The 121,896-nt window shown below is 33.8% G+C and overlaps 9 protein-coding genes across 20 annotated transcripts; 6 read left to right on the forward strand and 3 right to left on the reverse strand.

Moving 5' to 3' along the window:
* Positions 1-233: 233 nt before the first annotated feature.
* Positions 234-3,406, forward strand: LOC108330095 (probable LRR receptor-like serine/threonine-protein kinase At2g24230). 2 transcript variants are annotated; one of them, XM_017564581.2, is made up of 2 exons: positions 234-346; positions 478-3,406. In XM_017564581.2, the coding sequence occupies exon 2, from the start codon at positions 664-666 to the stop codon at positions 3,223-3,225; it is 2,562 nt and encodes an 853-aa protein (XP_017420070.1). In that variant the 5' UTR covers positions 234-346; positions 478-663; the 3' UTR covers positions 3,226-3,406. The 2 variants fall into 2 exon arrangements, with proteins under 2 accessions (XP_017420070.1, XP_017420069.1); XM_017564580.2 differs by having other exon boundaries at positions 272-404.
* A 1,020-nt stretch (positions 3,407-4,426) lies between these two features.
* LOC108330191 (uncharacterized) lies at positions 4,427-5,473 on the forward strand. Its single transcript, XM_052876416.1, has 2 exons — positions 4,427-4,804; positions 4,901-5,473. Exons 1-2 carry the CDS (start codon positions 4,427-4,429, stop codon positions 5,471-5,473), a joined length of 951 nt encoding a protein of 316 aa, XP_052732376.1.
* Positions 5,474-17,791: 12,318 nt separating this feature from the next.
* LOC108331429 (protein REDUCED CHLOROPLAST COVERAGE 2) lies at positions 17,792-37,797 on the forward strand. 3 transcript variants are annotated; one of them, XM_052877208.1, is made up of 23 exons: positions 17,792-18,341; positions 18,576-18,637; positions 19,413-19,505; positions 22,016-22,088; positions 22,164-22,463; positions 23,243-23,307; positions 23,611-23,742; positions 23,977-24,018; positions 24,097-24,609; positions 24,691-24,848; positions 25,155-25,674; positions 25,850-25,912; positions 25,997-26,098; positions 27,171-27,491; positions 27,579-27,863; positions 27,950-28,054; positions 28,425-28,558; positions 29,173-29,356; positions 32,384-32,515; positions 32,604-32,716; positions 34,009-34,087; positions 34,217-36,316; positions 36,956-37,797. In XM_052877208.1, the coding sequence occupies exons 1-22, from the start codon at positions 18,272-18,274 to the stop codon at positions 36,308-36,310; spliced, it is 5,640 nt and encodes a 1,879-aa protein (XP_052733168.1). In that variant the 5' UTR covers positions 17,792-18,271; the 3' UTR covers positions 36,311-36,316; positions 36,956-37,797. The 3 variants fall into 3 exon arrangements, with proteins under 3 accessions (XP_052733168.1, XP_052733167.1, XP_017421586.1); XM_017566097.2 differs by lacking the exon at positions 36,956-37,797 and having other exon boundaries at positions 17,794-18,341; positions 27,579-27,671; positions 27,762-27,863; positions 34,217-36,753; XM_052877207.1 differs by lacking the exon at positions 36,956-37,797 and having other exon boundaries at positions 17,793-18,341; positions 34,217-36,753.
* On the reverse strand, positions 36,909-40,047 carry LOC108331431 (heptahelical transmembrane protein 2). The gene is made up of 4 exons (XM_052877209.1): positions 39,549-40,047; positions 38,913-38,981; positions 38,749-38,827; positions 36,909-37,754 (listed from the first exon to the last, which is right to left on the reverse strand). Exons 1-4 carry the CDS (start codon positions 39,698-39,700, stop codon positions 37,074-37,076), a joined length of 981 nt encoding a protein of 326 aa, XP_052733169.1. The 5' UTR covers positions 39,701-40,047; the 3' UTR covers positions 36,909-37,073.
* A 1,313-nt stretch (positions 40,048-41,360) lies between these two features.
* LOC108331722 (disease resistance protein SUMM2-like) lies at positions 41,361-48,654 on the reverse strand. 8 transcript variants are annotated; one of them, XR_008248385.1, is made up of 9 exons: positions 48,447-48,619; positions 48,276-48,371; positions 44,464-47,370; positions 43,498-44,244; positions 42,980-43,092; positions 42,655-42,774; positions 42,414-42,563; positions 41,728-42,015; positions 41,361-41,553 (listed from the first exon to the last, which is right to left on the reverse strand). XR_008248385.1 is itself a non-coding variant. In XM_017566614.2 (9 exons), exons 3-9 carry the CDS (start codon positions 47,336-47,338, stop codon positions 41,498-41,500), a joined length of 4,374 nt encoding a protein of 1,457 aa, XP_017422103.1. In that variant the 5' UTR covers positions 47,339-47,370; positions 48,276-48,371; positions 48,505-48,654; the 3' UTR covers positions 41,361-41,497. The 8 variants fall into 8 exon arrangements, 6 of the variants coding, with proteins under 6 accessions (XP_017422103.1, XP_052732255.1, XP_017422104.1 ...); XR_008248384.1 differs by having other exon boundaries at positions 41,361-41,562; XM_017566614.2 differs by having other exon boundaries at positions 41,361-41,562; positions 41,728-42,031; positions 48,505-48,654.
* A 9,283-nt stretch (positions 48,655-57,937) lies between these two features.
* On the forward strand, positions 57,938-79,809 carry LOC108331930 (histone-lysine N-methyltransferase ASHR3). Its single transcript, XM_017566958.2, has 11 exons — positions 57,938-58,373; positions 58,459-58,605; positions 59,000-59,164; positions 59,599-59,625; positions 59,939-60,056; positions 60,238-60,331; positions 60,770-60,863; positions 61,007-61,085; positions 61,302-61,473; positions 70,862-70,942; positions 79,369-79,809. The coding sequence occupies exons 1-11, from the start codon at positions 58,125-58,127 to the stop codon at positions 79,529-79,531; spliced, it is 1,389 nt and encodes a 462-aa protein (XP_017422447.1). The 5' UTR covers positions 57,938-58,124; the 3' UTR covers positions 79,532-79,809.
* Positions 79,810-81,202: 1,393 nt separating this feature from the next.
* LOC108330796 (probable WRKY transcription factor 32) lies at positions 81,203-84,727 on the forward strand. The gene is made up of 5 exons (XM_017565351.2): positions 81,203-81,630; positions 81,720-81,769; positions 82,519-83,210; positions 83,328-83,486; positions 84,320-84,727. Exons 1-5 carry the CDS (start codon positions 81,504-81,506, stop codon positions 84,657-84,659), a joined length of 1,368 nt encoding a protein of 455 aa, XP_017420840.1. The 5' UTR covers positions 81,203-81,503; the 3' UTR covers positions 84,660-84,727.
* Positions 84,728-92,335: 7,608 nt separating this feature from the next.
* On the reverse strand, positions 92,336-99,482 carry LOC108331734 (uncharacterized). Of its 2 annotated transcripts, XM_017566634.2 has the most exons (5): positions 99,020-99,482; positions 98,842-98,902; positions 98,639-98,743; positions 95,208-95,571; positions 92,336-92,585 (listed from the first exon to the last, which is right to left on the reverse strand). In XM_017566634.2, exons 1-5 carry the CDS (start codon positions 99,158-99,160, stop codon positions 92,564-92,566), a joined length of 693 nt encoding a protein of 230 aa, XP_017422123.1. In that variant the 5' UTR covers positions 99,161-99,482; the 3' UTR covers positions 92,336-92,563. The 2 variants fall into 2 exon arrangements, with proteins under 2 accessions (XP_017422123.1, XP_052731899.1); XM_052875939.1 differs by lacking the exon at positions 92,336-92,585 and having other exon boundaries at positions 95,133-95,571.
* Positions 99,483-105,968: 6,486 nt separating this feature from the next.
* LOC108331443 (leucine aminopeptidase 1) lies at positions 105,969-121,279 on the forward strand. Its single transcript, XM_017566121.2, has 10 exons — positions 105,969-106,328; positions 106,410-106,827; positions 107,557-107,751; positions 109,358-109,583; positions 117,336-117,462; positions 117,912-118,007; positions 119,609-119,686; positions 120,081-120,141; positions 120,391-120,578; positions 120,909-121,279. The coding sequence occupies exons 1-10, from the start codon at positions 106,107-106,109 to the stop codon at positions 121,035-121,037; spliced, it is 1,740 nt and encodes a 579-aa protein (XP_017421610.1). The 5' UTR covers positions 105,969-106,106; the 3' UTR covers positions 121,038-121,279.
* The last annotated feature ends 617 nt before the right edge of the window (positions 121,280-121,896 follow it).

The raw sequence follows: 121,896 nt of genomic DNA on the forward strand, positions 1-121,896 counted from the left end.
TTTGTTATTAGAAAATTTATTATTTATTATATCTATTGTTTATCTATTATCGAATCAATATTATTGAATTAATTATTATGTCTATTCTCATATACAAATTATATGTTTCAACGTGATTGAAATGTATTTGGAAGTTTTACATTGAGCATAAATAAAATCAATTTACAAAAGGAAATTTTGCAAATCTCATTTTACAACAAATATAATGGTATAGGATTGAGTTGGAGTTAAAATTGACTTTTTAAAGCATGGTTTTGTTTCTTTAAACTCTATAAATCCAGTCAAAGAAGGGTCTCTCAGATGTTTTTTGTAGAAGTCCACAACCTTTGTGTTATGTTACACAGAGGTACTGCATTTTTCCTTAAAAAATCTTAGTACTAGTAATTGCAAGTTGCAACCCTGTTGTAAGTTAATCCTTCTACTCTATTCTTCACTACAGCAAAAACATAAAGCATGATTTTTTTTCTGTTTTATCAGTATTTTCCTTCGGAGACTGAGTATTACAGATAGTGCATGGAGATATGGAATGTAGAAAAGCACTGGAGTATGCTTAACTATTCTAGTGTTGAAGTTCTGAGAGGGGCATTTTCCATGTTGGTGGAGGCTTTGCCGTGAGTGACTAATCTTGCATCATTTCTCAGTAACCGACATCTCTCCTTGGTGATGGCTTTGGGAGTGTTCCGTTCTGTTCTAGTTCTGACACTCTTCTTCAAGCACTTATCATCCCAGCAACCAAACACTGATGATTTCTTTGTGTCTGAGTTCTTGAAGAAGATGGGCTTAGCATCCTCCCAGGTCTACAACTTTTCTGATTCTGTCTGTTCATTTCGAGGGGTTTCATGTGATGCCAAGAAAGAACATGTTATTGGGTTAGTCTTTTCTGGCATGGACCTTTCTGGTCCCATTCCAGACACCACCATAGGTAAGCTCACCAAGCTTCGATCTTTGGACCTTAGCCACAACAAAATCACCGACTTGCCTCCTGATTTCTGGAGTTTTAGCTTGCTCAACAACCTTAACCTCTCCGGCAATAAGATTTCTGGTTCATTGACTAACAACATAGGAAACTTTGGTTTGCTGGAAGTATTGGACTTGTCCAGCAACAATTTCTCTGGGCCAATTCCTGAAGCTATCAGTTCCCTCGTGAGTCTGAAAGTCATCAAACTTGACCACAACAGGTTTGAGCAAAGAATACCTTCTGGGATTCTTAAGTGTCGTTCTCTTGTTTCAATTGATCTTTCTTCAAATCAGCTAAGTGGGACAGTTCCGGATGATTTTGGTGCTGCTTTTCCTAATCTCGTTACCTTGAACCTTGCTGGGAATAGTATTAATGGCAGTGATTCTGATATTTCTGGGTTGAAGTCCATTGTGAGTCTGAATATATCTGGAAATTCCTTTCAGGGTTCTGTGATGAAGTTATTTCAGGGAAGGCTTGAGGTCATGGATCTTAGAAGAAACCAATTTGAAGGTCGCATTTCTCAGGTACATTCCATCTCTAATTACAATTGGTCTTATTTAGTTTATCTGGATTTGTCAGAGAATCTGCTGGATGGAGAAATTTCCCAAAATTTGATTGAATACAAGAACCTAAAACACCTTAATATTGCCCACAATAGATTTAGCAGACAGAAATTCCCCAAGGTTGAAATGCTATCTGGATTGGAATATCTGAACTTGTCCAAAACTAGTCTCATTGGTTACATTCCTGCTAAAATCTCCCAACTTCGAAATTTGAGTACACTTGATGTTTCTATGAATCATCTAACAGGGAAAATCCCTTCACTAAAAAATAGAAACCTCCGAGTTCTTGACCTTTCAAACAACAATCTGAGTGGAGATATCCCATCATCAGTCATAGAGAAACTTCCTTCAATGCAGAAATACAACTTCTCTTATAATAACTTATCCTTCTGTGCTTTGGAAATCAAATCAGCCATCATCCAAAGAGCATTCTATGGATCAGTGAACAGTTGCCCCATTGCTGCAAACCCAAGTCTTCTGAAAAAAAGAGCCACTGAAAATAAGGGAATGAAGCTAGCTCTAGCATTGACCTTCTCAATGATCTGCTTGATTGCTGGGCTTATGCTTCTAGCTTTTCGTTGCCATAAGAAAACAGAACCATGGCCTGTTAAACAAACTTCATACAATGAAGTGCATAACATGTCAGGTCCCTTTTCATTCCACACTGACTCAACAACATGGGTGGCTGATGTTAAGCAAGCAACATCAGTCCCAGTAGTAATCTTTGACAAGCCACTATTAAATATCACATTTGCAGACCTCTTGGCTGCAACTTCAAATTTTGATAGGGGTACCCTTTTGGCTGAAGGGAAATTCGGGCCAGTTTATAGAGGATTTCTACCAGGTGGTATTCACGTAGCAGTAAAAGTTCTGGTGGTTGGATCCACTCTTACGGATAAAGAAGCTGCAAGAGAACTTGAGTATCTTGGAAGAATAAAGCATCCCAATCTTGTTCCTCTAACAGGATATTGTGTAGCTGGGGATCAGAGAATTGCTATATATGACTACATGGAGAATGGAAACTTGCAAAATTTGCTCTATGACTTGCCACTTGGTGTACTTCAAAGTACAGATGACTGGAGCACAGATACATGGGAAGAAGATGTGAGTAATGGGATTGAAAATGCTGGATCAGAAGGAGGTCTCACAACTTGGAGATTTCGCCATAAGATCGCACTTGGCACTGCTCGAGCATTGGCATTTCTGCATCATGGATGCTCCCCACCAATCATTCACAGAGATGTTAAAGCTAGCAGTGTATATTTGGATTACAACTTAGAGCCAAGACTCTCTGATTTTGGGCTGGCTAAGATTTTTGGGAGTGGCTTGGATGAAGAGAGTGCACTTTGTTCACCTGGCTATGTTCCACCAGAGTTTTCTCAACAAGAATTTTGCACCTCAACTCCAAAATCTGATGTGTATTGCTTTGGGGTTGTTCTCTTTGAGCTGCTATCTGGGAAGAAACCGGTTGCAGATGATTATCCTGATGTAAAGGAAGCAACTTTGGTTAGCTGGGTGAGAGGGTTAGTGAGAGAGAACAGAGGTTCAAGAGCCATTGATCCAAAAATTCGTTATACTGGAGCAGAAGAGCAAATGGAAGAAGCCCTTAAGATTGGTTATCTCTGCACTGCTGATCTTCCTTCCAAGCGACCCAGCATGCAGCAGGTACTTGGACTTCTTAAAGACATCGAACCTTCTAATTAGCATCACCATAAACAAATGTTGTCGTTTTCTTTTCATTTTATCACTTTGACTTTTGCTACTGTAGGAGAATGAGTGTCACGTCAAACCATGAAGTAAATGTAACTCGCTTCAAATATTCAAAGTATGTTTTCCATGTTTGACCAACCTCTTAATATGGCAGTTATGCAACGCGTTTAGTCAATCATTTATTGTAGTTTTTTTCTTTTATTACAAAAGCATCCTTCTTCTATAATTTTTTTGAAAACTATTTATTGATTTTAAAAAAAAAATTAATATGAATAAGTTAAGTTGTATATATAAGGAGGGTCACACAAATTTAGTATAAAATATTTTTAAATTTGGATGGTATTAAGCTAGTACAACTTCAATATAAAATATTATGTGTTATAAAATGTTTGAATTAAAGTCATATCGTTTTAGAACTATATACTTAATTTAGTAACTTTTTTAAATCCATCCATTTCATTAATTTTTCTAAAAAATTGTACCAATTTGTCTATTTTTTTTTCTTCCTTTTACAACTCTGCTACATTGATATTTAATATACATGTTTGATATCTTCTCGATACATTCTTACTAGTTACGTTTTTTTATTTTCCATTTCTTTTAAAATTTAAATACTATTTTGGTTTATATTTTCATTAAATTTATTTAATTTAGTTCTAATTTTTTGTATCAATTTAGTTCTATTTTTTGTTAATTTTATTTAATTTAACTTTAATTGAATAAAATTAATAAAATTTAGAATTAAATTGAAAAAAAATATTACTATTGAATTAAATAAATTCAACGAAAATAAGAACAAATTATTTTAAGCATTTCAATTTCTTAATGCTCAATCTGTGCAATATATTAATTTCTGTTAAATTTTGTTTGGTGACTTTGTTGTCTGGCAAGGCAACAGTGATTGACTAGAGTTTAAAAAAAAGTATAAAAATGGTATATATTTCAATGGTTATATTGTATTAGAAAGTGAGTTTATGCCTAACTCATCCCCACAAAACCGGCTTGTAAGGTGAGGTTTGCACCTCATTTATATATTATCATTTGGCCTTATCTCTAGTCGATGTGGGACTTCCAACACACCCCCTTCACGCCGAGGTATAGACATCTCGTGCGTGATAGTAGAAATTGGGTGGTCCGATAGCGGCCCGATTGCGGGTGGAAGAGAAGAATAGAATGCCCACTTAGAACTCGCTCGATGTCTATGGCACTACAAATGAAGAATAAATTTGGCTTTGTTGATGGTTCCATTCCTTGTCCAGCTGGTACAGATCCAATGGTTCAAGCATGGAAGCGTTGCAATAATCTAGTTTTATCTTGGATCAATCATTCTGTTTCTCATGAGATTGCTACAAGTATTATTTGGATTGACTCTGCTGCTACGGCATGGAAGGATCTCAAAGATCGTTTCTCCCAAGGTGATTCTGTTCGAATTTCACAATTGCATCAAGATCTTTATTCAATGCATCAATCTGATCTAAGTGTTACTGCATATTACACTAAAATGAAGATTCTCTGGGATGAACTTTGCAATTTTCGCCCTATTCCTGAATGCCAATCTTCTGCTTCTTGTTGTGTTGTTTCTAAGACAATGAAGGAATATCGTGAAAATGATTGTGTTCTTTGTTTTCTTAGAGGCTTGAATGATAATTACTCTGTTGTTCGCTCTCAGATCCTTCTCATGGATCCCTTGCCTTCTTTACCCAAAATTTTTTCGATGATAATTCAACATGAGCGACAATTACAATCAGGAATTCTTTCTCAACCTCCAGTCATGGCGTCACAAGTTTCTCAATCTAAATCTTCTTTTTCTACCTTCAATGGCAGAGGTAAACCCTCTCCTGCCAATGATTATGGCCGGGGAAGATCTTCATATCAAGGTTCTCAGGCTCGTTATCAAGGTTCTCAGGCTCGTTCCTCAGGGGGAAGGTTTGGTGCACCTCGACAATGCACTCACTGTGGCAGGACAAACCACACCATTGATACTTGCTTTTTAATACATGGATTACCACCTGATCTCAAATCCAAAAGAGTCCACAATGTTACAACAGATTCTTCTACAGTAGTTCCTTCTTATAATAATTCTCCGGCACAATCACATTCCGCAATTTTGGGACTTTCTCAAGAGCAAATTCATGGTTTATTGGCACTTCTTCCTCAATCTAATCCCACAATCCCACATTCTACTAATCTAGTGAGCTCTCATAATGCTTCCACTTCTTCCCAGGCTCTGATACCATATTAGAAAGTGAGTTTATGCCTAACTTATTGAGCATACTTTTAATTAAATTCAGTGATATATATATATATATTATTAGTATTATGAGATTTTAAAAATCAAGGAGTATGAAAGATGGTGATATGTATTGTTTTTTATTAAAAGTGAAATCGATAAAAGAGATCAATAAACTTGTCATGAACTTGAAAAACTAAACTCTAAACTTTGAAACAAGAGAATAAAATAAAGTTATAGGAAATTTTGTTGAGCAGATATTTTGACAGAGAATAAATACGATCACGAGTTCAATAAAAATAATAATTATAGAAGAAGCTACTTTTAAAAGAACATCGAGTCAAAGAAAATTTGAAGTAATTGGTTTTGGAGTCTAATATTAATTATCATCTACCATTAATGTACGATGATAACAAATAATAATAGTAAGTTTTGATGGAATGAGTATCTCATCTGAGTGAGATAATAAAGAAAAACATGATCTAATCTAGAATTGCATTTGGAATTGTATATTACAAAAATTGTAATCTAGAATATAAATTTTATATTTTAAATTGTGTCAAAATATAAAATAAAAAATTGTTTTAAATTACACATTTTAGAATATAAAATAAAAAATATATTTTGGAATGTACATTTTAAAATGTAAAAGAAAAATCATTATAAATTGTATAATTCACAATATAAGAAATGTCTTTTTATAAGGGCAAAAAGTATATTTTCAATTAGCTTATGGAGGTGCAAGGAGAAATGTATGGGGGTGTGGGAAGAACTTGCCCAAATTGTATGCAACAAAGAAAACATAAGAAGACCCAAATAGAGCAAGTTAGAACTTACAAGACATGTCGTCCTACATAAAACATGAATTCATTTTTGAACATCAAACCATCTACAACATGCAAAAGTTTACTCGTGCATATCCAGGATGTAATTAAAACCAAACAATTGTAATTAAACTACATAGTGTTGCAAACAATGATAAGAGAAACCTCAAATATTCGAATAAAATGTAATTAAACTTAATTATTATTTATGTTAAAGAAGATAAGTTGTCTAATATTGTCTTATTTATCTTCCTCATGGTCTAATTATGAAACAACTTATACATTTGACTTTATGTTAACATTTAATTCTCATAAAAATAAATATAAACTAAATCAAATGCATAACTTATGTTAACATTTAATTCTCATGAAAGTAAATCTAAACTAAATCAATTGCAGGGATATATTACTTTCATCAAATAATCAATCATAATCGCACTAATGGTATTGTAATCTAAATGATATAATATTTACATTCAAAAAGAATCCTCTTACCTACTGCAAATCACAAAATTATTTTAAAGTTTACAAATAAAGTAACTATTGTAAAAAGATCACCAATTATGTACAATGATAATTAACAGTTAGAATTCTAAATGTGAGAGTTTAAGTATCATATTGGATCAAATTGAGAAAATAAAACATCATATAAAGTTGCATATTTATTAACTCATTGTTTCAAAGTTTTTGGTAGAGAGTAATGTCAATTCTTTATATAGTTAAACTCATATTTTATTAGTGTTGTATCTCTCCAGTTCTATGTATTGAAAGACTTTCAGATAAGTATGTCTCGTTAACATGCAACCAACAATTATAAGTTTTTCAACCTTATAAATATAAGTGTCTTTCCATGCAGCAATAAATAATTATCTTACATAAATGCACACATTGATATATTTGCATGTTCCAAAGTGCTATAAAAATGTTACAAAGTGCTGCCAAATGCAAAATTGATAATGTATTCAGTTTTGTGAAGGTATTTAGTTTTTTTTTCTACCGAAATAGTGTATTTTTTTACACAAATCACTGAAATGAGCATATTCAAAATAAATTACAACTTTTGGATAAGCTATGCTGGATGAACATGACTTCAACTTTGAATTTTATAGAATATGACTTCAACGTTGAATATAGTTATAATACGAGAAGTCGTATACCTCTTTCACGATTTGTGTGTTAAAAGGTGATTGCCAAAGTCATAAAGATAAAGAACGAATTTTAATTTATTTTATTTTTAAATCAAAAGACATTGTGTTCCTTACACAATTTAAGTGTTAATTCAGTTTAAGTGAAGTCGTAAAGGGGCAAGACGATTTCTAATTTTGACGGCTGAAATTAAAAATCGTGTTCATAAAATTATCGTAAAAGGAATGTACGACTTCTAATTCTAAAATTGTTAACGACTTTTATAAAATTTAAAGTTGAAGTTGTGTTCATAGAACGCTACTTACTCAAAAGCTCTGTAATTAATTTTGAATCTACCAATTTAGTAATTTGTGTACACAAGTATATACTATTTCTGTAAAAAAATCCTTGATCAACCATGAGAGGTTAGAATACTTTCTTTCTCTTTGTAGTCAAGGCATAAGTTATAGAATGGTCGTGGAAGACAAAATTATTTAATAAAAAAGATTATTTGTTTTCTATGTAAAAAACGAAATCTCACCATGCTATAAGTAAGCATTTAAAAAAGAAAGTTTTAACTAGATAAATAATTTGACATTAATTTAAATCAATAGTTTAGTTAGTTTGGACACAATTTTAAAACATAAAATATTAAGATCAAACGTTATCTACTCACTCACACTAATCTAAGACTAATCTAAGCCTAAGGCTTACAATTTAAACAAAACAAATACATAAAATCATAAACTCTTCATCTTGTTTAAAGGGGTTCAAAACATCAAATAAACTATTCAAGTTCAACACTATTCATTAAAAATAAAAGGCTTAAATGATTACTTCGTCCCCATGTTAAGAGGTGAATTTCTATTTAGTACCCGGTTTTAAAAATGAAGACAATGTGTCCCTATGTTATGAAAAGTACATGAATAAGGTCCACAAAGAAAGAACAAGTTCAACAAATCATCAAAGAAAAAGCTAAACAAGAGAGAAAAAAAGTTGGACAACATAAGAGAGAAGAGAAAAAGTACGGCCACATCAGCATGGACTTAACATCGTTGCTGTCAACTTAACGGATAAGACCTTATTCATACACTTTTCATAACATAGGGACCTAATGTATTCATTTTTAAAACCGGGTACTAAACAGAAATTCACCTCTTAACATGAGGACGAAGTAAGCATTTAAGCCAAAATAAAAATACAAAAAAAAATGTTTAACATATTTCAAATCATAATGGGTAAGCTTGGTAAGCATTATTGTTTCAGTATGATTATTTAGGACCGAGATACGAACCCTGCTGATGATGTTTTACTACTTCTGAATGTCTGGAACAATTGCTCTTATCAGATGTTCACCTTCCTGTAACTTGTTCGCACTCCTCTCACTAGTGTAAGGCATCCTCCTCAATGGAAGTGGGTGGGATACCTGCGAAGATACTCCGATGTTAAAATCATATATGAGCTGTGGAACCTCAGTTCTCAAAACCAGTAATCTTTTTTCACAATATGGTCTTTTTAGTCTTAGAGGAAAACGTACCTTTTATCCTTGGTCTCCGTTGTATTTAACGTAAACAAAATGTAAACCAAATAATGCGTTAGGTTTTCCCGCTTTGGAGGCAGTTGTAACGTCTTAAAAACAGAGCCGTTAGATTATCTTGATCCTGTGGTATACAACGCTTTGTGTAAGTTTTCCCCTCATTAATGCGAACGAATATTTGAAAAAAGCCTGAGTCATTCAACCGTCATTTATCATTTCTACTTCAGTTTCTTGTTTCTCCGATTTTTCTCTCCTTCTCTTTCGCACTTATCAAATAACCATGGAACCTTGCATTGTTTTAGATTGCACTCCAGAGTCGGGGGAAGAAATGGGGCAAAGTAGCAACGCCGAAGGGCCGGGAGCGTCGTCTGTCGTAAGTTATCGCGAAATCACCACAATACTTAGTGGTGAAAGTGCGTTTTTATACGGTAATGTCGTCATCGAGAATCCGAAAAATCCATCTTCGTTGTCGCCGAGTGTTAGTGGTTATGACTGGGCATCCCGCGATGTAAGTGATTTCGCTAGTCTGTTTAAGAGCAAACTTGTATTGCAAGATTGGGTAGAGAATAGTTGTATCCTTAGAACTCTAGGTTATAAATCTTGTACAAAATTGACTACTTGTCGGGAGAGTGAAAGGGTTTTTCACGGGAAACAGAATTCTGTCGATGATTTCTTTTATATATATTCTTGTATGTTTTATGATATGTATGTGAGGTTGCTTTTGAGCGTTTTTCAGATGGATGTGTTGAAAATCCTAAACGTAGTCCCCACGCATTTACATCCAAACAGTTGGGGGTATATCCAGGCTTTCGCCGTTATGTGCCAAGCTTTGGCCATTAGACCGACCCTAGCCTTGTTTTTGCACTTTTTTAGGGCTCGCCCAGTCGCAAAGAGGGGTTGGGTTTCTTTGATTTTTGAGCCTGGGAATGCCATTTTGGAATTGTATTCCCAATCATTTAGAGGTTTTAAGGATAAATTCTTTAGAGTGACGATCGCGGAGCTAGGTCGCCCGTTCTTTTTCAATGAAGATAACAACCCTAGGTTCCCGCTTTACTGGACGCAAGACCCTCTGAAATTTACTTCGTGGTCTGAAGATAAAATGACTATTAAAGAACTTGACGCTTTGAATGTTTTGACCGCGCTGTCACGCTCTGTTTCTTCCCGCCGAATTATAAATTGTCTTGAGCATGATGATGCTGGCTCAAAGGTATTTGGTATGTTCTTCTTACTGACCTCTTTGATTATTATCTATTTGTGATTGATCTGTGGATATTGCCGCTTGCCTGTAGATACTATGGGAAGAAAAGGTCTCGTTTGCGATTGGTTTAAGGCTATGAGTGATCCTAAGCCGAATAACACTCGTGTCGCTCAAACGACTGTTGAAGGTGTCGCAAGAGGAAGGGCCACCAATCCTCCGCAGGTTGAGCGTCCTCCTTCCCCAGACGTGATGGTCTTCGAAGATCAACCATTGATTGATAAGGAAGCGTAAGGGAGGACAGTCTGTCGACAAGCCAACAAGTTCCAAGAAAATGAAAGAAGTTGAAGAGTCTAGCGATCGCTCTATTCCCGGTGGCGTGTGGGATCTAGCCTTCAATTTGGGTCATAAGATTGCCTTCAATCTGGATGAATCTGAGAATAAGGTAGTCGAAAAAATGACCGAGCAACATATGACTGATACAGCCTTGGAGCTCATGGGCCGAGCGGCTATGGCGACCTGGCATCTGGCATACGCTTCAGATATGGGTGTCCTGAGGGTGGAGCTACAAAAAGTCCAGACACAACGGAAGGAAGCGGTGGATGCTCATTCTCAATGTGAGCAGAAACAAAAACTGTCTGAGCAACTTCTGAATGAGGCTCGCGTACTGTTGCAGAATGTGTAGAAGGCCGACCTCGAACTGAAGAAAGAGCGTGACCAACTGGCGGCTGATTTAGAGTAGGCGAGGAAGGAGGTCTCTAACCAGAAGAGCGTCATTACTGCGTTGAGGGCAGAAAGGGACACACTGCTCCTAAATACTGCTGAAGATAAGGAGTTAAAAGAGGAGATGGGTGAAGTAATTGTGTTAGAGCATACCCGGGGTTTCAAGAAGGCCTTGAGACTAGCATCTCATCTCCTCAACGTATCTATTGAAGGGGTTGATTTTGACCCAAGAAAATATGTATACGAGGGGCGTCTGGTACCCTTAAGTAAAATTCCTAAAGGCGCTCTTCTGGAATTTGATGCTGCTAGAGCTAAAGAAGAGGTTGTCACGGAAACAACTGTTGCTGGGGAGGTTAAGGAGGAGGACCCCGCAGTTCCCTCGACCAATGTTGATGATGTTGTGCATATTCAATAGATTAGGCTTTCGAACTTGTTTTGTGTACGCCGTCTACTTTTTGCATGAACTTAAGGTACCCGGTACCTGTTGCTTTAATAACTCTCGCATTGTCTATTTCATATACGGTTGTGATAATTACCTATGATAATTTCTTAAGGTATATGTGATAATTACCTGCTGTCGAATGTGACTATTGTTCTGTAGTTGGTAGATTGCCTTTATGTTGGCATGAGCTAGGTGTTCTTGGGCGAACGTAACCTAGATTAGGGGATGGTTCCCTAGGTTTGATATTCTGGGTGTTCTAGGGCGAACATCTACTAGAGGGAGTGTATATTCCTATGTGTGATGAGCTGGGTATTCTAGAGCGAACATCTACCAGGCCTTGGTAGAACGGTTCCCTAGCGTCCGCCCTTGTAGTTTGATAATTGTGAGTAATTAAATCGTGTTTCAGCAAACTTGTGAAACTTGTAGATTGAAAGCAACCTTCTTGTGTTTCTCTTGCAGATGACAAAAGTAAAAAATGAATATAAATTTATTACTATAAACAGAGGAGCAGTGTTTCATGAACATGAAAAAAAAAACAAATTTCAACTGAAATAAAATTTAAGATGAGTTGCGTTCTAGGTGTTTGGGATGGCTTGTCCATTAAGGAGTTTGAGGCAATAGGCTCCATTCATTAAATCTTCTGCAATGCGGAACGGTCCTTCCCAATTGGCTGCTAGCTTTCCGTGGGCTCGATTCTTCCTTGCTTCCCCTCGTTTCCGCCACACGAGGTCGCCCTCTTTGAATGTTCTGGGTCTTATCTTGGTATTTTAGCGTCGAAAAAGCACTCTTTTCTGAGTCGTCGCACGAATTGTGGCAACTTCTCGCCACTCGGGTAGCATGTCAAGGTTAATCTGCAACTGCTCGACGTTGAGGTTCATATCTTGGATGCCTCGTCTTAGCGACGACTCTCCAACTTCTACTAGAAGCATGGCGTCCGTGTCGTATGTGAGGTTAAATGAAGTTTCTCTAGTGGATCCGTGCGGGATGTATCTGTATGCCCATAGTACTTTGGGTATCTCCTCTACCCATAAGCTTTTAGCTTCACCGAGTCGCTTCTTCAATTATGTGTGTATAGCTTTGTTGGCAGCTTCAGCCTATCCATTTGTTTGTGGGTGTTCCACAGAGTTGGTAACATGTTTGATTCCCAAGCTCTTGAGGAAATCTTCCAATTTTTTCTCGATGAATTGCCGGCCGTTATCAGTGATGATTTTCTGGGGCAGACCGAATCAGCATATCAAGTGCCAGATAAATTTCTGTACACGTTGAGCACTTATGACCGCTAATGCCTCAGCCTCTATCCACTTCGTGAAGTAATCGATCGCCACTAGGTGGAACCTATTTTGAGCTTTCGCGATCGGTAATGGCTCGACTATATCCATTCCCTATTGGGCGAACGACCACGGTGAAACAATGCCAGCAACTCTTCAGGGGGACTCGGAAATCATTGTCGTGTGCTTGGCAGGATATACACTTCTTAACGAACGTTTCGCAATCATGGTCGATCGTTGGCCAATAATACCCCGCTCGCAGTACTCGAGCCCTGAGCGTACATTTTCCCAAATGCAAGCCACATATCCCGTTGTGAAGTTCTCGCAGAACATAATCTGCTTCTTCTACTGACAAGTATTTTAACAACGGTGTTGTGTAGCCGCGTCTGTACAAATCTTCACCTAAACACAGAAAACGAGCAATGCGTTTAGAGTCGGTTGTACTAACCTTTTCTCTTGTTCCTGCTTCATCATTAGTTCTCGTACGCTTTGTCGCCAATCGACTTTTGGTGTTATTATATCAGTGGCAAAGGCTTCCACTACAGGTTTGTCGAGCGTCGTCTTGATGACTGAAGACAGTTGTGCATTCTCTTTTGAGTGAGTCAACTTAGACAAGAGATCCGCTCTAGCATTTTGTTCCCTAGGCACGTGGACAATGTTGACGTTGACAAAATCTTTGATAAGGTTACTAGCTTTATGGAAATAGTGCAGCAGTTGATTATCTTTGAGTTGGAAAGTTCCTTTCACGTGACCGACCACCAATTGAGAGTCCATTCGACACTCTAATCGAGCTATTGCTAATTCTTTGGCTAGAATCAAACCGGTAATCAGAGCTTCATATTTTGCTTGATTGTTGCTGGTTTGAAATAGAAATGTTATGGCTTGCTCAATGATAGGACCATTCGGTCCTTCCAGTACAATGTCAGCTCCTCCACCCCTTCTGTCCGAGGAGCCATCTACGTTGATATACCATAGCGGCTCTGAGCTATCAGGTATGGGTGTTAATTCAGCTGTAAAATCTGCCAGATGTTGGCCCTTGACAGATCCCCGAGGTTCGAAGCGTAAACCAAACTCAGAAAGCTCAACAGACCATGAGACCATCCTACCTGCCAGGTCAGGCTTCCTGAGAATCTTGGCGATTGGATGATTTGTTTGTACTACCACTTGATGGCTCTAGAAGTACGGTCGGAGACGGCGTGCCCTGTTAGCAGAGCCAGAGCCACCTTTTCAATTTGGGAATACCTTTCTTCCGCCTCTTATAAAGTTCTGTTGACGAAATAGATCAACTTAAAAATCGGTGTCTCTTGAATAAGAGCGACACTTACAACATTGTTGGATGCAGCTATGTACAGCTGTAAATCAAATCCCGCCACTCGTCGAGCCATGATAGGAGGACTGGTGAGGATATCTTTGACCGAAATTAAAGTTTTTTCGCATTGATCATCCCAATGTTGAGTGACACCCTTCCTCATATTCTTAAGGATGGGTCTGATATGCTCTGCCAATTTCGGAATGAAACGTGATAAAGCAGTTAGTCGACTGACTAGACGCTGCACCTCCTTCAAATTACTTGGGCTTTGCATTTCCAAGACAGCTCGGCATTTATCCGGATTGGCTTCAATTTCCCTGCAGGTTAACATAAAGCCCAAAAATTTTCCAGCCGATACACCAAAGGTGCATTTTGATGGGTTTAACCGCATATTATACCGTCGTACTTGAAGGAACACTTCTACTAGATCTTTGAAATGTTGCTCTACAGATTGAATTCTGACGACCATGTCGTCCACGTATACCTCCATGCATTTTCCGATTTGGTAATGGAAAACTTTATCCATAAGACGCTGATAGGTGGCACCTGCGTTTTTTAGGCCAAACGGCATTACCTCATAACAGTAATTAGCACATTCGGTTATAAAGGTTGTTTTCTCTTGATCAGGTATATACATGAGGATTTGGTTGTACCTTGAATACGCGTCGAGGAAGCTTAACACCGTGTGCCCTGAAGCTCCGTCCACTAACCAATCATTACTTGGCAGAGGGTAAGAATCTTTAGGGCAGGCTTTGTTGAGGTCTGTGAAGTCGACACACATTTTTTATTGGTCGTTCGACTTTTTAACCATGACGACGTTCGATAGCCACGTTGTGTAGGTTACCTCTCTGATGAATCGAGTGTTCAGTAGTTTGGTGACCTCCGTTTGTACGACATCTCGCTTTTCTTCACCGAATCTCCGTTTCTTTTGAGTGATTGAGCGTGCTTCTTTGAAGGTGGATAGCCTGTGCGTCATTACTCCAGGGTGGATTCCCGACATATCGGCGGCTACCCAAGGGAATAGGTCAGCATTGATTTCCAACATCTTCGCCAGATTACATTCATCGTTCGGCTCTAGGTTACCACCGATGGTCGTGGTTTGCGACTCGTCCTTTCCCAGTAGGAATGCCTTGACGTCGCCCTGAGGTTGAATGCGATCGTCAACGTTGGTTCTGGGGTCAAGGTCGATCGTTGTTATTTCCGCCCCTTTGATTTTTCTTGGTGGTACAAAGGGTGTGACCTTTAGACCAGCAACATAACATTGTCGAGCCGTCCGTTGATTTGCCCTTACTGTACAGACAATATCTCTTTCCGAGGAGAATTTCATAGCTAAGTGAGGGGTGGATATGATGGCTTCGAAGGCGTTCAAACAAGGTCGTCCCAATAATGCATTGTATGAAGTGTTTGCCTCTACGAGTAGGAACCTTACCCTAAGCTCTCTTGCTTCTTTACCTGTCCCGAGTCGAGTTCTTAAGTCGAGATATCCTCGAGTATCTATTATTTACCTGTCCCTTTCTTCCCCCCCCCCCCCCCCCCCTTGCGCCAGGTTCGAAATGTCCTCCATGACTGTTTCCTTCATTATCATCCTGCCTGTTTGAGGCATACACCTTAGGTGGAGGTCACTGCGCTTTTAACGTTGCAATTTCCTCTGCTTGTTTGCGCTGAGTCTCCTACTGCTCCTGTATGGTTCTTGCCTACGCCTCAATTTGGGCATGTAGCTGTCTGATCAAATCTCTGGTGTTGTTTTCTTCCATAGCTCTTGTGGTCTTCTTTGGGTATCTCCAAATTTTGGCACCACGGTGGGCGCCAAAATGTTTCAGTATGATTATTTAGGACCGAGATACGAACCCTACTGATGATGCTTTACTACTTCTGAACGTCTGGGACAATTGCTCTTCCTCCAATGATATCAAATGTTCACCTTCCTGTAACTTGTTCGCACTCCTCTCACTGGTGTAACGCGTCATCCTCAATGGAAGTGGGTGGGGTACCTGCGAAGATACTCCGATGCTAAAATCAGATATGAGCTGTGGAACCTCAGTTCTCAAAACCAGTAATCTTTTCTCACAATATGGTCTTTTTAGTCTTAGAGGAAAACATACCTTTTTTCCTTGGTCTATGTTGTATTTAACGTAAACAAAATGTAAAACAAACTGATTACCTTAAAATCCGGTTAGTTGCCGTGATCCACATTATTCTTAAAATTCGGTTAGTTGCCCCCGTAATCCGCGTTGTTAACATCAGATATTTTTGACTATTTCTTCTTTTGCTGGACTATTGGTCCAATTACTTAAATATTGAGCTAATTGGCCCAATATCGTTTGACTGAATTGAGCGTCCGCTGAACCCGGTTTGGTCGGATTGGTTGAGTGTCGCTTGACTTTTAACGTGCGCTGATCTAATTATCGTGGTTTGACAAACGTTTTTAACTTTGGTTGACTTGACGAGTGTTTGATAGAGTTGGCGAACATTTCTACATTGGGTAGAGCACTCGGTCTTGGTTGATAACCGCTTGCTATCATACTATACAATTATGATAATTATAATCGTATTGGTAAAATTTTAAAACATTTGACTGAACAGTAGAAACAACACATGATAAGATCTAATTAAAGAAGGTCTAAGACAATGAATTGGTACAAAAAGCAAAAGAGAGAATAAATACAATAAGAGTTTAAAACACATTATCAAAACTATTAAAGAAGACTTACAACACAAATGCATACAATATTAGAATAAAATACGTGTCTCAAATTTTCCTTAAACATCTTCATAAATAAAAAACTATAAAATACATTTTCTTTTTTTCAAATAGAATTTTAGTTATTAGTTCATAATTTAAAAACAAAGATATTGTTTAAAAAGATAAGTGAATCAACCAAATAATCTCCAAATTCTTTGTATTTGTTATTTGTAAAATAAATTATAATATACAAATATATTTATTAACCATTATCTCTTTGTATTTTAATATCTAAACTTTCACAGGTCAATCTTTAGATATCATCTTTTTCAAGTCAAATATAAATTATGTCGATAAAAAACATTCCAATACTCGAATCAATAAATTAGATGACAATAAATACAGTAATTAATGAATATAATTAATGTATCTTATAGAATGTGTTATTTATGTATATTATTAATGGATCTAGACAACATGACTTAATTATATGTCAATCTCTTTGACTATTTTGTTTTAACCTAATCATAATTTATCAATGTGAAATTATTGTTATTTCCTGATCGAATACGTTTGAATTGATTATATGCCAAATCAGATAACTAAGATGTATTCAAACAAAATAATACTCATACACATATGGTAAAGGTGTGCTCAAAAACATGTGTAGTAAAATATTTAATCATGACAAGACTTTTTAAAAAGTTATACAATAATAAAACTTTTGTACATGAACTATTTTTCTCTCTTAAAATCGAAACACACACTAACATTAGAAGCAGCTAGAAAAAACTATCCTTAGTAACTTTCATCTCACTTGATGGAGAGAAGCAACACTCTAAAGTTCCACTTGTATATAAATAAGAAACTTTGCAAGAAGAAAGACACGAAGAATGACAATTTAGTTTGTGTCGAGAGTAGGACACAAGAACCGTAATTATTATCCCTAAGAAAGCATAGAAAAGGCATAAAAAAAATGAAGAGTTGTTGCGAGAATTATATAGATAGATAAAGGCGTGTGTAGTGTTGGTGATTTGTGAGGGTGCCACTGAACGGTGGCAGCCCAATCCAAAGAGTGTGAAAGAGGACAAGAAAAGCCTCAAATGAGACTCTTATGCGTGTCAACAAGGGTGAAAGGTTGTTATAGCGAGATCGAGAACGATGAGGTGTAAAAGAACAAAAATATATGAGGCCCCAAATCGCTACCCTTACATTCTCTCTAACCTGCGTATCCCAGGCTTTCGCTTACCTTATCCTATCCTCACTCACGCTATTTCTTTTTCTATCTCTCTCTCGCTCGCAATCTATATTCTCTCCCTAACCACTCTTTCTCTTCTCTCTTAATTCCCTCACCATCTCTCTTCTATCTCATTCATTTCCACACTATATATCAATCTTCTTATACAGCAGCTTCGTCGGTGCTTTAATTTTCTTTTGCGCCATCCAAATAATAACAATATATCTTCTTACTTTCTTTCTTTTAATATAAAGAAAAATTCCAGAGCTCTCAACGACGGAGATGCTGTTTCTATTTCGTCTCTCACTTCACATGCACAGATATTTCTGTTTTCTCTACTCGATGAATCCAACTATTGTTTCTTAGTAATTTCCGTCCACGAGAAGCTAGCTGCCGAAGGTGTATAAATTTTCCGAAACGTCTAATCACTATTAATTCGACTGATTGATTCCTTCCGTTCCACTGCAATGGCTCCCAAAACTGGCAAAACCAAACCGCACAAGGCCAAGGGAGACAAGAAGAAAAGAGAAGAGAAAGGTTAATTCGTATTTCCAACTCTCAAATATTGCTTTCAATCCAAACGGAACCAAATCAGTTTCGGCTTTTTTTTCGCTTTTTCTTGTTGCATTACCATTAACGTACGTGCTAACAGAATCAACATTCAAACGCCGTCGTTCTGGTATCCAATGCATTGCTTATCTTTTAATCTCATTGGTTCGCCAAATTCTTCACCTTATCCTCTCCTCATATAAATTACATTTCCCTCTGCAGTTTTGCCCACCGTCATCGAAATTACAGTAGAAACACCAGACGAATCACAAGTTACTCTCAAGGTAACGCCTATGGAGTCGTTTCGCTTAATTTTCTGCTCTTTCGTCAGATCGATATTATATATATATATATATATATATATATATATATATATATATATATATATATATATATATATATATATATATATATATATATATATATATATATATATGTGTGTGTGTGTGTGTGTGTAATAGAGATTCGTTTTTAATTTTTGTTTTCTGGACTGTGATTTTGTTCCTTTTAATTTCACCTTTCAAACTAAATATCAAAATGTCAACATTTGTTTTCAAAAGTTTGAGAAATATTTTTGGCTTTCCTACACTCTATCAACTTGGTGGTTGTGATAATGTCTATTTTCCGAAATGTATTTGTGATTTAAGTTTCAAGAATACCTAATTTTTGATATTGACACATTCAAAGTGTAACTCGGGATTTTAGTGTTTGTGAATTTTAAGAAGTTGAAAATGGTCCTATAAATCATTCTTAAATAATAAAATCATTTTTTATTCTGCAACAAACACTTATATTTTTTTTCTCTTTTTATATGACGTCATGGTTAAAACTAAAAGTGCTTTTTTATTTAAAATCCAAATTAATCACATTTATTTTGTTATTAAATTTTCCTCGTATAATATTATGTTTTCATATTTAAATTCACTTTATATTTAAATTATTTAGATATAGTATATTCATGCAAAATTTTAAGATTATTCACGTATATGGTATGCTTAATTTATTTTAAACCATGTATTTTTTTTTTCAATAACAATTATTTGCATTTGTGTGTGGCAGGGCATCTCCACGGATAGGATCCTAGACGTGAGAAAACTTTTGGCGGTACACGTTGAGACTTGTTCCTTGACCAATTTTTCCTTATCTCATGAGGTAAGCTTCTTCTGTACTTTTTTTTTTAAATATTGTTTAAGATAATGTAAATATAATTATTTCACTTCTTGACTTTATAATCTAGTTTTTTACTCATACTTTACAAACTTTTATCTTACAAACATAATTCATTTTTAAATATTTTATCATACTAAAATGAATTATTTTTTACAAATTAAAACTCGATGAAAATATAAAAATAAAACGAAGGATTAAATAACTAGTTTTACCTTTTAGGCCATTTATTCTACTCCATTTCTGGTAAATCTTGTCCTGACTTACTAACAAAATAAATTGTTTACATCAAAGTATAACTGCTCTCACGCAATTGAATATATAGAAAACTACATTGTTTGCATAATAATTGAAAATTTTGTTATTTTGGCTCAGTTTTAAAAAAATTTAGTCTTACATAGAATAATTATAAAATAATACAACTTTTATATTTTTTAATCTAAATATTTCTAATTTTCCTAAAATATATATTTGCATTTTGTTTTTTCTAATCGATTCTTCAATTTGATTGATAAAATGTACAAGAGTTAAATACATTTATTTTGATAAACCCAATTTAGATATTTTAGTTTAATATTTTATTGAAAAAAATGGTAAGATAATGAATGGCCGAGGACGACGTGCAGTTGCATTAATTGGTGTCTTACCATTCTCCAACTATAGCTAGTGACCACTCGAGGATTTGGAACGTGGGACAGTTTTTCTCCATCTTTTGCATATGCATATATGCATACATACTCGTTTTTTAAGTTGTTTTGGCATGTCTCTTAAATCACATTCATGATTATAATGCTACAGTAATATAAACATGTTTTCTTTTTTGTTATTGGGAATTACATGTATCATGACTTTGAAAATGGAACAATATATTTTCTATATAATAAGAAAATATTTTACATATTTAAAATATCTTTCAAAAAGTGTTTATATAAAATTGAATTAATTTTATCATTCTATTTTTTCTTAAAAAATAATAAAATTAAATAATAATAAATATTTGTAATATTTGTATCTTTACATAAAAAAGATACATCTCTTTTATATACACATTTAGTTTTCTTATTTTATCTTTTTATAATACAACTGTTTATGTTAACTTGTTTAACTGTTATTTCATAAAACTCTTACAAACGTTTAATTTATTTTCTTTCTTTTTGTATGTTCAATTAATCTTCCTTTCTTTATATACTAGCTGTTTTTACTGCTCACATCCATATACTTCATTTGTGTGTTTTTTTTCTTTCTTGTGGAAACTGTACAATTCTTCTGTGGAAAATTAAAAGCGAGATTTTAAAGTTTTTGATGTTGTAGTCACAATTATAATCTTGTTAGAAAAGGTTTTAAAAAATGTTAGTGATAACAATTTTGGTCGATACATTTAAGTGTATGAGTTTCCACAAGTGTATTATAACTTAACTTATCTGCAATTTTCCTATGTCAAATAAATAATTATATATTTTAAATTATATTTCCTTTATTTGTAATTAATTATTCATAAAATTATATATATATATATATATATATATATATTTGTATATATTTTTTTATATATTACATTATTAATATTTATTTTTTGAAATTAAAATAATTATATTATCATTTTATCTTTTTTAAAATTATTTATTTAAATTTAACCGTTTTTTAAACTAATTAATTATTATTAATAAAGGAAAGGAAACAAATGCGTGAAGCATATGCGTGTCCCCTAATATGACAATTAACAAGTTTTCTGTAGATGTATATAACATGGACGGCGTCCCCTAATATGACAGTTAACATTTTTTTTTTTTCTGTAGATGTGTATAACATGGACGGCGAAGCAATAATTTCTCAATACCTTATTAGCTTATGTCAAAATAAATCATAGATAAATAATATAAATTACATCCTTGTTTATTTACAAATCTTCATATACCATAATTTTTTTTTCATAATTAGGAAATTTGATTGATTGAGTGAAATTTTTAAGAAAAATTTTCTACGAAAACAGTGTACATGTAATAAAATATTATTGTATGTAATAGATGTATTTACGTTTACAAAAGCTATTTAAAAATTCACACATACGATAACTTATGATTATTTAACAATTTTACTCTGTAATCTTTTACAATAAAAGAGAATTACGTGTAGAATTTCTAAAAAATTGGAATCTTCAGCTAATCTCATAAAATATTGATTAATTTAATAAACTATTTTACATAAAACTAATGATGAATAATATAAAAACAAAGAAGAAAACGCGATGCAATTATTGGGAAGTTGTAAATAAATAATCTAACGTCGACTAAGTGATAATAATAATAAATAATCTAATTAAAGGTAGAAAAATGTTTTATTTATTTGTTTTTTAAGTAATAAAAATTTGTAAGTTTACTACAAAGAGTAAGAGAGTCTCGAATTATTTAACCCTCCCAATGCCCTTGTCTTTCTGAAAAATAAAATAAAATAACTACAATAAATAATAATAACGGCTAACAGAATAAGTTGGACAGGTACGAGGCGCGAGGCTGAAAGACACGGTCGAAATCGTTTCCTTGAAACCCTGCCATCTGACCATCGTCCAAGGTAACGAACAGCACTAAACCGGAGCCCTCTGTAGACTATCACTGCCCACTGACAGTTTTTTTATTCTTTTGTCAGAGGACTACACGGAAGAGCTTGCCGTGGCACACATTCGGCGACTCCTTGACATCGTGGCCTGCACCACCTCCTTTGCCTCCGCCACAAAACCTCCCGCCTGCAAGTCCAAAGACCCCACCGAACCGGGTTCAGAAAATGGATCGGAAACAAGCCCAAGAGTCAAACCCGTGGATCCGAATTCGGACTCGGGCAATGCCAAAACCGACAAAGTGGACGGTGACATCTCCATGTGTCCACCTCCCAGGCTTGGACAGTTCTACGATTTCTTTTCGTTTTCTCACCTTACGCCGCCGTTTCAATGTAAGTTATATGTGTGTGTGCGTGTGTGTGTAAATATATATATATATATATATATAGAATGTATGTGTGTATAAAAGTATGCAAAATGTGTATTCCGTATTTTAAATGTCCACTGTGTTTTCCTTTTAGTTAGTTGCCTTTTCATCTTATTTGAGCCCGATGAAATTTGCTTGAGGAAATGTATGGGCTTTGCAATGCTAAACCGGTACAACCGTAGTTATAAAATTTTATAGTTTTAATTCAATTGCTGTGGAAATCTATGTTGAGTTTAATCTTAAAGTATACATTGTAATTTTTTTCTTGCCCCTATAAAAGTGACTTTTGAACTGGTTGTTTCGAGTGATAGTGCATCTTATATGCGTATTTTAATGAAATCTATTTATGTTTTTGGTTATTTTCCTCTGCTTTGGTGAAATAATCTTCTGTGAAAACAATTGGGTAAAATTTATACTTCGAACTGTAGCGATGGTGTTGGAATTTTTATTTTCTTTGTATTTTGTTTTAGTGATGAATGCTCTTTTGCTCAACAAACTAGAAACATGGTGTTGTGCCAAGCTGCTAGCTCCAACAACTTTACGACCGAGTATATTTTTTGTTAAACTATGTTTCCTCTTCCATGGATATGTTACACTGCAATTAGATACATGAATAGTGGTTTGTGCCAGTGGATTTCGGTTAGCTTGGATATAATTCAAATTATTTAAGCAATATGAATATGCTTGATAGTAAATTGAGCTGGAAACCTTGTTTTTATTAATGTTCTTTTGGTTTTGATGCAGACATACGGAAATCAAATCGACCTTTCCTTGAGGAGAAAACAGAAGATGATTTCTTTCAGATTGATGTGAGATTTATTCTTTTGCTAACTTTTGTCTCGCGTTTTCTAAATTTTTTAACCCAAAAGGAATTTCCACAACCACTGGTGGTGAATGTGATATACCTTTGGAGGAAAGAGAGATAATCAATAGTAGATGTGTTAGGCAATGTTAAAAGGAGGATATAGGAGAGGAACCTATAAGGGTAGTGTAAATTTGAGTTGTGAAAAGATAAAGCTTTATGCACATACTGTTTTGCTCCTTTCTCTTGAATGAGCTCTAGCAAATAATCTATCTTTGAAGTGATTTTTTTGTGCATTTCGCGTATGCAGGTTAGAGTTTGTAGTGGAAAACCTACTACAATTGTTGCTTCTAGAATAGGATTCTATCCTGCTGGAAAACATCCACTTGTGAGTCATACATTGGTGGGTCTGCTTCAGCAGATAAGCAGGGTTTTTGATGCTGTAAGTTCTAACTCATTGATGTTTCGTTACTGTTGCTGCTTTAAACAATTCCAGAACATTTTTTTTTTCTCGTAGTAACCGTTTATAAAAAGTAAGATTAAAAGCCATGACCAACTGGTCACCAGGACACAAATTTACTGCTATGCTGGGGTCATCCTCCAATATTTAATGTTGTATATAATTGCATGTTTATATTGCATGATTGAAAATAATAAATAATAACCCTTCTTGCAGGCTTACAAGGCACTTATGAAGGCGTTCACGGAACACAACAAAGTAAGTACTTCCCACAATTTTTCACATTACTATTCTAACTGTACCAGATGATTTTACTGTTACAGTGGCTCCTTTCAGTTTGGTAATCTTCCTTACGGTTTTCGTGAAAACACATGGGTTGTTCCTCCGGTTGTTTCTGATAATTCATCCATCTTTCCACCACTTCCCGTGGAAGATGAAACTTGGGGAGGAAATGGGGGTGGACAAGGCAGAGGTTGTAATCACGAAAATAGACAGTGGGCGAGAGACTTTGCAATTCTAGCTGCAATGCCATGTCAAACTGCAGAGGAGAGACAGATTCGGGATAGGAAAGCTTTTCTACTTCATAGTTTATTTGTTGATGTATCAGTCTTCAAAGCTGTTTCTGCAATAAAAAATTTAGTGGATATTAAGCAAAACTCTTCTTTGCCAACTTCGTATGAAGAAAGTATTGGGGATTTAACTATTAAAGTAACAAGAGATGTTTCCGACGCTAGTTTGAAGTTGGATTGCAAAAATGATGGAAATCGAGTTCTTGGATTGTCTGAAGAAGAACTAGCTCAAAGAAACCTTCTCAAAGGCATAACTGCTGATGAGAGTGCAACTGTTCATGTAAGTTAGCTAAGTGTCATGAACCTATTGTAGCACTAAATGGTTTTTGTTTTGATAAATTGTTCTTGCCTTTTGTTGTAGGATACCCCTACTCTAGGTGCAGTACTTATAAAACACTGTGGCTACACAGCTGTTGTAAAGGTCTCCGCTGACAGAGATTTGGAGGGGAGTCCTAATTCGTCAGAAATTGATGTTGAAGAGCAGCCTGAAGGAGGTGCAAACGCATTGAATGTTAACAGGTCATTTATTCTCTAGCACCATTTAATTTATCTTAGTACTAGAGGATCACGAGGACTATTTAATTAAAAATTAGTTCTTGCATTACTTTCTAATAAACTTTTGCATCATAAAAATTATAAATTTCATACACCAATAACGGGGAAAACTTGTTGCATTTGGAACTTATAATGCTGCAGTACTAATCTATTTTGGTAATTTATTTTGTATGATTAGCTTTAGCTTAACGGTGCTTTTACTTTTTTTTCTTTGGGTAAATATGGTTTTATAAAGCACCTGATAAAAGTTTCTTTTCAAAATTATCTCAGCTTACGGATGATATTGCATAGGCCATCTACACTCCAACCATCAAATGCAAGTCAGCGAATCCAAGGCACAGACATTGAATATTCACGTTCAACTCAATCATTGGTAAGGAAAGTCCTAGAAGAAAGTTTACAAAAATTGAAGGAAGAAACCACTAGACACAGAAAATCTATCAGATGGGAGCTTGGGGCATGTTGGGTACAACATTTACAAAATCAAGCTACTGGGAAAACTGAGCCAAAAAAGGAAGAAGAGGCTAAGATTGAGCCAGCTGTTAAAGGTCTTGGGAGGCAAGGTGGATTACTAAAGGAATTAAAGAAAAAAATTGATAACAAAAACTCCAAAGTTGAAGTAGGAAAGGATATTTCCCCATCTAATAATGACAATGACATAAACAAGCAAGAAGCCACGAAACAGGAATTAGAGAGACAAGGGGAAGAAAAGGAAACTATATGGAGAAAGCTACTTTCTGAAGCTGCATTTACACGTCTTAAAGAATCTAAAACTGATCTTCATCTGAAGGTTCATCTCTGCTTTTTGACTTAAATGATGCTTTATTTTTCTGACGCTGTAACTGGAATGTTATTCTCAATAGGAATATGTCAATTTTATGATTTCTAGTCAGCAATGTGCTTATTATTCTATGTATTCATTTTTATTAATATATTTTTATTTGATATCTTCTCCATCTTCTCAGTCACCTGATGAATTGATGGAGATGGCACATAAATATTATGTTGATACTGCACTTCCAAAGCTGGTGAGTTTCCTAACATTGAACTTATTTATATTTAAACTGAGTTATTTTGGAATGTGTTTAGTGATTGTTACTTCAAATTCATAGGTGGCAGATTTTGCGTCCCTTGAACTCTCACCTGTTGATGGAAGGACGTTGACTGATTTCATGCATACTAGGGGCTTGCAAATGTCTTCCTTAGGCCAAGTGGTAATATTCTTACGATAATGTTAACTAGTGTCCTAAGGCATTGGTCAAGGAATCAAAAGTGGAAAGTTTCTATAAGAAAGTGTAATATTTAATGCTACAAATGCACCACATTGATTTCCAATGAGAAAACCAAGTTATTGATTCCTTACCCATTCCCTAGGATACTAAAGAATAATATTTTTATTTTTTAATTATATATTTTTTTCTGCAGTATTAGGTTCATAAATATATGTAGGGGTTTTCACAGGTCTGTTTGGGCCAAATTTAGTTGAAAGTAAAATCTGAACCAATTAATTTTCATTGTTTTGAATTTTTCGAAAAAAACAAATTCAAAATCGAAATCCAACCTGCCCATTCTTGATCTTCTCGATTTGGTTCAGAACAATTGGATCCAATTATATTTAAATATACAAAATTTTGTTTTTGCGAAGATGTCAGAATACAAAATTTTGTCCAAAATTCGCCAATAATTCTATCATTAAAAGAGATAAACAACATTTTTGAAGTGTAATTGACTTACATCAACTAAATAAAAACAAAAAATTATATAATTATATCTTAAAATCTGATATATAACAATTAATAATAGAAAAATTCATCCTTGGTTTGGTTCTGGTTCATCATGCTTGGACCAATTAACATTGGATTTTATTTCTTTGGTTAGAATTAGATGCGATTAAGCTAAAATGCCAAATAAATTTAATTGGTTTGATTTGGATTCTTGAGTTGGTCTGGTTGATCCAAATGGATGAACACCCTTAAATATAATAATGAACTATATGCTCTCTCTCCATGTGCATGTGTTATGAAGTCTAGGTTGAATGTTTTTAAATATACAGAGGTGTAGTATTGTTTCATTGTGTCTAAAAGGAGAACACACATAGCTGTATTTATACTTACCCTGTTTATACAAAAAGAATCAGACGTAAATGATAATACGATCAAATCCCTGACTATTAGCAGCTCATATCAACATGTGATGTTCTAATGTTAACATTAAACATGCCATTTAACAATAGGAAACTTCACTAATAATCCAATACTATTTTTTCATTCAAATTATGCCTGCCAGGTTGAGCTTTCAGATAAACTCCCTCATGTGCAATCTCTATGTATACATGAGATGGTTGTTCGAGCCTACAAGCATATCTTACAAGCAGTTGTTGCTGCAGTTGATAATGTTTCTGAATTGGCTCCATCTATTGCATCATGCCTAAATATATTGTTGGGAACACCAACATCTGAAACTAGTGATGAAGATATTATTACTAGTTATGAACTGAAATGGAAATGGGTAGAAAACTTTCTTCTGAAGAGGTTTGGATGGCAATGGAAGGATGAAAATGGTCAAGATTTAAGAAAGTTTGCCATTCTTCGGGGACTCTGCCATAAGGTAAAATAAAAGGCCCATTCTGTAATAGATTGATTCTGATCACTTTATTCCATTGTTATTTCAATTAAAAAAAAAATCCTCTAACAGGTTGGGCTTGAACTGGTTCCTAGGGACTATGATATAGATACATCATGTCCTTTTAGAAAGACGGATATTGTAAGCATGGTCCCCATATATAAGGTGAAATACACAACACCTTCACTTTTACGCAGGAAACTAATACTTTCTAAAGCCCTAATCACTAAATTACAACTTGAATTATCTTCGCAGCATGTAGCTTGCTCATCTGCTGATGGCCGCACACTTTTGGAATCATCCAAGACTTCCTTGGATAAAGGTAAATTGGAGGATGCTGTCAATTATGGCACAAAGGTATAAATAATTTATTCCATCTCAGATTATATCTGTTCCTGAAGCCAACAACTATACTTACCGACATTTTGCATTGAATCTTGAAGGCACTCTCAAAATTAGTGTCGGTATGTGGGCCTTACCATAGAATGACAGCAGGAGCATATAGTCTCTTGGCTGTTGTGCTGTACCATACTGGAGATTTCAATCAGGTATGTTTTTATATCCTTAAGTGCTCTCCGTTAATTTATCAATACTAGTTACATATTGTTTTTCTTCTATGAATCATACATAAAAGTGTTAAAAGTATTTTTGCGAACTATATATTTCACTTTTTTTGGTGGTTGTTTTGCTTAGTTTTGATAGAACATGACATTAGTGAATAAAGAAAATCAATATTAGGTCAGTGCAGAGAATCCCTTGGGTACGGCATCAATTTTCTGAAGTACATTTTAGTAACTGCAAACACTATCAAAGAATAAAAGAGGCTTCACATAATCAAGAAACATTTTTGAAAAAGGTTCCGAGTTAATTCCAATCAAATTAGTATCATTGTAATGACTTTATATGTGCTTTTGCTAGGCAACTATTTATCAGCAAAAGGCTCTAGATATTAACGAAAGAGAGCTTGGACTGGACCATCCTGATACGATGAAAAGTTATGGGGATCTTGCTGTTTTCTATTATCGACTCCAACATACGGAATTGGCTTTAAAGTATGCTTCTTGACATCATATTCGTAAGATAAACTGTTTGATTGTAATAATGGAAATAGCTTTCACGGTTCTTCATGTGAGAATCTGGTACCCTTTCTACTTCTGATGATAGAAATTGTTACAATTGATAGTGGGGTTACATAGAGATCATAATTGATTGAAGTATTCTATGCATTTCAGAAATTCCTGAAGGCTTTACTATGAAAATGCTTTCTTCAAAATTGCAACACAACTTAAATTAATATTAGTAAAAATTAACAAAACTAATATTATTGGATAAAAATGAGTAGGCAAACATCCTAGAAAAGTCAACAGAACTGGGCCAGTTTCCTATGTTATATATTGTCTCATGAAAGAATATTAAGAAAATTCCAAAATTAGCTGGTGTTGATCTATAATTGCGTTCATCTTAGATCATTATAGGGCTTTTAAGATAAAAAGCGCGTGAATTGGGTCTCATTTATTATGAATTTGTTGACGGACACGTGATTTTCTTGATGGATACATACTATGCTGTTCGGGTTTAGTAAAAATTTTCCTTTGTCTAGTTATGTAACAAATAAGAAAACTCCTGTAAATAATTACACTAATCTTTTTATCTTATTTGTTTCTAGGTATGTTAATCGTGCTTTGTATCTTCTGCACTTAACTTGCGGACCTTCACATCCAAACACGGCTGCCACCTACATTAACGTAGCAATGATGGAAGAAGGATTAGGGAATGTCCATGTTGCTCTCAGATATCTTCATGAGGCTTTAAAATGTAACAAAAGATTACTTGGAGCTGATCATATTCAGGTTCTCCCTTATTCCTTGCACGAACCTTACAGGTTACTGTCGCATGAGACTTCATGTTCATAAGTTGGTCTGGTAATATGATAAATATAACTTATGAATAGATCATAAAGGAAAAAAAGAAAAACTAAATTCACTTGGTGACTGACTTAAGACTCTAAGCCAATAACTTACTTATCCATTTTACTTCACCAGTCATGACAGTTCAAATTTCTATTCAACTTGATTATTAATTCTTTGGAACAAATCACTGTTTCAGCATTCATCTTGACCTGAGCTCTTAGGCTGATTGAACTACAACTGGCTGAAATAGTGGATCAGTTAACCCATGCATTATTTCAAGATTCAAAGCAGAAAACTAGCTATACACCACTACCAATGCAACCTAATATGTCTTGTACATGCCTTTACTCTTTTCCGTTGTCATATTTCATCTTAAAACCAATTGTCATTAAATGAAATTGTCCAATAGACATATAAGTCTCATCCCAAAAGTTTACCCAGGCAATATGGAACTTTCCAATACCCCTCCCTCCACAGATTCTTGTCAAACTAGGCAAACCTACTAGAATAGGCAATTATCAAGATAATAATGGGTTCCAATACTAAATCCAATTTCATATTTAAACTAATTTACATTGAGTGAAGTTATGGAACTTTCCAATTGATTTTTGTACGTGTCTCACTTCTTGGAATGCATCTTATATATTATCTACCGGGAAACTTCCTGTAATGTAAATTAGTTTTAGGATGAAATCTTACATTGTTTAACATCTGCTCTCCCAGCTTCAAATAGCTGATGTATTCTACTTTTTAACCCAGTCTTTTGTATAGTTGGCCTTGGTTGAAGGAAACATATGCTTTGGAAATTTTTGAAGAATTTCACTTGACAATTTTAACTTTATAGTTCTGTCACCAGTTGAAATATTTAACTTACAACAGCAAATTACCAACATATTTGAGTTGTTGTCCTGACCTGATCATATGTAGGTTAACCTTATCGTGTGAATTTTCTATTCAGTTCCTAGTGTCAACTTATCATGTAAAGCATTGTAGCAACCCCATACACACAATTTAAACTGTGGAGATTACATGTTTAAAACCAATTGGGGCCCATTGTAAATTTTAAAAAAATTATGAGTAATGATAGGATAACACACATTTACATTCATTTGACACACATTATAAAGGTAAAATGGTCATAGAAAAGTGAATTTTGTATTTTTTCAAAAAAGAAGAAAGAAAAAAGTAAGAAAAGATAGTGTTAAATAAATTAAAAAATGTGTGAATCAAAGTATCATTTCTCAAAAACTATTTAGTCTCAAACCTATTGACTAACTTAGCGTAACTTTTGCCTAGTACTGACATAATGTAGTGCTTGATTGCAACAAGAGATTGTGTTGGAGTCACTAAAGCAGGGGGTATTGTTGGAAATTTCAAAAGAGGAGATTGGCATCAAGAGTAGTGTAAAATTTGACAAATATAGTGACTTTCATTCTATGATGTTAGAAGTCTCACGTCTACTAGAGATAAGGTCAATTTAGAATATATATGTAGGTACAAAGTTCACCTTATAAGCTGGTTTCATAGAGTTGAGTTAGGCTTAAAATCTACTTCTTAACATGGTATCAGAGCTTGGTTTTGCTAGGCGATAACGCTGTCGTTGACACGATCAAATTAACACTACTAAACTATAATAACTTCAATATTGTTAAGATAGTAGCAAACAAAATAGAAAGGGTAAAGTTAACCCTAAGTCATCGCCCAACGAGAAGGCCTTCCTTGCCTCTCTACCAGACTCAAATTTGGCACTCGCTCAACGAATGGTTGGCTTGCCCAAGAGTCTGTATAGCACAAACACCCAAAATTGATACCTTTGGCTCTAAAATCGTACCACTTCACATGACTTATTAGCGGCCAAAGGCATCACTTTACAATTTTAATTCAAATTTCACACATCAAATGTTAAGTTAACATGTAACACATATTCACATTCAATCACTCTTTATTTATCATACTGAGTTAATCAATTATAACATGCCAATCTATAATAGATTTCCCAGCCAATTTCCTCATCAAATGCACCATTTGAAACCAATTGAGTCCAATTTACAAAATCCTTGAGGCCAACACACCAACAAATAACAACTACAAATAATAAACTCTAATAATACTATCAAGTCAACCAAATGCACATCCTAACCAATTCATCTCATCCCCCAATTTCATTTAGTTCAAAACAAATTAATACTACAATTTCCTACAAAAAGAAATCAATTTTAAATAACTAAATTCCCTTATTTTACTTATGAGTTAAAGCCTATCCTAATGAGATTTATTTTTTGTTCCACCTATTGTGCCACCTGTTATCAAGATATTTCTTGTTTGTTGAGCCTATCGTGTCACCCGTTATTAGGACTATTGAACCACCCATTATTGTTCAAACTTGCACTCGAGATATATATCTCGATGTAAGGGGGTTTTGTTGGAGATCTCATATCGACTAGACATAAAACAATTTCCTAGTATACAATAGGTTCAAATCTCACTTTACAAGCTAATTTTGTGGGGTTGAGTTAGACTTAAAGTTCAATTCTTAATATGGTATCAAAGTCATGGGTTAGAGTCTATCTAAACAAAATTTGATGTTTGTTGGGTATATTATTCCACCTGCTATCAGGCCACTATTGAACCATCCACTAATGTCTAGTCGCACCCTCGAGATATATATACCTCAGCGTGAGGGGAATGTGTTGGAAGTCTCACATCGACTAGAGTAAGACTCATTTAGAGTATATGTGGGTGCAAACCTCACCTTATAAGTCGGTTTTGTAAAGTTGAGTTAGGCTTAAAGTCCACTATTTAACATATGAAATGCAATTTTGTTTGAGTACTAGTCATGTTATGTAAGGTGTAGGCTAAATATTAAGTTCATGAAAGCACTTGTTCATGCTCGATTTTTTCACAAATATGCATTAGAGTAGGGTAGTTTGCATTTTTAACTTGTTTTATACATATTTGGCTTTTCAGACAGCTGCAAGCTATCATGCAATAGCTATTGCTCTTTCTTTGATGGAAGCATACTCTCTAAGTGTTCAGCATGAACAGACCACCCTCCAGATCCTGCAGGCTAAACTTGGTTCTGACGATCTAAGGACACAGGTAGTCTTACATATCCCTTTCTGATGATGGATTAAGTCACATAAATGGTAATCCTTGTTACTTATGCAAATATTTGAATTCATTATAGGATGCGGCAGCATGGCTGGAATACTTCGAGTCAAAGTCTCTCGAGCAACAGGAGGCTGCACGGAATGGTACACCTAAGCCAGATGCCTCAATCTCCAGCAAAGGTCATTTAAGGTAGTGATTACAATTAGAACAAGCTCCACTTATGTCAATCTATCTGGTTCACTCTATGCATTTTGGTTGAATGATCTATACATTAGAGCTTATCTGAGTTTGTTGACCTCTACTAGATATTTCATCTTTTATAAAATCACCAATTGGAATGTGTTTAGACTTCCTGTTGAGTAAGCATATGCATTTATCAGTATCACAGGCCAAAGCTAAAGGTTAATAAGTTGGTGGAACAATAAGCAAGCTTATTTGTTATAATTTGAAAAAAAACAAAGTAAAAAGATAATGTTGTGGAGTGCTTGAGCATTTAAATGATTAAAGTAAACATGGACAATGCAGCTCAATCACAGTTTCTCCTGTATTTTGATTTTACAACAAAATTTGAGAATATATGCTTTTTAAACATGCGAACTCTATCTAATTCATTAATTCCTCTTCAAACATGCGAACTTTAGAACAAGATCCACTTATGTCAATCTAGCTGGTTCACTCTATGCATTTTGGTTGAATGATCTAACATAAGAGCTGATCTGTGTTTGTTGACCTCTACTAGATATTTCATCTTTTATAAAATCACCAATTGGAATGTGTTTAGACTTCTGTTGAGTAAGCATATGCACTTATCAGTATCACAGGCCAAGGTTAATAAGTTGGTGGAACAATAAGCAAGCTTATTTGTTATAATTTAAAAAACACAGTAAAAAGATAATGTTGTGGAGTGCTTGAGCGTTTAAATGAATAAAGTAAACATGGACAATGCCAGTTCAATCACAGTTTCTCCTATGTTTTGATTTTACAACAAAATTTTGAAATACAGGATTACATTATGTTGAGAATATATGCTTTTTAAAAATGCCAACTCTATCTAATTCATTAATTCCTCTTCAAACATGCAAACTTTATCTAATTCCAGAAGAGCATAGTTTTCAGCATCCAACAGATTTTTTATAGGACCAATTTTGTCAATGTTTTGCTGAATCTGGTCAACTGTATCCAAAGGAACATCAACCTCAGAATGATCATTGCCAAAAGAACACACTTCTGTATCCCCTATCCTGCAGTCTATCGTTTATACAAATAACATAATAACTTCCTACGTAGACCATATTTAAAATAATTGCTCCTAAACCTAATAAATTAATATGTAACTGCTCCTAATTTTTTCCAATAACTGTCATAACTTCTAATCCCATCATTAATGTCTACTGAAAAATTTAACCACTGTTTACATCCAGTCCTATATGACTTTGGTTTTATTAAATCTGTTCATGACAATAAAAAATGCCTTCTACCAGTGTGTCAGACCTCTTGGACTACATAACACCGGACGCAGATCAGAAAGCGCGGGAAGCACAGAAAAAGGCTCGTGCCAAGGTAATACATGTCTTCTTTTTACCCAGGATATACCTGCAAATGCACTCGCCTTTCTTATATTACTTAATACTTGTAAAATTAATTTTATATCTCGTTGTGAAACAAACTAAATTATTATCTATTTTACAGTTAAAGGGAAAACCGGGCCAAAACTGGGAAACAGCTTCAGATGAAAATCAGAAGGATGAAGACATGTCTAAAGATTATTCATTTACAGAGACTACTAGTGATAAAGAAAATAAATCTGAAGCTCAAATTAAAGACAACGGGATTGATAAAGTTGAGTCCACTCACATAGACCAAACGATGGTCAATGAAAGTAATAATAAACTGGCACAGGATGACAGCTCGGATGAAGGGTGGCAGGAAGCTGTTCCCAAGAGTCGGTCACTCACTGGGCGCAAGTCATCTTCATCTAGAAGGCCCACCCTAGCAAAACTAAACACTAACTTCATGAATGTTTCTCAGTCAAGATATCGAGCCAAGCCTAATAACTTCTCTTCTCCAAGAACAAATTTAAATGAGACCGTTGTGGGACCACCCCCTTCTGTTCCAAAAAAGTTTGTTAAGAGTGCAAGCTTCAGTCCAAAGCTGAATAGCGGTAGTGCCCCCGATGGTGGAGCAGTAACAGACTCTAAGTCAGCTCCAGCCACCCCTGCTCCAAGTGATCAAATTGCTAAACCAGCTCCTTCTAGCACGGGTGTCAGTGTTCAATCAGCAGGTAAACTTTATTCCTACAAAGAAGTAGCCTTAGCCCCACCTGGAACAATTGTGAAGGCGGTGGCTGAACAGTCACCAAAAGGAAATCCTATCCAACAAAATTCTGAGATTAGTGGCATGATAGTTTCAATAAAGGACAGTCAAAATATTGTGGCAACGAATGACGTGGAAGATTTTGGTCAGAAATCAATTATTGAGAAAATACAAATCCCTGTCCGTGAAGAAAAAAAAGAAAGGGAAACCACGGTGGTGAACGGTAATACAGAAACAGTAAATAATAAGGCCGACGACGAGGTTGCACTTAAAATCCAGGAAGCTAGCGTTGTTTCCATAATAGAGAAGAAAAGTGAAGTTGGAAACATCACAGTTGTCGAGATTGCGAATTCTGGTTGCATAGATAATATAAACAAGACTACCTCTAAAGGTGAATCCGAGGTACTACTGCAAGAAAGTTGTGAAGCAACATCCGACAATCCAAACCCCCTAACCATTTTAGTTGAAGACGAAAAACAGGTACTTGACAACGAGTCCTATTTGTTGATAGATACGGGTAACGAGGGAGATGACAAACATGAATCTAGCAGCAATGCAGTCTGTAAGCCACTACCATTAGAAGGAGAAAAGCAAGAAACAGAAACAGGAAAGGAACCGACCAAGAAACTTTCTGCAGCTGCACCACCCTTTAATCCATCCACAATTCCAGTTTTTGGATCTGTTCCTGTTCCAGGCTTTAAGGATCACGGAGGTATTTTGCCCCCACCAGTAAATATTGCTCCTTTGCTTCCAGTCAGTCCCCGAAGATCACCGCATCAGTCAGCTACGGCTAGGGTTCCATATGGTCCACGAATATCTGGTGGCTATAACAGATATGGGAACCGTGTTCCGCGGAATAAAGCTGTATTCCTCTCAGGTGAACCCTCCCCTGATGGTAACCCCAATAGTCCTCCTAGAATAATGAATCCACATGCCACAGAGTTTGTACCAGGCCAACATTGGGTATCTAATGGCTATGTTGTTTCTCCCAACGGATATGTGACTTCTCCAAATGCCATTCCAGGGTCTCCAAATAATTTTGCCCCAGTGTCTCCCAATGCCATGCCAGTGTCACCTAGTGGATATCCTGCTACTCTAAATGGTATCCAAGTGAATCACAACGGGTCTGTACCATCTCCAACCATTTCAACTGATTCATCACAAGTTGCATGTGTTGAAACTGATATTGAAGACAAAAGTCAAACTCTGGATGAGGAAAGTAAAAGTTCTTTTCCAACAGATGTAAGTTCTGAAAAGAAACATGTTGAGCAAAATCCTCAAGAACTATCTGCCAGCAGTGAAAACTCTACTCCTAAAGTAGAAGAAAAGCAGGCAGAGCTCAGCCCCCCGTCTGATTTTAGTAACGAAGATACAGTGATCAAGAAGGATGCAGTGGATCAGAAAAAGCAAAGCAAGTGTTGGGGAGATTACAGTGACAGTGAAGCTGATATGATTGAGGTCACAAGCTAAGGAGTGGTAAGCTTTTCTTATTAAAATGATAAAAATAAAATAAAAAAGAAATCGTTTCCTCTTAGCTAGGGGATTTGTATGCCTATCGAGATACCAAAATCTGATGCCAGAATTGACTGGACTGAGGAGGTCTTTGAGGCAGAACTGATTATTTGAGGATTTGTGAAAGGCCTCACGCCGGTACATACTTTTCTCTGGAGGTTCAAATTTAGTGCGTGATTTTGTGAAGGTCACCATGATAATGGAGGGGGAAAGGCTTTCTTGGTAGCTAATTGGCCATGTCTTGAATTGTTTTAATTTTTCCTGCTACTTTCTTTTTGCTTATTCAAAATGGAAATACTCTTACGGCTGATCACTAGGTTGAAATTGCCGGACAATTAAGGCTGCATTTGTCAGGCCTGTGTTTAACTTTTTCAAGTTGTAGAAGCAACCCTTAGATCTTACGAACTTGTCCATAATTTTATTTTTAAACGGTGACAGTGTTTGGCACTAAAATTCCGGGTTTGATAGTGACGGAGCGATGATTTACTTCAAATTCCTATTTTAATAAACTGTTTTGAATTAGGTTCACATTTTTAAACTTCGTTATTGGCACTGGTTGTTTGAAAGGCTGTGTATTAAACTTTTCTGTTTCTAACATTACAGAATGATTGAATTAATATCTACATCAACTGGTGGCGGCTTATAATAAGTTAGCCATTTTTGGAAGGATGATGATCCAATCGGAAACAATCACCAAAAAATAACAATGATGCCAACTTTTCTAAAATGCACATGTGGGCGATCTCCGTCGAAATTCCATGACTAGCAGCGTGGCTTGAGTGTGTGCAAGCGCCCCAAGAAGAACAAAAACATGAAAAATCTGATGACTATGACCTGCAATATCAAATGCCCCAGGCTTCCATCGCTCTGGTATTCTAGTGACATAGAACACAGCTCCAGTGGCATATAGAATGGCCATTAGAAGCTCAAATCCTAGTGCAACAACAACCTGTGGGTGCTCCCAATGGGTCACAAGAACATGAACTGCAGGAATGACACCTGAAAATCCCATGGAGAGAAATAAACAAGCTCTGAAGGGTCGCAAGTGAGGGGAAGAAAGTGAAGGGGCGAGAAGGGTGATGATGGCGAGGACTCCAAACACAGTTATTGAGGTCAAGTAGAATGTCCTTATGTGAGGATTGCAGAAAAAGACATAGTAAATTGGAGCATAGAAGGAGCAAACTATCATGAGAGAAATTCCTACATAATCTAGACGCCAGAAAAACAGGTTGAAGCATTTTGAGTGGCATGCCATTAGATGGGAAATACTACTGAAAGCCAAGCAGCCCATTCCTCCAGCTAAGAAAACAAACCACGGCCATCTAGGAATTGTTTCTGCTTCTGCGCCATCTCCCAGGTCAGGAATGATAGATGGTACCAATAAGTAGCTCAAATGCGAATTCTGAAAATAAATAAATAAAATCACCAACATGGAATGAATTACTAAGTTTATCATAAAAGTAATCAAACATAATGCAAAAAACAATTTAGTACTGTCAGAAGACTCTCTAATACATCCAAGCCAATCCACTACTATCATCGATTAAAAAGTACAAAATTATGCATGAAAGTTTATCATGTAAAGAGTGACTGTCACAGTTTTATTTTCTTTAAAAAAATTAATAATAAGTGTTTGCTCTATTTTTAAATAATAATAGTTTTTAAACTTTTACACGTTGATTAGAAAAATATTTAATTAATATAAATTTATTCCTGACTTTTATTGTTTTGTATCTATTTTTAACACAAGTAATTTTGCATTGGTTACTCCTAATTTTATGTAGTTATTGAAAAATGGCTTAAAAGACTAAAGTTGTTTTGGAGCAGATAAAATATATTTTAAAGAATATGTTAGAAAACCTAGTTACCAAAAACTATACTAGTATCGACTAGATATTAATTCAATTATTATAATAATGATATATAAATATAATATCATAGATGTGAGATTTTAAAAACTTAAGTAAAATATAAATTTACATTATTTTAACATTTAAAATACATATAGAAATTAAACATATCATCAAACTTAAATTTAAATCTCAATAGTATTTGTTAATAGGAAAATTTTCCATGGACCTCTTTTAAACTTTTGTGCACCTTCCCGAATTTAAAAGTATTATTTTGTCGGTGTTAGATGGAGTTGAGGTAAAGATGGATGATTTGTGTTTCACCGCCCTTGTTAATAATAATCTCTTAACCCCACATATACATCATCCAATTGTAGTTTCCAAAATCAGAAAATTATAACATCTCTAGCCAATTATCTTAAAAGCTTTTAACTAATTAAAATACTACTTTTACGTAAATTATTTATTTGAAATTGGACTGGAGAAATTATTTTCAATTTTGCAAAAAAAAAAATATACTAGGCTCTAAATAAATAGAAAACAAACCAAGAATCCAGTAGTGATCGGAAGAGAACCATTGAATTCCTTTCCCATAATAAAGAGTTCCATCTCCATCGCCCCTACCCTACAATACGACGTAGCGTCGCATCACTTCATTCATTCATTCATCTTTATCATATTCTCTCCAAACAAAGACCCTTAAATCATACCTGAAGATACTCGGAAAACAACATCCCAGCATTGCCAACGCCGCAAATATAAGAAACCCAACCAAATGCCTGCACCAATAACAGACAAAGAAACAAACATGTTGTGTTCGCCGCAGAACAAAACGATTGGACGAGAAAACACTGTGCCATAATCTTACTTAGTTATCCCTTATTAAAAAAATTCACATGACTTTCAAATTTATATTATGGATTATATAAATCTGGAATATAAATTCAAAATTTTACAATTTGGTGAAACATTTTTTTTTATAAATTTGTATTACAGAGGGTAGAATTTGTAGTATAAATTTACATTACATATATTACATATTGTTTCAAGGAAACATAATTTGCATTTCAAATTTATATGTAAAATTATGAATGTAAATTTGATCACAAAGTATATTATTCAAAATATAATTTATATTATTGAATGTTTTTTAAATTTATATTACGATTCACATAATCTAAAATGTACATTTGAATCAAGATGATAATTAAAAATATTTCTGGATTACACAATCCAAATACCTAAGTTAATTTCGATGTAAGTATAATTAAAATTTAAGAAAGTGTAAGGAACAAGAAGAAATTCCCAATAAACAACGCATAAACAAGTGAAGAAGAAATTCTCACGTCCAAACATTGAGCGTTTCGTTGTGCCACATGAAGACGCTCAACAATGCCTCCTTCACGGACCACTCCGACCGGTAATGATCCAAGATGAACTCGTTGTCTTTCAGGTACGTCGGCAACTCCTCAAACCTTACCAATCGCCTTTTCCCCATTCTCTTCCTCTTCCCTCTTTTCCCGCGACCGTTCCTCCACGCTCGCCGGAAAATAACTAACCGTTTTTTTCCGGCGAGTGGGTTAACAGCGCTTTGTTTTCGCTCTCACCCCTCACGCCTTAATCCATTTTCTTCCCCCTTCCTTCTATTTATGCGCATCGGGTAAAAGACAATGCTATCTGAAGTGTGAACCATTTTTCTTTGCTTAAAAAAATTGTTTGGTTGTGGACGCAAAGCAATAGAATTTGAAGGCAATTTGATTGCGTGCGTGCAGGGATTAGTGGAATACACTAAGATTACCGTAAATTGAAAATGTGTTTTTTTTAGGGATTGTGATTTTAGACTAAGGAAAGGGGAATCACGTTTTGTGAGAAGGTGAAGAGTGAGATTTCTGTGAACGAAGAAATAGCATTTTTCAAACGATAAATTAACGAGCTCGTTTCTAAAGCGTGACGAAATGTATTGTCACCGCTCATGCAAAAATCACTTTTGATAATGGCTTCTTACTTTTTGCTTTATGTCCAATTAAATTTGGTGTTAAGGTTAAGGAAAATAAATAAATGTAGATATAGTATAATATAAGTGACTAAAATAATAATTAAAAAAATAAACAAAAAGCAGATGGTGTTGTTAAATATCTTGATAAAAGAATGTGATTATTATAAATTTTTAGTAAATAGAGTGACTCACACTCTAATACTAATTTCAAATTTAAATGGATTTATTATATGTAATTAAAAATAATTATAAAATATAAATAACAAAATGAATATATTGATAAAGATAAAATAAAAAAATTGTTTGGTTGGAAAATAATTACAAAAAAAAATATTTTATTAATAATTAAGTTATATATTATTCCATACATCTTCCCATATGCAATAAGGATTAAATAATGATTATATATATATATATATATATATATATATATATATATATATATATATATATATATATATATATATATATATATATTGATTGTCTTTTCAGATGAAAATCCATCAACTTTTAGTTATTTAAACTTTTTTTGGTGAATTCATATACTTTCATACAAATATTTGTGGGTAAAGAATTATTTTATGAAATTAATCATAGGGTTTTTCGTATGAAAGAGAAGATGATTTATACATACTAGTGATTTATATATTCAAAAGAAAATGTTACTTCTAAATATAGAAAAAATTGAATAAAATTTTAAAATACTTAATTTTTATAATTAAGTATATTAGAGGCCGGGTTCAGAACTAAGTAATTGCAAATTCTATCTAACTCTTCTAAGACGAAATGTATGTCTAAGGAGAAACATAAAATGCATAAAACTAAAGTGTTTGCTAATCACAAAAAGTCGAAACATTTTTTCGGAACATCAAAAAAGTCATTAAGACTTCTAAGTTCTTTCTTCATATCGTGTAGTTCTTGAGCTAAATGATCATGTCTCTTCAGAAGTTCATCGATCGGCGTCTTTATACTATCTAGTTCCTCAGTTAAATGGTCATGTCTCTTAAGAAGCTCACTCATTTTTGCCCTTGCATGGTCCAACTTAGGATCCCTTCCCACAACACGTTGACGCATTTCATCAACCCACGACCTCTCAAATCCAAGTTGAACAACTTCATCACATAGTTTAAGGAAGTCCTTTTCTCTATGAGGATTAACACTAGCAACACTTTCACTACGAAGGAACAACAACATATCTGCCAATGTTTTCAACATCCAAGCTCGAAAGCGATCAGTGAACTTCTCACACGCATTCCAAAGATAAGGATATGCTTCCATCGCCTCCACTAGCAGAGAAATTTATGAATCATTGAGATCAGCAAAGTGCTTATACTTTTCTAATCTTGTACGAGTATCTGCAAAAGCTGTAAAAAGTTTGAGAAGTACGTGACATATACATACAATATATATATATATATATATATATATATATATATATATATATATGTATATATATATATATATATATATATATATATATATATATATATATATATAAGATGGACAGGAGACAAGAAAAGAGCAATAACCTGGAGTAACCACAACGTCAATATGGGAAACAATTCCTATTCCCTCTGTTTTATCCAACAAGTTCACCCCTTCTTGGATTTTGATAGTTTTGTATGGTGCTATTTCTGTCTTGTCTTCATTCATCTCATTATCTTGTTTAACAACATGGGAATCTTGTGGAAGTATATTTGCACCGCTTGACTTGTGAATTGTAACACCATTAACCAAGCTAATGTTATCTCTACCAATTGGAAAGGTTTTAATTGTAGCTCCCTCTGTTGCAGGTCCACCTCTGCTCCTTTCTCTTCCTATTTCCTCAGTATTCTATTCGTCATGAATGGAAAAGTAATGTTTTTGTATAATTAAAGTTATAACTTTTAAAAACATTTGTTTCATAATGTACATCATGTATTGGTACCACATTTGTGTATATTACCATGTTTACAAGTAAAAGTATTTTATGCAAGGGAGTTACCATACAAGTTTGAGATGAACTTCTTACCTCTAAAATAGAAGTTGGTATTGCAAGTTTATCTGATGTCATAGTTTTTTCAATGTTTATTGCCTCTATTTCATCAGTACGCTTTTCCAAAAGTTATGTTGATTGATTAGTAAGTGAAGTTTAGTTGTGGTTGTTTTAATTTCTACCATCATGTAGTTTACTAATGTATCATTTTCAGAAGATTAAAAGAAAATATGTAAATACCTGAGTCATGTTTGGAGAAGAAATGACTGGAAAATTTTGCTCCATCGCTTGCGGGTCTGATGTCATTTTGATGGTACTTTGAGTTTGTCCAAGTGGAATTTGTTGGTCTGTGAAGTATGATCCAGTCGTTGATTTTCCACCCAACAACTCCTATATGAAGTGATGAATGTTAACTGATAAAAAGTGTTGAGAGTCATTCACTTCCTCATATATTTAGAAGAGCTTAATAAAGTGCATTTACCTGTGAATATGTTTCATGATTAGACTTACCATCCACCTTTGAATTTATTGAAGTTGTAGGAGCCACTTCCTTTGGACCATAATCTTTCTCGATAAATTTCTTATCTGACTTTTCATTGATCTAATCAATGATAAAGTATATGAAAAGGACCATCTCAATAAGTCAGTTTTTTGAGAATAATAGTAATTATATATGAAAAGACTGTTTTTCGATTAATGAATTGAGTCTCAGAAAAATGAAATGAAGTTTGTCAAATTTTAGTGAAGCAATTATTATTATGATTGAAATTCACAAGGTTAAGTTGGACAGGTTGATTAGTTCTGACCTGTGAAGAAGGAAATTCAGTGAAATTGTTGCTTGTAGAAACTTTATCTAATTCCTTAATTTCATCCATCAGTGACTCAATATACAAGGAAGAAATTTTAGTGTCTTCCAAACCTGTAGCTCAAGTGTATAATCAAGGACAAAAAATAATGCAAGTTCAATATTCCATGAATGATCAATATATTGTCACAATTAAAAAAATGGAAAAGAAATTAACGTGTAAACAATTAAAAATACTAGTGATTTTTTTTTACAAATATTTGGTTTGAAATATGAATTAAATAGTTAATTTGTACATATTTTCTTTAGGTGGAACAAAGAAACATAAATATTTGGCACTTGAGGATGGTTATTTGAAATGTAGTTATGCTCAAATTCTATAAACAATTAAAAATGTTAGTTGAAGATTTCAAATTTCACAACTATATTTAAGCACAAATCACTATGAATCGTTTATATATGAAGTATCCATCGTAACATGTAATGTTTGCAACAACATATCCATGCATAATATTTTACCTTTCAAAGGAAAATTTTGTTGGAGTTCTTCAGGCGTAGTTGTTGAAGTCAAAGAGAGTATTGGACAATTGCGGATAATGCGATGCTTCACATTTAAAAATATAGTCTCTTGGTGAAAATTTGAAAGATGCATAAATATTATAAGTTTCAGTTGTGGAAGTTTAACTTCGGTCTTTCCTGTCTCATCGTATTCGCATGAAATAAACTCTTGTAGTTCAGTGGGTCCCTTTATGATTAGAATCTTCAAGTTGGAAAGATCATTGCATACAAATACAGAGGTGAAACATTTCAACTTGTGACATTCTTGAATAAGCAATGATGCTAGTTTGGGGAAGCATGGTTTTGGAGAAACGATATTGGGCAACCTTTTATCCTCCAAATCCTCTTCAATGATCTGTCTTAATTCCTCGCATCCACTTACTTCTAGATGATTCAACTCTGGTAGGGATCTCAACATACACTGAGGAAATATTACTTCCAATTTTTCACATTTCTTGATACTTACCTTTTTCAAACTTGAGAACATTGAAAGATCACTTTCAAATTCATGCTCATTTTCAGCCATGTTTTTCTTTTTATTTCTTTTGACTCTTGGAGGAGTTATTATATACTTCAAACCATGACAGTCAAATATCTTCAATTTTTCCAATGAAGTCATGGTCTTAGTTACGTATGTCGTAAACAATGAGCCTAACATTGGACATGAATATATCTTAAGAAGTGTAAGGCTAGACAGAAAAAACGATCCTGAAAAACAATTATAATTAATAACAAAAATGTTAGTCAATTAAGAGTTTCATTATTGTTTTCAATAGATTGATCTTGACGAACTAAAATCACAAACTCAAACATCAAATAATCAGCTAATAATGGCTAATAATGATATTTAATTCTATCACCAAAAACTTTATTGAATTTGAAGAAAAAAATAACATTCTTATGAGATATGCAATATGGAAAAGGTACCTGAGGGTGTTGATGGAATTGAACTGATTCTGGCCAAAAATCTAAATTGGTTAGATTCAAAATGTTGATGGTCATCTTCCTCAACAATTTCATTTGTTTCTTCATGGTGTGTTGGTGGAAAAACATCCTCAATTATTTGTTCTATATTGCAGTTTATAATCTCAAGCATTTTCAATTGAGTTAGGCCTCCTGTAACACTGACCGAGAATACATGTTTTAATTTTCCACATTTATGTACCTCCACTTGTTGAAGATTCTGGAAAATTCTGGATTGCACAGAATGTTCAATTGTGAATTTATCTTCACTCTTTTTTGTTTTGCCATCATCAGCTACTATATACTCCAATATGTCACAATTGCATATGCGTAATATTTTCAACTCTGTCAGACCTTGAGCAATGACATATGTGAAGAGAGATGTAAACTGTGGGCAATTTTCTATATACAGCTTCTCTAATTTTTCAAAACACCCATTGGCAGGTTGACAACCATGCCATAAAGCTTTTAGATGTTTCATGTTGACTATCCTCATCAAATTCAACTTGGAGAAGAGATTTTCCATCTTACTCAAATGATTGCTAGTGTCAACCAAACACACTATCTCTTCACAATCACGAATCCTGAGTTCTTTCAACTCATTCATGCCTTCTTCAATTTGAAATATATCAGGAATTATATTTTTTGCACCTCCTTTAATATTTGCTACAGATAACTCTTTTGCTTTTTTTGCTAAACCTTTAATAACCTCATTTGATATGTCAAAATAATTAAGTACTAAAGTTCTCTCATAAGAACAAAACTCTTGCCATACATATTCAGTATAAAAATAATCATATCCTAATATAATTCCATACCTTTGTAGTGTTTGGGGGACACTAAACGAGTTAAAGAATAATTTAACCTTTTCTTCCTCGTGATACATCCAGGTGTGTTTAAAAATGTATAATTCTTCAAGAAATGGGATTCTTTTGATCTCTTCAAAAATCTTGCTTTTAATGTCACAACTTTGAAACTCTAACAACTTCAAGTTTGTAAGTGGTGTAACTGCAATATCAGTTTGCAAGTCAAGGAATGAAGGCCATGAGCAACGATCAAACGAAAGACTTTCAAGTTTCTTCATGTCTCTTACAAATGAGATGTCCCTCAATTTCCAATATCGAAGCACTAGACAACGCAGATTTGTCAATGCTTTGAAAGACGTTGTTGACAACTGCAACCCATAGTCGCATTTATTGGTAATAATCAAAACTCTAAGTTTTCCCATTCTTTCAAAAATTCCATTCGATACTTCCAATTTTGTTTGTATAGTTAAAAACTCAAGATTGGAACAATCCAAACCATCTGGAAATTTCTCGCACCATAAATATCTTATTGAACCTTGCTCTAAACTTACATCCTTTTTCGGTTCACACTGGACGATCTTATTCTCATTCTTTGCTATCCAATGGGCTACATCACGAACCAAGTCATGCATTTTGACACATTCATGATCCGCCTCCATCATTAAACAAGAACTTACAAGCTTCATTTTGGCCGCAGTCACTTCAATCCTTACCTCTTCATATGTGTCAACTTCTCCAGCCACACCTAACCCTATTGCACATCTTATTAAACATTCCACTGAAATCTCATAATCTTCGGGGAATACAGAACACAAAAGGAAAAGTGATTTAGCTTTTTCATTATCTAGATTATCGTAGCTCAATTGTAAACACTTATAGGGATCTCGCAAACCTTTTCCAATATTGATCGGCTTAGAACTTCTCAATTTATTCAACGCAGCACGCCATATCACCTCTTCTTTTCCCTTCAAGCTACTAACAACAGCTACAATGACAACAGGCAATCCTTTACATTCTTCTGAAATTGATTTTGCCAAATGCTTGATGTTTTCAAGAGTGTCTTCAGACATAAGTGCTCTGTTTTGGAAGAGAGTCCACGCTTCTTCATCAGTTAAGATTGGCAGATAAATCTTTTTCTGAAAATCCATTAAAATACAAACTTCTTCTGATCTAGTGGTAATGAGAATCTTGCAGCCTTTATGGTATTCAGAGGAGGGAATCCCTATGCGACCAAAATCAAGCTTTTCCCATACATCATCCAGAATCATAAGAATTTTTTTTTCCTGGGTTAATCTCATGCACAAGCGTTGTGCTCTTTCCATTTCTTGGTTTTCTTGAAATGTATACTGTAATGAACTTGCAATTTTTTCTTGAATTCTTGAAACTTCTATTGTACTAGACACAGGCACGAAAATAACTGTGTCAAAAAGATGCTCAGCTTCTGCTATCTTCTTAACTTCCATTGCTAATGTGGTTTTACCACAACCTCCCATCCCGTACAATCCAGTCATGGCAACCCCATCATCTTTCAGTGCTTCCATTATTTGCTCAAAAGCAAATTTTCTACTATCAAAGTTCATACATTTATCTGTGAGAATATCGAAAGTGTTTGAAGGAATTGAGGCAATGCGTTCAAGTTGTATAAATTGTCTGCCTTCTTGAATGATCTTTTGAAGGTCTGCTTTTTTGTTTGCCAACTTTTTTCCTAAACGGTATCGCCAAATCCAATTTGGACAGTATCCAAAAAAGCAACTCTTTTTGGCATTTGTCTCTCTCAGCAAACGATTCACATTTTCTGAATCAATGTTTGCATTCTCCAACCATTTATCAATAACTTGAGCACTCTTTAAGGTTTGTCTTCGAGCATGTATGACACGATCTTCTACATTTCTTCTCGTTTCGATCAAGTTGTCTTCTTCTTTTTCAAGCTCTTTAACAAAACTATTAAAGCAAAATGAGTATTGCAATTGATTAACCGCTCCACACGCCACGTCTTTCAAAACTCCAGACAAAAAATCATTCAGAATGTCCATCAATTCACTTCACTCGATTCAACTTAATTAACCTGATAATACAAATATAAGATAAAATAAATGAGTTTTATATCCAATTAAAAACCAACTATAAATTAAAAGATTAGTTTTGTTTTTCAAATTGCCCAAAAACAATCTTATAGTAAAATTAAAAGAAAATTATAAATGAAATAACATTTTCTACTATTTTATCTTTTTTTTATTCTGACATGGATTTTTTTTTGTCGGCATGAAATTTATTTAAAAAATGTTTTGCCTTCCTCCACGCAAAAATTCAAATTCAAATGTGAATATACTTAAATGGCAAACAAATTTTCCACCACTCAATAAAGTTGTCTAATAATAGTTGTGGACTAAAATAAGTACAAATTTCTATTAGTAAAAAAACAAGTTAATTTCTCAAATGATACGCAAAACTTACCAATTTATCAATTTAAAATACTTTGAATACAAATACTTCGGGAATAGTTAATCGCAACTAAAGGTTATTTAATGTAATTGATACAATAATTTATCATGTGTTTGATAAAAAAAGTAAGTAGAAGAAGAGGATAAAAAAAAAGGAAGAAAAACATGTGAAAATTACACTAGAAATGAAAAACATTTTTCACTGAAAAAAAAAATTGAAAATGAAATTACTCACGTTTATATTTTAATTTCAACAAATAAAAAGAATAATTCAAAAAATAATAAAATATGCTAATATGCTCTTAGGAATCACACTCACTTGTTAAATTAGTTTTATTAAAAACCCCTATTAAACAGAATTGCTAAAGTTAGGAATCCGTTGTTAACTTAATTTTATTAAAAACACCTACTAAACAGAATTGCTCAAGTTAGGAATCAATCTATTGTTGGAATTTCTCTTAAGGCTCTTAAATGATGAGAGATCCAAAAGAATTGGAAATAGAAAACGAGCAGAAATTGGTAAGCTCACCTCGTCTTCTTTCAAATACTGTCGTTGATAACTATAGAAGATTCCAGCAAGAGATGGAACAGAAGATAGAAGAGTTGGTGAGAAAGAAGTTGTGTACTGCAATAAAGGAAAGGGCAGAAATGGATAAGAACAGGAAACCTGTTGGAAATTAAACCGATCATAGTTACTTACCTTTCAGAGAGAATAATGAATATCGAGATGAACAAGGGAACGCAGAGGATAATCTTACTCATTCACTCACTTCGTCTTCGTCTTCGTCTTTGTCAACACTACTACTCATTATTGCTCTCTTTTTCTCTTCTTATTCACAGCCCAGCTGTGATGCACGGTCTTCATTCAATGCTTTTTTTTTCTTTTCTTCTTTTTTATCGACAGCCTAGCCGTCACCCACTTGACATACTTTCCAATCATTAGTGTAGAATTGGCCTTTAACATCATTCACTAGACGTCGAACCATAAAATAACCAATGTAGATAATTGACCAGTGGTATTTTCGTAAATAAATTTGACACATAGACGTCTGTTAAGGGGACCCTGACGTCTATAATGTTATAGACGTCGATGTCCCTCCTAATAGACGTGTAGATGAAAAGTTTTTTTTTTCCGTCATATAGACGTCTGATCCCGTCATCCGACGTCTAAATGACCTGACAGGGTAGGTGAAAAGTTGTTTTGGATGTCATATTAGTGAGGGCCCGGACGTCTAGACGATTATAGACGTTTGTCCCCTCTGCGTCTGACGTCTTGTTTGCTGTTAAAACAGAAATCGAACCTGCGGTTACGCGCACTTCATCGTCTTCCTTCTCGCCTTTTCTCTCCGCGGCATTGCATTTTCAGGTGCGTTTTGTCTCTTTTGAACCATTTAAACTTACTTTTACTCCGATTAAATTAGTCTTTGATGGATTATCCTCCATTTGAACCGATTAAAATGAGTTTTCGATGTGTTTTGGTGCAGTTTTTCTCGTGTCTTTGGGTAGCGTAGTAGCACATTCTCCCTTTGCTAGTTTCCTCGTAAGAAAAGCTTGCGTCCTTTGGATGTCTTATAGCGTTTCAACCCAAAATCGAACCTGGGTCCTGGCCTAGTTCTCATGTCACCGTATTCGTTTTCATTGCCGGTTGGAATGGAACTAGGCAAAGACCCATATTCGGTTTTCGGTTGAAATGTCATAAGAGGTCCAAAAGACGCAACCTTTTCTATGACGAAACTAGCAAAGGAAGAAGGTGCTACTACGCTACCCAGAGACACAAGCTGCAGTAGACGTCGGTTAATGCCATGTCTGACGTCTATAGAGCCCTTAGACGTTAGTTAATGCCATGTCTGACGTCTATAGAGCCCTTAGACGTCGGTTAATGCATGTCCGACGTTTATAAAGACGTCGGACCTATAGAGTCTGACGTCCCTTTAACGTCACCCATAAAGACGTCGGATCCCAATCTGACCTTAAAAGCCCAAAATAACAGGCGTCTAAAGCCCTTTTTACACTAGTGAATAATTTATAATTTTAAGGTTTAATATATATTTTGATTCGTATTTTTATCAGTTTTATTTAAAATGATTTCCCCATTTAAATAATTTCAATTTTTGTAATTTTTATTCAATTCGGTCATTTTCTCTAACGATGTCTAAATCATTAATGACACAATGTTTAAGTCAATCATTATTCAATGAGGTGTAACTCTTTTGACATATGTGGTAATTGTTCAATGAAAGATTGTCATGTGACAATTTCATCTTTTATCCAAAATTAGTGTTTTATTGTGTGCTCGTGAGGTTGCAGGCACAATAGCTTGTGAGATTCTGGTGCGAAGAAGTTGTCTTGCTGTTTCGTGGTTTTTGTAGGTCGAGAAGCTGGTGCGAAGAAGATCTGGTGGTTTCGCAATGCTCTGGGTGGCGCGATGAAGCTCGCGGTCAGTGGTGGTTCTCTACCATTGGGTTTTTAGTTCTAGTAGGTTTCCATGGAGGCGCGAGAGGTATTGTTTTTTGCAGTGACTTACGTGGAAAAGGCACATAACAAATATGGGCTTGCATTTTGCGATTCGCAAGTTCTGAGATTGCAATGAAAAAGAGAATGGTTGTTGGAGATGAGCGTCACAGTGATTGCTTTGGTCTTGCAGTGGTTCGTGAAGGAAATTGGGTTTTATTCTTGGGTTATGTTGCTTTTATTTATCGATGTTGTGATGGACATGGTTGACGGAGGCGCGATAGTTTCGTGGTGGGACTATGGTGATGGAGGCTGACGCCACAAAGATGGTCTGACCATGGATTGGTTTTCACGATGGCATGAACCTTGGTTCACGATGGTGAAGTGTTGTGCCTTGCGGTGGTAGTGCGATAAAGGAGAAGGTCATGACAGCTAAGGTTCCTGAGATTGAAGATGGAAGATGATGAAGTGACCAGAATAAAGACAATGAGGTGGACAACCACGTCAAAAAAGTTTGGCCACGTCATTCACAAATGATTGACTTAGATACTATGTCATAGTTTATCTCATGAACTTCTTACCTCTAAAACAGAAGTTGGTATTGCAAATTCATCTTATGTCATAGTTTTTCCAATGTTGTTTGCCTCCGTTTCATCAATAAGCTTTGCCAAAAGTTATGTTGATTGATTACTAAGTGAAGTTTTGTTTTGTGGTTGTTAGCAATATTTTAAATATTATGGCATTTTCGATTCCTGTTTTTTAGGAACATAATGTGGTTCATTAAGTCATTAAGTTTTATTTTTTGTTTCAACTACATGGAGGCTATGGAACGCTTACTGATTTTTGTTTAAACGACAATAACAAATTCATTCATTCGAACCCTGTGATGGTTAAGCTTTATAAAAGGAATGAGATACTCCCAATTTTGATCACTAAGTCTACTCCTCTCTTCAAATAAACACACCATCAATTTTTGAGTGAGTGAAGGTTTAGAAAACAAAGTTGTGTTCGGATTTTAAGCTACAATGGTAGGAGGTACGCATTTCATTATGATTTTTTACTTTCGCTGTGTAGATCTGGATGTGTTATTATAATTTTATATAGCATGTTTAGATCAACTTTTACACTATTAATTTTATCATTTGGAATCAGAGCCTCTATGTTTATTCTTCTGTCTTGCATAATTTTCATTGGTTTGGATTTTTAAATTCATGTAATTTATTGTTTTGACTCATTTAATCCAAATTAATATTAACAAATGAATGTAAAACATGTTTATAATATTCTTGTAATGATAAACAAAGCTTTTATCATTCAAAAGTGAAGAAAAACAAGCTCGATCGTTATTCGGTTTTGCGGGTTGAAACCGAATCAAGATGACCCGCCTAAAGGTTGAAGACAATGAACAATTTCGCTTTTAACATTCATTGAGCTTGTTTTTTTTTCTATATCTGAATTTTTATCCTTTTGAAAAATCCTTTTGCTTTTTTGTCATTTATTTAAGGAAAATGTTTTTTTAATAACTTTTTTTGACAACTTTTTTACAACCGCGTATGTAATAGCTTGTGATTGGTTCGTTTCAAATATACAGACTAATAAAATAATAACACATAATCTATTGTCAAAAAGTTGTTAATGTATCATAATCCTTTATTTAATAATAAATAAAGAGGGATTATGTCACTCTATTTGCAATAAAGAGAGAAGGCTTCTGACGTCTCAAGACTTTTTTTTATGTTTCGGTTTTTTGGCCATTATCTCTGTAGCTTCTTTTGATATATGAATATATATTCATATGTGAACATCAATTGCAATACAACCATTATTAGTTGAAATTGAGTACACAATGCTTATATGTTTATCTATTTTTTTTTGTTTTCTTAAACATATAATATTAAATGTTTATATGATATATGTTTAAATGTTTTGGGTTAATAATTATGCATATACTATTGATATTATTTGTATGTATATTTTTTGTTGCTATACGTGCAAAATTAAAAATAAAATATATATATATATATATATATATATGCATTATTATTATTATTTTCTTTGCATATTAAGAATTTTATGTAAATATTCACATATTACTAATGTTTGGTATTAGTATAGTTTTAATAAATTAAAGAGTAGCCACAACATCTTTAACCAAATCAAGTTATATATAAAGTTTTGCTACATGATAAATATTAATTGTGACCAATTGTATTTAATATGATAAGATATACTCACAAGAATTTTGTTATATTTATATAATTAATTAGGATAAAATATTAAATTATATTTCTTAATTTATCCACAGGAATTAAGAAAAAGAAACACGATAGTTTTATCATTAAGATAATGAATTTAATTGAGTAGGACTTTAGTTCACAGACATGTTTTATGTCACTAGATTCATGAATTAAAACATGTTTGCATTGGTGAAACATGACATTTAATTTTTCCTCAATATTATGATGATAAACATGTATTTTTGAACTTTGTAGTTTTTCAACCCATGAATATTTCTGATATTAAATGTTGTATTCCCGAGTTCAACGGTAATAATTATAAAATTTGGAAGGAGATAATTCTTCTTCATTTGGGATGGATGAACATTGATTATGCTATTATGAAGGAAGAACCATATGCTATTATTAAGACCCAACACTTAAGATGAAGTTAAACTTTATGAAAAATGGGAGAGGTATAATCGTCTTTTTATGGATTTCATAAAGACCAGTATTTCTATTGGTATATGGGATTTTATTGATCAACATAACAAAGTTAAGGATTTATTAAAGGCTATTGATGAACAATTTACAACATCTGATAAATCCCTTGCCAGCACCCTTAAAATGTAATTTTCATCCATGAAGCTTATTGGGATTAGAGGAGTGCATGATCATATCATTCGTATAAGGGATATAGTGGCTCAACTGAAAGCCTTGGAGGTTACTATGTCAGATTCGTTCATAGTACATTGTATTTTGTGCACCTTGCCTTAACAGTATTTTATGCCCTCCTTAAGATCTCTTATAATACGCACAAGGATAAGTGGTCTATTAATGAATTATTAACCATGCGTGTTCAAGAAAAGGAAATGTTATTGTTGGAAGAAGGGGAAAATGTGAACTTAACTACTTATGGAAAGAATAATAAGAGTCAGGATAATCACAAAGGGAAGATTTGTGCTAAACCAGACATAAAGAAGGAGTCAAAGTGTTTTTATTGTAAAAAGAAATGACACATGAAGAAAGACTACTTAAAATTTAAGAATTGGCTTGATAAGAAAGGTACTCCATTTGCTTTTGTTTGTTATGAATCAAATATAGTTAGTGTTAATCATAACACATGATAGATTTATTCTGGTTCTACAATCCAAGTTTCTAATACTTTGCAGGGTATGGAAAACCTAAGGAGGCTAGTGGGAAGTGAGCAATACATCTATTCAAGGAGTAAGATGAGTTCACATGTGGAGGCCATTGGGACGTGCAACTTAGTTTTAAGTAGTGGTTTTGTTTTGCATTTTGGAAAAGACATTTTATGTTCTTGGTTTTTCTAAAAAAATGATTTTTGTTTCAAGGCTTATTATACCTTTGGGTTTTTCTTTTAATTTTTCAGATTCTAGTTCTATCTTAATGAATAAATATGAAGTTGTTGGTTTTGGTGAATTGTGTGATAGTCTTTATTCCATTATTTTGCAAAACAATATCGCTTATAATTTTATGCACGTTACTGCCGGGTTAAAACAATGTGTTGTGAATGAGGAATCCTCTATGTTGTGGCATTGAAGATCATGACATATCTCCATTGAGAGAATTAAGCAATTAATAAATGAAGGAGTACCTAATACTTTGGATTTTATTAATTTTGAGACTTGTGTGGATTGCATAAAGGGTAAGCAAACTAACAAGTCTAAAATTGATGCCAAGAGGAGTTCAAATCTGTTGGAAATTATTTGTTGTCCAGAGAAGAATGCAAGTAGTCCAAAATACTTCATCACCTTTATAGACGATTACTCAAGCTATATGTATCTCTACTTACTTTATTCTGAGGATAAAGCTTTGGATGCCTTTAAAGTTTTTAAAGGTGAAGTTGTGAGATCAGATAGAGGTGGAAAGTATTATGGTAGATACACAGAGAATGGACAAACACTTGGTCCGTTTACGAAGTTTCCTCAAAAACATGGAATTGTTGCCACAATACACAATGCCTGGTTCTCCATATCAGAATGGTGTGACAGAGAGAAGGAACATGACTTTAATGGACATGGTGAGATGTATGAGGAGTAATAAAAAAATTCCTCAATTCTTGTGAACTGAAGCATTAAAGACGACTGTGTATATATTAAACCGAGTCCCAACCAAGGTCGTCTTAAAGACACCATTTGAGTTATTCAAAGGTTGGAAACCAAGTTTGCAACATGAGTTAATATGACGTATGAATGTGGGAATTTCCAACATCTAAATAGGAGAATTATTTACAGCAATACCACCCGTCATTTTTAACATTGATTTTTTTCAATGTAAACGTTGAATGCTAGACATGAAATGTCATTTTTGCACTACGTCAATAAGTAGCATAATTAAAATAAATAAACGTATTTTATGCACACAACAGAGATTAAACACATGACCATCGATCCATAATTAAGAGTTCTAACCATCTGTGTTACACTCCACTTCTATAATACTTATCTTTTCTGATTTTAATTAATAATGTCAATGCCTAACACCTTTATGATACTTAATTTTCCTGGGTCTTACATGAAGTTTAGATCAAGGTGACTATCCTCCTTGTTTTATTCCTCGTCAAAGTGTTATATTGCCAAACACTAGCAATGAGTAATTCCCTTTTTTTCTACGAGGAAGGATGAGGATGATTTTGATGAAGCTTTGAGCATTTAATACATGATGGTGTAAGTTGATATTGGAACCACCTAATGAGGTGCATAGAAGTTTTCTAGAGAAAAATATTGTTGAAAGTTTGCTAAGTAAACTTATATGAAAGAAATGTTGGTTACAATAGACAAACTTAAGAACTTTATTTTTTTAGTCAAAGTTTTTCTTATACCCTTTTTAATAAATTTCCTATAAAAATTCATGTTTTTTATTTAATGAAACATCCTTAGCCATGAATACTCACAAAAGAATATTACTCGTATTTTCAAGTTTTTTCTCATACTTTATGCATGTTAATCTATCAATATTCTCATGCATTAAGGATTTTGTTACTGTTATCTTTGAAATTGATTTAAAAGTTATCATCATTACGAACATCACCAAAGTTTCATCTCTCAAGTTGGATTATTAGACTATGGTAATGCAGTTCACGTTTTGACTTGTGTCTAATCATATAAACATTGTTTATGCCTTAACAGACGCTATGAAATCTATTAAACATATTATCCACTTTTCATTATATTTTCCAAAGCTTTTCACATTGTAGGCGAGAGGATGCAACCAAATGAGCAACATTTATTTGTTAAAAAAATATTCACAAAGGTTTTGACAAGTCCTATGTAAAGTAAATAAAGAGAGCAACATCACTCAATATAAACTACATACATTTCTCTTCCAAAAAACTCTTGAAAAGTTTCACTACAATATACATATTATTATACGAGTATTTTCAATGAACAATATACATATTATACAATATACAATATATATCCTCTACCTATCTAGAACAAGGAACATGGACATTATTTAACATAAAGTCATTTATAACTTCCGTGAGTATTATTCAACTATCATTCTTGATTACATAAAATAAAGATATTTTTAAAATATAAAGAAAAACTATCATAGAGAGAAAAACTAACTTTTATTTTTACGAAAAAACTTCACAACAATGTAAATATTATAAATAAAGATTTTTCTCATCAAATGCTTAATAAGACAGTCAAACACTTTTCTCATAGTATTGGCTTTTGCATTCAAGATCACATAACAACTAAATATATTCAAGCTATCAAATCCATCATGACCCAAATAAAACATTTGCAACAAGATAAAAACTTTAATGTATTTAAATGACATAAAAATCTAAAATTCATCTTTATTTAAATACAAGGTTAAAATAAGAAACATGCTATGACAAATTTAAGTTTATTAAAAGCTTTATTTCATTTTTTAATCATCAAAAGCTAACATTAAATATAATATAAAAATTTGTTCTTTCAATTTTGTTAAACATATGTGAGCTTGTTCATAAGTTTACAATATTGAAAAATATGCAAGAATAAACAAGATATGATACCCAACAAGTTTTACATGGATTAATACTCTTTAACTTAAAATATAAATTAGAGCTGTCAAAACGGGCCACCTTACCCGACCCACCACGGGTCGGTCACTTAGTGAGCCAATTCAACCCGACTTATTTATTAGCGAGTCAGAAAAATTCGAACCCGGCCCGACCCACTACGAGTCGGTGGGTAAACTGGCTGTTTAACTAATTTTGAAAACAAGGAACTGAAATAGGTAGGTGGGTTGGGAGACAATCCGACCCACCACGGGTTCAACCCGCATGAATCGGGTTTAAATGAGGCGGGTTGAAATCTCACCCGTATAAAAAAAATATAATTTTTTCAAACTCAATCCGGTTCAAACCCATGATGAGTCAAATTGGTCCGCAGGTTGTGACCCATTTTGACAGCTCTAATATAAATATAAACACATCAACATTTGTTAGATTAACTTGTTGTATATAATTATTTTAATGTAAATACATAAACAAAACAATAACTTCGTGTCTCCTAGCAAAACAATATAAACGTTTTGTAACCATTATTTTAATGTACACAATTTATTATTATTTTTTTCTCATTAATATATTTTAATTTGTTATTTTACCTTTTAAATCCTGTAATTATGTTTTTTAATCTTAAGTAATTATTTATGATAAATTTTATTTATAAATAAAATTATAAAAATTTTCTATTTTGTAATTATTTTTTATGAACATATTTTTTTTCTCAAAATTTAATAGCATTTTTGTTAGTTTGATATGACTACTTTACTTTTCATCATCATAAGTAAAAAATGGGTACATGTTTTGTCAAATGATGTGTTTCCACCATTATAATTAAATAAAAACTTAAATATATTTTCTGTATCCAAACTATTTAAAAATATTAAATATACATTACTTTGTCCTATATTACGTAAACATTGCGAAAGCTATATTAATCCATTATAAAACTCATATTGTTATATCATAATTATAATCACTACACATATACAGGTAGATGTTTTACATTATTTTATAAAAATAAGTGAAAACATATATGCTATATGTTTATTTTTTTTGTATTCATAATTATTTATTTTTATAATAAAAAACAATAAAATTATCATTATAATTATAAAATTAAATATAAATATTTTTTATAAATTTATTGTAAGTAAATTTTATATATTTTGTAGACAATTTTTTAACTAAAAAGTGGTTAATTTAAAAAAATAACAAATTAAAAAAATGATTAAATTTAAATAAACAACCACTTATTAATAAAATAATTATTTTAATTTTAAAATAAATTTAGTTAGAGAATTCCCTTTTCATATATATATATATATTTATATATATATATATATATATATTTAACCTTTCAACAAACTGTTTCTCTAAAAAAAATATAAGTTAAATAAAATTTAATTTCTATACCCAAAACTGTCGAATAGCCACTTTTGTCCCTTTATATTAGACAGAGGAAGGTGCAAGGAAGGATCTGGCAAAATAGTAAATATAGATTTGGTGACACGCATCCTTCGGTATTTCACCGCTTCCTCTGAAAATTCAGACTTTCCCGCCCATTTTTTTCATCTTCCTCCTCCTCCTCTTCTTCATCTATCTTTCGCTCTTTCTTTCTGCATTTTTTCTCCCTCACTCTCCCTTCGCTTCTGTCGGCAAGTTTCTCCTAACTGTTTCGGCAATGCCAGATTTAGGGAACCTCGTTCTCTCTTCCACTCTCACTCTCTCTCACTGCTCCTCCGATGTCGCCGAAGCTCCCGTCAAAACCCTACCCAATGCCTTCGCTTCCGAGCCCGCCTTCGAGCCTCGGGTTTTGAAACGCACCCGCGGCTCCCTGGATCGGGTCAAGAAGCCCGCTTCCGACAAAGCTTTTCAGGATCGCCTCAAAGATCCCTTCTCTCATCCGTTTCTTGTTGGCGCTCCCAAATTGGTATTATTTTTTTAACCAGCTTTTTAATTTTTTTTTTTGATTAATTGATTTTGCATGCAACTGACTGTCACTTGCGTGGGTTCAGTGGGAGTGTTGTTTTTGCCGCCATTTTATCTACCCTGGGGAGGAGCTGTTGTGTTCGGTTCGCGGATGCGACGCGCGGTGCCATTCTGAATGTGCAAAAGATTCTGGTGGAGCTACCAGTCTGAAAAAGTACAAGTGTCCACAGCATGTAGGTTTTTAGTGAATGCAGCATTGGTTTTTCTCGTGTGAATTATGGTTTTCTTCTGATCAATGAAATTTGTGGAAGATTAATTGGATGTGTAATTTATCATTTTTCTGATACGTAGTTTAACACACTGAGTGAATTTTAGAGTATTTGTTTCTTATGATGAGCTCGGGGAGGTATGAACACACGTGGAAATGGAGATTGGTCAGTTCTAAAATGTTGATGTGTGTGTGCTAAACTCTTCCATAAGTACACTGTCAAACTTATGAATAACTCTCATTTAACAAGAGCTTAGTGAATAGTTATTGAATTAAGCTGTTTGCTGCAACCACAGTCTTTTTCTTTATTTTTGTCTTCTTTGTCTTGCAATTCTCTTACCAAGTTCTTCAATGAATAGGTATGCTTCATTTGCAAGCAAAAAAAGCACTTGAGGTGTGTACGTTGTAAAATTGCGTTCCATAATAAATGTGCACCGTGGCCAGACGCAGTGTTGCCGCTAAAAGATCATCCTGGGCTAGCTGTTTGCTGGAGGCATCCTTCTGATTGGCGCTTGGATAGGAAGGTCAATTTTTTCTTTTCACCAGAATCTTTTACTGTTTCTGCTTATTGTTTATACTGCAAACTGCTGTATCTCTTTCAGCTAGATTCCCGGCCATATTCAAATTCAGTTATTTGTTCTGCTTAGGATATCTAATTTTGCGTTTCTTTCTTTACCCACTTGGATATCTCCTTTTATAAATATCTCACCGTGATGGTTAGATATTGCGTATGGTTCCAGTGGCTCTACACAGTCATAAGCTTTCTTGATGTTTAAATTGATTTAGTTGTCACATGTGCAAAAATATACTTTTTAAGGTTTTACTGCTTCTGCTTGGATTAATATATTTGTAGAGCCTCACTTGATTTAGATATATCTTTTCAAAGTTTTATTTTTTTATTGGTATTTTTCATTGATTAGGCTGGCTGACAGGAATGTTGTATTTGTTGGATGAGCAGCCTGATGCTTCAACAAGTGACATTTCGGTAAGGCTTGTGAAAAATATTTTACATCTAATGCACTTATGTACGTGTGTGTCTACTGTTCTGACTTTTTGTGATATTTATGGATGTAAGATGAAAAATATATAGCTTGTTTGAGAAAGAAAGGAATCTATATTACTAAATTAATTAATGCGAAATTATGAAGGATTCTGTATTTTAATTTTAATTTTAATGACTTTGATTGTTCATTATATATGCTGGTTTCTTTTGAATGAGTGAAGCCAGCTACTTGCATAATACCTTTTGTAATGTTGCTAATATAAGTTTTTAAAATTTCCACTCACCTTTTTTCCAGGAAGTATTCTGTCGCTTGCCTCTTCCGTTTATCAGTGAGGAGTTTAAGATTGATTCCACCTGGAAAGACATGGACAGTAAGATGGAGCAGCCACCAGCATATGTACACATAAGACGGAGTATCCTACATGTTTTCTTGTGTGCTATAGTGAAGCAGCTATTGTATTCAATAAAATTAGAATTTGCGTAGTCCTTTTAGAATGTTAAGTCAAACAACTTGATTTTGCTCTTGGTATAATTAATAGTTTTGAAGTTAAGTACTACACTGCTCATCTTGTTGCTAGCCTGAATTAATATCAGATATATACTTAGTAAAGAAGAAACGTAGTAATGTGGATGATGGTGCAGGGTGCACCAGTTGCAGCTCTACATGTTCTGATGATTGTGTGTGCAGGTACATGTATCAGAGTCTTTTTCTTTTGGATGAAACTTCTTTTGTAAATGTGGATCATGTAGAGATAGTGTAGGTCTTTTAATTTTAGTTGACAATGAATTATTTTTCTATTGCTTATTCTAGACATAAATGATTTTTAACAGTTGAAAATTTGTTGATCCTAGACATGAAGGATAGAAATATTGATGCCTGCTACTCCTATTGAGTTTACAAATTATAGAGAAATATTATTTGTGTGGTCTATAAAATTATGATCACCTTCTCCCTTTTAATGGAAGAGGTTGTAGTGTTGTACACTGACAATTATACACTTAAAATAACGTGGCACATTATATGACATGTCACTGTAATTGGTTGTGAACATGTAAGACTAATATAATAGTTTATTAAGATTTAATCAACAGGGTTATACATTAATTATTGCATATCATCCATCAGGGTTCAATGCATAAGTTGCTCAAAAGCGTGTCGCTGCTCTGAAAATTGCAACAATCGTCCATTTCGCAAGGAGAAAAATATCAAGATAGTCAAGGTGTGAAATTTTACTGCATCAAGATGGACACAATATATTTATATTTTGAAGCATGTTTTTATTTTTTTGTGGGTTTCTCTTCTATTAATCTTAAGAATTAAAAAATATTGATATAAATTATCAAATGTCTTATTTTTTTATAGACTGAGCATTGTGGATGGGGAGTGGAGGCTGCTGAAACCATTGATAAAGGTGGATTTATAGTTGAGTATATTGGAGAAGGTAGTTTCTATATGGCTTCTAGTTTCATATTGTCAAATATTATTTGTGTCCCCTTTCTTTGGTAACCATAATTGAGTGTGCCCTTTATAAAATATAAAATGTCATTTAATCAGGAAAGTTTTAAAAGCATATGATCTTCTATACCACATGTTTTCTGTAGCTTATGTCTTTATGCTACGTCTTTAATCTATTTAACTAGAAAATTTTATGCTGCAGTAATTGACGATGCTTTATGTGAGAAGAGGCTCTGGGATATGAAATACATGGGTGTACAAAATTTTTACATGTGTGAGATTCGGAAAGACTTCACAATTGATGCAACTTTCAAAGGAAATACTTCACGTTTTTTGAACCATAGCTGTGATCCCAACTGTGTTTTGGAAAAATGGTTAGTGTCAAATACCATCATACTCATCCTAGGCTGCATTTTTTTTTCACTCTTCAGAGACTAATCAACATATTCGATATTTCCTACTGGACCAAATTATTATTAAAAACTTGTGAGAAGTATGGCCTGATATTATGTACTTTGATTTCCTTGATGTAATCAAATATTATTTTACAGGCAAACTGAATATTAATAGAAACTCAACCCTTGGCATAGATGTGCCGATATCTGAAAAAGAAGGTTCATTATAATGGTGTGCTTATTGCCTTATTGCCTCCGAAAGAAAGCCCTAAACAATCCCAGATTACAACATGTACTCAAATAAGATATGCTTACTATGCATGCTTTTAGATCAGATACTGAATTACTGTTTTTTTTTTTTCATTTCAACTTCTTAGAAAGTGGCTGGTATAGATAGCATTTATGCTGCCAATCGTGTATCTCTGTTAATCAAGACAAAAGGACATGGGATGCGTTTCTTAGATTATTAGATTTCTTTTGAATTCTTCAGTATGCCATAAGCTATCTTGAGTCCGGATGTGTTTCTAAAATAGCCAATATGCTCTTTGGTCCTTTTTATAAGAACCAAATATAGTGTTTGATTTGGTCCTTTATATAAAACCAATCTGGTATGTCTTCCACATTAATTGTTTTTCATAAAAATATCCTTAATTACGAGTCATTTTCTGAGTTCAAGTAATAGAAAGTAAAGTATGTTAATGTATTAGGCTCTGTGGGAGTTTAACTTCGTTTTGTGTATAGAGCATTTTTTTTTTAAATTTACTTTGATTATTCACATGCATAGCTAGCAAAAATTAAAGAAATATATATATATATATATATATATATATATATATATATATTGTGTGTGTGTGTATATATATACATGATGTGAGATTAAAAAAGTTAAAACAATTGTTTTGAAAAAAATGTCTTGTTAATGTTGGGGATAATTTTGGAAAATCAATAAATTTATAACAAATTTACGATAGTAACCAAATTAATTCATTTTTTAATTCCTAATGAATTAGTTAAGTAAGTCTATAAAAAGGATCGTGGGAGTTAGGGATGACAACGGGTCGGGTCGGATACGGGTAGTGCCTACCCACAACCTGACCCGCCGGATAAAATCGTATCCGCTGCCCGATCCGCTACCCGCTGGGTACCTGTTTAAAAAATACTTGCAGTTATTTTAAAATCCGCGGGTACCCGCAAAAAAAAATATTTAATACATTTTAAAAATAAAATTAAATAAAAATACAAATATATATATATAATATAAATTAAATTAAATGTAAATTAAAATTTAATTTTAATAAAATTTAAACTAATAAAATATAATTTTAATTAAAAAATATAAATTATTTATTTTTTAATTTTTTGCGGGTAACGGGTACCCGCGGGGCGGGTAATATACTACCCGTACCCGACCCGTTTAGAAACGGGTATTAAAATATCCGCTATCCGCGGATAGTAAATATCTGCGGATAGTTATTACTTGCCATGGATTTTACTCGTGGGTACCCGTGTCCGCAGGTAAAATTGCCATCCCTAGTAGGAGTCTTGTTATACATTGAGAAAAACAATCCTACAATTACCATTTCCCCATCTTCATTACACTGTTATTTTTAGTTTGTAGATAGAGCATTCTCTGTAGCATAGCTTGTATATTGCTATATGGTGTGATTTGTGTTCAATATTATGCTTTGTTGATTAATTGGTCTTCTATAAAGCTATGCTGCTATATTCTAAATGAGATTGAAGATGTATTTGACCCTTTAAGACCATTAAGACTAATTTGCTTCACAATTTGTAAGATGTAAATTCGTTTAAGTCTTATTCAAAACATGGGCTAATTGGATTCTGAAGTTCCAATTAATTAGATTATTTTTGAAGTTTGTTTGTGTTATTAAACAAAACTGTTTTTAGAGAACAATGAATAGAAAAATTTGAGCCTCTTTATTTCTGCAAATTTATAACAAAAGATACAAAGGAGCACTCTCCTTTCTATTGGATTATTCCAGTTACAAAACTCTTAAAACTTCCAAACTGATTCCTTTTCCCTATAAGCTTCCTCTAAAAGAGATCCTAACTACTAACAAACTATAGTGGTACAAGCTCCTAACAAACTATAGTGGTACAAGCTCCTAACAAACTATAGTGGTACAAGCTACCGTACATGTTACATATCCGAATAGGAGACATAATTAAACACGATCACAATAGGTAGAAAAGACAATGAATGAATGATAATAGATGAATGAATCTCTTTTATTGATGGTAATATTTGAATAAACAAAAGTAAACAATAATTGGGAGCATAACCTTCCTCATAGGAGCATAGTCGCCTGTCAACAAACTCAATAATCAAAAGCGTAACCCTAACAATAGACTCTCCCTCTATTTATACTAATTGTTTCCTGCCCATCTTGTGCTAAATCTTTCCTCGGAATATTGTTCTAAATAAAATATTTCCCAAGAATATATTTCCCTAAATAAAATATTTTCCTAGAATATCGCTCTAAAAATTTTGTCTAGAATATTACTCTAAATATACTAAATATTTCCCGCCTATCCTAACTGCTACAACAGTTAGGATAGTCGCTCCTCAACCGGTCGGCTCAAGTTCTTTTATGCTTCTCACTGTTTGGCTCGAGCTCTCACCGCCTTTAGCCGTTCGGCTTGACTCCTCACCGCCTTCCACCATTCGGCTTGACCGCTCTCTGCATTCCATCGTTCGGCCTTACCTCTCCCCGCCTTCCACCGTTCGGCTTGACCTCTCTCTGCCTTCCACCGTTCGGCTTGACCTTTCTCCGCCTTCCATCGTTCGGCCTGACCTCTCTCCGCTTCCATCGTTCGGCCTTCTCCTTCTCTCCTATACCTTCATCTCTCATATACCTTGTATCCTAACAGTACATTTGTATTCTTAGTTATTGTTTTAAAACCTTCTCTTGTAATAAACATGTAATCCTGTCTTATTGTTAACATGTTGCATTTGTTTTTTCCTAACAATGCCACCCTCCTCAGAATTAACCTTGTCCTCAGGGTTAAAATCAAGAAATTGATTTTGAATAGTAGATAAATCTTCCCACGTGGATCCGTCAATTGTTTCCTTTCCATTGCACTAACACATGTTGTATTGGAGTAACATTTTTAGTGATCTTGCGTCTTCCTTGGATGTAAGCTTGAATGAACAATTTGATAGTTCCTTGCAATTTTAGAGCAACTTCCTCTGAATGTTTCCCTTTGGCCTTCTTAAGCCAAGATACTTGAAACACAAGATGAATTCAAGCTTGTGGTAATTCTAATTTGAAAGTTGTTGAAATATATTGTATTGTATAATTGGACTTTTAGGTGTTGGTCCATTGTTCCTTATATAGGACATTTTTGTGTAATAGAAACTTCAACACACACAGTAATAATATTTTTACGATTAGATTTTCTCTCTCAAACTTTCACATGGTATCTAGAGCAGGTTAGGGTTTGCCGTTCGCCACTGCTCACTGCTCGCCTCCGCATCCGCCGTTGTTCACCGTCGCTGCCATCGCCGTCGTCGTTGCTGTCCGCCGTCGCAGCCTTTTCTCCGGCGAAGTTAAGGGTTCAGTGTGCCTCGACGAGCGCGACCCATCCCTGGTGGTCGCCGCCTCATCCTTCTCGCGACGCGCCGTCACGCGTCATTTCTTTCTGACCTCTCTCGGGCGCGTGGGCTTCACGCGCCGCCTCTCCCATATCAGATCTTCACCACGCCACTGCCGGTCGTTTTGCCTTCGTCTCCTGAGTGTATTGTGGTCTTTGATTTGCTGTTCCGTTGAGGGTTGCTTCGTTTAGGGTTTCTTCCCACAATCTTTTTTTCCCCTCTTTTCTTGTTTGGCTTTATAATGGCTGGTCTTGGAACACTGTCTCTCTCTGCTACTCCAACCATCACTTCTGCAAAACTCATTTGGAAAAACTATCTATCTTGGTCTTCTTCTGTGGAGTTATGGTTTCTTGGTCAAGGATACCATGATCATCTTGAACAAGATGTTTCCACCGTTCCTGAAGAAGAGAAATCTCAATGGTAGAAGCTTGATTTTCAACTATGTGCTGTCCTATGGCAATTTGTTGAACAAGAAGTCTTAGAAATTTTGAGACCTTACAAAATGTGCTCCTCCTTTTGGAGAAAAGCTCAGGATATCTTTGCTAACAATGTGCAACGTCTCTTTGATGCAACTCAAAGAGTGACTTCCCTCAAACAAAACAATCATGATATGGTTACTTACATAGGAACGACCCATGCTGCTGTAGAAGAATTGAAGAATTTCTTTGTGGCTGATGCTTTAGAAGGCCTAAACAAGAAGCTTGATAAGTTTTACATGGTCTTAATTTTAAGAGGTCTACATTCAGATTTTGATCATGTTCGTGATCAAATGTTAGCTGGTGATCAAGTTCCATTAATGGACAGCTTAGTTACTCAACTTCTTCGGGTACCTTCATTAGTTAAAGACGAAAGTTCAATTGGTGGTATTGAAACATCAGCTATGGTAGCACCACAAGGAAGAGGAGGAGGCAGAGGCAACTGAGGAGGACGTGGTGGCCGTGGTATGCGTCCTCAGTGCACATATTGTAAGAGGATAGGCCATACTCGAGAGAAATGTTATGCCTTACATGGATATCCAGACAAAGTCGCTCATGTTTCGAAATCTGATGATCTCGAACCCAAAATTTCAAATGAAGAATACCAAGAATTTTTGAAGTATAAGTCTGGAAAATCTTCTAATCCTGACCAATCCTCTTCCATGTCCAATGTGTCAACTGCCTGTATATCTCAATTTGTGGAAGGTCACAATCCATGGATCCTTGACTCAGGTGCCTCAGACCATATCTTTGGTACTATTTCTTCATTTTCTTCCATGTCCTCTCAGAAAATCCCTCATTTCATTACTGTTGCCAATGGATCCAAAGTTGCATCTCAGGGAATTGGCAGAGTTTCCTTATCTCCTTCACTAAATTTAAATTTTGTTTTGTATATTCCTCATTGTCCTTACAATTTAATCTCCTTGAGCCAATTGACTCGTTCCTGAAATTGTTCTGTAACCTTTACTGCTAATTCCTTTGTTATACAGGAACATGGTACGGGTCGCCTGATTGGAGAAGGACATGAGTCTTGAGGACTTTATTTTTTGAAACATAGCTCTTCAGTTTCCTGTTTTACCACTTCATCCCCAAAACTTTTGCATGATCGATTGGGCCATCCAAGTTTATCCAAGTTGAAGATGATGGTTCCAAGTCTCAAGAACATTCAAGTCTTAGATTGTGAGTCGTGTCAATTAGGAAAACATGTTAGATCTTCTCATCCTAAAAAGTCTAAGACACTATGTAATTTTCCTTTCTCAACTATTCACTCTGATATTTGGGGACCAAGTCGTGTTACTTCTTTTGGTTTTAATTATTTTGTAACCTTCATTGATGAATTCTCTCGATGTACTTGGGTTTATTTAATGAAAGAGAGATCTGAACTTTTGTCCATATTTGTGTCCTTTATTAATGAAATTAAGAACCAATTTGAGAAGACAATTAAAATCCTTCGTAGTGATAATGCTAAGGAATATTTTTCTTCAGCGTTTTCTTCATTCTTATCTTCCCAAGGAATTTTACATCAGTCAACATGTCCTCACACTCCACAACAAAATGGTATTGCAGAGAGGAAGAATAGACATCTCATTGAGACTGCACGTTCCTTGATGTTGAATACTAATATTCCTTGCATCACTGGGGCGATGCAGTCCTCACTGCCTGTTTTCTAATCAATAGAATGCCTTCTTCCTCTCTTGAGAATAAAATTCCTCATTCTGTCATTTTTCCAAATGACACTCTATATCATATCTCCCCACGTGTATTTGGGTGTACATATTTTGTCCATAATGTTTCTCCAGGTCTTGATAAGCTATCCGCAAAGGCTATTAAGTGTGTCTTGGGATATTCTCGTCTTCAGAAAGGGTATAAATGTTATTCTCCCCTCCACCAAGAGATATTATATGTCTGCTGATGTCACGTTCTTTGAGGATACACCGTTTTTCTCGTCCTCTGTGGAGGATCGTTCATCTGTTCAACAAATGTTTCCTCTACAATCATGTGATCCCTTGGTTATTCCTACTTCTATACCTCAAACTCAAAATGTGAATGACATTGTTCCTCCTCCTCTTCTCACATATCAGCGTCAGAGACAATCTCAAGCTCAGAACAATGAAGATCCTCTAGACTCATCTCCTCCTCCATCAGCTCACCAGACCATGGATTCTTCATCCTCCTCGTCTTCTACTGACTCAGATGATAATTTGCCCATTGCCCTTCGGAAAGGTATTCGTTCTACTCGTAATCCATATCCTGTTTATAATTTTTTGAGTTATCATCGTTTGTCTTCTACCTATTTCTCTTTTGTTTCCTCCTTATCCTCCCTTAAGTCTCCTAATAATATTTATGAGGCACTTGATCATCTTGGATGGCATCAAGCCTTGGTTGATGAAATGCAGGCCCTTGACCACAATGGTACTTGGGACCGTGTTCCTCTTCCTCCTGGTAAGAAGCCTGTTGGCTGCCGATGGGTTTATGCTATTAAGGTTGGTCCTACTGGTGAAATACATCGTCTAAAAGCTCGTCTAGTAGCTAAGGGATATACTCAAGTTTATGGCATTGATTATTGTGATACCTTTTCTCCTGTGGCTAAAACCAGTACAGTTCGTATTTTACTTGCTATGGCTGCCATTCGTCATTGGCCACTTTACCAGTTGGACATTAAAAATGCCTTTCTTCATGGTGATCTGGAAGAGGAGATATATATGGAGCAACCTCCTGGGTTTGTTGCTCAGGGGGAGTCTGGGTTAGTTTGTAAATTACGCCGTTCCCTCTGTGGCTTGAAACAATCACCTCGTGCTTGGTTTGGTAAATTTAGTCGGGTTGTGCAAAATTTTGGATTGAAACGATGTGAGGCGGATCACTCAGTGTTTTATGGTCATTTTTCTCCTGACAAATGTGTTTATCTCATGGTGTATGTTGATGATATTGTTATTACAGGGAATGACAACACTAAAATTACTCAATTAAAGAATCATTTGTTCAACCACTTTCAAACTAAAGATCTGGGTCGTCTAAAATACTTCCTTGGTATTGAAGTGGCACAGTCAAAAGAAAGTGTCATCATTTCACAAAGGAAATATGCTCTTGATATTTTAGAGGAAACAGGCTTGACAAATTGCAAGCCTATTGATAGTCCTATGGACTCAAATCAAAAGCTAATGAGAGATCAAGGTGAACCTTTCTTAGATCCAGAGAGATATAGAAGGCTGGTTGGAAAACTCATATATCTTACATAAAAAGAAATCCAGGACAAGGATTGTTGTATGAGAACAAGGGAAGCACTCAGATTGAAGGATATTGTGATGCAGATTGGGCTGGTTCTCCAATTGATCGAAGATCTACTATAGGATATTGTGTTCTACTTGGAGGGAACCTTATATCTTTGAAAAGTAAGAAACAAAGTGTTGTTGCTAGATCTAGTGCTGAAGCTGAATACCGATCTATGGCTTTGACTACATGCGAACTTGTGTGGATCAAGCAACTTCTCCAAGAGTTGAAATTTTGTGGAAATGAGTCGTTGAAACTGTACTGTGACAACCAAACAGCCCTTCATATTGCCTCCAATCCAATGTTTCATGAGAGAACAAAACATATAGAAATTGATTGTCATTTTATTAGAGAGAAGTTGTTGACTAAGGAACTTGTTACTGAGTTTGTCAATTCTAATGAACAACTCGGAGACATTATGACCAAATCTCTAAGGAGGCCTAGGATTCAATTTATATGTTCCAAGCTTGGTGCATATGATCTATATGCTCCAGCTTGAGGGGGAGTGTTGAAATATATTGTATTGTATAATTGGACTTTTAGGTGCTGGTCCATTGTTCCTTATATAGTACATTTTTGTGTAATAGAAACTTCAACACACACAGTAATAATATTTTTACGATTAGATTTTCTCTCTCAAACTTTCACAAAAGCCACTTCACTGAGTTGCTAAAGTACCAAATATGATCCATAGTAATGTGGTAACAGTTTGGGAAGAAGTTGATTAGATATAGAGGTCTGACTATGTGGTCAAAGTTTTAAATATACCAAATCATCTAGTTTAATCTTAGCAGGTTTATATGTCTTGGTGTGAGAGAGGTGAAGTTCCATATTGACTAGAGATAATACCAATTTACATTATATAAATGCGTGTAAATCTCATTTTACAAGCTAGTTTGTAAGGTTGATTTAGACTCAAAGTCCCCTTAACATTTATGTTTTCTTTTACCAAAGACATGTTTGTTCTTAGGTCTCCTTCCACTATTTGTTGGCCTATTTCTCCAAAGTATCCACTACGTTTTCCATTATGCACTCAGATCTTGAAGGTTAGTTTAAATTGTTAGGAAACATCACTTTTTGAGAAAAACAATGAAGAGTAAATTTGATTCACCACACGTACAACAAAAGATACAAAGAAGCACTCTCCTTTTCACTAAGATTATTCCAGTTACAAAACTCTTTAAACTCCCAAAAGTAATTCCTTTTCCCTCTAAGCTTCCCATAAAAGGGAACCTATTTGCCAACAAAATATTGCTGTCAAAGCTATCTTACAACTGTATTCTTAGTTATTATTTTTAAACCTTCTTCTATCCTATAATAAACCTGTAATCTTGTGTTATTGTCAACTTGTTGTATTTGGTTGTGCCTAACAGTTTGCCTAGGAGGTAGGAAATTTTTTAGGGAGGAAGGTTGGCCAAAGTTTGTTATATATGCAACATGAGAGGATTTGGCATGTTAGTGCACAGGCAACTTAAATTAGTAGCTTGACAACCTGTAATATAGTGAAATAGTTTCTTTATGCTTTTAGCAGGAAGTATAGAGAGCATGAGGCAGTCAATTTCCTGCACAAGTGAATTGTATGTTCCATATTGTTCTACAGGAGTTTGTTAATGCTCATGTATGAAACATATCTTTCTTTTCTTATACTGTGTTCTTAATTTTGTATGTTCTCAGCTTAGAATTTGTATTCTAATATAGAATTCCTGACTTAGGTGTCCATTAAATTTTTAGTACTAAGTACCATGTTCCCCTAAAATAATGTTTTTATTATAAGCCATACACTGCTATTGATGAAGTGGTTTATATTTTTGTGCTTAAGTTATTGACATTTAACTTGTTAATTGGTAGGTTTTCTACTTTATGATAATCTTCTTTGCAGCTGATTGATATGTTGTATAACTAGAATAATTTGGCATATTCACTACCATTTAACAAAATGAAACTATTTATGTATTTCGTCGCAACATCTGTTTTATATTTAGGTCTAAATTTATCTGGTTTCTTCTAGGCAAGTAGATGGTGAAACACGTGTGGGTGTATTTGCTGCTCGTTCAATAGAATCTGGAGAGCCATTAACATATGATTACAGGTAAATTTGATCCTACCTTTTATGCTATGGTTGAGAGAGAGTTGACAATTCTCTAGAAGTGGACTAGAAAATGGTGACATGTCAAATTTGACTGAATGGCTCATTACTAAGAGAATCTTATTTAATAATAATAATCTTTAATGTTATACAAGGAAACTTTACCTAGTGCATAACTAATTTAGTGCCATTTAAATATGTCAATCAATGAAATAAAGCAATTAAACCAACTTCTCTAATTTGTGCAATTTTCTTTGAGTAAATATTGCTGGTGGATCTTGAAGCATCAATTTGCCTACCAGAAGTTGATGGCGAGGTGAGACATGGCCTTAGTAAAAGACATCAACAATCTTCAGATTGTTGGAGACATGAGGAAGACACATAAGGTGGGCATCATAGGATTCATGAATATAGTGACAGGCTACTTTGAGTAAAATACCTTGAGCAAGAGTACTTAGTGAGTACCTAATTTATTCAGTGAGCGTCAACCAAGTTTAAAAGAGGAGAGTGCATTAATTGACTAGTTGAACAAAAAAGCAAGGTTGAGATGAGTAATAATTAAATAATTGATGTTGCTAACCCATTGACTATATAGGGAAGGATTAGACATGGGTTTTCCTTCATCTTTATAGTGCTTTCACATTCACTTCCACGGGAGTCTGGGTAAAATTGGCATTTTACAATCTAGCCTAAGTGATTAACTCCTAAAAGTTGTGAAAAAATGTGTAGGTAGTAAGCAGTAATATGGAATTACTTTTCTTGATATAAAAGAGAAACAATGCATTGGTGTTTTGAAAAAACGAAATCCTTAATAAAAGGAAATAAATCTGCTAAAATAAAGGAAAGAAATCTCCAGATGTAAAGACTCTGAATCTTGAGCAAATCTACAAATCCCAATCCCTTATTTTAGGGATTTCTTACAAACAAATCTATCTATATTTATTGTACAGTAAATGTGCAATATTTACATCCATTTTTCAACCTAAGTATATGCCATAATTGCTTATGTAAAAGAGTTAACTTGTTAGAATAGGTCTTGTATTACCTATGTGTAGATCATCATATTATATTTATTTCTCTATTGATGTAAGAATCCATATAAATGAATGAATTAGCTTAGAGATCACTGAACTCTCTTTGTCATTTTTCATATTTTCCAGTCTTAAGTTTGTATCAAAGCAGGTTGAGTTTGCTCAATTTGTCATAATCTGGTGCATTCTTCACTTTCTGTTGCTGTCCACCATCAATAGCTGCATTGCCTTGCTGCTTTTGAGCAGTTGTGTCTATCTTGTCTAGAAACACAAAACCCATTACATGTTATTGTCTGTTGCTATTGCCCACTGACTTTTTTTCAAAAGAGTTGGATCTGAAGTGCCCATCTGAGCAATGGAGGATCCTACCAGTCTTGGAGGCCATCTCTTCCCCGTGCAACAGTGTGTATTGTCCATGCACAACCTTTTGACCACTACAACAATTTCACACCACCCTTTTTGCTCTCACTAACTGCTTTTCTTCCAACTTGTCTTCATTTTGTATTGGTTCACGCATAATCATAGTTGAATACCTTGCAGATTCCTTTCTTTTTACCTGCCTTTTTTTTTTAAATGGCCATTGGCAGACCTGCCCACTTTTTTTTTTTGTTCTCGAATAATTTCTTCAGACCTTATGTTGAAAATTACTTGTCTTGGTCTTCATCAGTTGAGCTCTTGTTTCCTGGCCAAGGCTTCCATAATCATTACCATTTGACAAGGTGGAACAGTGGAAGAAGATGGATTTTCAGCTTTGTATCCTACTATGACAGCCTGTGCTACCCAATATATTGGGAAACTCTTGGAGCAATTAAAATTTGTAACTCCTTCTGGAAGAAGGCTGAGTTTTTTCTTGCAAATGATTTCAACACCTTTATGATTATGCTCATAAACTGGAATCTTTGAAACAAATACATGATGACATGACCTCCTTATTGCTAAAGCCCAATAAACTATTGAGGAATTGAAGATATTTTTAGAAGTTGATTCTTTAGAAGAGATTAAGAAGTTGGATAAGTTCTACATGGTTATAATTCTTCATGCTACACACCCAAATTTTTATCTTTTACAAGACCAAATCTTGACTGGTCAAGAAATTCCATCAATGGAAAGTCTCATAACATGAATGCTTCGTGTTCTCACTCTCATTACCTTAAATTTGCATGATTTTTTGAATCATTTGTCATGGTGTGTACTCGCAGAAGGGTGGCTACACATATAGAAGAGGATGAAGTGGTTGTGGTCATCCTTAATGCTCTTATTGTAAGAGGATTGGAGACAACCAATGTCTCCAAATCTAATATGGTGGATCCTAAGTTTTCTTATGAAGAATATTAGGAATATCTTTGGGTAAAACCAAAGTTTGTGTATTCTTGATTTAGATGCTTTTGATCATGTTTTCGGTAATACTTCTAAGCTTTCTTCTCTTGTAGAGTTTTTCTTTTTATTACTTTAGCCAACAGGTCCAAACATGATTCTTAAGGAGTTGGTCAATTCTCCTTCTCTCCTTCCTTGAACATAAATTACATTCATCTTGTCAATGCTTGTCCTTGTAACCTCATTTCTTAGTCAATAGTATTGAATGTCTTGTACTTTTCATGAGCATGGTATACGATCTAAAGGGCACAATCATTGATTTAATCATTGTTTCCAAATGATTATGTTCTTTATAAGCCTTCATGTGAAGGGGCATATAATCAAATTGAGGAAGCAACACTTGATCAAAGTGAGGTGAACTATGTTTTTGAAAGAAGTACTGTTCTTTAAAGAAATACAAATTTGATTAACCATATCATCATAACCTACATAACCTTTTTCACATGAACTATTCCGAAAAAACACATTGAGCAGGTTGTTCAATGAGTGTAAGACATTCAAAAGACGATAGATGAACGAAACAACTAATAGATGTAAATTATGATAACTCAAATCTTGACCAAATAGCTAATAATATAGGTGTTTTTGGAAGATAACAAAAATAATAAATAAAAAGCGGAAGCAAAAAGCCAGATCAAATCTACCCTTAATAAATAATGTGTAACGATAAGATGCACAAAACAGAGATGGGAGAGATCAATTGACACTAAAATTTTTAATGTGAGAAAACCTTAATGTGGAGTAAAAATGCATGGGACCTAGTCTAGAAAAATCTTCCATTATTAATAATTAATCAATATACTTCACTCCTCTTGGAACTTTCAAGGATCAATAAAAAAAATATTCTCTTCACCAATAAGGTGGATAACAACACAAAATAATACCCTATTAGGTACTTAATTAAACAATAGAGAACCACTCTCTAGTGGCTTCTTTTTCACTCTTTGGTCTCACCAAAGGCACTCTTTGGTGGCTTCTCCTTTTTCTTTTCGCAACACTCAAATTTGAAGGAGTGGAGGATGAATTACACACCCTATTGAATCTATCTTGGCTTTTGGGTATTTATAAAAACAACCTAACTAAGGAAAGGAAAAAGAGTCAAGCTTTTGGTTGTTGTGCAAAGTAAGTTAATGCACTCATGGATTGTATGTAGGGACAAACTTTTGTTGATATTGCGGTAGTTAGTTTGCTTTCTTTGGAAAAATTTCACTTGCAAACAAAATTTTCTTCTTAAAGTTAGTATGGGTCGAATAATTGGTGACCCATTTGCAAATCTTCCCCTTGCCAATTAATTGGGGACATAGTCAACCAAACTAACTTCCTCCTTTCAAATTGCAAATTTTTGTAAAAATAAGATCTTTCTCATTATGTCTGACCCATTCTTGTCAATATTGATTTTCCTACAATCTTCCACCAAGTGTGAGCCCTTTCACATTGGCACTTCCCCCTTGAACTAACCATTAGTACCTTTATTTGTATCGTCCTTCATTATAATGGGGCACACATGCTTGACCTTCCATCAGGAAGACTTTTGATACAAGAATTTGTCTAAGTCAGTCACCAACACTAACCATCGACATCGATACTTGTTGTTTGGATGATAACAAAATAACAAGCCAAAGCGAAAACCTAGATGAAATCTTCCCTTAATAAATAATATGTGTAATGATAAGATGCATAAAATAGAGAAGGGAGAATTCAACAGGCACCAAAACTTTTAATGAGGGAAAGCCTGAATATTGAGCAAAAACCCACGGGATCGAGTCTAGAAAAGTCTTCCACTAATAATTATTAATGAGTCCACCAAAACTCCTTTTGGAACTTTCAAGGATCGACAAGAAAGAATATTCTCTTCTCAACAATTGGTATCAAAGTCTATGGTTAGTGTTGGTGATCGGTTTAGATGAGTCCCTCTATCAAAAGTCTTCTTGACAAGAGTCAGACAAGCATGTCTCATTATAATAAACGACAATACAATTAGTGGTACTCATGGTTAGTTCAAGAGGGAAGTGCCAATGAGAAGAAATTGACACTTGAAGGCGGTGATTGTTGGGAAATCCATACTAACAAGAATGGGTCAATATGATGACTAAGATTTTACATGCAGAAAAATTGCAAACTCTAGGGAAGAAGACAGTTTGGTTGACTATAGCTCCAATTAATTGGTGAAGGGAGATTTGTTAGGTGGGTCACCAATTATGGGCCCACACTAATTTTAAGAAGAAGAAAGTTTTGTTTGCACGTTAAATTTTTCCACAAAAAGCAAACCAACTACTTCAACATCAACTAAAGTTTGTTCCATCTTACAACTTGTGAGTGCATTTAGCTTACTTTGCACACCAATCAAAAGCTTGTCTTTCTGGTTTTCCTTCGTTCAGTGTATTTGTGTAAATACTCAAAAGTCAAGCCAAATTCAATAGGGTGTGCAATTGATCCTCCACTCCTTTAGCTTTGAGTGTTGAGAAAAGAAAAAGGAGAAGTCACTAGAGAGTGCCTTTGGTGAGGTTAGAGAGTGGTTCTCTCTATTGTTTAATTAAGTACCCATTGGGGTACTTTCTTGCATTATCCACCTTGTTTGTGAAAAGAATATTTTTTCTGTTGATCCTTGGAAGTTCCAAGATTTGTAAGTATTAATTATTATTAGTGGAAGATTTTTCTGGTCTAGGTTCCTTGGGTTTTTCCTCTATATTCAAGTTTTTCCATGTTAAAAGTTTTGGTGCTTGTTGATTTCTTCCTTCTCTTTTTTGTGCATCTTACCATTACAATTATTTATTGAGGCAAGATTTGATCCGAGTTTTGGTTTCCGCTTGCTTTTTGTTATCTTCCCAACAATGGGGACACATATTCAGATGGTAACGTAAGATAAACAACAATTTATAAAGTTTCTACCCAAAATCTAAAAGGCATCAAGGACTGTAGATGCAAAGTGCATACATGACAATAGAAATGATGGTTCTTGTTAGAATCTGTTTTATTAGCTTGTATTATTTCTATCAGAATCTGTGTTTTATTAGTTGTATTGTTTCCTTATTTAGCAGATTACAATTATAGTGTATGATGGGAATATCCCTTAATCCTAGGGATGTAGTTGTCTAGGTGCTATTATTATACTTCCTAAAATAGCTTTCTAGTCTTGTATATATAATTCTATTCTCATCATAATTTAATACATCAATTATTCTACCCTAAATTGTGAGAGATCTATTTCAGCCATTTCAATATGTTGATGTCTACAAGGACGTGAAATGTTGAAAATTTCATGAGAATTTAGGATCATAAGTTTGGTCTTTATTTCAAAGAAAGGCATGTTGAAACAAATATCTTAAAATTTGAGTGTTAGGGTGGTCTAATCTCTTATGCTGCACCTCAATCCAATTAGCAATCGTTTTACAAGCCAAAAACAAGGTTATAGGACGAGGAAATAGTCCTCACGCTTTAGCTCCCTTCATGATCAGTTTCTGTGACACTCGATGTTGTACAGGATAAGCATTTCTTAGAGAAAAAGATATTGTAGTTATCATGTACTAGGTATCCAACTGAAATCAAATTAGTAGATGATCAAAGTGACAAACACATTCTGAAGCTTTGGTACCATAGCAAATCTGATTGATTACCTCGCGTCATTGAGAGACCCCATTTAATGAGAATCTTTAATGTTATGCATAGAAACTGTGTATAACTGTACAAGGAAACTTTGCCTAGTTTACAACTATGCAAATCCGTTAATGAAATAAAACAGCCAGTAAATCAGCTGTTCAAATGTACGCAAATCTGTCCAGGCCATCAATAAGAAAGAAATAAATTAGGGGTCTAGCTAATCCTGTTTACAAGACTTGGCAAATATTAAAAGTGACATACTAGAGTTTCTTTCAATTATGTTATGTTTAACTTTTCCTTTTAAAAAGCTTGAAAAAGTTAGGCTAAATACCATCTGTGGGTCAAAGTTTATATACTGTGTTTTAACATGTCTAGTTAAAAATAGTGAATGGATTTTGGGTTGTTTGGATTAGGAATGAACAGTCAAAATAAATATGAAGAAAATTTGATAGAAATAAAGAAAAGTGTTGTTCGGATGGATAGAAGTAAAACTAAACGTAGTGAAATTTGTATACCCTTATATAGATGAGTTGAAAGAGTAAGGAAATAAAGAAATTATACTGAAATTATTTGTAGATATGAAGTCTATTGGTGTGGCATAAGTGGAAGTTAATGTTTTTGTTGGGGCGCGACATTTGTCAACAATGGAAATACCAAACTCAATCCACATCGAAGTTACTACAACCTCTAGATCTATCGGAACTGATTGATTTTATCACTACACTTTCCAAGTTTAAATATTGGTGATGGTTGATAGACTGATGCCCATCTTCTTCCCCTTAAGCATGCCTTTCTTAGGTAATGACTGATTTTGACTGTTAAATTGAAAGGGACAACCTGTATTAAAATATATAAGATCGAATATCTATAATATTCTTTAAAAAAAAATCAAAATATAAAAAGGTTTCAATTATTACGCTATTTTTTTTTCGAGATTGTGATGAATCTATCACAATTATAATCATGATTGTTTTTATCACCACTGTTCTTGTTAGTGTCACCATTCCCATATTTGCCGCCAATGCAATGACTGCCACAGCTATCACTGTATGAACGTTGGTGGTGGTTGCAATAGTTATCATGACATTGATGTTAGCAGTAGTTGTTGCAGTGGTTTTTGCAAAAGTGACACTGATCATCATGACATTAATGATGATTGTAATGAGAATAATAACAATGACAATAATAATAATCTTGTAATAATCAATGTGGATAGACAATAATAATCCGTGGATGTTGAACATGTTTGTGGTGGTTTTACAATAAATTTGAAAGAGTGATGAGATGATCTAGTTCTTTTAGAGTCTGATATTTTTGTTTGATTACGTTTTTAGAAAATTTATTGTATGTATTTTGATCCAGTCTTTCTATTTAATTTATCAGTTTAGATTATTAAACTTCTTTTTACATAAAAAAAGTATATTCTAATATGATGATAATATATATCTTTAAAAGAATTCTTCCTCATCCTATATACATGAAAGAAAGAATATAGAATAATGTACTGACCCTTCTTAGACATGAATAGAACACATCACAAAGGATGAGGACCTATAAGCTTAAACTATTAATTGAAAATACAGGACACCGGACACTATTAATGTTTAAATTATAGGGGACGAGAGTTGCATATACAATTGGAAAAATTCTAATGAAATGAGTAGAATAATAAAATAAGATGATGAACTCAAATTTTTTTAATTTTTTTTGTGATTGCATACCTAAAAAGTGAGACATTATTTTATTTTATATTGTACTTCCTCTTCTGCTAGTTAAAAGACTAATAAGCATTTAATAATACCAATGTACCTCATCTATTGTCTGCATTGTTAAAGTTTCAAAAAGGTGTTGACGTGTAAATGCAACAAAAAAATAGGTTTTTAAATTTTAATTAAAAAAGGGTTAGACAAGTTAAACAGTGTTTGTACAAATAAAATGTGGACGTTAAGAGACCAGAGAATAAAGTTTCTTACTTTCAGTGAGGCGCAGTTGGAGACTCCATTAGAGTGGTATGGGTTGGTAAAATACTGCACTGAAGTGCAATGTTGGCTTAAACTCCTTTCGAATGCCCTGCCTGGGCATGAAACTAGGCCAGAGTGCAATAGATTGGGCAGAAACTCATGCTCTAGGTTAGAAAGCTTGCTTGAAGAGAGAAGATACCAATGTCTTTGAATACTACTTGAGTGAAAAATGGAGCAAAGACTGTCCCCACTTAACTTTTAGCTAGTAGGAGTCGTGAATTAGCTGCAGCCCCATTCTCCTTTCAAACATATGTCTTGTATTTCTTTGACTAACTAAACTAGTAACATAGCTAACTAATAACTAAAGGATCTATCAGATAATTTTAATTTTGTTTACTCTGCAGTAGCTTTTCTCTGAAACTTCCAACAATAGAGATTTAATGTTATGTGGTTATTGGCTTTGTAGATTTGTACAATTTGGTCCAGAGGTTAAATGCAACTGTGGTGCAGCAAATTGTCAAGGCTTTCTAGGGACCAAAAAGAAGATTGGCAAGCTAGATTTCTGTTGGGGCTCTAAACGCAAGCGAACATCATCAAATGCTTGCATTACGCTGGTAACAACTGTATGATATGCCAATATATTAAGTGTATCCATCACTGTTGTAATGTAGACAGAAAAGTGAAAAGGGATGGTCGGATGGAGAGGTCTGGGTGTAAGAAAAGATGGCAAAAGAATATCTCAAATATTCTGTTCCATTGTTGTAGAGGGAAATGCCAATTTATTGATTCAAGATTTTGACAGCGTTGTCACTCAAATTTTCATCCCAGGAATTAAAACATGTAAATTGATATTTCTGAGATAGCACACATCAGTGTTGAATAATGACCAGTATCAAATTTGTGTTTGATTAAAATTTGAAGTATTCTTATTTCTAAATCGTGAAGGATGGTGAAATCAATTTTACCAATTAATCGAAATGTACTGTTAGGCTGGAAACTGAAGTACTTCCTAAAAATGGATGAAGAAGGATCAACAATGTTACATAAGATCTGCTTTAACTGATCGGAGTAGTAGATACTACAACTTTTTGGTTTACTAACAAATTCCTAACCTAATATTTTTTTTAAAAGCACATAACAATTTGATTTTTTCAAATTAGTCTTTTAATCTTGTAAGATTATACATTTAGGATACTTAAGTTCTTTACATGGTTCTAGCCATTGGTAGGGAATATAAAACAATAATCTTTATCAATACTGTTATGTGCATGTAAGTTTAATTCTTTTAACTATAATAAAAAATAAAAGGGTCATTATTATAATTATGAAAATGAATTTAAATAATTCTAATAATTTTGTCGTAGATAGTTTTTATTTATTTTTTAGATGTTTTTTTAATCACAGATGGTTATTTTAATTTTAAAAAATTGTTTAATTTAAAAAATAACCAAATTAAGAAAAACAGTTAAATTTTAAAAAAATGGTCAGAATAAAATTAGTAAGAAAATTATTTTAGTTTAGAAAATAGTTACTTAAATGAATAAGCTTGGAAAAAATATGTACTTAATAGTTACAAAAACAATTGTTTATTAATAGTTAAGTTATGACTACTGTTTACAGCACAATTTCTTATATGAAGTAAAGATTAAAATATGGATTTTTTTACATGTTTATTGTCTCTTAAGATGAAATTCTATAAATTGTTTTTTAGTTCTTTCAACCTGATTTTAATAAAATCATCTACTTGCATAAAAATATTTGCAAGTAAAAATTTGTTATTACATCTAAGAATTTTATTGCAATTTGTAGTTCTTAAGTGGCAAATGATAGTTTATTCAATGAAAAAGGAGGGTCAAAACGTACAAGTTTCACTGTAGTATTGGCTTTTTTTGTTCAGTTCTAGTCACTTTTTCTTCCATTTTTTACACAACAATTAGAGTTATATCTTGTTCAAGAACACTTTTTTTTTTTGCAATTATTTTTTTAGGTTGAATATATGCTTTTCAAATTAGTCAAACAAGACTTTCATGAGGGTGTCTAAAATGATGAAGTATATGACGCTGATTAATATAATAGTATTATGACAATTAATTTATTGTTTAAATATTGGAAGACATATTAGTTTTTGAAATGATTTCTATTTATAGTTTAATTTTATGCATGTTGAACAAATCTATTATCTTTCAATTAAACTAAACTAATTAACTTTTTATTCATTTTCTTACTTTTAAATAAATCATTCATTCAGCTGTCACAGGTTCCTTACTCAAATGCTGTTTGAAGAAGGTGCGATAAAATAAAACAAACGGCGTTAACAAATACCGTGAAATGGAATAGAAGATGAGCAGGTCCAAAAGACAAACATCGAACGCGGGCAAACGGTTAATAACAGTGCAGACAACCTCCGTTTCCAAGTCGCAGCAAAACCCGACAACCCACCTGAAAGAGAGAGAAAGAGAGTGGTCAATAGCAGTCAACACATCTTGTTTTCTTTCACTCGGCTGTTCGCTAATCAACAAAACAAGATCAAATCAAAACCAGAAAATGAAAATTCGTGCTCGAATCATAAACTGAACAAACCAAAAATTGTCGTGCACTGTCATGGAAGAGGAAGAACCGATGCAGCAACCGCTCACAGACTCGTCGCTAACCACCCATTCATCAACTTCCACTGCTTCCGATGAAGAGCAACCCCACTCAGAAACCCTATCTCTGCATTCTTCTTCTCGTAAGTTGCGTTTCAATAACACTTTTTTCTTCTCTGTTATATTGTATTGATAGTAGTAAATACTGAATAATGGTGTGTTCATGCGGCAGATATGCAAAGAAGCTCTACCGCAAGTAAGCTTGGTCAAGATGAGAGTAAGGTTAGAGCATCTGTGTTAAATTATTAATTTTAAAAAAATTAAAACATTGAGATTGTGAATTTCAAAGGTGTGATTTTTTTTTTTTTTTTTTTTTAATTTTGAAATGTTCTGCTTGGTCTCAGTCACCTTATAAAGGGATTCTGGACGTGGTTTATGAGCCGTTGTTGTTGCTTCTTGTTCTTATGAGTGCTGAAGATATAGGTTTAGAATGACTATGGCTATGGCTACCCAGCTTTATTAAGTGCTTTTTAAATCAGTGTTTGTGTATAAGATATTTCTAGAATCCAAGACGAAATGAGGTTTAGTATTATTGAAATAAGCTTAAATGTATCATAAGCTATGTTGTAATCTCTTCCGAATGAGTGTTCATGTCATTAGATAACCCCAATTAAGCTATGATTAAGCTCTTTAAACACACCCTCAGTGTATTTTTCTGTCACTGTTTGAAAGTTTCGTGACTTCTTGGCCTTTAAAGGTATTTGTGAGGCTTAGAAACCTGAGGTTACATGAAGCTTATAAAAGAAAACAAGAAGCAAATAGTCTCGAATTATAGAATTATTCCTTGACAGTAAAAATTAATTTGACCAAAACTGCCATGAATCCAGCTGCAAAATCCAGTTTTTGATGTTTGGTATTAGATCTTCCATGAATAAATGGATCGGAGTTTGATACTTTGATTCATGCTCTCCCTTCTCTGCTTCCCATTTATTTGATTTCTTCAGCACTGAAATGCACCATTTTATGTACAGCAGTCAGCACAGCATTCTGATGAGGAAACTATTGTAAAGGAGACAGTAGAGGCACCTCAAAAACAGACAGAAAGTCAACTTCAGATGTCTGTTTGTTCAACTTCATCGTCTAAACTATCACCAACTTCTGTATCAATGTATTTATCATCTGCCCCTAGTTCAAGTGTACCACAACAGAGACCATCTCCCAAAGCTGTAAAAGTGCAAAAAATGGACAAAGGAACTCCTTCTGGTGATACAACCTTGTCTTCAGTTTCTGTTTCAAGGACATCTGCATCTGATGGATACAACTGGCGGAAGTATGGTCAGAAGCAAGTGAAGAGTCCTACAGGTTCTCGAAGTTATTACAGGTGTACCCATTCAAATTGTTGTGCAAAGAAGATTAAATTTTGTGACCATTCAGGATATGTGATAGAGATTGTTTACAAAAGTCAACATAGTCATGATCCCCCACACATAGTTGATTCTACTAAGGAAAGTAAATTCCTGCCTTACAGTGAACCTAAAATAAAATGCAGTATTCCAAAGCAGTCTAGCAGAGTTCAAATTGATTCTGATCCATCTTCTCCAAGAAAACCTTTATATGAATCACCTTGCAGTGCCAATAAAAATCAAGAAAACTCATCCCATGATGAGAATGACAAAGTTTTGTTGAAAAAAGAGCATGTTAATGACCCTGAGCCAAAAAGAAGGCAAGTTGCATATGAATTAATTTTTTTTCATAGGAAATTTTTGAGGAATTTACTCTTTTTCTTGTACATGTGGCTGGATGTAATGTCTAATGCTCTTGTCCTTAATATGATAACTAGACTGAACAAAGGTGATTTAACATGCTTGGATTCAGCAATAAAACCTGGAAAGAAACCGAAGTTTGTTGTACATGCAGCAGAGGATATGGGGATATCAAGTGATGGATACCGATGGCGCAAATATGGACAAAAATTGGTGAAGGGAAACCCACATTTCAGGTTCATGGTTATATCTTGCTTTCTTTTTGTATTTTAAATAATACCCCTACTCGTAGTTCTGTTCTTCTATGGAAGTCGTAGCTGCAGTGTGGAATTTTATAAATAAATTTCCTGTTTGATTTGTTGGGTCAAATCAATTGAAGATATTGGTTTCACAAAAAATCTCTCGTGCTTATGTTCATAGATGCCATTGTTTTGGTTAATCAATAAATGGAATGCTAAGAAGTGTTTGAGTGTTTTGTTTTAAATCAAGGGTTGCATGTCTCCTTTTAATATTCCAAGATATAGCTAGTCTTATATGCTTGGTATGCACAGGTCTATTAAAATTGTACTTTTTTTTTATAATTGTATTTTATATTTATTTAAAAATAAAAACAAGTTTTAAAACATATATATTAAAATTGAAGATGATTAATTATATTTTTAATTGAACACATGTTACCCTAAAAAATATTAGTAATTGTTAAATTTATTATTATCTGATCTTTCTTCAAGTAATAATAGTGATACTATATGTATACAATAAATTAAAAATCAATTGTAATAGATATAAACTTATAATTAATTAAATTTTAGTATTCATTCTCTTTTACTTCAAATACTGTGTTTACATGTTGAATTTAATTTTTGTGACATAAAGGATTACATAAGTGACATAAGTTCAATCAGGATTGACATCACTTTTAACCCAAAAAATTTGTCTTTTTTCTTGTACAGTGTTAACTTAAAAACACTTAAAAACCCACTTTTCTGTGAGATGTTAACTTCTCTTTTGTTTTATTTAATACGACTGTTGAAATCTTACTTCTGTGCTTATCAATGTGAATTTCCAGAAACTACTACAGATGCACTTCTGCTGGATGTCCTGTTCGAAAGCACATTGAGACTGCTGTGGATAACGCAAAAACTGTGATTATAACATACAAGGGAGTGCATGATCATGACATGCCTGTGGCCAAGAAACGACAGGGTCCACCAAGGGCTTCCCTTGTGGCTGCTGCAGCTCCTGCTTCAATGAAAAATTTGCACTTCAAAAAAGGTGGTTTGGTACAAAACGAGGAAACTTCTTCTGCTCAATGCTCAGAGGACACAGAAGATGAAGCATTGGACCTTGGTGGTGAGAAAGCAATCGAATCAGCTCGAACTCTTTTAAGTATTGGCTTTGAAATTTAACCCTGTTGAATGTATCTTTCAGAAATCATGCAACTTTTATCCATTTATAAATTAATTGGTCGGTCTCATGTAATTTTTGTGCTGTTCAATGTTTCTCTTTGTTGTGTTTTTACCCGTTTAGCTTTTTGGTTCAGAAGTTATGTTTAATTGAACACATGTTCAGCTTGTTTAGTCCAGCGAATATAGAATTGACTAGTATCTTATTCTCTCGTGGAGAATGAGAATAGGTGAAGATCATTTTATCATTCAATTTCTGACACATTGATAGTTTTGAGTGTAAATAGCAAGAGTAGAAAGTAGATATGATATTTTAAATCTCTGCTTTTTTAGTTAAGGGATAAAAAAAGAAATTCTTTTGGGCCAAAATACTTTAATTTAAGTTGGGCTTTTTCTTCCTGCACCTTCATATATTTCTGAGAATTTCTTCCTTCATCCCATGTTTTCTTCCTGTACCCCTATAATTACTAACTATACTCTCATACTAGTAAAAAAGGATTAAAATATTTCTTCCACTGCTGCAGTCATCATTGTTGCCATTATAAAAGAAGAAAAAGAGAAGAAAAATAATCATCAGAGAGAACATGGAAGAAAACTCGTTCCAAAATATATTATATACGTTTCCAAAAGTTCGTTCTGAGAAGTATTCCAGAATGCATTTTATATTTCAGAAGTCTTATTTTAAAAATTAGAGGATGGTGAAAAGAAATTTTGGGGGTGCAGGAATCGAAAACCGAATCCTAGTTTGAAACCTGCAGAGTACAAAGCAGACTCCACGAAGCTGAGAGGCTACTGTCTGAATAATTTGTGAAATGAAGGAATAATAAATTACTTTGGAAATGAATAATACTTAAAAAAGATAAACTTCAATAGCAAATTAGCAAACTGTACTTTGTGTTTTTAATTAAATGGTCCAGAGATTTAGTATCACTTTGAGTATGAAATAATGTTGAAAAGATATTACTCACCCTATAAGCTCAAAATTTTGGACAATATTATTTATTAATTTAAAAGTGGATAATATGTAATGATATCATTCAATAAAACAAAAACATGTAATATAAGTTGTTATTGTTCTTTTACTTTAATGATTCCCACAAATTTAAATATGAAAATTATTAACAAAACTCTTACAAGACTTTTTAAATACATTTTGTCAATGTTTTCTGTTTAAAATGCATTTTTTTGATTACTTAATATTTCAAACACAATTTTTGGTTATTACTTGATATTGCTAATACAATTTTGTCATTACATGATATTGAAGAGTGACGTGAACACCTTATCATATTTCTTCTAATAAACATATTACTTAACACATTTCTTCTAATACACGTGAGGCTCTAATTTATAATTTTTCACATTTCTTTCACTAATGATAAACATTTCTGGGGAAATATGATAATGACATTTTTCATTAAAATCTATTTTAATGAAGTTTATTTGGTGCTTAATACAATTTAATATTTTATAGACACGTCATTATGCTTACTACGGTTCTCATCCAATGTGATTATATCGACTAAGGTTGGTTTTAAAAATTCTTTAGACAGGTGATCATGCACTGAAAGGAGTTCATCCATATTTGCAACATGCCCACATTATAATAATATAATAAATATATAAATAAATAGTCATTCAATACAATAACTTTTAACATATTTTATATTTAATACAATAAAAAATTACAATTTTAATATAGAATTTTAATTTTATTAATTTTATTTAAGCTGTTAAAATTTAAGATAATTGCACATATGTTTAAAATTGAACTATTGTAACATATGTTTATGAAAAGAAATATTAATGGTAATATATAATTTGTATATTTAACATTAAGTTAAACACACATACAATTAGTTTAATCATTCACTCAATTCAAACAAAATTAATAAAACTAAATTTTTTATATTAAGGTTATATTTTTTTTTCTTATTGTACTAGAAGTAAAACATAAATAGTCATTGTAAAAAACTAAGTATTTACAAAAAAGAAAATTTCTGATTCAAGAATCTTAAATTGGACAAATTTCCTATTTCGTTAATAGGTTAACTTCTAATTGATGTTATGGTTACCATTTCGTATCATTCCATCCTTTTTTTCTGTACTCCCATAAATATGAAAATTTTCACCTTGTTCTTAGAAAGTATTTATGGATTATACATCATACGTCATTTTTTGGCATAAATTTTTGTCCCAAAAATGAGTTTCAAATTGTAAAATCCACAAACATTTATAACTTCCAAATTGTAAAATCTAAAAACTTTTTTATTTCCAAATTCTACAATATAAAAATATTTTTTGTATAACCTTTATTACTTCAAGATCATACAATCTAATTTTCTTTTTTCACGAAATAAAACTTTTGAATGTTGAAAGAAGGAGATTGTTGATCATGTTGGAACTCAACAACTAACAGCCCTAACAGCCCGAACACTAACAGTGCCCGTAGCTAATAGACCGACAACATAACAACTCGGCAGTTCAAGGGTCTACATTAGTAAAATTGATTGTAACTCATGTTTGAATTCTCTATAATCAAACTATAATTAATTAATAGCATTTTTAACACAAAAAGAATGATTTGAAATACATAATTGTCATCTCAATTCTTTTAATCAATTAACATACTTAAATAATAGATTAAAACATAACTAATCTTTTAGAATTCAAATCTAACTTATATTAATTGATTAGATTATTTTTATAATCGATTAATAATATCATGAAGATGTTTTTCTTTTAAAGACAAGTTTTCTTAACATTTCAACAACACAATTTTCTAAATCTTATAAAGAAGTGGTTTTAAGTTCTTGAAGAGAGTAAGAGTTGAGTCTTTGAGAAATTCATAAACAAAAAGATGAGTTTAATTTTATGGATTCTTGCTTGATTGTAATACTTACACTTCATGTATATACATTTCTTTTATTTTATGTATTTTTCATTCTTTACACTCTTTTTACTATGTAGGTAATTATCTTGATGTAATTGCGTGAATCAATGCATTAGGTTTTCATATTCTTAGGGTCTAGAATTATTAAGGTAAACTTATAATTATGTGAACTCTATGATTATATGAAAATTTTCCAAGCTTAATTTGCTTGAAGGAAATTTGGACGTAGATTCAAGTATAAAATTATTACATTCTTTTTCCTCTTCTTTCATCAATCTTGTGTTTTTTTTATGGTTAGAAAAAAATTAAAGACTTTAACATTTCAATAATGGTTTTATAAAGATTAAAATTTTGTGAAACTAATTAACCCATCTTGGTTGGGAAGTATTAGTTATTATTGTTTTAATAATTGGCACTAGAACTAATAATAAAAATTTAATCAATTAAAAAATCCTACTATAGCTAATATCTCTCAAACATTTGTTGAAGGAACATTTATTAATAGACCACCTCTATTTAAAGAAGAAAACTACCTATTTTGAAAATTCAGAATGAAAATCTTCATAGAATTAACCAAGAAAGGTATATGAGATGTTGTGATAAATGGAACCTTTCAACCGACAAAGATTGAAAATGGTAAAAATATACCTAAAGAATTTTCTTCATGGACACATGATGAAAACAAGAGAACACATTATGATGTTAGAGTCAAAGATATCATATCTTCTAGACTAACATTGGATGAATTTTATATTATCTCAGTTTGTGAAATAGCCAAAGAAATGTGGGATGTCTTGGAGGTGACATAGAAAGCATAGGTGAAGCCAATAGGTCAAGAAAAAACATCTTCTAAGAATACGAAATGTTTATAATGAAGGTTGGAGAAAACATATTTGATGTTCAAAAAAGGTTTATTGAAGGTAACATCAAGATCCTACAGAGTTTAAACAGAACATGGTAGCTCAAGGTTACAACAATATCTCAATCAAAAGATCTTACAACACTGAATATGGTCATCTTCTTTGGAAAATTGAGAGAACATGAATTAGAACGGGAAAGACTTAAAGAGGAAAAAAGAGGAGAAAAAAAAGCATACCATAGCCTTGAAAATTGTTGTCAAGGTTGTGCAAAATATACTGCCAAAAAGATTGAATCTAACCGAATATATTTAGAAGATGAAGCATTAAATCTTATGATAAAAGAGGTTTCCAAAATTTATGAAATACAAGAACTATTGTCCCAACATGCTTTGAATATCATAAAACTAGCCACGTGAAGCCTGATTGTCTTGTTTCAAGTGAAAGCAAAAACTAGCCACTTGAAGCCTAATTGGTCAAGTGATCAAAATATTAAGAAGTGATAATGCAAAAGAGTATTTCTCATCCTCCTTTTTTGCCATCTTGAGTTCCCATGGTATTTTTCATCAGTCTACTTATCCTCATACACCGCAACAAAATGATATATTAGAACGAAAAAATAGACATTGGTTGAAACTGCCCGTACCCTTTTGCTTGGTGCCCATATTCCTGTCCATCACTATGGGGATGCCTTATTAATAAGATGCCCTCCTCCTCTCTTGATAATAAAATCTCTTTCCCCATTTTGTTTCCTAATTATCATCTCTTTCATACATCTCCTCGAGTGTTTGGTTGTGTATGTTTTGTACATGACATGTCTTCAGGTCTACACAAACTCTCTGCTCGCGCTTTCAAATGTGTCTTCTTAGGCTATTCTCGACTTAAAAAAGAATAGCGATGTTACTCTCCTGAAACTAAGTATTACATGTCTACCAATGTCACATTCTTTGAACAAACTCCTTACTTATCTCCATCTGTTCAAGATGTTTCTATCCTCCAATAGGTCCTTCTTATTCCAGTGGCTGAGTTAAATAGTTCCACTGTCTCTATCATTCCAAGTCTTGATCACAATCCTCCTAAACCCATTTCTCCACATACTGAGATCATGTCACACAGGGCCCCAATGGATAATCCACCTCCCCAAGACAATGGTGAATCTCCTACTTCAAATTTTTTTCCCTCGTCACCTCCTCCCATACCTCCTGGTGCAAATGATTCAGCATGGACTATTGCTCTCAGAAAAGGTACTTGTTCCACTCGAAACCCTTATCCCATTTATAATTTTCTTAACTATGATCGATTGTCACCCTCCTATTTTTCTCTTTTATCCTCAGTGTCTTTTGTTGTTATACCCAAGAATGTGAAAGAAACATTTGATCATCCTAGATGACGACAAGCTATGATTGCAGAAATGTAGGCTCTTAACCACAGTAATACTTGGGAGCAAATGCCCCTTCCCCCAAGCAAAAAGGCGATTGGTTGCCAAGGAGTGTATGCAGTTAAAGTCGACCCTGATAGTGAAATTGATCGGCTCAAAGCCCAACTTGTTGCAAAAGGTTACACTTAGGTTTACGGTCTTGATTATTGTGACACTTTCTCTCCTGTAGCTAAGATGACTATTATTCACCTCTTTTTTGCCATGATAGTCATTCGTCATTGGCCACTTCATCAATAGGATATCAGGAATGTCTTCCTACATGGTGACGTTGAGGAAGAAGTATATATGGAGCAACCTCTTGGGTTTGTTGCTCAAGAGGAATCTGGTATGGAAACTACATCAATCTCTATATGGCCTTAAGCAATCACCACATGCTTGGTTTTGAAAGTTTAGCTCCATTGTTCAAAATTTTGGGCTAAAACAAAATGAAGCAAATCATTTTTACTATCGTTCTTCTCTTGGGTAATGTTTACTTAATAATACATGTTGATGATATTGTCATTATAGGAAATGATGTTGGTTGAATATCTCAACTGAAAGAGTACTTATGTAGACATTTTCAAACCAAGGATCTCTGCTAAATCACCCAACCTTTCTAACTCGTTGTCTTAAGAACTCCGCACTTTCCGCGGGCATTTGTACACCAGTGGTTGAGTCTCAAAATCCTTTTCTTCTCGGCAAGATGTCCAATTTAGGCGATTGCGATACACAATAGAAGTCATTAGCGATAGTCGACTACGTAGGCGCTTAGAGAGAGTAAGAGGTCCCAGAATCAGAGGTAGTAGCAGTAAGACTTTACATCAACGGGTTCTATCCCGATCAGTTTTCGGTTAAGTAATCTTTAACTATTCATTCTATTTCGTTTGTCAACCGCTCAATGCCTAAGAAGTTTCAAATACTTCTTAGGCATTGATGTAGTGCAATCAAAAGATGGAGTTATAATCTCCCAAAGAAAGTATGCTCTTGATATATTACAAGAAGCAAACATGATTGATTACATATCAGTAGACAATCTCATGGACCCAAACCAAAACTAAAAAACAAAAGAAGTGAATTATTCTCCGATCCAGAGAGGTATAGGAGGCTGATTGGAAAACTGATTTATCTCGTTATTACAAGGTCAAATCTATCCTTTGTAGTTGGAGTGATTAGTTAGTTCATGCATACTCCATGTGTTGACCATTGGAATGCTCTCATTCGCATTCTAAGGTATGTCAAAGAGGCTTCCGGACAAAGATTGTTATATGAAGATAAAGGAAGCATTCAAGTCTCTCGATATTGTGATGCAGATTAGGCAGGTTCGCCTTCAGGTTTCTGGTATTGTGATGCAAATTGGGCAGGTTCACCTATTGATAAACAGTCTACTACAGGATAGTGTGTTTTTCTATGATGAAATATTATTTCATGGAAAAGTAAGAAACAAAATGTAATAGCTTGATCAACCACTGAATGTGGGGTGAAACAATTCCTTCAATAGCTTAAATTTTGTGACATTCATACTATGAAGATGTATTACAACAATTAAGTTGTTCTCTACATTGCATCAAATTCATTGTTTCACAAGAGGATTAAACATATAAAAATTGATTATCGTTTTGTTCGTGAAAAGTTATAAACTAAAGAAATATGTAATGAGTTGATTGGGTCAAATGATCAACTCGTAAATGTATTAACCGTCATTAAGAGATCATCGAATTGAGTTTATTTGTTCCAAGCTTGATACATACAATTTGTATGATGTAGCTTAAGAAGGAGTGTTAAGATATTTATCTTATTTTATCATCATTATATTGTGCCAAAGATTACCTTATTTATCATGATTATATTATATCTAAGATTATCCTATTTATCATGATTATATTCTATCCAGAATTAATCTATTTATCATATTGTGTCTAGGATTACCTTATTTATCATATATTCTTGTATCAATTTATTCTTATAAGTAGAAAATTATAAGAGAGATCAATTAAACCCTCTAGAATTATTTTACAGTTTATATCCATCCTGACTTAGAATAATTCTGAATTCCTAAATTTTCCTTAATTACCAGTCCATTATGAGTGCTTAACAATTGTGATAATTATTAATTTTGAAGAACACGTTAGTAGTCTATAATTTGTAGGACTCCCAAAAAGTTGTTACTTAAAGCCTCAAGTGGAGTGAATACTCAACAGGGTGTTGGGTCGCATTAGCGTTATATATTTCTCTACACATATGATTATTACTTATAGTTTACAATTTGTAGTACTCCTAAAATGCTATTACTTATAGTCTCCATAATCAAAGGGTGTTGGGCTGTGTTAGTGTTATATATTTCTCTCATATATGACTTTTTCTGAGAATGAATTCCCTAATGCTGAATTTTTAGATGATCATGTCATGTGAAAATTTTGCTTCATCTCTCCTTAAAGACAAATTCTAACAACTTCCTTGCTTACAAGTCACATGAAGGATATGATCCATTCGCAGTGTGAGCCCAGGCTCAATATTTTCTGTCAGGAGACAGTTGCAAAAGCGTATGATGGTGATCTAAAATTAATTTGGATCCAAAAGAAAGATGATAAAAAAAAGTGTAACTAGGTATTGAGTAAGAGAAATGCACCATAACTAATTGTACACTAGATAGTCTTGCCAAGACAAATATGATAAGGGAAAGAAATCCATATGGGAAAAGAAACAACCGTCACCACCATCATAAGAAGAATAAGTATGACACCTACAAGATCCGAAAATGACATCTGCCAACATACAACATAGAAAACATGTTAGCAATAAATATGAACACATAGCTAGTAACAAAGGAATTACATTTCATATTGGGTAACAATAAATTTTAAGAATATAACCCCATTGTCAGTAGTTGTCTCGAGAAGCTTATTTAAAAAAACAATTATTTCAACAAAATAAATTAAATTAATGTCAGGGGTAAGAGAAAATTTTCTCTACATGATCAGTTGACCATACTTCATATGGAACATTGAATAATTTAACAATTGCTAGTCAAGTAACATTATTCCACCCGCACCAACTTTTAAGACGTAGTTGTTATGATAAGTAGATAAACAATCTACCATAAACAGTTTAGTTTCATCAATCAATATGGTCTTGTTAAGACTACCCATGATTTCGATCATATAATAAATAGTAAGATCTTAATTAAATGCACAAAAAAATCAAATTTTTACTCTTAAAGAAAAAACAAAATGAACCTTCACAAAGATCGTCAAACCCTTCAAAGCAAGAAAGTCTAGACCACGTTTAATGATTAGACTACAACCATCACAAGATGTTGACGACAATGTAGACATTGAAAACCCATGTGTAACACAAGACTCAAATTTGATTTACTAGACCATCTACTCTTAACCAAACTGGACACACAGGTTCCCAAGTTTATTCTAACATAGTATATCAACTCATCTTGAGATCGTATGCTTAATTTGGTATTGTCAGTATTATGAAGGGATGTTCAAAGAAAAAGTTGCCATCAGCATTGCGAGTTGAGCACATGTCAACTAAAAGGCTGGCTACCAACCTCTAATAAAGCATTGAAACAAAGATAGAAGATCTGCAAGCAAGCTCTAACGGTCTTATTCAATATAGCTATATATACAAGTTCTCCCATGCAGCAGAAAAAGAATAATGATTCAAGCGATTCTAAATGACTCTATGTGAGTTAAAGCTCTTTGCATGCAATAATGTCATAAGGCTTCTCTTAGTGCAAGACCTTAGGAGCATCTAGCACGACAATAGAGAATGCTTCTTATTTCTAAAGCCTTCACTTTGTGAATTTACTAAGTCCGTATCCTCTCTATTGGGTGTTATCTTAGTAATCTTTTCAAACAACTCTTCTGTTGTAGCAAGAAGTCACACTTAAAGAATACTCGGGAAAGTCAAAAGTGGCTACATGAACAAAAAAAAAAGACTTGTTCTTTAGCTTGGGAAGATAAAGGAGATAGTCAAGAATGATTTTTATACATTTGTTATAAGCCAGAAGTGATAGTTAGAATAATTGTAACCAATTATTGATTAGTGAAATTCTTTACAATAGGAGAAACTATACGTAGCCCAGTACTGAGGTAAATCGTTATAAAATTCATAGGTATGCCACTGCCTCAAGTATTGCACCTGTAACAGCTTTTTGCTGTCTTTTACAAGCAGCTTGCAAAAACCCTCTTAAAACATTATTTGACTGTCAAACGATCACTCATAGACATCTAATCATCATAGTCTGACAATACATTTGTTAAAATCTTTTAAGCTCTATTCAATCATTCCTTATACTTGTATTGAGATCAATTAAGAATTTTTCATAAATTAACATTTTCCTCCTGAAGTAATATAGTTTGTTCACCTAGAAAAGTTAATTTATAATTGAGGAAAAGTTAACCACCACCTTATATGAGCAAACTATCAGCCCAGATACAGAGAATCGGATGATAGAATATCACCACAAAAATACTTAGACTTTAAATATCATGGTAACTATTGGGAACTATTCGATCCCATTGTCTCTTAACTTGTGCACATTATATTCTATTACTCTCCCTTCCACTTATGTCAATAATCTCCTTTAGTAACCAAAAATAAAAAATGATACTAAGAAGATCAAGTATACATCCAATTGTATGATTACTGTGGTTGGAGATACATGTAGAATTTAAGGAAAAAAAGTCAAGAAAAAAGTATGTATCTAGATCAATTGAAGAGAAATAATAACCTAATAACATGAAAAAAGTATGCATTAATTTATTTTTAGTCCCTGTATTACATCGATCTTATCGTTTTGGTCTTTGTTGACCATTTAATCCCTATAACATAAAATTTTACTATTTTGATCTCGTTGTCAATATCTTCTGTTCAAATGATGAGATGATAATCAAAATACTACATCACCATGAAACTAACGAGGTGGAACAAAACAATAAAATTTTATGTTACAAAGACCAAAAATGTTAAAAGTGGGTATATTATAGGAATCATTTATATATTCAAGATTTAATTTATTTATAATTTTTTTTAAGATTATTTTTTAAAAATCTCACTTATCCACACAAAAAAACATAATTTTATAATTTTTTTATTTATTTAAAGAAATGCTGATTCGTTTTATTTTTCTAAGATTAAATTTAAAAAGAAGTGCATTTTTTCAAATTTAAAATACTATGAATGAATCATGAATTCAATATATAAAAAGCATTTTAAAAATTTAAAGAATTAAAAACCAAATATATACACAGAGACACACTCAACCTCTAGACTTAAATATAAGAAAAATGATCAAATTTCACACAGATTAAAATGCTAGTTATATCCATTTAATGTTATTGATTTCATAAAATAAAGGAGAACAGGCATACCCCAGTAGTCCTCTGCCTTGCCAAGATCTAGGTGTAACAGTTAAGTTTATCACTATGCCTTGCCTCACAATAACAACTGGTACTGCACGACCCATATTTGACTGAGCCTCCGAAGAAAGCCTTTGGAGCAAATTATCACCTGCTTCCACATCACCAAATTTAAGAATTTGATCTCCAAGTTGTAAACCATCCTCCACTGCTGGAGACGAATCTGCTATCTCGTCTACCATTGCAAAGGGTCTACTAATCAACACATCCACATCCATTGAATTGGGGGAATGTCTCATAAGGACATTTTGTGATGTCATCAATGAAACAGCGTCTGTAGTTGATGAGGTCTGACTATCCGAACCATCAACAGTACCTTAGCATGAAGTCAAACATTGTCATAATAAATATCATTTATTATTCATATAGAGAGAGTAATCTTAATCAAACTAAAGAAGAAGGGAGAAAGACTAATACAAGAATTCATACCAATACTAATTGTTGAAATGTAATGTTTTATTTTATTTTATTATTCATGTATTGGAGTGCCTTGCCCCTTTGTGTTCTATAAATACAGTAGTAAAGTTGTAACAGTGTAAGAAATATACACTATTTTATTTCATTACATTTATTCAAGTTGGTATCACACTCAGACCATCTTTTTTGGTTCATCTTCATGTCTGTCATCAGCACCATAGTCTTCCATCCGCGGTTCGCAATTGTTGTCCGTCATCCACCATCATATCTCCTTTGACAAAGTTAGGGTTAGGTGTGCCTCGAGAAGCGCAACCCATCCCTAGTGGTCGCCACCTCAAAATCTGTCAGACACGCCGCCACGTGCCATCTTTCGTGGTAACCCATCCTTTTGGACGTGTTTTTGTCCTTGTTCTTCTTTTTTGGTGGCAATAGCTTTCACCTAGGGTTTTCCTCTCAAAGTTAAGGTTTTTTGGAATCCTAGGGTTTTCTCTCCAAGCTATGTTCTTTTTTTATTTTGGAATGACTTCCTCTCTATCTATACTCCTATATTACCACTACAAAGCTCAATTGGAAAAATTACTTATCTTGATTCGCATTTGTGGAGTTATGGTTTCTTGGTCAAGGATACCATAATCATCTAAAACAATGTCTCTACTGTTCAGATGAAGAAAAACCTTAGTGGCAAAAACTGGATTTTGAGTTGTGTTGTTTTGTGGAAATCCATTGTCACTACAAGAAATTTTGAGACCTTATAAGACATGCTTATATGGAAATTCAACGTTTTATAGTCATACTTTTATAGTCATACTTCTCCTGACAAATGTTTTTATCTTATGATTTATGTTGATGATATTGTTATTACAGGAAATGATGTCACTAAAATTGCTGAAGTAAAGAACCATTTGTTCGCCACTTTCAGACCAAAGATCTGGGTGGTCTAAAATATTTTCTTGGTATTGAAGTGATACAATAAAAAGAATGTGTCATCATTTCACAAAGGAAATAGCTCTTGATATTTGGGAGGAGATAGACCTTTCAAATTGCAAGCCCATTGAAAGAGCAAGGTGAACTTTTTTAAGACCCAAAGAGATGTAGAAGGTTGGTTGGAAAACTCGTCTATCTTGTTATAACAAGACCTGATCTTTCTTATGCACTGGGAGTTGTGAGTCAACTTATGCAAAATCCCCACATTGATAATTGGAATGTTGTGATTTGCATTCTCATATATGTAAAAGGGAACCCAAGACAGGAATTGTTGTACGAGAACAAGGGAAGTACTCAAATTGAAGGGTATTGTGATGCAGATTGGGCTGGTTGTCCATTTGGCAGAAGATTTATCACAAGATACTTTGTATTCCTTAAAAGGAAACCTTGTATCTTGGAAAAGTAAGAAACAAAATGTTATTGCTCGATCTAACGCAAAAGTTGAATATAAATCTATGGCTCTAGCTACATGTGAACTTGTGTGGATTAAACAACTCCTTCAAGAGTTGAAATTTTGTGAAAATGAGCAGATAAAGTTGTATTGTGACAACCAGGCAACTCTTTATATTGCCTCTAATCCAGTGTTTCATGAGAGAACAAAACATGTAGAAATTGATTGTCATTTATTTAGAGAGAAGCTATTGTGCAAGGATGTTATATTAAGTTTGTCAGCTCTAATGAACAACTTGCAAACATTTGACTAAATCTCTAAGGAGGCCTAGAATTCAATTTATATGTTCCAAGCTTGGTGCATATAATCTATATACTCCAGCTTGAGTAGAGTGCTGAAATGTAACGTTTTACTTTGTTTTATTATTCATGTATGGGAACCCAACTTTAGGGTCAGGGTTTTAAGGCAGTGTCTTGCCCCTTTGAATTATGCCCTTTGCATTCTATAAATACAGTAGTAAAGCTGTAACAGTGTAAGAAATATACACTGTTTTACTTCATTACATTTATTCAAGTCTAACAAAAACAATAGCTTTGCACAAACCAAGATTAGTCACTTTAACAACAAAACACAATAACAAACAATCATCTTTTCCTACATCAGGTTTACAGGCAACTTTGCAATGGGATTTTTTGCATCTTCAAGGAAGAGTGGCTTTGTTAAGCCTCTTTGGACCAATATTTTACTAGCATGCCCATGATTTTGAAAGAAAGATTTTGCAGTGGGTGGGTTCTGCAGGGTTGATGTGCTTGTAATTGTAGGACATGCTGGAACTTCTCATGAGATAGAGTGGTAGCTTGGCTTCTTTATGAGTGTGTTAAAGTTTTGATGCTGATGGAATTGGCAGCAGGGGAAAGAAGGGTGCTATCATGGATAATAACATATGGAAGTAAAATTTTCAAGTTGGTCAGATTCAACAACAAAAATACTACAGTGGTTTAGACTTTATATTTTAGTAACATTTCAACATGATTAGTATTATACCTAAAACAATAAACGGACCAAGTAATTATTTGCACAACAATTTATGCCCCATAAGCTAATGACAAAGAAATAGACTATAAAAAGTTGTCATAATTTGAGATTAAAAAGAAAATTACGGCATTGGCACGGGAATCAGGGTAAGGAGGACCCAACATCAAATTTGACAGAGCGCAAGGTTGCTCCAGAAAAAAAATTGACCCTAACACGTGCATTCGGTGACTAAGCAGAAGAAAGCTACAAGGCAAGACACATACATACACAAGGAAAAAATCATACATAAAAAAAGACAACCTTAAAACAAAAAGAATCATGCATTCATGCTATAATAATTCATAAAGAATAAATGCACTGCTAGCAATACCCATAACCCATAAAAGATAGACATAGAAACAGAATTTCAAAATCCCAAATTCCATGGTAAAAGGAGCAGCTAGACCACTATGAATCACCTTATTGACAAACAAAACCTAAGTTCATAGTAGCATATAAAATCAAAGTTCCAACATGCAAATCTATATGCACAAGAACACCAACTCTTTGGTGATACCTGGATTCTTGTAGACCGATGACCTACTTTCAAGTCTTGCAGAATGCAGAATTTGAATATTTTTGTTTATTTTCTCAGTTATCTCCTTGTGGTCATTGCGCAACTCTACAAAGAGAACGGAAATCATAAAACATCAGCATGTTGACGCTTGTAAAAAAGCCATCGAACACAAATAAAAGTAGTTCGAAGCCAAATCTGCGAACCTGCAAGGCGACGTCGTTCGGCTCGAACAACGGGGATGTCGATATCGGAACGAGGAAAACCCTAAAAAATGTAGCAGCGGCGTCTCGTAAAGAACGAATAAATAAAAGCTTATGCAAAACTTTGGAATGAATAGATGGTTGGAATTAGTGGTGTGAGAAAAGATAGAGAAGGGAAAACCTCAGAATCGACGAGACCACCAGACACACCAGGAGCTCCGGGCTGGGAGAGGCGAGCGATGACGGCGTTCATCTCCGCCTCCAGCGCGCTACGCTTGTCCATGAGAGACATGGTTTCCGCCTTCACGTTCGTCGCCACCATAGTCACCTTCGAGAGAAACGATTTTTGGTTGTTCTTCTAATAAAATAACGATGAACTGGTGTATTTATTTATTTAGGGTTTTTTTTTCCTATGCGCGTGCAGGGTTTCTAAGGTCTTTAACTTGGAAAGGAAAACTATATAATTATTTTATTTGTAACCATCACTTTAATTGTTGTTATATCAGTTAATAATTATTTTTTAAAAATAAACAAATAAATATATACTAGACTGAATAGAAAAATTTAAAGATTCGTTTTCTGATGACTATCTTACATACTGAAGATACTTATTTACAATTGTCTTGAAATATCTTATGAAAAAATTCTTTTGTGAGCAAATGTACAGATATATAGATTCAAATTTGCATAAGCATTATCTTCATTACGTGTGTTTGTCAATTTCAATAGGTTTAACTTTATTATATTTTGCATAGTTGACGCGTTATTACATCACAATTGACATGGGTATTATCAACTTTTTATTTTAAAGTCCTATTGTATGATTCGTATAAGATGGTGTCATCAAGAAGAAAATTAATATCATTATCTTTAAAGCTTGCCACTCCGAGCTCAACCCAACTAATATACTCAAAGTGGAATAAGAACATGAATAAGAGTCATCAAACTCACATTAAAATGCATTATCTTTCATCTCATACAAATTTCCCAAAATGTGAAATAAATTAGGTCACATCAAAGATGGTAGTCTAAGACAAAAGCTAAGATAAAAAGAAAAAGACAATCCTCCAAAAAGCTACGAGTGCATGGATAAGAATGATTTTGAATATCTTTAAATAAGCAAAATCTTGTATAATAAATCAAAGTTCAACCAATTCTTTTGTTTGATTTCGACTATGTACTTAAAAATCAATAAACTATAAATACATATTTTTAAAAACATCGCGTCTCATCAAATGTTTACTAGACACAAGTGGTTTATTTATATACTTTTTCTAACCTTGAATGTTTCTTGTACACAATGAAAATTTATAAATACTTATTCATTACACAAAGAAGATTAGTGACAAGTCCTTAACCTCTATCAAATATGGAGATAAATGTTTAAGATGTTGTATAGTGTATGTAACTTGTGATCTTTTAAATAATCAAAGTGTTTTTGTGAGACCCTTGATAATTAGCAATGATAATTTCTGTCACATCACCATTAATGCACGCCACTTCAATACTCAGTCATTAAAACTCACTTCCTAATTTGAAACTCCACTGCCAAGTGTCACAAATAGGGGAATTCTGAAAATGCTAGTGGAAGACAAGTGTCCGTGTATCAGAGGACGTCCGCTTGACTTGGGAAGAAAACCAATTTCTGAAAATCTTCTTCCCACTCTCTGCATGCACGAACGCCACCTGTCACGTTAGAAGTTTCTGAAATCAGAAGTGGGAGTGCAGGTGTCAGCAGAGGAGACGCTCGTCAGTGGGGCATGGAAATTAACAAAACTTTAGTTTTTCGAAAATCTCTCTCACCTGCACGCACTCATCTTCTACCTCTGAACTCACCCCTTCATTTCTCTCCAACTTCTCTCTAAAACCTCCCAACTTCTCTCTACTATAACTCACCAAGCTTTTCTCCGATCACGTTTCAGCACCGTAGGAACGTTCGCTGAACCGAGAGCTACACATTGGACCGAACAGTTTCAAGAACTGATATTGGTAAGTTCTCCTTCAGTAGCTCGTCCTTAGGTTTTCTGGAAACCAGGTTGTTGGCTGCATGCAAATGTGTAGTCTAAAGGATTCATTTTTCTGTGGTTAGATTTGTTTTAAGAAGAGTCAAGAGGCATTGAGGGTAGAATACCGTTAGCTGGACGAACCAAAAATCTTGTGTTAGAACGTTTCCTTCATTGATCCGGGTAAGGGAAACTTATATGTTTAATTTATACTTGCATGTTGTATGATTTGATTTGGATGTATGAAAAGTATGCTGTTTGCGCTGTTATGAACGATCACTGATATTGTATATGTTTTCTGTTGGTTGAAATGCATGTGGATTTGGATACGTATGAAAGGTGTATGACTATTGTATGGTTGGATTTATTAAAATGATGAGATCTGTATAGTATGAGAATTAATCATGGATATGATAATTTCCCTATGATAAATTACGCTCGTCATCGTACGGTCTTATACCGTACGGTTTCCCTAAAAAAAAAATTACTTAGAGTAGAATTCTTTCATTTGGGAAGAATTCGATTTGAGAACGAGCGTCCTTATTTCGAATTACTATGTTTGAGCGTTCGGCTCAGCATAGAGTTGTCATACGCCTTAAATTAAATGGCACTAAATTTAAGTAACGCTCGGTCTTATACCAAGCGTTCGTCCTAAAGAGCGCTCGGTCTTGTACCAAGCGTTCGTCATGATTAGTTTTCGGTCATCTACCTAGCGTTCGTTTTAACGTAGTGTTCGGTCTTAAACCGAACGCTCGTCCTTATCTTTGATTCCTTAACACAAGTAAATAGCGTTCGTCCAAAATACTTAGTAAATGAATATTGGCGCGTTCGGTCATTGATTGGCAGTCGACCCCTTTTAAACAAAAGGTTCTCAATGTAGTTAAGTATTTTCTTGAGGTATCTTCGTCCAAGTTGAGTCAACCTGACCTCTTGGTACTTAAATTATTATGAAAATGGTCTTATTACTCTGGAGTCTTCCTGATTATTATTGAGTTCTTCTAAATCTGGCTTTTTACGTTCGTCCTTTTCCTTCAGAAAGTTGAACGTTCGTCCTTTTAAGAAAGTGGAACATAGAATGAAAATGTTATGAATATGAAATATTAAGACGTGTGAACACTATATTACATGATTATACGATTATGGAATTTGAACGAGCGTTCCAGGGAGGAACGTCTCATATATGTTGGATATTAAATTGGTAAAGTATGACTGTGGCTATTGCTAATGCTGGCTTGGTCCATCCTGATATTCCGTGATACTCATCTTCAAGTAGAGGAGAGTAGTCATGTGTAGGAATGACAGGAGGTTCTATTCCTTAGGGGTACTTTGGATAGAGCTAACCTCGAGTGGCAGCTGTTGAGTGTATCCTAGTTACTACATCACTCGGGTGCAAGGACGCCTGTAGCTACACGGTTCATACAGTCCGGACGGTCGTCATATATATATATATATATATATATATATATATATATATATATATATATATATATATATATAGATGCTACATGATGTTATATGTTAAACTATGTGTTTGTGTGGAATGAAATGTTTTATTGTATGTGTTGATGTATAACTTAAACTATATAAGCTTACCCTTTCGTTTTCCTTGTGTTGTCCTGCTGTCTATGTACGTTCGTCCTGTCTGACAATGATTATCCGTGTGGATGTGAGCAGAAGGCGAGGCCATCCTAGAGGATGTGATCGAAGAAGAAAACTTGGTTGAGGTGGAAGTGAAAGCGGAGCAGTAGAACGTCCGTCTTTCGTTTTGATTAGAGCGCTCGTAGATGTTAGGATGTAAATGTTAGCTTATTTGGACGTTCGGTTAATTCTTTTGTAAAACCGTTCGTTCTAGTTTACTTTCCTGTTTCTGTGTTACGCTCGTTATTTTTGTATCCAAGCCGTTCGGCTTTTGAACCTTGAACTCTATAATTGTAAAGACTGCATGTTTTACTGTTAATTGTAATTAATTCTGATCTATGGTAATTACTATATTTTGGGATGTTACAGTTTTAGCTACTGAGTAATTTTGTCTAGATAATACTTGTACTTAATCAAATGTAATTGTCTTCAAATAATTTTTGTAACTTATTTAGGAGTGGTTGTATGTAAAAAATATTTGTAACTTAGCAATTGATTGTGTCCAAAGAATACATATAGCTCAATCGAGACTCATTATATATAAATAATACTTATTTTTTTAGTTAGAACTAGAGATTAAATAATATTTGTATTTTGCAGTGGTAGTGGTGAAACTTGATTAAGTTAATAAAAAATTAAATGTTTTACGTTTCTTCAAAACAAACCAATATGAAAACATAATGAATAAAACTATATATTCATGTCATTTATCTTCAACTAACTTAAAGATGAGAACTTTTTGAAATTTTAAATAAGTTGCTATAATACAATTGTCATATTGAAATTGAATATGACAAATTTTGTCAAATACATCTCTTACACGACGTTAAACTTCTTGTGTGTTTATCAAGTTAAAGATTTGCAAAATTGTTTTTTAAAATTCCCAAAAACACAATTTAACCCCATTTGTGTTTTTGGCCTATTTTCACGATTTAGTTTATTTTGATTGTAACTTTACTTTCATTTCCTTTAATTTGTAAAACAAGTGCAGATGATGATGTTGTATTCGAGTTCATTAAACGTAACCGACTAGTAGATGTAAATATTAGACTATTAAAAAGTGAGAAGAAAATGGAATACCATCAAATCAAAACATGTCTCCAAATTGTTAATTAGGAAAAGGATGACAATAGGTTAGGATTGGACATGGATAATGTTTATCACTAATCCGATCCGATAAAAAAAAATTACCTGCTACTCGATCTGCTACCAACATAAATATCCGTTTAAAAAATATCCCACGAATATTTTAAAGCCCGCGGATGTCTGTGAATATCCATAAATATTCAAAAAATATACATTTTTATGAATTATTAGAATAAAGTTTAAATAAAATTATAAAAATATATAAAATATAATATAAATTAAATTAAATATAAATTAAAATTAAATTAAAATTAAATTTAACCTTATAAAATATAAATTAATGTTAATGTTAATAAATTTAATAAAATATGAATTACTTTTTTTTACGGGTGAATATCCGTAGATACCGCATCTGACCCGTTTATAAATGGGTATTAAAATACTCACTATCGCAGATAACAAAAGTATTTGCGGATACTAACTATACATCGCGAATTTTATTTGCGAATATTTGCGTGTGAATTTTTTTGCTATTCTTAATCAGGAGATTAAACAACGAGGTAAGAAATGCATGTTATGCCTTTTTGAATTTTAAAATTTGAACACAATTCTACATTTTGTCATATAGAGTTCATCAATGCTTAGGATCGTTACTGAGCAAATCTGGTAGATTTGTCGTGTATATTCTTAAAAAGGTGAAACAAAAAGTTTGTATTTTTGTTTGAAAACATTTAGAATGAATTACATTATAAATGTGTTTCATAAGAGGAAAAAAACCCTTATCATGATGTTTGGACAACGGATGTTCTTGTTGAATTATACAATAAATATTTATTTCTACACTTTAAAAAGTGTCAAAGAAACATTACATTTGACAAACGTTAGAAACACAATATAATTGATATTAAGAAGTTAACTATGAGTTATACTATTTGTATTAATAAGATTTTATTATTAAACCGTGTTAAAGATAATTTACCAAACACGTGTCAATTATATAACAATGTGTAATGTTTCGTTCAACAAAAACAAATGTGTAATAAAAAATGATTAAATTACTCTTTTTTTTTTACCAAGAGATAAAATAATCTGTACAAATAGATTTATGAGTTATTAAATAAGAGATCCGTTGCTTAAGGTCTTTTCAAAACAATAAATATGTCATATGAAATGTAACTACATAAACTTGAAATTACTCTTAAAGTTTTAAAAGTTGAACATAAAAAAAATAATATCTAGTACATCAATCACAAACAAACCACGACCATTATTGGGAATAAAATTAATGTTACTTTTTCAACAGAAAAATTGTTTTGTTTGAGAAATTATTTAATCTCATGCTTATTAAATATTTGTTTATGTTACATGGATCAAGTTATTATCAACTGATGTTGTAGACTACTATATATAGGGTTTAATACACAAAATATAATACTTATGTTGTCTGGACTATTATATTTTTAAAAGAAAGACTACATGATGTAATTATAATAAATGTTCGAAATAAAACAAAATATTTGACTTTTTATTATTATTAATGTCTAGGTACATACCTTTATTGGCAATATAGAACATTAGTATTACACTATTGATAGTCAATGTCTAATACACAACCTTTTTAAAATAATTTATTACATTCTTAAATCAAACGAAACATTAATAATTTATTGATAATTTTTCAACACGTCTTTTTCTATTGATTTCTCAGAATATCTCATCTAATTCAGCAACACAAATACGCAACTCGATATTGAAATAATTTATTTAGTGTTTTAGTTAAAAGATTAAGAAAAAAAATTGAACTTTGAAAACTTAAAATCGCAATAAAGTTAAATATGTTTTTAGAGTTATGAATTTTTACTCAAAATTAAAAATAATTTATGTTTAAAATTTTAATTTATTTTGATTTCAAATTTTAAAAGTAAATAAATATAAAATTTTAAAATCAATTATATTTATTTATTTTACTTGATAAATATATTTTTTAATTAGTATTAAAATAAAAATGTATCAAACAGTTGACAAATAATTAAATGTTTCCGTAAAACATATTTATCACGTAAAAAACATAAATTAACTAAAAGAATATATTCATAAATTTTTAAAACTTAAAAATCAAAATTTTTAATAAAAGCAAATTCAATTCTAAAATTAAGAAATAAAAAGATAATATACTTTGACAACATTTTTTAACATGTTAACATCATTTATATGTTATTTTGTGATTGATCTATATTAATGTTTATAATTATTATTATTAATTGTGAAGTAATTTTGAACCAATAACATAAAAACATGTAGATGATATTAAAATATTGTCAAAATATCATTATTCAAAATAAAAATATAATAAAAAAGAAATGAAAAATTAAAAGCACTTGGCCTTGATAATTTCACAGTGGCCCATGGACAGGTAGCCATGGCTACCAAAAGAGATAGAATAACGACGAGCGAGTGGGATGCACTGTCAAAAAAGCCACCCGTCACACCATATTACCACTTTACCCCACGATAAATAGATAGACCTTCCCACACCCGAAAATGGCATCCATAGTTGCTGCCTCCTCTGCATTCTCCACTATCCTCACTGCTCAATTTCTCATTCCTTCTTCTTCGTCTTCTTCTTTCTTTCTCAAAACACTCACTCGAAGGTCAACTGCGCCGTTACTGCGTCTTTCTCTTACGTCACGACGACCACTGCGCAACCTCATGGCTTACGCCACCCTTGGCCTCACTCGCCCATCCAACACCGAAACCCCCAAGGTTGAATTTCATTTCTCTTGATTTCAGTTGAATTTGAATTTGAATTTACTCTGACTTGACATAAACGTGTGGAAATGGAAGATTTCTTTCGCGTCGAAGGAGGTTGACGTGGTGCAATGGAAAGGGGACCTGCTCGCGATTGGCGTCACGGAGAAGGACTTGGCGCGAAACGCCGAAGCGAGATTCGAGAATGCGATTTTGAATTCCGTGGACTCGAAGTTGGACGGATTGTTGGCCGAGGCTTCCACCGAAGAGGACTTCACCGGCAAACCGGGCCAGTCCATAGTTCTCAGAATCGCTGGTGGACTCGGATCCAAGCGCGTGGCCCTGCTCGGCCTCGGCGCGTCCGCGTCCACCTTCGCCGCGTTTAAGTCTCTCGGTGAGGCTGTTGCTTCTGCCGCTAAGTCCGCCCAGGCTGGCCACGTCGCCGTCTCGCTTGCCTCTCCAGACGCGTTTTCCGTGGAGTCTAAACTTAACACAGCTTCTGCAATAGCATCTGGTATTTGTTTCTCTTAAGATCCGCCTGTAGCATTAAGCTGTCTTATTTGATTAAATTTTTCAATAAACTCTCTTAGAGCAAAACAGGAAGTAGAAAAATAAAAACCAAAATAGAAAGTTATTTGGATTTCAGTTAGGAAATTAAGTTGAGTTGGTGAAGAATAGTAACTCATTGACGCATTTAAGTTTACTAGAGTTTGAGGTGAACTTTGCTTCTAAATGAATCTGGAAAAAAAGAGAGTCAAACATTCTGATACAGTGTTCCATGGACACTGAGGTTTGTTTGGATGTTCCAAATGAAATCCAAAGGAATTGAGTTTCTCAAGTTAAAATTAACTTAAGATAACGTTTCTACATCAACTTCTGGCGAAGTGTATAATAGATTATAGGAAACGTGTTTTTCTAGTTCTTGTTCTTTCAAATACTTTGGATTGCATATAGACGAAGGTGGTCTCGAATTTATAAGCCACGTGGTGAGAATAAATTCACACTTTTTTGACAAGTTTTAGACCTGGATCATCATTATGAAAGTACAAATACCTGGGTCACTTTTGATCTGAGTACCATAGAAACAGATTCTTTCCTTGAATCTTCTAGTTAACACAAGAAGCTTTGTTTGTTTTGCTTTTTTATTTTTTGTTCTTATAAGTGCAAGTTTATCTAAATAGAGTCTATACCTTAATTGAAAGGTTGTGATTTTGAAATAAGATTGAGTTGTGTTGTGTGGCAGGGACTGTGCTGGGAACTTTTGAAGATAACAGGTACAAGTCTGAGTCTAAGAAATCGGCACTTAGATCAGTGGATATTATCGGGCTTGGGTCTGGGCCTGAATTGGAGAAGAAACTTAAGTTTGCAGCAGATGTTTCTTCTGGAATCATTTTTGGAAGGGAGCTTGTGAATTCTCCTGCCAATGTGCTAACGCCAGGTTCATATTAAACTAATGTTTATATAGGTCAATTTGACTAAACTTCTTGCCAAGCTCTATAAAGAAAGTAAAATAAATCAAACTTTTGAAAAAATTTAAAATTAATTCATATATCTCAACTTTAGTCTTGTATTTTTTGACCCCCAATGTTTTTTTATTTTTTTCTCATTTTCTTTTAATAATATTTGTCATGTGATGACAAATGATAGATGTATTTTAAGGTTCCGGCCTAACTGAGATGTTAAAATACAGTGATGCCATTTATAATAAAAAAACTTAAGACTTGACTGTGGAACTTTGGCAATTAAAAGGTTCTTGCAGATTGAAAGGTAATACAAGCTGGACCATGCATATGCATGCATACAGGGTTGTTAAATTCTACTGTTAACGACTTACAATTTTATGTTTCAACTCTATAACAGAGTAAACTTCTTACCAAGCTCTATAAAGAAAGTAAAATAAATCAAACTTTTGAAAAAATTTAAAATTAATTCATATATCTCAACTTTAGTCTTGTATTTTTTGACCCCCAATGTTTTTTTGTTTTTTTCTCATTTTCTTTTAATAATATCTGTCATGTGATGACAAATGATAGATGTATTTTAAGGTGCCGCCTAACTGAGATGTTAAAATACAATGATGCCATTTATAATAAAAAAACTTAAGACTTGACTGTGGAACTTTGGCAATTAAAAGGTTCTTGCAGATTGAAAGGTAATACAAGCTGGATCATGCATACACATGCACACAGGGTTGTTAAATTCTACTGTTAACGACTTACAATTTTATGTTTCAACTCTATAACAGAGTAAATGAAATAACAATATAAGTCAATACCAGATGCAATTGCCGTGATATGTGCATTATTTTGTAGTTTAATAAGACATGACAAAGATATTAATGAAATTGTAAACTGAATTCCATAAAATTATTCAAGTACTCCTACAACATTGGCAACAATTATGCATTTTGAGGCTAAAACAATTTGAAAATTTAGTCTTTTAAATTCTGTAGTAGAATCAAAGATTCTGTTAGTTTAATTATACTTGTATGAAAAATAAAGAGAGTTAACATGTTCTTATATGCTATGGTTGTAAGAATTTAAAAGTAGATTCAAGAGGTTCAACAACCATGTGTGTGGATCATATAATTCAAAAGTGAGAGGTTTTAACTTGACCACTTAATGTTGTGTTGACAGTAAATATTTATGCTCTCGTTTGACACCCTCTATATGTATGCATTTGTCCTCTTTTTGAAGAGGTGAATTCTCCTTAGAGGGAGAAGACACAAGTTGTAGCTGTTGATTTGAAAATCAGTGGTTGAGATTGTGACAAAATGCATGATATGCACATGTATACAAGTTATGAGCCTATATTTAAATATATTATCCTGGTTTTCTCATTGATGGATATAACTTCTTTCTCTCTAAAGTGAATTTCTCTGTTCTAGGAGCTATAATATAGACTAGAATATGGATGCACACGCATCCTTGGCTTTGAAGTAACAGGGCAGTTAGTTGAACATTTCAATGTTCCATTGCTACATGTGTGAGATACTTTTTGCATTTGAAGGAATTGATGCGTCCTCAATGAATTATTTGGCTCAGGGGTATTGGCTGAAGAGGCATCAAATATTGCTGCAGCATATAGTGATGTTTTTACTGCCAAAATATTAGATGCTGAGCAGTGCAAGGAATTGAAAATGGGGTCCTATCTTGGTGTCGCTGCGGCCTCAGCAAATCCTCCACATTTTATCCATTTGTGCTATAAACCACCAACTGGACCTGTAAATGTCAAGTTAGCATTAGTTGGAAAAGGTTTGACTTTTGATAGGTACTTGATTTAACCATGTCTCATTTTATTTTAGCTGCAACAGAAACATGCAATGAGATTTTCCCGATGTTATCCTCTGTGTTGATTTTGGGATTATAACTTTTATTGGTTATAAAGTTGTATATTGTCATTTCTCTGGGTGTTGTGTCCATGGTAGTCAGAATCTTATTCCACTTTGAAGAATCACACGATTCTACATTTCTGTCATGCCTTAGCAAGTTTCTTCATGCTTGGAGCTGCTGCTAAGCAGAATTGGTGATTTGCCCGTGTAGAATCTTAAAATTGGTGGAATAAAAGATTTTCCATGTTTTTTTGTGCGCCAACATTTAGCAGTGGGTCAAGTTTCTTTCTTTTATTTTTGGTTTTAGGATTTTGTAAACCTAATCATAAAAACCCAAGTCCCAAAACCAACTTTTCTATAACCCCAACACCAATAATAGAGGAAAGCATCTTCACTGACCTGAGATCACTGCTACTTCTTCAACCTCTATTACAAAATTTGCGGCCTCTCTCACCCAAGGCCCAAAAGCCTTGCCTGAACCTCAACAGTTGTTTTTTTCATCCTAATATGACGATAAATTGCCTTCACTTTGTTGAGGGCTCTATAGTCTATGCAAAAAGTGCCAGTTAACATCTTTCATTTTAATTAAGATTACTGGACTTGAATAGGGCTTTCGCTAAGCTGATTAATTCCTAAGGCCAACATATTCAACTTGTTTTTTAATCTCATTCTTTAGGATGTACGGCTACTTGTAAGGTCTTACATTCACTGGATATACACCTGTCTTTCTTTAGATTTTGTGGTTGATTTCTCTTGGAGGCAAACCCACTGGTACTTTGTTACTATTTTGTGGGTCAGAAAAGTGTGATTGGTACTTCTCTACTAGCATTTGTTATAATTGCTTCTGTTTTGTAGTTTCTGCATGCTCTGACTTTGCTGAATCTGGTTCATTCTTGGCTTCCACCATCCACAATAATGATGCCTCCGCCTTTGTATTCTTTAGTAATGCTTGAGAAGAAACCAAGATTCTAGATAAACCTGACCCCTCCATAACTTTAACTACATGGCCTTGCCTCATAAACTTCATCACTAAAGTTTTGCAATTTACCCTAACTTCTCCCAGAGTAGCCAACCATGCTACACCTAAAATGAAGCCTACCCATCATAACTCAAACAAGAATAAATCTGCTAAGAATTCGTACTCTCCCATCTTGACTGCAATTTGTTGGCAGCAACCTTGTGTTTTCCTTTTCTATTTCCATTTGCTAAAATTGTGTCTGGTTCCATTTTCAATCAGAATCAACACTTTCTTCCTTGAATTATTCCTTCTACTTTCATTATTTGGGTCAAATACCCTAAAAAAGACATGGAAAAATCCATCCATAACTTTAACTACATGGCCTTGCCTCATAAACTTCATCACTAAAGTTCTGCAATTTACCCTAACTTCTCCCAGAGTAGCCAACCATGCTACACCTAAAATGAAGCCTACCCATCATAACTCAAACAAGAATAAATCTGCTAAGAATTCGTGCTCTCCCATCTTGACTGCAATTTGTTGGCAGCAACCTTGTGTTTTCCTTTTCTATTTCCATTTGCTAAAATTGTGTCTGGTTCCATTTTCAATCAGAATCAACACTTTCTTCCTTGAATTATTCCTTCTACTTTCATTATTTGGGTCAAATACCCTTAAAAAAGACATGGAAAAATCCATCCATTGACACAAAGCATCTTTACCCCTGTCCCCTTCATCCCCACTTTCTAATTTTGCAATTTCCCCTTCACCATTTTCCAAAAGTAAATCCTCAAACTTCTCTTTAGATATCGATGTCCAGTTACAAATGGCAACCCACTGTAAAAGCATAACTTCTCATACTTCCTTCTAACATATTTTTTATATTATAATTCCTTGTGCTCGATTTTGTTGTTTGCGCCAATTGTTGTCTTCTAGATTATGAATTGTAGTCATGGCTTTAGTTCCTCCTAGAGAACCTTTACTTTGATAAGTCGAATTTGGCTTTGGGTTTGCCCCTTCCACTTGTGCTATCACTCTTGCATTGCCTTGGTATCTCGGATTTGCCATTGGGTTATGATTTTTAGCCTCCCCAAAATTCATTTAGGTAATGGGAGCAAATATTGGCTTAGATATTTTGTGGTAGACACGCCAAGAAATACCTCAACAATTGATCTTTCAACGTGATGATGTTTGTGACACTAACACAACTTCTTGTGCATACTTCTCCATAGTTCCTCTTTGTTGTACCACTGCTTATCATTCATACATTGTGCTCCTTCTTTTCCCTCTAGATCTCCATTCCCTCTAAATCTCCTCAGCAACACTAAAGAAAAATCTTCTAAAGATGGATTCTTGGAATTCTTCCTCCAATATCATCACCAATGAATGGTGTTTCCCTCCATGGTAATAATAAATGCCAATTTCATTTTCTGCTCTTGTAATCCATCCCAAGGGTTATTGCCCTAAAAACTGGGTAATCCCCCCTTTGGGCGTTTCACTTTTAGTTGTGCTTTCTTGGCCATTGTTGTCTCTGTTAGATAAATTGTGTACATGGGCTTGGGCCATCCTTCATTTATGCATTATTTATATACGTTCTTAAGTTGTGCAAATAGAATAACAAGAGGATTACATCACATGAATGTATATTGTTGCTCTCCACATGTAGATCTTAATCCGAATTCGTGCCTTCTTGGTGAACCCACTATTCATCGATGCCATTTTTTTTGTGGGAATTGTGTCTCAAAGTTGAATTTCGGCTACGCTTTTTCGTTGTACCTTTTGTAGAACTTCAACAGTTCCTATAGAACAAAATCACATAATCAGCTGGTTCTATTATTGACAAAAAATCTACTTCTAGGTATTGTGTGTTTCTTGGAGATAGTCTGGTAGCATGAAGAAGTAAAAAGCAAGATATAGTATCTCGTTCTAGTGCAGAAGCTGAATTTCGAGCTCTTGCTCAAGGAATGTGTGAAGGACTCTAGATGAAAATTATTTTGGATGACCTTAAAGTCAATATGGACAACCCTGTGCAACTACACTGTGACAATAAGTCTGCCATGAGCATTGCCCATTATCCAGTACAACATGACAGGACCAAACACATCGAGATTGATAGACATTTCATCAAAGATAATCTAGACAGAGGCTTTGTAATTACAACATTATGTCAACCATCTTACCTATTAAACGACCTCCTTTAATGAAAAAGATGCCCATGGTTGGTCCAAAGTTGATGCCCAAGTTTGTAGGGTTCTGAAGTCAACTCTTCATCCTTCCTTGCAGTAGATATTTTGAGCCCATGAGACATGTGTCGAGGTTTGGGAAGATGCTCACTAGTGATACTCAACACCTTTATGGCGTTTGATAAAATCTCAAGTATCATTACTCCTAGACATATTGATGGCTCTATGACGGAGTACTTTGCAAAAGTTCATGGTCTCTTGCATGACTTCAACAAACTATTGCCTCTTGTTGCCGCTCTTGCCTAGGATCTTTAACAACAACACACCTTCATGTTATTTGTCACAAAATTGTTCACAAAATTGACTGATGTCATGCTATGCCTGGTTGTCCTCCTTGATCAGCTATTGCTTAGGCAACCCCTCTATACCCCCTTATTTTGGTGTCACCCCCTTTGGTAGTTTTGGACCTCCAATTCTCTTCCACGATTTCCTCAAATGGTATGAAGAAAGTCAGACGTTAGTTTCATTAATTTTGTTGTACAAGCAAGCAATTCATTTGTTGGCCTCACTTAGTTCACCTCTCTTGGCCCTTGGGTCCTCCACTCTGGTGACACAAATCATATATCTATTGACAAGTTTCTTTTCTCATCTCTCTTCATTTTTGGGTTTTTGTCCTTTGTCACTATGGCTAGTGGCTCCCAATAGGGGTGGACAAAATGAATTGCCGAACTATACGGTTAAAAACTGCACTGAACCAAAAACAAGTTTGCCTGAATTGAACGGAAAATTAATTCAGACGAACTAAATTGAACTATTTACTGTTCTATCAAATTGCACTGAACTGCACTAAACTAGAATATGAATTGAATTGAATTGCTGTGCACCTTAACCTGTTTTCGAATTGCACTATTTTGAACTGAAATGCATTATTTTTGAACTTAACTGTACTAATTTTGAACCGAACTCCAATATTTTTGAATTAAAGAACTAAAGAAGGTAGTATTTACCCACTTCATTTATAATATAGGTTTCTCATAAACAAAAAAAAGACATAAAAATAAGTAAATAGAAAATATTTGTCTCTAGTGAAGAACATAGGTTCTTCCATAAACAAATGTCTTAATAATTCTATAACAATTTATCTTCGAGTAAAGCTTGGTTAATAAAAGTTAAGAAAATGACTTTTTTCTTTTACATTAAAGTTTAGAACTCTTCTATAGGACTACCTGTTGTAGATATCAAAATCATATTAGATATGCATTGATTCAAAAATGTATTTGAATGAGTTCATGAGATTCGATCTCATTGAATCTTTATCCTAATCAAGTTATATAATTTAAAATTTTAGTTATTTTAAATGTTGTGATAATTGCTTCATCGACTATTTCTAAGTCTTTGATAAAAAATTAAGAAACAATTACAAATAATTAAACACACATATCTATAAAGGTAGACAAAATTAATTGAACTGCACTGAACCGTTAAAAATTTCATTGAACCAACAAGTAGTTCATTTGAACTGAAGTAAACTACTTTTTGTTCTAACTATCTAAATTGAACTACTATTTAAAAACCTTGTAAAAAAAGAAAAATTAACTAAGTAGATAGAAAATATTTGTCTTCACTCAATAACATTGGTTCTCTTATAATATAATTCAACCGAATTACTATGCACCTTAACCTGATTCGGAATTGCACTATTGTTGAATTGAAATGCACTACTTTTGAATTGAAATGCATTATATTTGAACCGAACTGTACTTATTCTGAATCGAACTCCAATATTTTTGAATTAAAGAACTAAAAAAGGTAGTATTTACCCACTTCATTCATAATATAAGTTCCTCATAAACAAAAAAAAAGACATAAAACTAAGTAGATAGAAAAAATTTGTCTCTACTGAAGAACATAAGTTCTTCCATAAACAAATGTCTTAATAATTCTATAACAATTTATCTTCGAGTAAAGCTTGGTTAATAAAAGTTAAGAAAATGACTTCTTTTTCTTTTTCTTTTACATTAAAGTTTAGAACTCTTCTATAGGACTACCTGTTGTAGATATCAAAATCATATTAGATATGCATTGATTCAAAAATGTATTTGAATGAGTTCATGAGATTCGATCTCATTGAATCTTTATCCTAATCAAGTTACAATTTAAAATTTAGTTATTTTAAATGTTTTCATAATTGTTTCATCGACTATTTCTAAGTCTTTAATAAAAAATTAAGAAACAATTATAAATAATTAAACACACAGATATGTAAGGATGGACAAAATTAATTGAACTACACTGAATCGTTAAAAATTTCACTGAACCAAAAAATAGTTCATTTGAACTAAACTAAACTACTTTTTGTTCTAACTAACTGAATTAAATTATTATTTAAAAACCTCTAAAAAAAATGAAAAATTCACTTAGTAGATAGGAAAGATTTGTCTTCACTCAATAACATTGATTCTCATATAAACAACAAAATTAAAAAGTTGAGACGAGTCGAGTCGGACCAAAGGTTAAGATGGGCCAAATCAGGCAAAATGTCGAAACTGGTTGCGACTGAAATTCTCTTGAATTTAATCAGGACGGTCTTCAATCGAATTAGGCCAAGAAGGCCACACATGAAACTGAATCAAGTCAGTCTCGAGCGAAATTTGATCTAGTCGGCCGCGATCGAAAATCAGACAAATTTGGTTGGAACAATCACAGTCAAAACTTTCTCGATGCAGTCTTAATAGAAAATCGTCTGAGTTGGTCCCGATTGAAAATTGACTGAATTCGGTTGGGACGGCTATGACCGAAACTTAGTCGAGTTAGTCTTGATCAAAATTGGACGAATTTGACCGAGTTGGCACTGATTGAAAATCAGCAAAATTCGGCCAGGACGACCATGAATGGTTGAGTTGACCCCGATCCAAAATTGATTGAGTTCAGTCGAGTCGGGCACGACTGAAACTCGATCGAGTTAGTCCCAACCGAAATTCGACTGAGTCGGCCCTTGCCATAAATCGTCCGAATTTGACGAGTCAGCTCCAACTGAAAATCGACCGAATTTGGCCAACTCAGCCTCGACAAAAGTTTGGTCTAATTGGCAACAGCCAAACTAAGCTGCAACTTTAGAGACTCTCAAACAAGTAAAAAGTATAAAATGAATTAATTTTAAATTAATGAGTAGTTAACTGAACTATAATTTTAGAAGTTCAGTTTTCTAAAATTGAATTTTAAAATAGTACAATTTAGTTTTTTTTGTTCAATATAGTGCAATTAATTGATAGTTCGGTGCAATTAATTTTGCCGACTCCTAGCTCCCAAGCCACTCATGGTATTAATATTGTCCATCTTCTCCCTTCTCTTTCCATTAGCAACGTCTTTTTTGTCTTTCTTGGCCACTCCTCAAGACCACCCACCATTAGCTGCTGCTGAACTTGTTGATCAGATGGACGCTTTGCGACTATGATGATCCTGACATAGTTTTGTACGATTTGGTATAGCTTATAAAACTTTTGTACGTTTTGTAGAATAGCTTACATGCACATGCCCATTTTTGCTGCGTTAGACTTACAAAGAGTCTTTCTTGTTTATAAAATTAGTGTCTATTAAACTTTATTGTCTTGTTATACTTTGATCTGTCTCTCTGTCTCTCTTGTTTTTCTCTTGCTTGTAAAGCCTATAACAGGTAATAGAGAGAAAAGGAAAGAAAGAAAATAAAGGTAAATAAAATAACAAAGCCTACAATGGTAATAAGGAGAATGAAAATCTGAGCAAAATATCGAAAAAAAAAAAATTGAGCATGGCATATGTGTGATGTAAAATATAAAATATTATTATTATATTCAAAGAGGCAGATAGTACCATCCTCTTCTTCACTGATGCCTCTCAGTAGCATCATTCCAATCAAAGAGGCAACTGACGCATCTTTTCCTTTTCTTCATTTTTCGTCTATGATGCTTTGTTTGTTGAGTGGACCTGCACACCTTATGAATGATGCATGACAGTTGCAGAATCCCAAATTACACAATTCAGTTTCAAATCATTATTCTAAACAATTCCCTGTACGGTATGTATCCGGGAGGAAGATTTTCTCGAAGCCTTTCTAACTTTAATGACTAGGAATGATTTATATTCATTTATCAACTTGAGGGATAGTGTTGTAAATGGTAGATTATTAAGATAACAATATCCTCAATATCTCTATTAGTTAGGAAATTATATTGAGTCTTCCTCCTATTCGTCTAAGCATATTTTTATTCCTTATTTTATAAGTTTGATTACTACAAATAGAGGTAATGAAAGTGTAATTTGTGTGTTTGTGATTAATAAAATAACTCTTTATTTCCTTACACAGTTCAAGTTTTCCCATTACAATTTGTGGACAACTCGATGATTAGAGGGCTACAACTAACTTACCATTGTGGAATATGCTGAAATTGGTAGTTTAGGTGGTTTTATTGGATAGATAGATGATGGTGGACAAATGGAATTTCTCCTTTAGCTTCTTATTTTGATTTAACACTATAGTTGTTACAACTTTTCTTTGTTTTCTTTTGTTTTATTAGTGGTGGTTACAATATCAAGACAGGACCTGGCTGTATGATTGAACTCATGAAATTTGATATGGGCGGTTCTGCTGCAGTTTTTGGGGCAGCAAAAGCTCTTGGTCAAATCAAACCTCTTGGAGTGGAGGTGTGATGTCTATATCATTGTTCCCTTCTTTTCCTTTTATTATCACACATTGTTTTTTATCCTGCTGACTTTCAAAGTAATGGTTAAAGCCTCTGCTTGGTAAGTACTTGATGGTGACTTCGTATAAAATTTATTGGAATTTTTTTATCTCGTTTTAGATGTTCTGCAGTTAAGTAATAATTATGAATCGAGTGGCTACTTTGCTATATGATAATCTATTCTGTTGAATCCTTTTAAAGGTTTTGGTTACAGTACGGAGGTGAAAATCTTGTAGTACTAGTATTGATCACTAGTAGTCTATGCAGTTGTTTTGGTAGAATGCTCGTGTTTCTAATCTATCTCTTTAGCCCTTGCATGTTTTTTTGAATAGGATGGTACTTGTAGCTTCTTTGCATCCCTTTGCACAAAAAAGTACATTTTACATTTGTTTAAAAGTCCTGAATGTGCAGGTTCATTTTATAGTTGCGGCTTGTGAGAATATGATAAGTGGAACAGGTATGAGGCCTGGAGACATTCTCACAGCTTCAAATGGAAAGACTATAGAGGTCAGGATTTCATATTCTTTGTTTTCATTTATACATGTTGAGAGAGAGAGAAAACTAGATGGAAGATATGTAGTGGAAAAACTGTGTTGGCTACACAATGTCGTCCATTTTATATAAGATGATGTGGTATGCCTATAAATCATATTCTACTAAATTTGATTCTAATTAGATATTCTTATTATAGTCATAACAATTCTCATTAAATAAGGAAACAAAAAAAAAACATATAAAAGTAGAATAAATATTCGGAGATCATCTAAGATACTCTGAAATATCGGAAGATAATATCTTTAAATGTTTCTTATCTTTTTAACACCGCCCATCAAATTGAATTACTAAGCTTTAGTTTATCACAAGAAAATAATTCACTTTCTCGCAAATAAAAAAATAGTAAAAAACATAAAATTTGAGATAAAGGCAGGACTAGTGCAACTAGGCAAAAGCCGTGAGGGTGCAGGGGAGGGGCAATGCATCTGGGAAAAGCCAGGGCTAGTGAATCTAGAAAAAACTGGGGCCAGCGTGCTTGGGAACTCATCAATGGAATAGTGACAAAAGAATTAATAAATGCCTATCCAATACTTTAATAAATCTGATTCTTATAAGATATTTCCCATAACTATAAAGATCCCAATTAAATTAAATAAGGAAACAAATTAAAATATAAAAGAAGATTAAATCGTAATAGTTCATCTAAATTTTCTACGATTATATCTTTTGGTATTTCTTATATTTTTAACAATACACGTGCAAATTTAACTTACTATATATGTTATAGAGACAGAATGTTGGCCTTATAGGGTGGATTTTGATTGTTTTAACCATTGATCTTATCATTTTCACAAGAAAACATATCATAAGTGTTAGACACATGAAGTGCTACAACCTCCTCTTCCTACCATTGCTGAAGTTTCAATAACTTCAGTTGAATTTTCATCCTTCATCAATGTAGGCACATGGAGAAGTCTAGCGACTAAGCTATTCGTTGGAGGGATTTGATCATGTATATGATCAAAATCTGAATGCAAGTTTCTCTGAATTAGGTCCGTATATAACTTATCAAGTTTGTTGTTAGTGTCCTCCAATGAGTTAGCCAAGCTGCGACAAATCTTGTTTCGTCTTCTTGATGGTCAAGCTATCCAAAAAGTCACCCCCATGAGTTATCCCTCACACAAGCTTTGCATGTGTCGGCTTTGAGCCTCTATGCCCAGAACTTGAGTTTTAATTGGTGAAACTCTGTCAATATGGAGTCTTGATCCTATCTAGGAGGTCCTGATTTTCAATCTGAAGACTGTAGAGAAATTAGTAGTAGAGAAATCCACACTGATTAGAAATTTCAGTATAAGTGTAAGAGCAAGAGAATGAAGCAGATTTCTTCCTTTCTATTTTTTCTTTACCTTTCCCTGATATGTTTTGTTTCATTTCAAAATAATTAATTGTTCTTAATGAATTTTTGTAAATTTGTGCTATTACTAGCCATATCCATCGCAATAAATAAATACATTTTATGTAAATATGTGAAAGTCTATGCTTTCAAGTTTGACCAATGAGATCTATATAATTGCACTAGAGTATGACCTTGGTTTGATTAATCTCTTTTATAGGTCAATAACACAGATGCAGAGGGTAGGCTTACTCTTGCAGATGCTCTGGTGTATGCTTGTAACCAGGGTGCTGAAAAGGTATGGTGCTAAGAATCTGAATCTACAGTTACATAAATCATAATGTATTGGTGTATAGTTTAATATTTCGCAAGTGTTAGATTTGACCGATAACTATTTTATTTCTAATACAAGTTCTAGAAAATGTTGTAACATTTCTAATTTGTCCTGTTGAACTAAAGTTCAATTATTTGAATAGTGCTATTTTTCATTGTTAAAATACCTGCGTGTGCCGTTCCTGTATAGTCTGGAAAAACATTTATACAGAAAGTACTTTGTGAATTGTGTTTAGTAATGGCTGGTCGGTTGTCATTGTATTTTTTAATTTTGATTATGTAGTTTGAAACAACCTTACCACGTGTTAGTTGTGTAGTTTGGTTTTAGAACTCTAACAGGTTGGTTAACTGTTCTTCAGATAGTGGACCTGGCAACATTAACTGGGGCATGTATAATTGGTCTTGGATCCTCAATTGGAGGTAATTATTATATATGATCATTTTACCAATATTTGTTAGTACAAAAGATGCCCAAATTTATAGCTGCCAACTTAAACTCGTAATATCGTGGGAAAGAGGCGAGCTTGGGAGTTGGGGTGGAAGAACCTGAAAGTGACATCTGGAACTTGTGAAAGTTGCCGCACGATGTTGTCTTTTCCCTTGTTGGCAATTATATGCAAGGAATATTCATTTTCAGCTGATTATTGATGCGAACTATTGTTTTCGAAGGTGTGTTTACGCCAAGTGATGACCTGGCAAAAGAAGTTTTTGAAGCTTCAGAAGCGAGTGGGGAGAAACTATGGAGGTTGCCATTAGAAGAAAGCTACTGGGAGTCAATGAAATCAGGAGTAGCTGATATGGTGAACACTGGTGCTCGTCCAGGTAGTGCTATTACTGCGGCTCTTTTCTTAAAGCAGGTATGTGCTAATAGAACATTTTATGTTTTCATTTCTCTCTTTAAAATAATGGTTCGTTGCCGTTATGGGTAGTTATAATATTTAAGACAATAACAAATTTTGGTATAAATGCTTGTGATTCTTATTTTGAAGTGGGTAGGATGATACGAGAACTGACTGGACTATTGTTAGAGGAAAAAGTTTATGTAGAGACTATTTATGAAAGAACTTAATGGGAGGAAAAACAGATGCTTTTTAAATACTGAAGCGCATCTTAATTGGCTAGCTTTTATCTGCAATCTTCATGGAAATTTCTGGCACGGTTTTATAAAACAGTTGTGCTTTTTACAGTTCGTTGATGAGAAGGTTCAATGGATGCATATTGACATGGCTGGTCCAGTTTGGAATGAAAAGCAGCGCTGTGCAACAGGATTTGGTGTTGCCACTTTAGTAGAATGGGTTTTGAAGAACGCATCTTAAATGAAATCTTGTCCAATTGTAGTTTGTCCAACTGAAGGGATATAAAAGGTGTGGCATCTTTTAGGTCTATTACAGTGTATTTAAACATGTATGAATAAATACTGGTTAATCGACTTCAGTCTGTTTGTTAATACTTTTTGCTTCGGTGATTCTAGTTAATGTATGTTTATGGAATGAAATTCTAGGATTAAATATAAAACAATTGTAGGCTTTTATTTCATGAACCCGCACAACTTCTTGCACCCCATATTTTTTGAATGACCATTTTATCCTCTGTAAAAATAATTTCTGAATTACATATTTTGGAAAATTTTCGGAATAAGTTTTCTGAAATAAGATTTCTGGTTCTGGAACACGAATAAGCTTTTTGAATAGGATTTTCAAAACATCTTTTGAAAGGCATACAGTGTCTTCCGGAAGGAGTATTTCATAACAGTCTTACATTAAATGCGTTCTAGAAAGATGTTTGAATTTTCCTTTTTTTCTTCCTTTGCATAGCTTTTTCTCTGTTCTTTCTTTGTAGCAGCAGTGATGATAGAAGAGAAACAGTAATGATGGTGACAGTGACAGTGATAATGTAGTGCAATGGTGAAGGGTATGTTTTATATGTTAGTGTGGAATGCAGTTAGTAACTGTGGGGTATAAAAAACAATAGCTGCAGTTGTGATGGAGTCGAACCCCTGTATTGGGTATTGCTTTCTGCACCCCATCAATGTTTTTTAATTCCATTCCAATCATTCTGGTTTTTACTTGAAGTTGTCTGCTTTGTGGAGACTTTCCCGTGCATAGCTGTGTTGTGGTGTGTGGTCTCTGAAAACTATGGTGAATGTGTTGCTGTTGGTGAGGTCCAGGGAAGTGG

Source organism: Vigna angularis, chromosome 4, assembly GCF_016808095.1.
Source record: "Vigna angularis cultivar LongXiaoDou No.4 chromosome 4, ASM1680809v1, whole genome shotgun sequence".
Lineage (NCBI taxonomy): Eukaryota > Viridiplantae > Streptophyta > Magnoliopsida > Fabales > Fabaceae > Vigna > Vigna angularis.

Coding starts and splice junctions, on each gene's coding strand:
- LOC108331431 (XM_052877209.1), bottom strand. CDS start 39,700: ATGGGGAAAAGGCGATTGGTAAGGTTTGAGGAGTTGCCGACGTACCTG. Junction 38,982..39,548: donor GAAACGCTCAATGTTTGGAC/GTGAGAATTTCT, acceptor TTATTGGTGCAG/GCATTTGGTTGGGTTTCTTA. Junction 37,755..38,748: donor CGATCACTACTGGATTCTTG/GTTTGTTTTCTA, acceptor ATTTATTTTCAG/AATTCGCATTTGAGCTACTT.
- LOC108331734 (XM_052875939.1), bottom strand. CDS start 99,160: ATGGTGGCGACGAACGTGAAGGCGGAAACCATGTCTCTCATGGACAAG. Junction 98,744..98,841: donor CGAACGACGTCGCCTTGCAG/GTTCGCAGATTT, acceptor TTCTCTTTGTAG/AGTTGCGCAATGACCACAAG. Junction 95,572..98,638: donor ATCGGTCTACAAGAATCCAG/GTATCACCAAAG, acceptor CTTCATGCTAAG/GTACTGTTGATGGTTCGGAT.
- LOC108330191 (XM_052876416.1), top strand. CDS start 4,427: ATGTCTATGGCACTACAAATGAAGAATAAATTTGGCTTTGTTGATGGT. Junction 4,805..4,900: donor AATCTTCTGCTTCTTGTTGT/GTTGTTTCTAAG, acceptor GTTCGCTCTCAG/ATCCTTCTCATGGATCCCTT.
- LOC108331930 (XM_017566958.2), top strand. CDS start 58,125: ATGCCAGATTTAGGGAACCTCGTTCTCTCTTCCACTCTCACTCTCTCT. Junction 60,057..60,237: donor ATATGTACACATAAGACGGA/GTATCCTACATG, acceptor AATTAATATCAG/ATATATACTTAGTAAAGAAG. Junction 70,943..79,368: donor CCATTAACATATGATTACAG/GTAAATTTGATC, acceptor TTGGCTTTGTAG/ATTTGTACAATTTGGTCCAG.
- LOC108330095 (XM_017564581.2), top strand. CDS start 664: ATGGCTTTGGGAGTGTTCCGTTCTGTTCTAGTTCTGACACTCTTCTTC.
- LOC108330796 (XM_017565351.2), top strand. CDS start 81,504: ATGGAAGAGGAAGAACCGATGCAGCAACCGCTCACAGACTCGTCGCTA. Junction 81,631..81,719: donor ATCTCTGCATTCTTCTTCTC/GTAAGTTGCGTT, acceptor TTCATGCGGCAG/ATATGCAAAGAAGCTCTACC. Junction 83,211..83,327: donor GACCCTGAGCCAAAAAGAAG/GCAAGTTGCATA, acceptor TATGATAACTAG/ACTGAACAAAGGTGATTTAA.
- LOC108331443 (XM_017566121.2), top strand. CDS start 106,107: ATGGCATCCATAGTTGCTGCCTCCTCTGCATTCTCCACTATCCTCACT. Junction 106,828..107,556: donor AGCTTCTGCAATAGCATCTG/GTATTTGTTTCT, acceptor GTTGTGTGGCAG/GGACTGTGCTGGGAACTTTT. Junction 120,142..120,390: donor TCTTGGATCCTCAATTGGAG/GTAATTATTATA, acceptor TTGTTTTCGAAG/GTGTGTTTACGCCAAGTGAT.
- LOC108331722 (XM_017566614.2), bottom strand. CDS start 47,338: ATGGACATTCTGAATGATTTTTTGTCTGGAGTTTTGAAAGACGTGGCG. Junction 42,775..42,979: donor CTGAATTTCCTTCTTCACAG/GTCAGAACTAAT, acceptor ATCATTGATTAG/ATCAATGAAAAGTCAGATAA. Junction 42,032..42,413: donor CTTCTCCAAACATGACTCAG/GTATTTACATAT, acceptor CATGACGAATAG/AATACTGAGGAAATAGGAAG.
- LOC108331429 (XM_052877208.1), top strand. CDS start 18,272: ATGGCTCCCAAAACTGGCAAAACCAAACCGCACAAGGCCAAGGGAGAC. Junction 24,610..24,690: donor ATGAGAGTGCAACTGTTCAT/GTAAGTTAGCTA, acceptor CTTTTGTTGTAG/GATACCCCTACTCTAGGTGC. Junction 29,357..32,383: donor TTGGAGCTGATCATATTCAG/GTTCTCCCTTAT, acceptor TTGGCTTTTCAG/ACAGCTGCAAGCTATCATGC.